The following is a 125,000-nucleotide window of genomic DNA, read 5'->3' on the forward strand; positions in this document are numbered from 1 at the left end:
CTCACGCACACACACACACACACACAGAGAATAAAGAGAGAGAGAGTTGGGGGTGGGGTGTGTTCAGATCAGGGGACTCCAGTTCAGCAGGGAGCCTCATCTAGCAGAGCTGCTCCCTTCACAAGCACTCTCTTCATCTGTTAGCCCACTCTCTCTCTCTCTCTCTCTCTCATCTCTCTCTCTCTCCCTTGTCATCTCTCCAGTTGAGTGAGTGAGGCGTTCAGGGCAGGAGGAGGGTAGCAGTGTGTGTGTGTGTGTGTGTGTGTACTTTCCCTGAGCTCTAGTCACTGTTTTGGTTAGGATTACTTTATTTCTGATGCTATTTTGATTAGAGCAACAGTCTAAGACAGTTACTCACACAGTTGCACAATCCCCCTCCTCTCCCTCTCCCCCTCCTCTCCCTCTCCCCCTCCTCTCCCCCTCCCCCCTTCTCTCCCCCTCCTCTCCTCTCCTCTCCCCCTCCCTCCCTCCTCTCCTCTCCTCTGCCCCCCTCCCTCCCCCCTCCTCCTGTCCTCCCTCCTCCTCCTCCCCTCCTCATGGCAGACAGTGACTGGAGGTAATGACAGCCAGTCACTGTCATGCTGTGGGAGACTGTGTGACAGGTCGACACAACTAACGATTGCTCTGGTCAAACATACACACATGCACAGAGACACACACACACACATACATACACACACACCTCCCCCAGTACAGACAGGGGGGTAGGCCCATGACCCTGGTCCTTGTCACCCCCATCCCCCTTTACATCACCCCCAGCCCCACCAGCTAGAGCCAATGCTACATGTAGCCTGCTAGCTGGGATGCTACATGTAGCCTGCTAGCTGGGATGCTACATGTAGCCTGCTAGCTGGGATGCTACATGTAGCCTGCTAGCTGGGATGCTACATGTAGCCTGCTAGCTGGGATGCTACATGTAGCCTGCTAGCTGGGATGCTACATGTAGCCTGCTAGCTGGGATGCTATATGTAGCCTGCTAGCTGGGATGCTATATGTAGCCTGCTAGCCAGCTGCTCTGCAGTCAGACTGCTGGAGTAAGAGCAGGAGTTCCTGGAAGGAACACAGCTGACTGTTCCAACATCAAGACCCGTCTGGCTTTGATGCCAGCCACACAGAGATCACATGACACCACTTCAAAGAGGAAGAGGAGGAGAGGGAGAGGAGAGAGGGAGTGGGGAGAGAGGGGAAGAGAGAATACAGAGAGAAATAGAAGAGAGGGAGAGGAGAGAGGGAGGTGGGAGAGAGGGGAAGAGAGAATACAGAGAGAGGGAGGAAAGAAGGGAAGAGAGGAGAGAGGGAGGTGTGAGAGAGAATACAGAGAGAGGGAAGAGAGAGGGGAAGAGAGGATACAGAAAGGGAGAAGGCGACAGCAGACAAGGACCTTCATTGTGGTGTGTGTGTGTGTGTGTGTGTGTGAGTGAGGGTGAAATGGAGATCTGTTGTCAGATAGTGAATTAAACATCCAACTCTCTCCACTGACACCTGCAAGGTCCAACTTCCTGCTTTAAACAAACAGCTTCTTGCACAACACAAGGTCTAAGCAAATCCCTTTGTATAGTATAACTGTTAAACACCACCTCTCACCCCCCTCATTCCTCCCTTGAACACTTGTCCACTCTCTCTCTCTCTCTCTCTCTCTCTCTCTCTCTCTCTCTCTCTCTCTCTCTCTCTCTCTCTCTCTCTCTCTCTCTCTCTCTCTCTCTCTCTCTCTCTCTCTCCCTCCCTCTCTCTCTCCTCCCTACCTCTCTCTCCCCTCCCTACCTGCCTCTCCCTACCTCTCCCCTACCTCTCTCTCCCCTCCCTGTCTCTCCCCTCCCTCTCTCTCCCCTCCCTCTCTCTCCCCTAACTCTCTCTCCCCTACCTCTCTCTCCCCTAACTCTCTCTCCCCTAACTCTCTCTCCCCTCCCTACCTCTCCCCTACCTCTCTCCCCTACCTCTCTCTCCCCTCCCTTTCTCTCCCCTCCCTCCCTCTCTCTCCCCTCCCTACCTCTCTCTCCCCTCCCTCTCTCTCCCCTCCCTCTCTCTCCCCTCCCTACCTCTCCCCTCCCTCTCTCTCCCCTCCCTACCTCTCCCCTCCCTCTCTCTCCCCTACCTCTCTCTCCCCTCCCTCTCTCTCCCCTCCCTACCTCTCTCTCCCCTCCCTCTCTCTCCCCTCCCTCTCTCTCCCCTCCCTACCTCTCCCCTCCCTCTCTCTCCCCTCCCTACCTCTCCCCTCCCTCTCTCTCCCCTACCTCTCTCTCCCCTCCCTCTCTCTCCCCTCCCTGTCTCTCCCCTAACTCTCTCTCCACTCCCTCTCTCTCCCCTAACTCTCTCTCCCCTACCTCTCTCTCCCCTAACTCTCTCTCCCCTAACTCTCTCTCCCCTCCCTCTCTCTCCCCTCCCTACCTCTCCCCTCCCTACCTCTCCCCTCCCTACCTCTCCCCTCCCTCTCTCTCCCACCACTGCGCTCCCTCTCCCAGGAGGGCCCTGCCTCACGTCCTCAGTTTACAGAGAGTGGGTTTGCGTATCTTTCCAGGCCAGGGCGAACACGGTGTTGTGCAATGACTCAGTGAACACCTCCAGCTTCAGCGGGAGAACTGTGTGGATTTGTTTACCCTCCATGCCAACACAAAGTTGCTGTAGTGAAACTTGCCATTATGCAAGTCCTTATGTAAGACTGCAGATTCCTCATCCCCCTTCTGCACAGAGGCAAAGTACAAGGTGGGAGATGCCAGTGAGACGGACCTGGAGGGGAGGGGGTGAGGAGGGGAGAGGGGAGAGGGGAGGAGGGGAGGGAGAGGAGGTGAGGGAGAGGGTTAAGAGGGGAAGGAGAGGAGAGGAGGGCTGGAGGATGTTATGTCGTTATAATGGCCTCATAATGAAGATCTATGAGAATCCAGCGGAAGGTAACATTTTAACTGTAAATGTCACCTCACATTAGGAGGAAGGCTGGGCAACATCACTCTCTCATGACTGGTGATTGAAAGAGCGATAGAAAATTTAAAAAGAGGGAAAGAGAGAGAGAGAAGGAGAGAGGGGAACCAGTATCTTTATATCAGAGAGAGAGAGAGAGAGAGAGAGAGAGAGAGAGAGAGAAATGATAGGGGAGGGGAGGAAGACAGGGAGACAAGGAGGAGGAGAGATGGGAGGTTGCCATGTCTGGGTGACGTGGTAGCTGTGGTGGGGGAAGGGTGGGCTGGGGGTGGAGCAGGAGAGAGATGTAGAGATGTGTTGGGGTCGTAGGAGTGGGAGGGGTCAGGCGGAATATGAGGGCTGTAAACCGGGGGAGGGGGGGTTTGGGGGAGAGAAGGAGGACACGGGGTGGCTGGGTCCTAAAACAGTAGAATTCTAGAAAGAGAGACAGAGAGAGGGGAGGGAGGGGCGGAGCCAGACACCCTGCAGCACTGCCTAATGGGCTCTGACCTCCAGGGGTCAGGGGTCAAAGCGAGTTGGGGGTTGGGCGGGGACTCACACACTGTGACACACAGACACACACACACACAGACCTTGTTGATGCTGGGCAGCAGGGAAGGTGGAGGGGGGCCCGAAGGAGGAGCCCTCCCCAGGAGCATTCCAGACTCATCCATCTCAGCCCTGTGTGTGTGTGTGTGTGTGTGTGTGTTAAAAGTAGGATGATGAGCTGAGAGCAAAGAGGAAGAGTGTAACAATTTGATCGGAAAGACAGATGGAGAGGAGAGGAGGAGAGAGGAGAAGAAGAGAGGAAGAGAGGAGGAAAGGGAGATCCAGTGGTTGCTGCTGGAGGGAGTGACAGACTGAATGCGACATCCCAGATTTAGGTTGTAAGGAGGAGAGGATGGGAGGAAGAATCATGTCAGTCCCTGGAGGCACACTGGGACTCAGGACGGTGTGTCCTTAGCAGGGCTGCATGGATGGGCGTCATGTGACAGAAACACGTGTGTGTGTGTGTGTGTGTGTGCCCCAGCCTGCCTCAGGTCTTGCTATGTGGTCTACAGCAGGCTGGAGAATCTAGGGGGAATCCCCTTTCCCTCTTTACCAGCTATTGTTCTCTGGCTTCTCTGGTGTCTCCCTCCCCCCTCCTTCCTCTCCCCCCTCCTTCCTCTCCCCCCACCCTCTGCCCTCCCCCCTCACTCTGGCCTCGCTCTCTCCCCCTCTCTCGCTCTCTCCCACTCTGGTCTCCCCCTCTCTCTCAGGCCCCTCTCTCACTGGTGTCTGGATACATCTGGCACCAAACACAGCCATTGTGTGGACTGGCATTAATCAACACACAGACAGACCTGTCAGAGAGGAGCCTGAGCAAGGGGAGGGGGAGGGGGAGGGGGGGGTGACAGAACACTCTATTAAAGGAGTGTCGGACCAGGAATCAAAAGCTCCTTGGTGAGATGAGGCATACGTATGCATGTTTTGTCTGACCTGTTCTGGTTATCTCTGATGCCGTCTCTCAGAGCAGAGGATCTCTATCAGCAGAGATACTGGAGACATGCGGACAGACAGGCAGACAGAAAGACAGACAGGCAGGCAGGCAGGCAGGCAGGCAGGCAGGCAGGCAGGCAGGCAGGCAGGCAGGCAGGCAGGCAGGCAGGCAGGCAGGCAGGCACCAAGCTGACCCTCATGGTGGTACCCCGTGTGGACAGGTAGCTCTCCTTAATGGAGCGTCATTGATCGAGTGCACTTTGCACATCGACCCTCTACTCTGAAACAGACCCCCGAGACTGGCTAGGGAAGTCAGTGTGTGTGTGTGTGAGTGAGAGTGAGAGAGTGAGAGAGTGAGAGAGAGAGAGAGAGAGAGAGAGAGAGAGAGAGAGAGAGAGAGAGAGAGAGAGAGAGAGAGAGAGAGAGTTTAGCAGAAGTATACTCCTACTCCTGTCAGCGTACATCTTGATTTCAGAGTGTTTCTGTGTGATCATCATGCACAGACTCCAGCTATGATGACTAATCTCATCAGGACAGACAGTCCAATAGTCTCTAAACTCCTGAAAGTGGGGCGGCAAGCGTCGCTATAAAACATTTAATCCCCCTCCAGCAACCATAGGCATAAATACTCAAGTTTTCATTGAGCCTCTATAGGTAAACTCTCTCTCTCTCGGAGGAGAGGGCAGAAGGGTGGAGGGTAGAAGGTGAAGGGGAGGGTGGAGGGGAGGTTGGGAGGGTGGAGGAGGGTTGGGCTGGGTGTTCAGGTGGAGGGTTGGAGGGTGGAGGATGGAGGGTGGAGGAGGGTTGGGCTGGGTGTTCAGGTGGAGGGTTGGAGGGTGGAGGAGGGTTGGGCTGGGTGTTCAGGTGGAGGGTTGGAGGGCGGAGGATGTGAGATGGGCCAGGATCCACCGAGCCAGAGAGGAACTGACTACTTCTCACTTCGACGAAACCTGTGATGAAATAAAACCACACACTGGCCTGGCAATTCCCATGGAGCGTCTATGTAAGAAACACACACACACACACTCAGATAACACTCACACACAAATATATACACACACACACACACACGGAGAGAAGTACACACCACAGACACATACATACTGACATACACACCACCCACACCCAGACAGACACACACACACAATTGACTTCACAGCCCTCTCTGACCTCAGTTTACCTCGGACACCAGAATAACAGATCTCTGGTTAGGGTTACCTTGGTAACAGAGAAAGGGTCTGACTGGCTGTGCTGGAGTGATGAAGGTTCTAGAGCAGTGGTTCTCAAACTTGTCCTCAAGTACCACCTGTCCTGCATGTTCTAGATGTTTCCCTGCTCCAACACACCTGATTCAAATGAATGGTCATAAACAGGCTTCTGCAGGGCTGGATAACGACCCATTCTTTGAATCAGGTGTGTAGGAGCAGGACAGGGGGTACTTGAGCACAGGGTTGAGAACCACTGTTGTAGAGATAAGACAGTGATGTCATCAGGTGTAAGGATGCTCCTCTGGCCCTGAACACCTGATCAGGCCAGTGTGCAGGAGTGTGGAGGGGAGGACTGAGGAGTGTGGGGGGGAGGACTGAGGGAGTGTGGAGGGGAGGACTGAGGGACTGTGGGGGGGAGGACTGAGAGACTGTGGGGGGGAGGACTGAGGGACTGTGGGGGGGGGGGAGGACTGAGGAGTGTGGGGGGGAGGACTGAGGGAGTGTGGGGGAGAGGATTGAGGGAGTGTGGGGGGGGGAGGACTGAGGAGTGTGGGGGGGGGGGACTGAGGGAGTGTGGGGGGGGGAGGACTGAGGAGTGTGGGGGGGAGGACTGAGGAGTGTGGGGGGGAGGACTGAGGAGTGTGGGGGGGAGGACTGAGGGAGTGTGGGGGGGGAGGACTGAGGGAGTGTGGGGGGGGAGGACTGAGGAGTGTGGGGGAGGGGACTGAGGGGGTCACCTCTCCCTCCTCACCTCTCCTCACCTCTCCTCACCTCTCCTCACCTCTCCTGTCTCCTCCACTCCTGTTTCCTCCTCTCCTTTACTCTCTCTCCCTTTCTCCTCTCTCCTCATAGACCAGAATCCTCCACCACTCCAGGACATTGTCCTCAGAAAACTCCCAAGAGCCTCTTCAACACCCCCCCTCCGGCCCCATCCCCACACCGCCAGGATATCCTATGTCTTCGCCGTCATCCCTCCAAGGACTTACACCCCCCCCCCCAGACCACCTCAGTCCTGCACTCCTGATTGGCTGGCGAGCTCTAGTGCTGACCTGGTCTGAACCTGGGGAGAGGAGGCTGTGTGGAGGGCTGCAGCAGGCTGCGTGCAGTCGAGCGTGAAAGCAAGCCCTGCAGTAGAGAGCAGCAGAGGATCCTGACGGTGATATGCCAAGCAGCCCAACAGCCTACCTCACACCATGCCAGGCCCAACAGCCTACCTCACACCATGCCTGGCCCAACAGCCTACCTCACACCATGCCTGGCCCAACAGCCTACCTCACGCCATGCCTGGCCCAACAGCCTACCTCACGCCATGCCTGGCCCAACAGCCTACCTCACACCATGCCTGGCCCAACAGCCTACCTCACACCATGCCTGGCCCACCAGCCTACCTCACACCATGCTTGGCCCAACAGCTTTACTCCTGAACTTCACGACCAATAGAATACCAAAGAGACCTTTTCTGCTTGAGCCTTGTTCCTGTCAGAAGGACCAGCCCATCGCTGGGCCCTCCTGCCATAAAAGTGTCCAAAGATCAGTATTCTCCATTTGGGGCACAAGGAACATTCCAGCAGGCTGTGGACAGTAAATCAGGCTGCAGGCTGGAGGGAAGCTAACCAGGCTTTACGATTCGGTTGAGCAAGTAGAGGAGTCTTTGAACTGTTGAGTAACAGTGAGTCACAGTTCACAATCTTTCTCTGTCTTTCTTTTGGAAACTCCTTTGGCAAACATCTCTCACTCCAGGTTTGTGTGTGTGTGTGTGTGTGTCCTGGCACACCAAATACCAAACGGACTCTAATAAGGTTCCAAACACAGACAGACAGACAAAGAGAAAAAGAGAGACAAAGAGAGAAAGAGAGAGAGAGAGAGAGAGAGAGAGAGAGAGAGAGAGAGGTAGAGAGAGAGAGAGTGAGGTAGAGAGAGAGAGAGAGAGGTAGAGAGAGAGAGCGAGAGAGAGGTAGAGAGAGAGAGGTAGAGAGAGAGAGCGAGAGAGAGAGAGAGAGAGAGAGAGAGAGAGAGCGAGAGAGAGAGAGAGAGAGAGAGAGAGAGAGGTAGAGAGAGAGGTAGAGAGAGAGAGAGAGAGAGAGAGAGAGAGATAGAGAGAGAGAGAGAGAGAGAGAGAGAGAGAGAGAGAGAGAGAGAGAGAGACAAACAGACAGACAGACAGACAAAGAGAGAAAGAGAGAGAGCAAGAGAGAGGGGCTGAGAAAGAAAGGGACGGAGAGAGAGAGATAGAGAGCGACAGACAGACAGACAAAGAGAGAAAGAAAGAGAGCGAGAGCGAGAGAGAGAGAGAGAGAGAGAGAGAGAGAGAGAGAGAGAGAGAGAGAGAGAGAGAGAGAGAGAGAGAGAGAGAGAGAGAGCAGAAAATTGAACTAGAGCCTTCGAGGTTTCCTTTGTAGATAGTTTTGCCCTTGAGCCTACAGTCATTCAAGACCTCACTGCCTGTGAGCCTGTCTCACTGCCTGTCTCACTGCCTGTCTCCACGTATGTGAGCCTGTGTCACCGCCTGTCTCACTGCCTGTGAGCCTGTCTCACCGCCTGTCTCACTGCCTGTGAGCCTGTCTCACCACCTGTCTCACTGCCTGTCTCCCTGCCTGAGAGCCTGTCTCACCACTTGTCTCACCGTCTGTGAGCTTGTCTCACCGCCTGTCTCACTGCCTGTCTCCCCGCCTGAGAGCCTGTCTCACTGCCTGTCTCACTGCCTGTCTGTCATCTGAAAGAGTTCTAATTTCTAACCTCAGATTAACCTGTACCTGATAATGATGAATAAAAGATAAGGATTTGCACATCAAGACGTCTTCACCACAGAGAAGATCTGAGACAAAGAGGGAGACGCAAGGGGACAGGAAAGGTTCATCTCAACCTGCCTATCTGCTAAACATCTATAATCTCAACCTGCCTATCTGCTCAACATCTATAATCTCAACCTGTCTATCTGCTCAACATCTATAATCTCAACCTGCCTATCTGCTCAACATCTGTAATATTTGGTGCAGAGAGAGGAGACTAGGTACTGAAGCGCTCATGACTGAATGTCACGCCTTCATTATGGTTGTGACAGCACACATTGGCAGCCGGTACCACGGCAACAGTTCCTCATGCCCACAAGAACTTCCTGTAGGTCATTTCCTGTTTTCCATGACTCACACACAACCGTCCAGTAGCCTACAGGGCAGTGGCCAACTGCTTAACAGCATCAAAGTGTTGAGCTGGGAGGCAGTTGAATAAACTTGTCCCAAAGACGCATTCTTCTACAGCTACTGTTGTATGGTGCAACTGTCCTCATTCCGGCATTCACATGTAACAACCCTTGGGGGCTGCGGTACTTTTGTTTTCAACACTTCTTTTCCTACGTAGTTTATGATTACAAGGCTACTCTCTCCCTTGCTGCCATACAGGTGTACAGAGTCAACTATGACAACAGAGCCGAAACAGTCCGATTGATTCATATTTGCTAACACCCACAGCCGACTAAATTCCCAGCCAAAGGTAGCCAGAATTACTAGGTTACTTGGGAAACACTGAATGAACAGATATCTAACAACTATGAAAAACGGTTTAATTTTAACATTGTAATCTCTCGGGATTATTTTAACCGTGTTCGTGCATAATGTGTCCGTAAAACGTACTTGCGACACTTTCAATGAATCTCCATCGTCCCAGAAACCTGCCATGCACAGTAACAGTCCTATTTAATCATGCGTTTATCCGCCTGCCTGTTTAACCAGTTCTTCTAAAAAAACATTCAGATAACCGCGTCTGCTCTTCCTAAGCGAGAAACAAGCAAGAGCGTTGCAAGAAGATTGACGATTTTTTTCCGAAACCACACGAAGCCTCAAGGGTGTTGTTGTTGAACACGCTTGTTTTGAATACCACACACACATCGCTAATAACGGTAACGGGAGAGCAAAATACCTGTTGACGCCTCCTGGTTAGTGCGTGTGACCGGGTGTTGCGCGTGGTTGTTCAGAAGCTGTTTTTCAGAAGGGTGTGGAACGGGAACGGCTCCGGTTAGTGCCCCGCTGCCGCCGCCGCCGCCGCTACAGACACAGCACAAGTTTCCCGTGCCGAAACGGACACTGCACTGAGAGTACAAACGGGGAAGCAAAAGAGCAACACTGACTGTGGTCACGTGCCTGTCGGTGAAACGCAACCAGTCCGACATGAAGTTGGCAGACCCTTTTCTTGTACGCTATCGGCAAATCGGAACTATCCCAGTCCAAGCTTCTCTCCTGTCTGGCCCCCTAATGGTGGAATCACCTCCCCACCTCCATCAGAGACAGTACAACGGTACTTAGGAATGATTTGCTGGACCTGATGTTAGTTTCCTTCAAGAAAACGATGACTCTTATTGAGGGACTCGTTTCTCTTGTTGGCTAGTTGTAACTCATTTAACTTCTTGTACTCGCTTTGAATTATATTATTGTTGCTTGCTTTCCCACAAGTCGAGATTGATGTTGTTTAATTGTAACTTTTTTAACTGCATGCTCTTATGGTTCTTCCCATTGGCACTTGTTGGCTTTTCACAATGTATGCTTTATGTTTTGGCTACCCACAATGTTTTGGGGGTGATCATTGACCAATGCACTTTTTGTAAAGCTCTCTCTTGGAAGTATCTTTGGATAAAAGTGTCTGCTAAATGAATACATGTAAATGTAAACGTAACTATAACTGTCTAGGTATACATAGCATGTAAAAAAATAGTGTTAAAGTGACCAGCACGATCTGCCTACTGCCTTAACAAACATCTGGTTCAGGACAGCTATTCAGGCCTGTGTGTTTCTGTGTGTGTCTGTATGTGTTTGTGTGTGTCTGTACGTGTGTGTGTCTGTATGTGTGTGTGGGGGGGAGGGGTGTGTGTGAAATAGGGATGCCAAGAACATGCCATAGAGAGATAAAGATAGAGAGAGGGAAAGATATAGAAAGAGGGAGAGATAAAGAGAGAGCACATTGATGTTCTGTTGTGCCTCAGTGACCTTGCCTTGCTCCATTTCGGTCACAAAGCACTGCTGTGGAGGCAGAGGGTAGCTAGGAAATGCTACGAAAGAGAAGCTGGTGAACCAGCAGCTGGTCTAGGCAGACAGGCAGACAGACAGAGACAGACAGAGACAGACAGAGAGGAGAGGAGGAGAGAGAAGAGGAGGTGAGAGAAGAGAAGAGAAGAGAAGGGGAGAGAGGAGAAGAGGGGAGGGGAAAGGAGAGGAGGAGAGAGAAGGAGAAGAGAGGAGAGAAGGGGAAAGAGGAGAAGAGGGGAGGGGAGAGGAGAAGAGAGGAGGGGAGGGGAGAGAGGAGGAGGGGAGAGTGGAGAGGAGGGGAGAGGAGAAGGGAGGAGGGGAGAGGAGAGGAGAGGAGGAGAGAGAAGAGGAGAAGAGAGGAGGGGAGAGGAGAGGAGGAGAGAGAAGAGGAGGAGAGAGAAGAGGAGAAGAGAGGAGAGAAGGGGAGAAGAGAGGAGAAGAGGGGAGGGGAGGGGAGAGGAAAGGAGGGGAGAGGAGAAGAGAGGAGGGGAGATGAGGGGAGAAGAGGGGAGAGGAAAGGAGAAGAGAGGAGGTAACAGTGTACTTGTACAGACTACACGGGCTGCTGATACAATGAGACGATAGACTCGTCCCTGAGCCATGAACTCATGTGCCCCCTCTCTCTCTTCCTCTCTCTCTACCTCTCTCTCCCTCTCTCTCTACCTCTCTCTCTCCCTCTCTCTCTCTTTCCCTCTCTCTCTCTCTCCCTCTCTCTGTCCTAGTTGGAAGCCAGAGTTCTGGGCTCTGGACTCCAGGACAGCATGCAGGAACGAGGCCTCAGAGCAGTAAAAGGTCTGAACCAAGTTAGCAGAGTGAGAAACAGAGAGATGGAGGTGACAGGTCAGGGGTGGAGGGGAACGCACACAGAAATACACACACACACGCATGCACACACACTTACATAGTCACACTCGCACAGACACACACACACACACACCAGAGGAAAGGCATGACCGTAACAGACACATGGTATCCTGATGAACACGCCCAAACAGCCACCATCTTCTTCATCCACCAGAGGACCTGGCCACCCCAGAGGAATGTGCCAGATATTCTCCAGTGAAGCCCTCTCCCCCCAGGCCCCTGGGCACCTCACCCAGCTCATGAAACTGAATCTCCAGCAGACACACAAAACTCCTTTGTCACCGTGCGTCTCCCCGCTCCCCGCCATCCTCCATTCTGTGCCCACATGGCATAGTTTCTGTGATGAGAATGTGATGTGGTGAAACTGGAGCCCACGGCCGTGTCGGGGACAGGAGCACAGCGATGACAGACGTAATGAAGGTGCTGAAGAACGCAGGGAGGGAGGGAGGGAGGGAGGGAGGGAGGGAGGGAGGGAGGGAGGGAGGGAGGGGAATGAGAGGAGTGATGAATTATTAAAGACACCTGGCACTGCTCTCCATCTTTACTGACTCTTTCCTCTGTTTATTCTGTCTCTGTATCTCTCTCTCTCTCTCTTTCGCTCTGTCTACTGACCCACATTTTGAAGCGATAGACCACCTGATCCCTTCAATGCTGTGGAAACATGGCTTTGAATATCACTGACTGATTGATGTCTGTAACTGACGGACGTCTATCATCTCTGTGCCTCTCTCTCTCCCTCACTTTCTGTATGTTTGTGTGCGTGACTGTGAAAGGGGGGGGGGGGAGGAGGGGTTAGCGAGAGAAAGACAGAGTGCACAGCCCTAAATAGTCTGTATCTGTATCTGTATGTTGTGAAAAGCGCTTGTTAAACGTGGCTGATCAGGGAGAGGCAGGTGTGATGTGTTGCCAGTCATGCAGCCTGTGAGAGCTGTCATCTGTCCAGAAAACCATCAAACCTGGGTCTTCTCTGGAAACTGCAGCTTGTTAAAGGTGGAGAGAAATTGAGAGCCAGTGTGAGTGTAGTAGGTACAGATGAAAGAAACACGTTGTGTTCCTGTAGTGTTAACTGTGGTATTCAAATTCAAATCGCACTTGTACCGAAAAAATCCAAAACAATATCACAAGAGTTTTGAAGAGCACGGCACATTCTGGAACATTCAAACAGACCCGGCGAACTTTCATAATCACGTCAGCGATTAGCTGCCTAAATGAGCGTGTTTCTGTTCGGCGCGGTTGAATGTTTGGACATATTAGTGTCGCTCAGAGGCCCCAAGGTATGCTGGGATAGAATAGGATCAGAATGCAGGGTCAGAGGTCGCTGGCGTAATCCCCCTTCAACTGGCTGACATCCACACAGTCAGCTGAGGGTAGAGGGAGAGGGGGAGTGGGAGGGGGAGGGGGAGGGGGAGGGGGAGGGGGAGGGGGAGGGGGAGGGGGAGGGGGAGGGGGAGGAGGAGGGGGAGGGGGAGGGGGAGGGGGAGGGGGAGGGGGAGGGGGAGGGGGAGGGGGAGGGGGAGGGGGTCATGAACACTATGTAACTCTGTATTTGTTGACATGTTTGTGGTTATTTACATACAAGTGATACTCTGCTCCTATGGAAGATGTTTTGAGTTGCTTATAGTCTGCAGTAGAAATGAACATTCCTTGATGTGTGCATCACACCTTCGACTGGAGGCTGGGGGCTGGAAGCTGGAGGGTTATGATGGAGGTTCAGCTGCATGAAGGAGCACAGACACCTTGGTCTGCTCCAGATGTCGAACACACTGCTGGGTCCTCTGGTGACAGAGGAAAGCTGCTCATCTCTTACTCTCTCCCCTTCCTCTGTCTGCCTGTCTGTCCTTCTCTCACTCTCTCTCTCACTCCCCCTCCTCTCTCTCTCTCTCTCTCTCTCTCTCTCTCTCTCTCTCTCTCTCTCTCTCTCCCCTCCCTCTCCCCCTCTCCCTCCCTCCCTCTCCCTCTCCCTCTCCCCCTCTCCCTCTCCCTCTCCCTCCCCCTCTCCCTCCCTCCCTCCCTCCCTCCCTCCCTCCCTCCCTCCCTCCCTCCCTCCCTCCCTCCCTCCCTCCCTCCCTCCCTCCCTCCCTCCCTCCCTCTCTCTCTCTCTCTCTCTCTCTCTCTCTCTCTCTCTCTCTCTCTCTCTCTCTCTCTCTCTCTACCTCCCTCTCTTTCTCCCTCTCTGTCTCTCTCTCCCCTCCCCCTCTCTCTCTCTCTCTCCCTCTCTCCCTCTCTCCCTCTCTCCCCCTCTCTCTCTAACCGTTTCCCTCACTCCAGGCCTCCTAACTGGGTGTTTCTGTTCACCGTGATGAAAAAGAGGCAGCTAATGACGTAAGGTAATAATACTATTGATGATGGATGGTGTTATTAGGCTGACAGGTGACCATTACCAGAGGACAATACCATTACAACGACACTTCGCCATTAGGTAGAGTGTCTCTCTCGCGCTCATGTAATCACCATTACCTGGGGGCTGTCGTTATAATCACCATTACCTTGGGATTTTACCACTCATAGAGGCTTCACTAGATCCTCCATCACTCTGAGTCAGGGGCACTGTACCACCAGTCGGACGTTTACATAATAGAAATATTGATTCAGTATTTTTTTAGTCTTTCACAGCTGTCAGCGTATTTGTCGACGGATTGTCCATCCACACCGAGACCCTGTCCTTTGTCCAAATTTCTGCTTGTTGTTTTTTGTATTTTTTTTATACTGTAGAAGAAAAAAAAAACATGTTTGGAGGTGAAGTAGCCCTCTTGTGCCCGTTCTGGGAGGTGAAGTCCGCTGGAGCGTGACGGCTAGCTGTCGTTCCAGATTACCCCGAGCAGACAGGATGCCCAGCTCTCCCAGGAACTCAGTACCTCACCACGAGCCCTGCGATGGAAGGCACTCATGCCTCTCTCCTCACTGCTCTCAGAGGAGCAGGGGAACAGGGAGCAGGGAAACAGGGACCAGGGGAACAGGGGAACAGGGACCAGGGGAACAGGGGGCAGGGGAACAGGGAGCAGGACCAGGGAGCAGGGGGCAGGGGAACAGGGACCAGGGGAACAGGGGGCAGGGGAACAGGGAGCAGGGGAACAGGGGGCAGGGGAACAGGGAGCAGGACCAGGAGCTCCAACCTCCACCCGTTGCTGGGAGCAGGGCCGGGAGATGGTCCCTGTCCAGCCCTGTCTCCCCTCCACCCGTCTGTCTCCTTGTCTATCTTTGCACTTCTGTTTATTTATGTTCTGTTTATTGTTACGGTCCAACCTACAGAAGCTAATTCTCCTCATGTGTAAACTTACTTGGCAACAAACCTGATTCAGATTCTGTGTCAGCTGGCTTGAGGAGGAGAGAGGGAGAGACAGAAACACAGATAGAGGGAGGGATGGAGAGAGGCAGATTCTGGGGAGCAAAATGAACCTGTTAGGGTCGTCTTGAAACGGCTTGCACACACACGTCTTGCTTTGGTGAACGTTGTAATTCTGTCACGTTAACGCCAGCTGTTTCTACGGACTGAGGGAGGGGCTGGGCGCCTCAATAAAAACACGACGCCATCAGAAGGAGGACGTTTAATTTGTTACAGCGCGCGGCTTTGTAAAACATCTGGTTCGAATTGGCCGCAAACCGTTTTGAATCACAACGGTTCTGACTCAAAAGGTACGTTTTTGATTAGTACCGCAGGATCGATAACGATCACTTTAAAGGTTCACTGGCACGTTACAATACAATATTCATCATTCATAGAAGCAAAACTCAAGCAGATCTCAGCCTAACTGTCCCCACACACACACACACACACACACTCACATGCACACACACACACACACACATGCACACACACACACGTCTGTCTTGAAGGTTTACTCAAGGTTGCGATGTTTGCCAGGCAGGGTGAAACAGGAAGTCATTGAGAGAGAACACAGTTGAAGGTGTGAATGTGACAGCTAGAAACACAACAGATGGCTTTGAACCAGTCAGAAAACACACAGCACACAGGCTGGCTGTGAACCAGTCAGAAAACACACAGCACACAGGCTGGCTGTGAACCAGTCAGAAAACACACAGCACACAGGCTGGCTGTGAACCAGTCAGAAAACACACAGCACACAATCTGCCGTCTGTGGGCACCCAGACAGTCTGGTGACTGCCTGGCAGAGAACTGTCGTGGCTGTTGGGGGGTGATGGCCGGGCACCAGACGAGTGTTGCTGTAGGTCTGTAGGAGGAGGAAGTGTGGTAGGTAGCTGGAGTGTGGTTTCAAACACAGAACTGAGAAGTGACACTCGTTCACAGCAGAATGAATTCCTCTGCGACCCCTGTGTTCAGCCTGGCTTTCTGGGGGGTCTGTGTGTGTGTGTGTGTGGACGACACAGACACAGGTGCAGGCCTGGGGAGGGGTGGGAGCAGGGTCGGAGGTGGCTGGGTCAGGTGTGAGGAGGAGGTTGAGAGGAAGGTTGAGCGTGGGTTCAGAGAGGAGGTTGAAACTAGGCTGCCACACGACTGCGGTGGCAGAGTTCTCACAGCGCTCACTTCCTCTCCCTACCAGGCTTCTCACGCGATGGTGGTTAAAGACGACTGCCTGTCTGTCTGCCTGTCTGTCTGCCTGTCTGCCTGTCTATTTCTTTCCGACTATCTGTTTGTCTCTCTGCCTGTCAGCCTATCTATCTGCTTTTTGTGACCTCATTCTCCATTACGTCTGACTGTTCTTTCACTGTCTGTCTGCCTGCCTGTCTGTCTGTCTGTCTGTCTGTCTGTCTGTCTGTCTGTCTGTCTGTCTGTCTGTCTGTCTGTCTGTCTGCCTGTCTGTCTGTCTGTCTGTCTGTCTGTCTGTCTGTCTGTCTGTCTGTCTGCGCTCCACGATGAGAAGCTGCCTCCATGCCCAGGAAGAGAGGCTGTTTTCAGTGCCTCTGTGTTCATCTCCTGCAGGGGATTCTGGGAGAGCTGAGCTGACAGACTGCTAGATGTGCCTGTTACCCTGTCAGCAGCCTCACAGCCCCCCCCCCCCCCCCCCCCCCCCCCGCCCCCTCTTCCCGGCAGGACCTGCTAAAAGCTCAGTTCTGTGGCACAGGGACAGGGCTCGATGTGTGTGTGAGTGAATCTCTCTTATGTGGGAGTGAGGGACAACATCTCAAATATATAGGCCTCAGTCCTCTCATGGAGAAAGAAAGAGAGACAGAGAGATAAGTGTGAGGGAGCAAGAGAGAGAGAGAGAGTGGTAGAGAGAGAGCAAGAGAAAGAGAGAGCAAGAGAGAGAGGTAGAGAGAGAGATTGAGGTAGAGAGAGAAAGAGGTAGAGAGAAAGGGGGAGGGGGAGAAAAATAAAGAGGAGAAAGGTTGACCTGATGTTGTGAATTTAGCAAATTAGCCAACAGCAACCTCTACAGTTTTGAGATGTCAGTACATTCAAAACAGCAATATTGCTCAGCACTGACCTCTGTTGGCCTTTATAGTGTACTGCAATAAATCCCCATAAACTGAGAGAATAGACCGGAACAGACTACACTAGACTTGACCAGACTAGACTGGACTAGAATAGGATGTAATAGATATTTTAGTGTTGTGCTCGAGTGCTCCAGTGCTCCGGTAACTTTAAAGTCTCTGCCTTTAAAACTGTAAGTTCTTTGATTCAGGAAGGAAACATTTGTTTTCAATGATTTCAATCATTGTTCATTTAATGTTATTTGGAAAGTATAACTAAAAGTATAACTAAACTAACGTGCTGGGGTGTATAAGCCCAAGAGATGACACAGTCCAACTTTATATTCATGGGTATTAAATAATCAGAATTGAATCATTTACAACATGAACTCTTTGTATCTCACTTTATGCCAAATGCAAAAATGTGAACAAAATGATTCCTGAGCATTTCCCATGTAATGCTATCGAGCTGATTAACACAACAGAGACAAGTCAGTCACAGTGTTGATGAGCGTGCTTAACTGGGTGAGTCACTGTTTATAAGCAGCAGCGATCATGCTGTGTAGCAAGAGCAGGAGTCACCACTGGTTTATTATAGAGAGTGAGCTCATGCAGTGACTAATCTTCCTTGACTGTTCCCAGTCTTCCCCTGGCTTCCCCTCACCCTGGGGGGGGGGGGGGCGCAGGGGTGGAGGGGGGTGGAGGGGGGGGTGGAGGGGGGGAGGACTCTTGATATTCTCAGCAGGGACGCTCTAAGTCAGTGGTTCTCAACCCGGGTCCTCAGGGACCCTCTGCCCTGCTGTTTCTAGATGTTCCCCTGCTCCAACACACCTCGTTCTAATGAATAGGTTGTTAGAAGCCAAATAACATTCATTTGAATCAGGTGTGTTGGAGCAGAGCTCTGTTTTGATTCAAATCAGTAAAGCTTTATTGGCATGAATGAGTTAAGATTGTTGTTAATGCCCTGCAGCCAGGCAAGACTGAACAAAATACATGAATCACATGACACACTTAAACACTTACACGATAACAACAATAGTACTAATATCATTGTTGATAGTGTCATCAACGACAATGAGAAGGAAAACGAATACAGTGACGTGAGAGCGCAGGTGGAACTCTCCGGAATGGGCCTCAGTGACATCACACGGTAGTGCGTGGGGGGTGGACCCCCTCCGGACAGTCACCAGGCTGATAATAGCTCCTGACACCGAGGTGGTAACAGCCTGAGCCGGGAGAGCTCGTCCTGGGGGAAACCCGAGACGGCCAAAGACCAGCGACGGCGGAGCAAGAAATAGAAACCCCAGCCCGTCAAGGAGTAAACAGGCCATGGCCCCTGGGCCACGTTTGGAAGCCTGCGTCGTGGTGTGGCATTCCTGCCCGTTGCCCCACTGACACCCAGCAAAGGGCTTCAGTGAGCTCATGAGGTGGAAATAGAGAGAGGGCGGGAGGGGCAGGAGGGAGGGGCGGGAGGGAGGGAGGGGCTGGAAGGTATATAAGGCTGAGTTGCTGCTCAGTGTCCACAACACCTCGGAGTGAAGACACACAGATCCAGCAAGAGATCCTCACCTCAAGAGATCCTCACCTCAAGAGATCCTCACCTCAAGAGATCCTCACAACAAGAAATCTTCCGGAAGCGATTGGAACAAGACGGACAAAACAGCCAACATGAGCCTGCCCTCCACCTTCGACAACATGTTCAAGGACGACCCCTTCTTCAGCCAGGCCAGCCTGCTCGGGGCCCTACCCCAGAGAGCCGCGGCCACCACCTCGCTCCTCCAGAACGACTTCTTCAACAGGGGGGCTGAGATGACCCAGAGCCTCATGAAGGAGCTCCAGCAAGGCCTTCCAGGGGAGCTGTTCCAGCTGGGATCCCCCCTCCTCAGGCAGAGGGGCATGGAGGCCCTGAATCAGGGAGAGGGGCCCTCCGCGGAGCTCGTGGAGACTGATCCCAGCAGGGGGCGAAGCGATCTCTCCGTGACCCTGGAAGCCCAGGGATTCCTCCCAGAGGAGATCAAGGTGAAGCTGGAGGGGCGGAGGCTGGCGGTGGTGGCCATGAAGAAGGCCCAGGCGGAGGAGGTCCAGTCTTCCTCCTCCGCGACGTCCTTCTCCTCCTTCTCCTCCTCTTCCTCTCAGCAGAAGGGATTCGCCCGGAAGTTCGACCTTCCCGCCCATCTGGATCTCAGCGCTCTGTCCTGCTCCCTCGGGGAGGACGGAAAGCTCCGGATCCATGCCCCTGCAGCCCTGCAGCCAATCAGTGACAAACCCCAGGCCCAGCAACCAATCAGTGGTGAGCCCCAGGCCCAGCAACCAATCAGTGACGAGGATCAGGGCCCTGCCCGCTTCAGAACATGTCTGGACATCCCAATTACGAAGAGCCAGCCAGAGGGAGCAACCCTCACAGCTTAAGAACCTAGACCGACCAGGGAGACTGGACGGTGTCGTTTACTGCTGATGCTATGTCAGTCCAATGGACTGTTTTACATTGTAAATGTTATTTATATGAACTGTTTTGATTAAAACGCTCCTGATTTTCAATCGACAGTCTCGCTCGAATGATTTGGGAGGTTTCTCTCGCTGCTCTGCTCAGACCTAGTGTGCGGAAGCTCCTCAACAATTATTTCCGTTTCTGTTTCCATTGTCGTGTGCAAGCGCAACAACACGCATCTTCACGAAGACCTGGTGTTGAGTCATACGGTGACCGTGAGTATTACACACACACACACACACACGCACACACTGATTCAAAGGAAGATAAGTTTAGTGGTAGATGGTGGGTGTAAGCGATGGAGGGCCCCCAGGTCTGCAGTGTGGTGAGGGGCCCCAGGTCTGCAGTGTGGTGAGGGCCCCCAGGTCTGCAGTGTGGTGAGGGGCCCCAGGTCTGCAGTGTGGTGAGGGGCCGCAGGTCTGCAGTGTGGTGAGGGGCCCCAGGTCTGCAGTGTGGTGAGGGGCCCCAGGTCTGCAGTGTGGTGAGGGGCCGCAGGTCTGCAGTGTGGTGAGGGGCCGCAGGTCTGCAGTGTGGTGAGGGGCCCCAGGTCTGCAGTGTGGTGAGGGGCCGCAGGTCTGCAGTGTGGTGAGGGGCCGCAGGTCTGCAGTGTGGTGAGGGGCCCCAGGTCTGCAGTGTGGTGAGGGGCCGCAGGTCTGCAGTGTGGTGAGGGGCCGCAGGTCTGCAGTGTGGTGAGGGGCCCCAGGTCTGCAGTGTGGTGAGGGCCCCAGGTCTGCAGTGTGGTGAGGGCCCCCAGGTCTGCAGTGTGGTGAGGGCCCCCAGGTCTGCAGTGTGGTGAGGGCCCCCAGGTCTGCAGTGTGGTGAGGGCCCCCAGGTCTGCAGTGTGGTGAGGGGCCCCAGGACTCTAGTGGGGTGAGGGGCCCCAGGTCTGCAGTGTGGTGAGGGCCCCCAGGTCTGCAGTGTGGTGAGGGGCCCCAGGTCACACTGGGGTTTCTGTCACACGCTTCTCCCACTCAGGGGGACCAGCTCTGGCCACGGCACCAGCTCCACTTCCTGCGACGAAAGCAGGTTTCCAGGACAGATCTGATCTCTCAGGGAAGCCTTCCCGTGGCGACAGACAGACTGGTGGTGTTTTTATCCTGGATGACGGTAGACCTCATTCTGGTCGGCTTGTTCATACTTCACACAAGGTCAGCCACTTCTGACACTTACCTGTGTGTTCTAGACCAGTGGTTCTCCACCCTGGTCCTCAGGGACCCCCTGTCCTGCATGTTTTAGATGTTTCCCTGCTCCAACACACCTGATTCAAATGAATGGGTCGTTATCTAGTTATGCAGAAGCCTGTTAACGACCATTCATTTGAATCAGGTGTGTTGGAGCAGGGAAACATCTAAAACATGTAGGACAGGGGGGTCCCTGAGGACCAGGGTTGAAGACCTCTGTTCTAGACCATAAGTGTTAAACTCAAGGCAGGCAGACCACATCCGCCCCGGCGTACAATTAAATCCGGCCCGCGAGATCATTTGATTTTTATTTTTTTTATGGCACGGCCAGATGAAGCACCAATAACACACAAACTACAAATCCCATAATGCAGCGCAACAGCTACCTTATCGAATAGGCTGATGCACGCTGTGGGCGCTCCCCGTCACTATCTAGCATCACATCAAACCCTAAATTTGGGCTAATCCCCGAATGTTTACAACATCTGGCTCTGCGCCTGATTAACACTCGGACGGATCGATAAGCAGTCTCGAAAATTGTAACAGTATAAAAAAATTATACGATCCCTTTCCGTAATCATCCCAAAAATGCGAAATCCGAAAAGGCCTACATGTTTTCTACGAATAAAGCCGTTATATATTTTATGTTATGAGGCGATGTCGGACGTTAAAGAGTAGGCTACAATCTCCGTCGGCATTTTGGCACCAAACACGGAGATAAATATGCCAAATTAAGCCTCCAATAAAAACTTGTCCAAGAATAAAAGGTGGAGGGCAATCGCAGCAGAATATGTTCACAAATGCTACAGCTAACATCGTTACATCGTAGTTCTCTGATATGGGCCAAGTGCCTGAAATAAAGCTGAAAAAAAGAAATGTAGTGGCCCTTTGAGGGCAACCATAATGCTGATGTGGCCCTCGGTGAAAATGAGTTTAACACCCCTGAATCTAGACGTTTCCTTGCTCCAGCACACCTGGTTCTAATGAACGGCTCGTTATCTGGCTTCTGCTGAGCTTGATAACAACCCGTTTGTTAGAACCAGGTGTGTTGGAGCGGGGAAACATCGAGATGCTGGGCAGTGGGCCCTGAGGACCAGCTTGGGTTGAAGACCACTGACAGACCAATTCCCTGTCTATCTAAAAGCAGAACATACAAATGTATAATTTTTTTTAAATGTTTGCTTGTTATTTCAGCAGAAAAGCTAAACAGCCCTACTTGTGTTCTAAGGTGTATTTCATACATGTGCCATAATGTGTAGTTAATGCAAGCGGGCCTATGGGAAAGTTAACTACATTATTGTGACATGGAGACTGTTGTCCAGAAACCTCAGTATCTGTAAACGGACATCCTGTGACATCTCGTGCAAATTGTGGCGATAAAGCTGTTTTTTTTGAATGCACATTAACAGATTGTCAGATTTCCAAGAATAGTCACCCAAACAGATCATTGAAGACGATCACGTTTGTCCATCTCTCTCTCTCTCTCTCCCTCTCTCTCTCTCTCCCTCTCTCTCCCTCTCTCTGTATGTGTGAGTGAGTGAGTGGTGATAAAGAGGCGGTCTCATAGACAGCGCAACAGAGTTAATCTAAACTTTAGTTTCAATTTCTTATCCCTATCGACGTGAGATTGCGCGCGTTTGGAGCAGGGCCGACCGCACACGACTCTCACCGTCAATCTAAAGCTTCAGTAGACATGACGCCGAACGTAGAATTGTACCTTGATAACGTTTGCAGATCGTAATAACTGGTTTTTCTAAATGCAATTCGTTCATCTGAAAGCCATCGATACAAGTGTGTGAGTGACTGAGCGGTCCGTGCATCCTCCACCCTGTCTTTCAGTGTCAAGGCGCCCCTTAGCAACCAACTCACAAGGTAAGAAGATGCAGCAGGCACTTATCTTGTCCTGCACTACAATGTTAACAAATCGTCAAATGACACAACATAACAAAAGTATTGCAGACTACGCATGTGTGTGTCAAGTTAACAACAATTAGGTTCAGTCGGCAGGAGTACAGGTTATATCGACTCCCGCGCAGGCTGGGACATGTTCCTCTGGCGGTATTCCCACGGTACTCCTGAACCACATTAATTAGTCACCAGTCTAATCGTCCACTGTAACTGTAGCGTGGTAGTCTAATTTGGGTGAATCATGTTACTGTGCGGGGCCCAGCGATCGAGACAAATCCAAACATATTTAATGTCCGATAATTAGACTGAACATGGTATTTAACTATTGCTTTCATGTGTATTTAAAATAACCACTCGTTTTTTTTTACCCGTACAAAGGCTGTCATACACACACACACACACACACACACACACACACACACACATCTAATAATCATTAGAAATACAACTGCAACCGGTGGTTTTATGTAGCACTGACTTCCTCTAATCCTTTCCCCTTCAGATTCATTTCAGAAACATTTTATTTTAGTCATGTTCCTCATTGTCTGGTCGAAGGTTAAAACACCGCACTCACGATGTGGTGTTTGTGTGTGTGTGTGTGTGTGTGTGTGTGGGGGGGGGGGACCTCAATCCGAGCCATTTAATCAATCATCCTTGGCACTGCCAACGATTCTGTACCTGTTATGCTAGCCCTGTCAGAGGTCAACAGACATGCTAGCCCTGTCAGAGCTCAACAGACATGCTAGCCCTGTCAGAGCTCAACAGACATGCTAGCCCTGTCAGAGCTCAACAGACATGCTAGACCTGTCAGAGCTCAACAGACATGCTAGCCCTGTCAGAGGTCAACAGACATGCTAGCCCTGTCAGAGGTCTAGCACAGAAACAGTTGACACATCAATACCGAAGCTACACCTTCTTCTTGCCTGTGATGTTTCATTTTGCATCCACAATTTACCTGTCTGATAGATTAGTCCACTAGTTGTCTCAGTCCTACCACAGAAGAGGGAACACTTGTCAATCCAGACACTTGTCAATCAAGTCATCAGAAATGGCTTTCATGGAACTTCCTCAGTTTGAATCCAACCTGGGCATTTTTGCGGCATCTCTCTGTTTCTCTGTCTGTGTCTCCGTGGCATCCTTTGTGTGCTGTTCCTCTCAGCTGTGAATCAGCCCCTTACCAGGGGAGTCCTGTCCCCCCATACCAGGGAGTCCTGTCCCCTAGTACCAGGGAGTCCTGTCCCCCAGTACCAGGGGAGTCCTGTCCCCCAGTACCAGGGAGTCCTGTCCCCCAGTACCAGGGGAGTCCTGTCCCCCAGTACCAGGGGAGTCCTGTCCCCCAGTACCAGGGGAGTCCTGTCCCCCAGTACCAGGGAGTCCTGTCCCCCAGTACCAGGGAGTCCTGTCCCCCAGTACCAGGGGAGTCCTGTCCCCCAGTACCAGGGGAGTCCTGTCCCCCAGTACCAGGGGAATCCTGTCTCCTTGTACCAGGGGAGTCCTGTCCCCCAGTACCAGGGAGTCCTGTCCCGCAGTACCAGGGGAGTCCTGTCTCCCAGTACCAGTGGAGTCCTGTCCAGGGATCAACATCCAGCTTCTTGATACAAGCAAATTTATATCTCACCCATTCACCGAGATCATCGTGTGAATGAGGTTTTGAAGACAATATGTGAACTATTAAAGTGAATAAGTAAACATTCACCGTTGGCTTTTGGGATGTTTTGTCCTCCGGTTTCTTGTATCGAGGGGAGTGGAGACAAGGCATATCAAGTGAAATTCGGCTGACATTGTTCGTGTAATTGAATTAAATTTCTCATGCTAGCCTCCCCATTCAGAGGCCAGAGGGATGGGGCCGGAGGGATGGGGCCAGAGGGATGAGGCCGGAGGGCCTGAGGGCCTGAGGTTTCCCTGGGCTCACGTCTGCCCCAGAGATACAAGGGAGAACAGAGAGGCCTCTGAGCAGCTGCGTCAGCCCTGCCTTTACCCTGTCTCAGATCCTGCTTCTACCCTGCCTCTACCCTGCCTCAGATCCTGCTTCTGCCCTGCCTCTACCCTGTCTCAGATCCTGCCTCTGCCCAGCCACATATCCTGCATTTGTAGTTATTGATTTACTGAAGCTGTTGTTTTGCAGAACTGGAACATTTTATTCTCAGAGGGGAATTTGTGTTTAACTTAGAAGCAGTGTGAGATAGAAGAACTTCTAACTGGTGTGAGGTAGCAGATCTTCTAACTAGTGTGAGATAGAAGAACTTCTAACTGGTGTGAGGTAGCAGATCTTCTAACTAGTGTGAGGTAGCAGATCTTATAACTAGTGTGAGGTAGCAGATCTTATAACTAGTGTGAGGTAGCAGATCTTATAACTAGTGTGAGATAGCAGATCTTATAACTAGTGTGAGGTAGCAGATCTTATAACTAGTGTGAGGTAGCAGATCTTATAACTAGTGTGAGGTAGCAGATCTTATAACTAGTGTGAGGTAGCAGATCTTGTAACTAGTGTGAGGTAGCAGATCTTATAACTAGTGTGAGGTAGCAGATCTTATAACTAGTGTGAGGTGAGGCAACGCTACCATTAGGCAAAGTAGGCAGCCGCTTAGGGCCTCAAAATGCCTGGGGCCCTGGTGAAGATTCCAAAAATATGATATATAGTACAGTATGTTATTTTTCGTATTTGGGTTTCTCCCAAACATGTTATCAAATTGTATCCTGCCTTCCATTACATTATTCATGTGCGAAACAAACCCAAACCCCCCTATCTTGCACGAATGGTTTGTCCCATATTGTTTCTCAGCCCAGCAGCGCACAATACGTTAGGTATCTTAATCAGTTGATTTTGAAACGATATTATGAAATTGTGAAACGTTTATATGTTAGGGGTGACCAAAAAGATGGATGAAGGAGGAAAACAAATGTTTTGTTGCCACTCTCCCAAAGGTGACTTGTTTTTATTCTGCCAACAATGACAGGTGGTGTCAGGTGGCTGAGCGGTTAGGGAATCGGGCTAGTAAACAGAAGGTTGCTGGTTTGATTCCCGGCGGGGAATGTCCCTGTACTTACTGTAAGTCGCTCTGGATAAGAGTGTCTCCTAAATGACTAAATGTTAACAATGTTAGCAATAGTAGTAACGCTAGAGTAGTTTTGCTTAGCGGCTTCAGCTATTCCTGAAGACGATTTGACAAGTGAGGTAGCAGATCTTAGAACTGGTGTGAGGTAGAAGATCTTAGAAGCAGTGTGAGGTAGTAGATCTTAGAAGCAGTGTGAGGTAGCAGATCTTAGAATCAGCGTGAGGTAGTAGATCTTAGATGCAGTGTGAGTAGTAATAGCTGATTTCCTTCTGGGGCTGATTAACAGGTACGATCAGTTGACCTGATTAACAGACACGATGAGGTGACCTGAATGGGATGTGGGTTTGAGCTTTATTGCTTTATAGTGTAAAAAGTTGACTTGCTATTATTATTATAACCTTTATTTAACCAGGAGAGACCCATTGAGATTAAGGAATTAATCTTGCTTAATGCTTTTAAATTAAAAATGAAAAAGCTAGAGACAGATTCCTTAAAATGTTAATGTTTTTAATGTACCTGGCTACGACACTAACTCCTATATTTTGTCTCCTTTTGTATTTGTGTAACTATATTTGTATGTATGCTGCTACCTGTCTTGGCCAGGTCTCCCTTGAAAAAGAGATTCTTAATCTCAATGGGTTTCTCCTGGTTAAATAAAGGTTATAATAATAATAATAATAATAATAATTAAGAATCTCTTTTTCAAGGGAGAAAAACTTATTTCGAAAATAGAAACCCATCTTTATCCTCAGCTTTTTCACCAGATACAGAACATGCGGCTTAAAAGTGAGGGAGTCATCAATCCTAATACCCAGGTATTTACAGGAGTTAACAAACCAATTTCACTTCCCTCGAGTGACGACTGAAGAGATATTTAATGTCCTGTTCCTAGCGTAGGTAAACAACACACATTTAGTCTTATCTGCATTTAGAACGAGTTTCAACTGAAGTAGGTTATTTTGGAAAACAATAAAAGCATTTAGCAAGTTTTCAGTGGCCTTTAAAAGAGTTGACACACAGCAGTATATAACAGCGTCATCAGCATAAAAATGAAGATTAGCATCTGACACATTTTGACCTAGATTATTAATATAAATAGTGAATGAAAGTGGACCTAATACAGAACCCTGTGGAACACCCTTGTAGATGGTTGCAATATCAGAACATAAACCATCATATTTAATGCACTGAGACCTATTACTAAGGTAGTGATGTGTGATGCTCAGGGGTTGACCCCGTGAGGACCTGGTTTGGGATCCTGCTTTATACAGTGTATATAAGTATATATAAGTATATATATATATATATATATACAAGCCTGCGCCTCGTGCATAGCGGGACAAGTTATCCCTTTGTTCTCAGCATGAGAAATGTCTGAAATGCATGAGTAAAACAAGATGTTGCGTGAGAGCGTGAGAAATGGCTGAAGTGTGAGTCTCACAGCGAATGCGTGAGGCTTGAGAGCAGGGCCAAAGCCAAAATAATCGTTTTGGGTTGGCCTAGAAAAATATGGATTTGCATCTTGTCAGTTTTGTTACTTATTTACTTTGAGATGTGCACCCGGTGCATCATTTTTCAGAGATATTTTCGTTTTTGGGTAGGCCTTAGATCAAATTGCGTAGGCCCTACCCAGGCCTACCCGTGGCTACGGCCCTGCTTGAGAGCCCTGCTTTTAATTACGTGATCTCAACCCTCCTAATGCTCATGTCTGTTTTACCCCCGAAGGTACACAGGACACAGGGTGCATTCTGGGAGGTGCTGACGCACAAATCTCATTCCTCATCCTCGAGTCTGCAGGTAAGGGGAAATACAGAGGGACTTTTTTTGTTTGTAAAATTCCATAATTATTCGTTTTTTTGTCCACTTTTCATTTATCTATGTTATACTGAATGTGAGTCTCCAGACCTGCACTGCCAGCAGCTGTCCTCGCAGTTCCAGGACCGCAACCTGTTACTCAGCTCGTGTATCTTTACATCAGACATACTCTCTGCTCTCTCTTCCAAAAATGTGAACTATTTCACAACCACATTGCTGCACCGACTCTGCAAAGAGCTGCGAAAGAGAGCTGTAAACTAGCAGCTGTTGTGTGTTTCTGTCTGTTGTGCGTTTCAGTTCAGCTGCAATGTAAGCACCCGCAGTTACAGTAGAAAGAAAAAGGTCTCTGTGCCGTGATGGCACAGTTGACATGGTTGAAAGTTGCCTTGGATAAAAGCATCTGCTAAATGAATAAATGTAAATGTGATGGCTGAATGGATAATTTAGTTCCCTTTTATTCTTCTTACTTGGATGCGCCTGCAGCTGTGCTGCTGTGCAGACTAGCTGTTCTCCCTTTGCCCAGTCTGCACTGCTCTCCTAACATGGAGGCCAGGGGAAAGTATGATTTCGACGCCACGGAGGAAGATGAGCTGAGCTTCAGGAAGGGCGATGTCATCAAGGTGTGTGTGTGTGTGTGTGTGTGTGTGTGTGAGGTAAAACCACAGAACCAGGAACCAGAGAAGAAGACAGATGTCACAGCCTGGAAGGAAGGCTTTTAGTCACTCAACAACTGTCGAATGTGATAGTGAGACGTTTATTTTTTTTAATCATAGTTTTGATAATACTGAAACAGCAGGGTCCTAAAGTGTGAGGCCACTAGTCAAGATGCTTCTGTTTCACATTTGTTCCGATTGTAATGGCACCTTTTTTTGCAGTCCACATATAGCAATTTGAGTGAATAAAAAAAATAAATGCAAATGAACTTCTGAATATCGTCATATTGGGTATCTCCTTTTTCAGTCTTCAATTCCCTCGTTAAACGTTCACTGGGGTGTCACACTTCTGGACTCGTGTGTTGATACTTCACACGAATGGGCCGGTCTTTCTCCATGACAGTAGTCTTGGTTCTTTGTTGTCAGATCCTAGGTGCTGAGGACGACTGGCTGAAAGCTGAAATGAACGGGCTCAGAGGCTTTGTGCCCAAGAACTATGTTGAGAGATCAATCCCAAGGTGAATTATCAGCTATCTGTTTGTTTGTTTATTAATTTATTCAATTTTTACTAAGACAAAATGTTCGTCATTCTTTACTTGAGTCGGTTGAAACACATTTGTATTTTACAAAACTTGAATAAGAAGATGCAGGGATACTATCATTTAATTCTTGTTGTGGGAGTAGATGTCTGTGTGAATGTCCATTGATGTGTGTGTGTGTGTGGATCTCTCTCCCTCTATCCCCCTCCCTCTCCCTTTTTCACCATCCCTCCCCCCCCTCGCTCTCCCTCTCCCCCCCCTCTCTCCCTCCCCCCTCTCTCTCTCTCCCTCCCTCTCCCCCCCTCTTTCCCCCCCCCATCTCCCTCCCTCTCCCTCTCCCCCTCTCTCTCCCTCCCTCCCTCTCTCTCCCTCTCTCTCCCTCTTTCCCCCCCTCTCCCTCCCCCCTCCCCCCCCCCCCTCTCTCTGCAGCTGGTTCCAGGAGGATGCGACCCGCAGCACTGCAGAGGATGTGCTGAGGCCCCGCCAGGTGGGCAGCTTCCTGATCCGGGGGAGCCAAAACTCCCCTGGAGACTTCTCCATCTCCGTCAGGTGTGTGTGTGTGTTCATGTTAAGGTTGGGATATGGGTTTGTGGTAAGAGAACACTATTTTGAATGGGAATTAATGTTTAAGCCCTGCTAGGATATAAACAACTGTATGTGTGTATATGTATACGTATTTGTGTGTGTGTATATACTGCATGTGTGTGTGTGTGTGTGTGCGTGCGGTGTGTGTGTGTGTGTGTGCAGGCAGGACAGATGGTCAGGGGTCGGGGCAGTCAGCTTACTCAGTTCAGTTTAACAGCATCATCTGTTGTTTCAGTGTTTCTTGCATCCCCGTACGATTTGTCATTTCATCACTTCGATGTTAAAAAACATAATCTAGTGTGCACAGAGCCGCTGTTATTGACAAGACTGACTTCTGCAATATCCCTACTGACCAGTAGGGGACAATCACATTGAGTTATCAGAATGGTTTCGAGTGTGACTCCTTAGCCACAAATAAGTAAACATGAGTAATGGCCGCAGTTTCCATCAAACCTAATAAAACTCCATGTGAGAATGTGACCGGCTGCATTTCTCCTCCACAGACACGAGTTTGACGTGCAGCACTTCAAAGTGATGAAGGACGGCAAGGGAGCCTACTTCCTGTGGGCGGAGAAGTTCACTTCCCTCAACAAGATGGTGAACTACTACAAGACCAACTCCATCTCCAAACAGTCGGAGATCTTCCTACACGACGGTAGTCAAGACAGCAGGAGCCTAGCGACCACCCAACAGGTGTTTCAGCCGTGAGAGTCTTTGAGGCCAGAACCCAGCACACTTTTAGCGTATATCTAAACAAACCCTAGCCTCCAGCTTCCAACCTCTAGCCTCCAACATCTATTTTTAAAATGTTGTTTCATGTAAAGTGTTAGGGTAAGAATAAACACCCCTGCAGCCAGTTGGTACATCCTAACCCTGCAGGTACATCTGGCCGGTGGTCTCTCCCTTGGGGAGGAGCCTAACGGCTGTGTGGAAGTGGTGCCTGTGAGGGCCCATGTAAACAGCCCTCTCCTGGTCTGTGAGGGCCCATGTAAACAGCCCTCTCCTGGCCTGTGAGGGCCCATGTAAACAGCCCTCTCCTGGTCTGTGAGGGCCCATGTAAACAGCCCTCTCCTGGTCTGTGAGGGCCCATGTAAACAGCCCTCTCCTGGTCTGTGAGGGCCCATGTAAACAGCCCTCTCCTAGCCTGTGAGGGCCCATGTAAACAGCCCTCTCCTGGTCTGTGAGGGCCCATGTAAACAGCCCTCTCCTAGCCTGTGAGGGCCCATGTAAACAGCCCTCTCCTGGCCTGTGAGGGCCCATGTAAACAGCCCTCTCCTGGTCTGTGAGGGCCCATGTAAACAGCCCTCTCCTAGCCTGTGAGGGCCCATGTAAACAGCCCTCTCCTGGTCTGTGAGGGCCCATGTAAACAGCCCTCTCCTGGCCTGTGAGGGCCCATGTAAACAGCCCTCTCCTGGTCTGTGAGGGCCCATGTAAACAGCCCTCTCCTGGCCTGTGAGGGCCCATGTAAACAGCCCTCTCCTGGCCTGTGAGGGCCCATGTAAACAGCCCTCTCCTGGTCTGTGAGGGCCCATGTAAACAGCCCTCTCCTGGCCTGTGAGGGCCCATGTAAACAGCCCTCTCCTGGTCTGTGAGGGCCCATGTAAACAGCCCTCTCCTGGCCTGTGAGGGCCCATGTAAACAGCCCTCTCCTGGTCTGTGAGGGCCCATGTAAACAGCCCTCTCCTGGGCTCTGTGTGTCTCCCAGATGAAGAGAAGCAGCCTTCCTGACCCGAGGAGTCAGGGCCACCAGGCCAGCGGTCCGGCGTCGCGCCGCGCCTCAGAGCAGTCCCACAGCCAGACGGTAACTCACCTGTCCTCACCTGCTCTGCCACCTGACACATGATAACTCACCTGCCCTCACCTGCTCTGCCACCTGACACATGATAACTCACCTGTCCTCACCTGCTCTGCCGCCTGACACATGATAACTCAGCTTCCCTCACCTGCTCTGCCACCTGACACATGATAACTCAGCTTCCCTCACCTGCTCTGCCACCTGACACATGATAACTCACCTTTCCTCACCTGCTCTGCCACCTGATAACTCAGCTGTCCTCACCTGCTCTGCCACCTGACACATGATAACTCAGCTGCCCTCACCTGCTCTGCCACCTGACACATGATAACTCAGCTGCCCTCACCTGCTCTGCCACCTGACACATGATAACTCAGCTGCCCTCACCTGCTCTGCCACCTGACACATGATAACTCAGCTGCTCTCCTTGTGACACATGATAAGCTCAAGTTACATAATCTCCATTTATTGTTTAAAATCTGAATTCCAAACATAAGATTCCTTTTAAAAGTGGATACGACTCATACAAAATAGCCAAATTGTCTTCAGAACTTTTAAATGATTGACATGTCAGTGGACACCTTCCCCTGAGAAGGTCAGAGGTCATTTGGAACCCTGACCTCCGCCATGTGAGACCGCAGTCTCAGGCAGTAGCTGCTCTGTCCAACGATTACAGTAAACACACACACACACACACACACACACACTGAGCTGCCTGGCTCCATAGGTACACACACACACACACACTGAGCTGCCTGGCTCCATAGGTACACACACACACACACACACACTGAGCTGCCTGGCTCCATAGGTACACACACACACACACACACTGAGCTGCCTGGCTCCATAGGTACACACACACACACACACACACTGAGCTGCCTGGCTCCATAGGTACACACACACACACACTGAGCTGCCTGGCTCCATAGGTACACACACACACACACACACACTGAGCTGCCTGGCTCCATAGGTACACACACACACACACACACACTGAGGGTGTGGCCTGTTGGAAGGCTGTGTGCCCTGAGACCCTGTGTGTTCTGTGTCCAGAGTAAGAGAGTGATGGAGGAGAGAGCTCACACCATCGGTAGTGTTGGGAGAAGCAGCCCTGCAGCCTCCCTTCCTGCCCCCCGCAGGACCTCTGAGCCCACCCCCCTCCCTCAGGTAAGCTCCTCCCCATGCCCTTCCCTCAGGTAAGCCCTTCCCCCTCCCCACCCCCTTCCCTCAGGTAAGCCCCTCTCCCTCCCCACCCCCCTCCCTCAGGTAAGCCCCTCCCCTCCCCACCCCCCTCCCTCAGGTAAGCCCCTCCCCCCTCCCTCAGGTAAGCCCCTCCCCATTCCCCTCCCTCAGGTAAGCCCCTCCCCGTTCCCCTCCCTCAGGTAAGCCCCTCCCCTCCCCACCCCCCTCCCTCAGGTAAGCCCCTCCCCCCCCTCCCTCAGGTAAGCCCCTCCCCCCCTCCCTTAGGTAAGCCCCTCCCCATTCCCCTCCCTCAGGTAAGCCCCTCCCCGTTCCCCTCCCTCAGGTAAGCCCCTCCCCGTCCCCCTCCCTCAGGTAAGCCCCCCCCCCCTCCCTCAGGTAAGCTCCTCCCCATTCCCCTCCCTCAGGTAAGCCCCTCCCCGTTCCCCTCCCTCAGGTAAGCCCCTCCCCATCCCCCTCCCTCAGGTAAGCCCCTCCCCCCCCTCCCTCAGGTAAGCTCCTCCCCCTCCCCATGACACTCCCTCAGATGGTGCTTCAGAGCTGAAAGGAAATGTATACTACAGTAAAACAGCTTTGACTGCAAGTAATATTGAGTGTGTGTGTGTGTGTGTGTGCCATTCAGGGGAAAGCGCTGTATGACTTCATAGCGGAGGAAGAGGACGAGCTGGGGTTCTCCATGGGTGATGTCATCGAGATTATTGACCGTCCAGATCCCTCGTGGTGGAAAGGCCGTCTGCGAGGCAAAAGCGGGCTGTTCCCCTCCAACTACATCACCCCCCTGTGAGAGAGGACCCGGGACCCTACCTGAGGCACACCTCAGCCCTGTCCACAGTGGCAGCTCTGATCAGCCACATGGGCTGTGCTGGTGGGGCCACGGCGACAGCTGTTGCCACAGCACGAGCATTCGTATCAACATTACTTGTTGGAGGGTCGCACTGCACTCCCATAACATCCTGTTTAGCAATGGTGTGAGGATTTCTTTTTTTTTTTTAAGTGTTCCGATGGATGACAAATTTCTGAGATGACAAAGACAAAGCAGGCACAGACAGCTATGTTTTTTATATTAAGCTCCTCTCGTTTTGATCAGTTCAGAAATGTTAATCGATATTGGATTGTGAGGTACAGTTGGCCTTGGCAAGTAAACATGTTTAAAATAGACTGTAACCCTCACTGAGATTTGTATTTCAAAAAAAGGCACTCTTTTCTAGGTTTAACGCTCTGTGAAATAAAATAATGAGACCTTACACAATCTTTCTTTTTTGTGTATAAACTTTCTATTTTAGAATGGCAAATTACGATACAATACCAATACCAATTTCTCTTTATCCCGCAAGCAATGTTTCCAACCGTTCTCCAATGTGTAACGTTCTTTGCTCCTCCCCTTGACGTCACCTGAGTGCATGGAACCTGCGCCTACCTGAGCAACAGGTAAAGGTGTCAAGTCACCGGAGCTGCGTGGACAAGCAGGTGCAACCGTTGGAGGAAAAAAAATAAGCCAGTGTTATGGCTGAATCACAGCTCATGTGTATGGACGATGATCATGTCAACGAAAAAATACCAGAATCTAAACCGGAATTTTACTACAGCGAGGAGCAGCGTGCGGCGCTTGAGCAACTTTTAAAAAACGGCGACGGCGCTTTCAAGATGCGGTTGAAAGAGGACAACATCAAGGACTTTCTCTCTGCGCGAGAAGTGAAATGGATTCGAAAAAAATTCAAACAATATGGTACAGACAGTGACTCAGACAGTGAGGAATACAAACCCGCCGAGTCTAACGCGGACTCGGGGGTCCAGTCCACGTACTGGCCCCAGATGTCGGACACGGAGGTTCCCCCGCTTGACATCGGCTGGCCGGGCAACGGTGGGTGCTACAAAGGTGTCACCCGGGTATCCGTATACAGTCACCCACCCAAAGAGAACGGCCCGTACATAAAAGAGGTGGTTAGAAGGCTCATTCAAGACGCTAATAAGGTAGAGTATAGCCTATGTTTGGTATTGATAACACAAATAGTCTACAGTAGGCTTTCAAATTATACTTAAACACGCTAAAATACTCGGCCAACGGTCCAATACGGTCATGTAATTCATTCCGAGGGTACTTCATACAGCCAGAGTTGTATACTTGCGGTTTATTTGTCTGTGGAATTGAATTGTTCTGCACAGCGGCCTACTTGTCAAGGCGTCGTGTTTGAGTGGGTTATCGAAAGGTAGTCATATGATGCTGAACAGGACACAGTTTTAAAACAGGCTCAATGTAATTACGGAGCTTCCCGCCTTGGCCATATTGACCAGCCTCGTGTTGAAGCCTAAAACTTCAAACCCTTAACCCTAATTAACCAGCTTTTAGTGAAACGGTTAGGCCTCCAGTTAGTCTATAGTGGTTTAATTCACCAAGATGCTGTCCTCTCATAACATGGTCACACAACCCAGCGTGTTACTGAGATAAGCTTCACACTGTTCTTTAGTACAGTGGTTCTCCTGACGCATTTTAAGGTGTGCAATTTCAAAGAGGTTTGTTTCTTATCTTTCCTAACCACATTGTGCGATCGTCTGTTCAAATTATACATTTGACTAGAAAACGACAATGGCAGCTGCCTAACCACGTTATAGTATTCTTAGTAGACTCAAACAATACAATGGAAAAAGTTTTCAGAAATGTGCTCGCTGAATATGTTAAAAAAACCGAACAGGTTTGACTCACTATTTACAAATCCAGTGAATGGAGTAAAGAGATGTGTTTGAACAAGCCAGAAGACATGCCTACGAAACGACCTGTCACAGTTCTAAATGTCAACTTCATATCAGAACCTGCAGAGGCGCTAAGACCGGCTTGGCCTCGTTCCTAACCCTCCGTCTCTACTATACCAGAGGCCATTAAAAAGCAGCTCTCCTCCAACATCCCTGCTCTCTGGGCTAGTAGCAGCCCTGTACAGCGCCCTCCCTGTCTGCTGTGCTGGGGTGACCTGGCTGGTATGCAGCCTGTCACCCGGAGGGCTCATGGTACGAGCATTCCTCTCTTTGGGTTTACAGTAGGTAACAAAGCTAGGTAAGAGAGATCTCTCTGCTGTGATTGGTCAGGGTCATTACATTACATTTACATTACATCATTTAGCAGACACTCTTATCCAGAGCGACTTACAGTAAGTACAGGGACATTCCCCCGAGGCAAGTAGGGTGAAGTGCCTTGCCCAAGGACACAACGTCATTTTGCACGGCCGGGAATCGAACCAACAACCTTCTGATTACTAGCCCAATTCCCTAACCGCTCAGCCACCTGACTTCTGCGTCAGATGGTGTTCTGTGTCAGCAGCCCTGGTTTGACATGGATTGTCACACGTGTTATAAATAACACATCAAGCCACTCACACACACACACTGCTACACTCACACTGCTACACTCACACACACACTGCTACACTCACACACACACTGCTACACTCACACTGCTACACTCACACACACACTGCTACACTCACACACACACTGCTACACTCACACACACACTGCTACACTCACACACACACTGCTACACTCACACTGCTACACTCACACACACACTGCTACACTCACACTGCTACACTCACACACACTCTGCTACACACACACACACACACACTGCTACACCCCTCTTTTGGGGGGGTCCAGGTCTTTATTTACATTTAGTCATTTAGCAGACGCTCTTATCCAGAGCAACTTACAGTAAGTACAGGGATATTTGGCACGACCGGGAACAGAACCGTCAACCTTCGGATTACTAGCCCAATTCCCTAACCACTCAGCCACCTGACTCCCTAAGTCAGGGGTCAAACCCCCCTGAACCCCCCCTCTCTCCCTTCATCTGCACTGTCAATCTTGAGGTAGAGTGAAACAGAACACGCTTGTTGGACTCGTTGAGGATCGTCTTTGAGGAAACTAAACAGGGCTACATTTTTGTGTATCAACATTCTGATTCCTGGCCGCTGCCGGCAGGTTCTTAGTCGTAGTTGTATAACTTGATTATGACTGGCACAGAAACCTTCCTGGAAGTTTATGCCTCCTTGCAATCAAACCTTTGACTCAAAATGCATGTTTATAATGCATTTATCGTTCATTCATTTAGCAAACACCCTAACCCTATGTCCAAAGGGACAATACAGTTGCCCCATCCGTGAATAAGAAATTCTCACACACTGTGTGTCATCTGCACAGTGTAGAAATTCAACAGGTGGTGAAAAGACGTGTTTTTCCAGGTGATTCTGGAGGTTCCAGTAGAGGTTAGAGAGCGTCCTCTAACCTCTAACCTCTCTCTGTTAGCATCTGAAGCCAACCGCAGCTCTGCCAGCGAGCGAATCCTGACGCGTCTGAAAGCCTGTGACTGAATGAAGGCACTATGTAGGCGATCCACGCAGAAGCCACAGCTTGCAGCGGGATTAGTGTTGCGGTGATGCAAACCTGCTGCCCTGAATGAGATGGTCTCCTTCTCTCGCTCTCTCTCTCCTTCTCTCTCCCGCTCTCTCGTTCTCTCTCTCTCTCACGCTTTCTGTCCTTAAAACAGTTCAAACTTCAAACACACAGCACAGTATGTCAAAGAGATGCACAACACAGAACCCAGCACACAGCACCCACACATTACAAACACAGAAACACCACAAGAGCTAAAGGCCAGCCCAGTCATGGAAGTGCAGGTAAAACCCTTCAGGTGTTCCTCAGGTGGTTGCCGTGGTGATGGACCTGCTGACAGATCTGCAGATCCTGCAGGACCTCCTGGATGCAGCCTGCAGGAGGGGCGTGGCCGTCTACCTGGTGCTGGAGGACCAGGGATTACCTCACTTCCTGGACATGTGCAGCAGGCTGCAGATCAGCGCCCTGCATCTGAGGGTAAGACCACAACACTAACACAACCACAACACAAACACAACCACAACACTAACACAACCACAACACAAACACAACCACAGCACAAACACAACCTCAACACAAACACAACCGCAACACAACCTCAATACAACACAAACACAACACTAACACAACCTCAACACAAACACTAACATAACCTCAACACGAACACAACCTCAACACGAACACAACCTCAACGCAACACTAACACAGGTGTCAGCATCAACACCTCAGTCTGTCACCAGTTCAGACTCCATTCCACAGTTGGTTTGCACCGAGTAATTCGATCGGACGAGAGGTGTTCCTTGAGGGCTGATGTTTGGCAATAACAACAGAACACTTCCTTCTGTGGTACTGCTTTAGTACGCCATGCTGGCAGGAAGGTATCATTGGCCGAGGAATTCCCCGACTCTGGTGCCAAGCTCTGTTTGGAATACCTTGGAAGAAGGGACTGCGAATGTGCTGCTTAAGAACTGATGCCTTCAATCGCTTGAGATACAACTACAATGTTGTCACATGATATCAGACGGCCGTCCTAGCAAACGAGCACAGAGCCTCCCTCTCCTGCCTCCCCTCTCTCCTGCCTCCCCTCTCTCCTGCCTCCCCTCTCTCCTGCCTCCCTTCTCTCCTGCCTCTCTTATCTGGTGAATGCAAAGCGGGTGGATGTGTCCTTCTCTGAAGGGCCCAGGGGAGAGCGAGCTGGGACGTGGTGTTATCTGAGAAGCTTCTCAAGGGGCTCGTCTGTGGCCCAGTCTGTCATTCTGGGTATGAGATGAATGTTTAGCTGTGAGAGCGGCCCAGAGTAACCCAACTCTGTTGGCTTCCTGTTCACCCATTTGTTTCTGTTTTCATAACTCCTGCCTCCTTCCTGTTCACAGTGCACAGACGTGCCCAGCGTTGCTGAAGGGTGTTACATGTTAACCTTTCCGTGACATGTTTGTTATAGACTCACCCACAGGTTTGCTCAGGCTGTGGTTGGCAGAAACAGTTTGCCTTTGCATGTCTTTCATTGGCGAGACAGTGGGAGATCATGCAGTGTAATATGTCAGGGCTGTGACTCCTTGGGTTGCACTAAGTAAGATTGGTCATGTCACCTGTGTGTGTTTGTATTAGGGGTGGGAATCTTTTGGTACCTCGATACAGTACCAAAACTAAGATTTTTTTTGTGGGCATGTTTCTTGTGTGTGTGTGTGTGTGTATATTGTGTTTAGGCAGATGTTGAATGACTAGACTCCCAGATAACTTGGCAGTGTGTGTGTTTATTGTGTGTGTGTGTGTCTTCAAGAACATGCGTGTGCGGACGGTGGAGGGTACAGGCCTGGCTCTGTCCTTCGGCAAGCTGCCCGGCTCGCTGCGCTCCAAGTACATGATGCTGGACGGGGAGAAGGTTCTGTTTGGCACGTACAGGTGAGCCTTCCTGCGGGCCGCACACGCCGCACACACCTACAGCATCTCTGTGAGTCACCTTCCTGTCCTCCTCCTCCTCTCCCTCTCCTCCCTCCCCCTCCTCTCTGTCCTCTCCCTCCTCCTTCTCCTCCCTCCCTCCTCCCTCTCCTCCCTCCCTCCTCCCTCTCCTCCCTCCCTCCCTCCCTCTCCTCCTCTCTCTCTCTCTCTCTCTCTCTCTCTCTCTCTCTCTCTCTCTCTCTCTCTCTCTCTCTCCTCAGCTTTACTTGGAGCTCCTCTCGGACAGACCGCAGCACGGTCACCGTCATGACGGGCCAGGTGGTAGACACCTTCGACACCGACTTCCGGGAGCTGTACGCCGTCTCGGCACACGTGGACCTCTACAGAGAGTTCAACCTCAGCCGCCCGCCGCTGCCTGCCCCAGCCAGGAAGCCCCCCCAGCAGGCCACGCCCCTGCCCGTCTCCACCTCACGCTTCCAGGTGGCCCTGGGCGACTCCCGCCAGGCCGGCCTCAAGGTCCCCGCTCACAAATACCACAACCCCAAGTACTCCCTGGTGGTGGGGAACAGCGGGGGGTACACGGGCTCCCTGCAGGACTTGTCCTCCGTAGGGACGTCGGAGAGCGGCCAGGCCCTCACTAACGGCCTGCCAAAGAAGCATGGCCTCGCTAACGGGGGCGCTGGTGAGAAGCAGGCCCAGGTGTCTCCTCCGCCCCCTGGCCCAGCGGCCCCAGCAGGGCAGGCAGGGGAGGGGAACGGAGGGGGGAGCAAGACCGCGGCGTTCGGAGGCAAGAAGCAACGCAGCTCCTTCAGACTCTTCCTGAACGGCCGAGCGACCAATCAGGGCCCGGATACCATAGTGGAGGGAGTGGCCTCCCGTCCGAACCCCTCCCCCACCAGGAAGAGGGTGGAGACCAACAGCGCCGCTTCAGACGAGCTGGAGGACTCGTTCGAGATCGTCGAGAGGCCGTCGCTACTGAAGCCCAAGACCAAGAAGCTGTCGAAGCTGACCCAGAGGAGCATGTCTCTGCAGACCATCAACGCCGGGGAGGAGGAGGGTAAGCCGCCGTCCGCCTCGCTCCGTCTCTGCTTGTGTCTGTGAGCGTTGCTGTGTCCTGGTCTCACGTGTTTTTCTCCTGTCCCACCCACAGGGAAGAAGAAGAAGAAGAACTGCATCCAGTCCTGAGAGGCGGACAGGCTGGAGAGCGGACTCTGGGAGGGAGGGAGGGAGGGAGGGAGGGGAGGAGGGGAGGGAGGGAGGGAGGGAGGGAGGGAGGGAGGGAGGGAGGGAGGGAGGGAGGAAAGGAGAGGAGGGGAGGGGAGGGGAGGGGAGGGAGGGAGGGAGGGAGGGAGGGAGGGAGGGAGGAGAGGGAGGGAGGGAGGGAGGGAGGGAGGGAGGGAGGGAGGGAGGGAGGGAGGGAGGGAGGGAGGGAGGGAGGGAGGGAGGGAGGAGAGGAGGAGGGGAGGGAGGGAGGGAGGGAGGGAGGGAGGGAGGGAGGGAGGGAGGGAGGGAGGGAGGGAGGGAGGGAGGGAGGGAGGAGAGGAGAGGAGAGGAGAGGAGGGAGGGGAGGAGGGGAAGAGGGGAGGAGGGAGAGAGGGAGGAGAGGAGAGGAGGGAGGTGAGGAGAGGAGGGAGGTGGGCCTGCAGTTGATGTGCCAGACCTGTATCCCCTCGTGTCTGCAGAGGTCCCCTCACCAGATGCCACCGATGAGCCTGACCTCGTCTACGTGGACCATGTTGCTGGCCCTGTGTTGCCCTCAAAAGACGTCCCTACTTTGTCCTTCTCATCACTGCTGCCATGGTTACTAAGTGACATTAGATCAGCTTCAGTCTTACTCTCACTCTGCACGGTACAAGTTACAGAGCTGATGAAATGCAGTTAGCGTCTAACCAGAAGTGCAAACAGTAAGAGCGTAGGACGTCAAGCAAAAGCATTACAGCTTCAGTGTACTGTGATTTGCGATAACCAGAAATACGAAGCACAGATTAAATGGTGCATCAACAATGTGGTGACATCTCTCCTCTTTGTACTGTAGGAACAACACGTGTTCAATACAAATAAGATGTTTTTCACTGTGCAGCACCAAATATGGTACACCTAACCTTGCCTTGGCTTGCATGGTGTGCGTGTGTGCGTGTGAATGCATGAATGAGAAACGGAAAAAAACGTGAAGTGCTTTGAGTACTTTCGTCTGACAGCGCTAAATAAATGTTTCCTATGACTGATGTGCTTGTGAATCCAGCATACCTTAATGTGGGGCCTGGTTGCTTTGTCATTACGCAGTCTGCCGTTGACCCACGGTGTGTCTCGTTTCAACAAGTCCCAGTGAAGCAGTCCCCATGTGTGGGTGTCCTGGGAGTTACGACGGTGAAAGGAGAAGTGATCTCACACCAGAATGAGGGGTTTCTTACCGAGGACACGGTAAAAGGATTGTCTGTCTGCTACAATGGAGTGTGTTATGTCGTGTGTAAATTATGAATGTTGTGTGGATAGATCAGGCAGTTCTTACCCTCACATGTGAGACTGTGACTGTTCACCGAGTGTACAGTGTGACAGTTGACCTTTGCACTTTGACCTTTTTCTATTAAACTGTCACAGCCTCCTTGAAAATGCTGTAAAAAGGAAAACTGCCTTAGAGAAAGGCAACCGTGTTTGAGACAACCAAATACAAATAAAGAAAAATAGACTGTGTTTCATGTTGGTTATATTTCTTTTTTAAGACACTCCGAAATTTGGTTTAGAAACAGTTTGAAGGTTGGTTTTAATTTATTGCGTAAATGTGTTCTTTTCTCACTGGTTTATCTTATCACCAGGCTTGTCTGGCTGGCCTAGATTCAGTTCTGTCCTCTGAGAGGGTTCCGCTGATCTTAGATTAAGCTTTTAAGGTGGAATTGAAGCATTTCTAGTTGCATACTTGCAGCAGAAAGTTAGATTTTGATGGGTGGGTCATTGTGCTTATTACCACCCTTGTTTGAGGAGAAAGTTCTGATGAAATCCCTTTTGTCTAAAGCACATAGCCAGGTCAACTTTCACAGACGTGCCCTTTCAAAGAGGCTGAGAAATTGGTTCTGACTTTAATGTGTTCACAACAGAGGAATACACACCCACCCTTACACCCACAAACACCCTCAAACACACACACACCCAAAAAACTTGAAAAAAACACCCCCCCACACACACAGACATACACACACAAACACGCACTCACTCACACCCACAAACACAGGAAGTGATGAACACACGGAGAGCAGCCAGCATCACAGAAGCAGATCCCATCTCATGTTACAGTTTATAGACCGTCTCCCAGGCGTGGATTCAGCCTCGTCCTAAAGCAAGAGAGTCATTGAATGCAGACCTCCACTGATAACGTTTTTAATCTAGGACTAAGCCTAAACCATCTCTGGGAAACAGAGTCATAGTGTTTCTACAACAGCACATCTCCTGTTCTGGTTTATAAAGAACCGTTTACTGACTACTAAGTACCTGGAACACTCCTGAGAAAAAGGTTAAAGTCCTGATGGGTTGTAGGGGGGTCTGTATCCTGGCAACAAGTGTCATGGCAATCTGCCACCCTCTGCTGGAGGAGGCAGAGGCCTGTTTTGGGTTCTCATGATCGGACAACACTGGACTGAAGGAGGAGCACACACATACTTGATGCACAGTGCGATACCACTTTATTAATAAATGTATAAAAAAATATTCTTTACAAGGTCACTTGTTTTAGCTAAAGAAAAGTGTTGTGTAACATCTGTAGACATTTAAAGACAAATATATTACAATTATATCACCAGAGCCAGTAATTGTATTATAGTTATTCATAAAATAAAATATAAAAAAACCAATGAAAACGTTCATTTGTATAAATACATATTTATATTATTATGGTATTTAGTTATCGCACATCCCAAATATTGCATTGTCAGACAGACTGTAAAACCCATCCCATTGTTGGATGATCTCATCACAAAGCAAGAAACTAGCTTACAAATATTGGATCGACCGTTTATAGATACTTGTGTCGGTTTAAAGGGGCCATTTCTAAACACCATGGTAACAGGAAGACTAGTTTGAACCAGCTCAGGGACAGGAACTGACCAGAGGAAGTGAAATCGCTGACATGGAAATGAAACAAGTTCCATTTCCAGTATGTTAACTTATAACAAAACTAAACAAAACAAGGGCATTGGTCAAATGTGTTTTCTGTACCAGACCTTTAAAAAGGAAAGACCTTCCACTCCATACAAATGGAGCTTCAATGACACGTCATCCCATGAGGCTAACCTTCTTTGAGAACTTTAAAGTAACTCTACAACTTTTTTCCTGTTGTTTACAGTAGCTATTAGAGACTTCACCGTGGTTCATTGTTAATGGCAAATTGCACGATACCTCACAGTACTGTAGTACATGTCTGAAGTTCTGTTTGAACGAGAAGCCCGACGGATGCGATGCCTGCCTAGACTGAAGAGCGTTCCACTTGGGCTCATCAAGTACCACATGCATCTGTACAGCCCTTCATCAGAGCCATGTCACGCAGGGCTTCACATGCGCCCACAGAAGTGCACCTAAACCAACCTAGACCCTCAAGGAAGACAAGGAGACGGTCACAGGAAAACACACAGAATGGAAGAAAGCTTTTGAGGAGCAGTTCAGTGAAGGATCCCCTCCTCCAGACAGAGAGAGGTCCTGAACACAGTCCTGCTTCAAGCGTGGAGATGAAAATGTAAATGTGCAAACGGATGTTGAAACACAGAGTTCTCTTTGCTTCCGCAGGCTTCCTCTGGCCTCAGGCCTGAGGACTGTGGTTGGTGATGACCTTCCTCTTCCTCAAGGTCACCAGATCGTAGAACGGGTCCTTGGTGATGCTCGCCCTGTCAAGGTAACCATGACGATCAGCATCACAATCCACTTTAGTGACACACCAGGAATCTTACATTCCTCTCAGTTGAATCTTACATTCCTCGCCTTGATCAAAAATGATCGAGGGGAGGAAGTTCCATCAAATCATACTCACAATCCTGTCCATTTGATTGCTACTTCCGAGGACTTAAATTGAGGAGTTGTGAATTGTACTTAGGTGAAGAGTTGAATAAAAACCCATTTCAGGAAGTGAAACCCTGCAGTGACCGATCCTGACTTGACAGCTGCTGTGGTGACCTGCCACCGCCACAGGTCCTGCAGCATTAATGATTACTGGGCTGAACATTCAGCCATGATTACAATGCAGGGGTGACTCATTATTAAAAGGTAATTATAGCCGTTTGGCTTTATCTTGGAACAAACCCTCCTGGCTGACTGGCTGTGACCCTGTCATGTTTATAATGACCTACCCCAGCACGAGCCTGCTGACTACCCTGACAGGACCTTCTCCTCAAGGTTCCCACGCAAGTGCACTTCCTGAAACAGATCAATGTGAACCCAAAGGGGGGGCTCCGTAACTTAAACCCTGCTCAACATGTGACCCTCTCTGGGCCCCCTGGAGGGCCTGGCCTGACCTGATGGCCTGGATCCAGTGGTCTCTCTCTGCGGCCGACGCCGCCCTCATCCTGTAGGACTGGTGCTTCCCCTCCACCACCCTGCCTCTGGTCTCTGTCTTACATGCCTTGATCTTCTGCCCGTCGGGGTTGTAGATCTCCAGACAATACTTCACACACACACACACACACACAACAAACACACACACAACAAACCAACAATAAATACACAACCATCGCACAACAAATACACACAAGCACATCCCAAGTGTGTGTGTTAATGTATACATCCCTGTATCTGTCTGTATGTAATGGTCCAGTTCCTCGTAACATTCCTCTCTTACAGAGTACAGAAGCTGTGACTCTGGAGCTATGAAAGCTGACACAGAAACAGAAGCTAACAGGTGAACTTCCTCCCAGACTGTGAGAGGACCTGAGAGATGGTGACCAGTACCTGTTTGCCTGAATCCTGGATCTCTCTGACACAAAGGTTCTCCAGTGGAATGATCCCTATAGGGTCTTTGTCCTAAGAGGGGAGAGAGAGAGAGAGAGAGAGAGAGAGAGAGAGAGAGAGAGAGAGAGAGAGAGAGAGAGAGACAGACAGAGACAGAGACAGAGACAGAGACAGAGACAGAGACAGAGACAGAGACAGAGACAGAGACAGAGACAGACAGACAGAGACAGAGAGAAAGCATATTAGATTATACATTTCTCCTTCCTTTGTTTCAACCATTTTTCTGTGTGTCATCAGCTGGGAGACTCACAGTGGTATACTGGAAATAGTACAGGCAACTGTCAGTCAAGATAAACCACCGCCTTTTCCATGTCTTTACCCTGCCTCCTGCAGAGAAGAAAAGTGAAATGAAACAAAACAAGAACTTTCATAGAATAAACTTTCAGACTGCTCAGTGTTAGTGAAGTCTCCTGCCTTGTGTCATTCCTCCCAACCCAACATAAGACCTTCTGGTGTTTGTATGTACTGTAGTACTTGATGAACATGCAACAGTGATATTACTGATGTGAAATGATGTCTATATAGTTGATGTCCTGTATCACACTATACAGACTCTTCCAGACCCCAGACATTTTCAGTATCGGTCCAGATCTCCTCACCTGTTTTGAGCAGCCAGCCCTCTCGGTCGGGGTTGAAGAAGGTGTGTGTGAGGTCATTTCCGTCGTCCTCGGGGATCTTGAACGGCTCGTTGCGAATGCTCTCGTACAGTTTCTGGAGACGACGGTCAGAGAGAGGCGTAAACAGAACAACTTAGTGAAGTGCTGGAATAACAACACTGCTTGTTATTGACTTTCTGGCTGCTTGTTATTGACTTTCTGGCTAATCGGGTGCTTAATCACAGTGTCTTAATCAGGTGGACAACTTCAGAAAACACTTTCTGAAGCAGGGTTCAAAGGAAAGCTTTGATGGGAGCACATTTTCTCAAAACAATGTGTGTGGTTGTGTGTGTGTGTGTGCTGTAAACGCTGATAAGGGATTTACCCGGAAACAGATTACATCAATCGAACCTAATCTCACATAATCTAACCTCTTGAAAGGAAATAATAAAAAACTAAACTGAATTGAATCAATTCATAGATTGTATGTATTATTATGTGAAAGTATTATTTACTTAGAGAAATTGCTTGGATTAGTTCAATTGTTATCAAGTCTTCACAAAATGTTATGAGTATTCTGAACTTGTTGGGTTCACAGTGTGTGTTTGGAAGATGGCAGACCCTCACACACACACACACACACACACACACACACACCATGAGCAGCTCTCGGGGCAGGTCTCCTCCGTGGTTGATGCCTCTGTTCATGGAGACAAAGCGCTCCAGGCTGGGCTTGTCCTTTACATTGGGGTTGTGGAGGCTGGTGTTCAGCATGATGATGGAGAAGGACAGGATGTAGCAGGTGTCTGGATACACACACACACACACAGACACACACACACACAATCTCTGTCAATGTTCCTGCCCACTTGGCCCCACACAGGGCCCCCTCTTGCAGAGTTTTGTCTAGCAGGCTGTCCTCTGATACCTGTGGACTGGAACACTCCTGTGTTGCAGTCACAGTAACGAGAGGCGAACGCCTCCATCATCCTATCGATCTTCTGGGCTTCCCCAGGCAGGCGGAAACTCCACAGGAACTGTCTGCAACGACACACACACACACACAGTGACACACACACACACACAAGCTTTAACTGCAGGCAGGAAAGGTGTTTATTATCAGTAGGAATAGACAGGACAGCAGTAACAGGCGTTCTGAGAGAAGGTGGAGGGAGAGCGCGTGAGGAACTGACCTCAGAGCCTGAACCAGGTTGAGGTCGGAGAACTCATGAAGGTCCACATAGGCCTTGAGGACCTTCAGGTGCATCTCCTCCCTGCAGAAACACAAACAGGAAGGTGGTCAACAGACTGAAGACTCCTGCGGTCCTCCCAGTGATGACCACCATGACCACAGTCTTCCCACCAACTGTGAACCAGGTTCAGTCCTCGTATGAGCCCACTGCTAGGGAGCCTATCGCTGGCTACCTCTCTCCCAGGAAGTTGCCGATGGCCGTTTTGTTGAGTCCCTCCTCCTTGTACAGGAAGTCGGCCATCTTCTGTGCCGTCCACTCCAGCAGACCCTGCTCCACCAAGTAGCTGATACCCTGCAGGGCAAAGGGACAAACACTTAGAGACAAACTATGTCCTTCAATAACATACTCAACAACTCATACTGTATTTCGAATTTCTTTTGCCCAAATATGTTTTTGTTTTTAATCCACCCATACTGTATTTCCACTTTTTTTTTTTTTATAACTATGACTTCGTAAGATAAAAACATAATGAAACCTTGTAACAAATAATCCCTGGTTTATTCATTTATTATTTATTGTATGTCTAGCAATGTGTATATGTCTACATATGTATACACAACCTTTTGACATATACAATCGCAATTCTCTTCAGCTCTACGGGGACCCTGTGGGGTGTGGAGTGTTTTTGGGGGGGGGGATGTGGTACAAGGTTGAACATCCGCTCCAATTCGCGAAACAGGATGTGGTTCTCTCTCTCTCTCCGTGTGTGTCACTACCCGCCTGCCTTGCACGCCCGCTGCACTGGCTTCTCTGCAGAGGCAGCTTCCGCTCAGTCTCCTGAGCGCGTCTCTCGCTCCCGCCGCCCAAACCTTTCAACACTCTATATTTTAGATGTGTTTGTGTTTGACAGTGTTTCGGTATGAAGTGGTGAAAGAGAGCTCACGGTCTCCGTGTCGTGTCGTGGCACGCTAGATTGGTAGCTAATCCTTGTCTCTGTCGAACGCTGTGTTTTCAAGTTAGTTCACATAATCCAGACCAGTGGTTTCCAACCCTGGTCCTCAGGGCACCCCTGTCCTGCATGTTTGAGATGTTTCCCTGCTCCAACACACCTGATTCAAATGAATGGGTCGTTATTTAGTTATGCAGAAACCTGCTAACGACCATTCATTTGAATCAGGGGTGATGGAACAAGGTAACATCTAAAACATGCAGGGCAGGGGTGCCCGAGGGGCGGGGAGGCCCGAGGGGCAGGGTTGGGAACCACTGATCCAGAAGAACACGCTATGGAAACGTACCTTTTTCGGATCTGTGTTGAATTTCTTTTTCCCACATAAGAACCTCTTGTTCCTTATTTGGATTTTGCTGTGGAGAGAAGGGACATTGACAGACACACCAGTGATTCATGGTGACAGTGTTACCATGTCAGTTGTGTGATTTAAGTGTCGATGCAGAGCCCTCAGACGGAACACTGTGGTCGTCCTGCCAGGAACACCACATTTGGTTTCATGTCACTGACATATTTACCATACACACCCACACTCACACATACAAGTACACACATACACACACACACACTCACACACACACACACAAACACACACACACACATGGTATCTGTTCCTCTAGCAGACTATGGGACAGAGAGGAGGTGAGAGCTGGTGACCGCTCCCTCCTCTCTGTTCTCTCTCTCCCTCCTCTCTCTCTTCTCTCTCTCCCTCCTCTCTCCTCTCTCTCTTCTCTCTCTTCTCTCTCTCTCTGATCTCTCTCTCTCCTCTCTCTCCTCTCTCTCCTTCTGAGAGGAGAGAAAAGAGCTCAGAAGTTCTACTTCTGAACCAAAAGGGGCTGCGTCATTTCAATACTGCTCAACATTTGAACATCTCTGGTTCAACATACTGTCAGCATGGGTGGTTGGGGGTGGGGGGGGTGGGGGTGGGGGCAGTTCCCCTGTGACAACAAGCTTGGAACCCCATGTGTCCCCCCCCTCTAACAGTAAATTGGCTCCAGCTTGGCCTCCCCAATTGGAATGGTCTAGAAGTTCCCCTGGCTGTCAGGACAGTTGGAGGCCAGACTCACCTCTGCTCCTGCAGCTCAGCGCTCGGTTCACCGGTCATGACGTCATCGCTCTCCAACCTCAGCTTCTGCAGAAGCAGGAAATGACACAGTGGTGATGTGGCAAGTGCAGCTGCTTTGTCATTTAGACTCGTATGACATGGTACTGAGGTCAGTTTAGAACCACAGGTATCATCAGTTTTATTGTACGATGCCTGCGGAGCAATCGAATTGATCGTTAGAGGATTTATGATCCTCTGTGAGGTCAGTCTGGCCTGAAGGTGTGTGGGGTGTGTGTGTGAGGTCAGTCTGGCCTGAAGGTATGTGGGGTGTGTGTGTGAGGTCAGTCAGGTGTGTGGGGTGTGTGTGTGGTGTCAGTCGGGCCTGAAGGTGTGTGGGGTGACAGACCTGTGGCTGGGGAGTGTTTCTCCGTTCCTGCCTCCGGTCCATGACACTGGAGGGAACTGGGGGTCAGTAAAACAGTTTTACAAACTGCACTTTACTGCATGCGACAACCAAAAAAATGAATGAAGGTTCTGTGTGCAAACCCTCCCTTTAAGCACTTCAATCTGGTGATTTGTCAGTGAAGGCCCTTGACAGCCTTACAGCTACACCCAGTTCCTGCAGCAGGTTTCAGAGGTGGTTTAAAAATACCATCTGCAGTGACCAGGGTGATGCATGCAGGGTGATGCATGCAGGGTGATGCATGCAGGGTGTCCTTCTGAAGCTCACAAAGTCCTTTCCTGCAACTGGCTTTTGACCGTTTTTGCGTTCGACGGGCACTCTCATACAGCTGCCCATCTATGGCCTGTTTTCCTTAAGACAAGATGGTCTTACTCGTCACTTTTGAACGTGATCATAACTGTGGGGGTTTTCTAAACACCTAACTGTCTGTGTGTTACAGCTACTCAGCAGTACAGTATACATGTACAGTCCATAATGCATTCTGTCTGGTAAGAGGATGTCACATAACCTTACATGTAAACATATAACTCACAGTGTGGCACTTAACAGTCTAACCTTGTCACAGTTACATACCTAATAATTGACCATCGTGTAGCATATTATTTTACTCTCTTTGCCATCATCACTAGGCTAAAACTTCACTCTGATCAGTGAAACATATTTTCCTGCTACAGAGCAAGTCTAAGTAAATAAAAAAGTATTTTGGTATTGCTGTCCCTGTTAATCCTGGGGGTAAAAAAAAGTGACATGACAATCAGATTCCGAACGTACCTTTTCCCCAAAGGAAGCTGTCCTTTCTCCGGCTCCCCATGTTGTAGTGGCTGACAGACTGAAGCTAAACAGGAAGCATGTGTAGGAGCGACCCTGCTGATGACAGGACGGCAGTGATCAGCCCAGGGGAACAGCGAAACACAATCACTTCACGAGTCAAGTGTTCATCAGTGGTGATGATGGCGGCGCATTGTTGAGATGTGTCTTCTGCCACTCGATGTAGATAGATCAAATGTCATAGACAGACAGTTGGTTGGTAAAACGAACTTATTTGCGTCAAGAGCCCTTTACTACAGCAGTACTCTACTGTCAGGGGGTGAGTGAAACAGATAATGCAGGAGTATCTTAATATTTGGCCCCATCTAGCGGGCATGAAGACCGCATTGATTTCCGATCATATCTTGGCTGCTGTTTTCTGTTCGAGCAGATTAAGAAGAAAATTGGATTAATCAATAAAATGGGGCCTATATATATTTTCAGTCGATTAAATCCTCCTCTTTGAATAGATTCTGAGTTTTGCAAAGATACAGTTACAGATACAGGAGTTTAAACTTCCTCAACATCCTGCTATCTGTCGATCAGCTCGTGGTGATGCGCTGCGCTCGAGCGCCCGACTCGTCTGAACCGTAAATCAAGAACGCGCTTGAGACGGGCGTTGGAAAGATAGCTAGACGCGAACTTGTTTCCTGTACTTCGCTCTATCGCTTCGGCCTGACATTAAGTAAACAGCAGGGGTTTCTTTCAGCACTTGGACAATGCAAGCCATCAAATGTGTGGTGGTTGGGGATGGGTAAGTGTGTGAATAAAGTTTTTAACTTACTTTTCTAAACAGCTCACCCAGCGTTCATCCGGAGCGTCAAGTTTAGATTCAGGTGCCGGCAGGGTGTGGACGTGTACAGTTGCATCAGGAATTCAAGGTGTCACATCTTACATAGTTTTGTGAGGGTTATCATGAAAAAATAATAAATATTATATGAGTTTTAAGGAAAGTTTTGTTCAAATCTAGTTAATCTAGGGCTTGATGATCAGAACAGAGGTTCGTGTGATTATGTGCTTTACAGGCATGGGGATGTTAACTGCGAACCCAGAGCATCGCAGCAAAGTTGGTTTCTGGCAAACAGTACTATTAGGCTAACTCAGAATTAATCAAACATCACCTCGTGCCGCGAAAAGTGTCGTTTTGGTGTTTGTAATCCTCAGAACATACAACATTTGAGGTCATTTTTAACTAAAATAAAGGAACTAGCAATACTTAGTGTGAATGTACCAGGAAGAAGGAAGTTCCTTTGCAAGATTTCTTACAAAATGGATTCTGAGATGCAATATTTTAACAAGAGGTGGAGAGAGATAAAGACGGTAGAGAAGCTATAGTTCAGCAAAATACCACTCTCGAAGGCTGTGGATAGAATCTAATCTGGAATATAATCTGGAATGTAACATGTCCCTATTTGAAATCCAGTGTCTTTACTGTGTGTTTCAGTGCAGCCAGTTATAGTTCCTCTGGGTTTCTTGCTTTATACAATGCAAGCCATGTAGTTCCTCTTTTAACAGTTTGCTCTTCAAAAACAGGTGACACAAGAATTTAATGGAAGTACATACTCAGTCTCGGGGGTTTCAAACACTGAACTAAATGAAACATTTCAAAGCCTCTGATTTGATGTTTCCGGTTGACATTCAAGGGGACCTGTAGATGATGAGACCAGTCACTAGGAAGACAAGGAGAGAGAGCAGGTCATGAGACCAGTCACTGACCTAGGAAGACAAGGAGAGAGAGTAGGTCATGAGACCAGTCACTGACCTAGGAAGACAAGGAGAGAGAGTAGGTCATGAGACCAGTCACTGACCTAGGAAGACAAGGAGAGAGAGTAGGTCATGAGACCAGTCAGGGTCTATAGGAAGACTCAGGGGTAGAGATGCTCTGGATTGAGTCATAGACCCTGGCATGGTGCAAGACTGCCACATAACACAACATGTCAACCATCCTAGTTGTGAACAGTAATATTCTTATATATTTTATTATTATTATTATTATAAGAAGAATACCTTTGATTTAAAGGTGCCTTTCAAGGCACCAAAGGACCCCTTACAGCGTGACACACATGAACAAAACGAAGAACAGAAAAACACTAACACCCAATACAGATCAGACATGCAGCTGTAGGATCAGTGAAGCTATGATCTTAAAGAACGTTTGGGCATGTAAACGTGAAGAACGCTCGGATGAACAAAGAGCCAAATGACGAGGAGTTGTGTAGTGAGCATGGACTGAATGAGCTCGCATTGTTTCAGCGTCAGCCTGAACGTAAAGCCCGGTCTGAGAGGTGCGCACACGCACACGTGACTTCCGCTACGATGGCGCCAGCTGCACTTGCAAAAGCTCCAGCTGTGGTTGCTGTGGGTGTGGGCGGTGGTGTAACATGAGCTCTACGTGACACCCAGGGCCTCACTTCAAAGAATCTTAGGGGAGGTAAAAAAAAAAAAAAAAGAAGAAATAAATCAAAATGTTCGCGTTTCAAATGGAGACATTTCAAAAAGGGTCCACGTCCTTGTCATGAACGCCAGCCCCCCTGCCAGCCCCCCACCACCTCACCCCAAAGCCTCCAACCTTCCACCCTCATCTCCCTTTTAAGATGACCCCATGCAGAGCAGTAGCTCGTGAGAGGAAGACAGGTGCTTAAACATTCATAAGAGTTCACAGAGAGGAAGATGGAAGGAGATGAAAGATGAAACAGGCCAGGATCATGCTGTGTTGGAGGTTAAAAAAGACTGATTTTATTTTCCACCACTGTGGAGCACTACTATTCGAACTCGAGCTCAAATAGGCCAAGCGAAAACATCACGGGTGTTGAATTTAGACTGGATGCAAATATTCTCGTCCTCACTGTATCTTCCCCAGACAGATGAGATGACCAGTTTTAGTCAACGTTTGCCAGATTACTATTCTCAGTTGGACTTGTGGTCTGTTGTTTTTAGGTCAGTTCTGACCGGAAAGCAGCACATCATTCTCACTCAATTTGAACTAAATCTATGACTTTAACTACTAGGCTGGCTTTTGAAGTCAGATTGTGTGACTCTGTCTTCACTGTACTACAGATTCAGATTCATTCTTTGAGTTACACAATGAGTTCATTTTTTAACTTCAGTCGGGCTTTTAATATCTTTAGTGTGTAAAAGGTGTAGGACCACAGAATATGGCCGATGGTTCAAGCTGTCGTCAAGCAGCTTGTTCACACTTCATCTATGACACACCGCCCACAGACCAGGCCATCTGTGTCGCCTCTCAGAGGGAGAGGAGGACAAGAGGAGTGGCGAGAAAGAAGGAGAAGAAGAGAGGGGGAGAGAGAGAGAGAGAGAGAGAGAGAGAGAGAGAGAGAGAGAGAGAGAGAGAGAGAGAGAGAGAGAGAGAGAGAGAGAGAGAGAGAGAGAGAGAGAGAGAGAGAGAGAGAGAGAGAGAGAGAGGGAGAGAGAGGTCTGGAAGCCAGTTGGAGAGTAGGAGTAATGGAACCAGGTCCCTCTGCTCTGACTCAAAGCACAACCAACTTTTTGTCTATGTGTGTACGTGTGCCTGTGTGTCTGTGTGTGCTATGTGTGTGTGTATGTGTGTGTATGTGTGTGTGTGTATGTCTGACTCAGAAGGGCATGGTTAGAGACACCCACATCTGTCTTCCTGATATGCGTGGATGCTACTGTTAACCTGAGGATCAGCATTCTGAACAGATCTCCAGATCTCAGTGTTTCTAGCCTCAGGTGTTGTTCTCCAGCTCTGTGCAGCCTTCCCTCCCGAGCATTCCTCCATCCTGTCTGCACACGCTGGTAGCGGCTCCTCTCAGGAATTCCCTCCCCGATGCACCCTCGCTCAGCCCTCGCTCACCCCTCGTTCAGCCCCTCGTTCAGCCCTCGTTCAGCCCTCGCTCAACCCTCGTTCAGCCCTCGTTCAGCCCTCGCTCAGCCCTCGTTCAGCCCTCGCTCACCCCTCGCTCAGCCCTCGTTCAGCCCTCGTTCAGCCCTCGCTCAGCCCTCGCTCTGCCCTTGCTCACCCCTCGTTCAGCCCCTCGTTCAGCCCTCGCTCTGCCCTCGCTCAGCCCTCGTTCAGCCCTCGTCCAGCCCTCGCTCTGCCCTTGCTCACCCCTCGTTCAGCCCTCGCTCTGCCCTTGCTCACCCCTCGTTCAGCCCTCGCTCTGCCCTTGCTCACCCCTCGTTCAGCCCTCGTTCAGCCCTCGCTCAGCCCCTCTGTCAGGGCTGGCTCAGTGTTGGGACATGAACTCAGAGAAATCTGATCTCTAATTAACAGAATGCAGGCCAGTTTGAAAGAGTCCTTCAACCTGGTAATCAATCACGTCACACTGTGTGTGTGTGTGTGTGTGTGTGTTTGAGATGGATTTCACAGCTGTATCGGTCCTCTTCACTTCCCTTCTTCTCTCTTTCCACTTGTGATTTTGATGGAAATGATAAAAACACAGGAAGATTAGTAATGGACATTTTTCATTGTGCTAACACATTTCCATAATATCTCCAAGGGCCTGTTTCAACTCTGTTTAAACTCTGTTTCAACTCTGTTTGGACCATTAAAAAAAATTCCAATGTTTAGGCAGCAAAAGATCCAACTTTGCAATCCACTCCACTCTAAAGTCCACTCATACAATGTGTGCCACAGTAAAGATATTTCAGAGTGTGTCTGGGCGTGGCCCGTGCGCTTCTCCACGCTGTCTTGCAGCAGAGCACGTGTGTGTGTCTGTTGGCACACGGCTGATTTCCTCATCTGTGTTTCAGCGCTGTGGGGAAGACATGCCTGCTCATCAGCTACACCACCAACGCCTTCCCTGGAGAGTACATCCCAACTGTGTGAGTACACACACACACACACACACACACACACACACACACACTAGCCAGCGTCCAACAGAACACTCACTAGCACTCAGGGAATGTTTATGTATCAGCTTCACTTGTAATTGAGGGAGTTTCAGAGTGTGTGTGATGTCACTGTCACTGTGATGTCACTGTCACTGTGATGTCACTGACACTGACCCTGTGATGTCACTGACCCTGTGATGTCACTGTCATTGACCCTGTGATGTCACTGACCCTGTGATGTCACTGTCATTGACCCAGTGATGTCACTGACCCTGTGATGTCACTGTCATTGACCCTGTGATGTCACTGACCCTGTGATGTCACTGTCATTGACCCTGTGATGTCACTGACCCTGTGATGTCACTGACCCTGTGATGTCACTGACCCTGACCCTGTGATGTCACTGACCCTGACCCTGTGATGTCACTGACCCTGTGATGTCACTGACCCTGACCCTGTGATGTCACTGACCCTGTGATGTCACTGACCCTAACCCTGTGATGTCACTGACCCTGTGATGTCACTGACCCTGACCCTGTGATGTCACTGACCCTGACCCTGTGATGTCACTGACCCTGACCCTGTGATGTCACTGACCCTGACCCTGTGATGTCACTGACCCTGACCCTGTGATGTTCTGTGCATCTGACAATAAAAGACTTGAACTTGAACTGATGTTTTGCTGTCCTGCAGGTTTGATAACTACTCTGCCAACGTGATGGTGGACAGTAAGCCGGTCAACCTGGGTCTCTGGGACACAGCTGGACAGGAAGACTACGACAGACTCAGACCACTGTCTTACCCACAGACGGTACACACACACACACTCTCATACACACACACTCTCACATACACACTCACGCACTTACAGTACTCACTAGTGCACACAATGGTTTACATTTCTCACATGACATCTCAGTATTGTGAACAGCAGTATCAACAGTGTGTCAGTGTGTCATCGTTGACCAGCTGTTGTGTTGCTCCTCCAGGATGTGTTCCTCATCTGCTTCTCTCTGGTGAGCCCAGCCTCTTTTGAGAACGTCAGAGCCAAGGTGAGTCCAAGGACCACACACCCACTGACACACACACTCACACACACACTGACACACCCACTGACACACCCACTGACACACTGACACACACACTGACACACACACTTACACACACACTGACACACCCACTGACACACCCACTGACACACTGACACACACACTGACACACTGACACACACACTCACACACTTACACTCTACACACACACAGGTTTACATTCAGTACACACAGGTGCAGAGCATATCTATATTTAATCACCATTATTCCTCACATACATACACGCCTACTGTTCTGATTAACTGCCCTCTGAAGTTTCACCTTTAGCCGGTACAGGATTGACTCTGTAGATCATCAATCCTGCAGCATCTCCACAGATGCTACACACACATTCTGAAACCCAGGGGTCTGGGGTCTGGGTATCAAACTCAGTGTACATTAATACGTAAAAGTACGCTTCAGAAAAAAATGAAAAACAGGCCAAGTGTTTTTTCATTAACCTAAAATCTGAAGGCGTTACGCGAATGCGCCTTCATACAGTTGACGCCCTGGTGTCTTAAACACCTCCTTGCACCCGCACTTTTGCAAAAGTACCCAGTTAGTCTTCTGTTTGGCATTCGGTCTGTTTGGCTGTAGCTAGTCAGATATGAATTAAGCGTTGAAAAGCCAAGTTTCCAGATCTCAAGCACAAGTATTGGAGAAGCGAGGTGAGTGTGCAGGCAAACACTGTCACGTTATGGTTGAACACCCCTGCCTTACTGAGTAAGAGAAGATGGCCGTGTAGCGGTCTCAGTGTGTTCCTCCCTCAGACAGTGGCAGTCAGTGGCGTTTACAGAACAAGGTGATCACACACACACAAAGGCACGCTCGCACACTATCACACATTCACACACACACACACACGTGCACACACGCACACACACACTCCCAAACACCCACACACAAGTGAGTGTGCGCCCCATGTCACTCTGTTGAGGCGAGCTGTCCTTGGGCTTGGAGACTGGATCAATGAGGAGATTGTTCCTTCGGCCTCTGGTTGGCTAAGCGGTGAACATCTGAGCCCTGGTATCCATGACGTTAGACTGCCAAGGCTGTCACAGGCAGCCTGTTGTTTTGTCCAAAATATTCTTTTTTTCATTTGGTTATTTAGCAGACACTTAATTATTATTAGTATTATTTAGTGAGTGACACACAAGTTCCTCAAGCTACAGTTTGACTGTGTGTCGACAGTGTTCTCAACCCCCCTCCCCCACCATGTTACCATGTCATCGAGTCTCCATGGTAACATTACTCCATTTAAATAGAAATACAGAGCGATTAGAAAACCTGTAGGTGACAAATCAGAGTCTATTTAGAGAGGGAAGCTAGGAGGACTGTGTGGGGGTGGCCTTACCTGGCAGAGACGTGATATGCCTTCACAACACTGTGATAATTGACCGTCAAAAGGTGCAGTCATTTGATTGTGTTGTCTGTGGTCATTACGTTTGTGGACCCCTCGGTGCAGAGCCTTTGTGAAACCCCAAAGAATCAAATATCTATTAAATGCAGCTTAATTGTTTTTGGGGAGGCATTAGCTCTGGTGATTTCTGCGAGTGTTTTGTCTGCAAACGTTTCAGAACATCTCTCACAGTGTCTCTCCCCTCACTCCTCTGAAAGCCTCAGCCTGCAGTTGGATGTGATGAAAGCTTTCTCCAAGGTGAACGTTGGAACTGATAGAAAAAGTGTGTCTGCTCCCTCACTAGCTTTGGGGAGCTGACTGTTTGACAGACATCATTCCGTTTTGTTGTGAATAAATTGTGATGCTTACAGGCTTGGGAGGTTTATCTACCATGCTTCAATTATTATCATTATGATATTATTATTTGTATGTGTGTGTGTGTTTGTGTGGTCTTGTTTAACTACCCTTAATAAACCAAGCAAACCAGGCCCTGAGGGGACATTGTCTTGGTCCTAAGGGATTAAGTTGGGAGTTAGGGATAACACGATTTTGAAGGGTTGTGAATTGTCGGTCGTCACTAGGATGGTCAAACCAACCTGCGTGTGTGTGGTGTGTTTGTGTGCTCCCTCTAGTGGTACCCCGAGGTGCGGCACCACTGCCCCTCCACCCCCATCATCCTGGTGGGCACCAAGCTGGATCTGAGGGACGAGAAGGACACCATCGAGAAGCTGAAGGAGAAGAAGCTGGCTCCCATCACCTACCCACAAGGCCTTGCACTGGCCAAGGAGATAGGTAGGATCCTCCCACCGTCTGCAAGTCATCTGTGCGTTACTCACCAACTCTTCACCATTTCACCACACGTGAAAGGAGATCTAGAGGAATTCTTCTTTCTTTATTTTATCATAGTTAGGCGAGTCGTTTTTTCCATGTGCAATTAATGAATGCAAAACAGTTAGTGCGATTAAAAAAAGGTTTTCCCGTTATTCATTAATGTCACACCTTTGAAGTGGAGCCTTTTGGAATGTGACAAAAGGCTATTTTTAATTTTCAACACCTACACAGGCTACAAGGCAAAACAGTAATTACATTCACTGTAAATGAAATGCAAAAGCAAGGCCCCTATGCCTCCTATTTCAAGTCAATCAGACTGTGGGCCAGATAGCAGAGCGCATGGCAGGTCTCCTCTCAGTCCAAAGACCCGCTGGCAGAAGGAGGGAGGGATGGACAGCAGGCAGCTCCACTACTAAGTCCTCAGTTATAAATACTAAAAATCTGTTCCCTTTCCAACAAACCTACGCCCTGGAACGATGCGTCGTCCTCGGCAACGTGAGCAGTAACCACACGTGTGTGTCATCCCCAGACTCGGTGAAGTACCTGGAATGTTCCGCCCTGACCCAGCGAGGCCTGAAGACAGTGTTCGACGAGGCCATCCGGGCGGTGCTCTGCCCCCAGCCCACCAAGGTGAAGAAGAGAGGCTGCCAGCTGCTCTGAGCTCGCTCACCCACTCTCACCACCTCAGGGATCCAACACAAAGGAAATGTTACATTTACATATTAGACTATAGTATTTGGTTCCGTCTCCTTTCTTTGAACTTTGTTTAAAATCTGTGTGAATGTATACCAGGGATACACTTATACTGAACTTCTGTAACCTCCCGCTGCTGTACAGTACTGGGTACTTGCTGTGAAGCACAGAGGTGTACGTTTGGGTGCTTTAGAATGGTTCAGATGGTATCCAATATCTCAAACCTGTTGATTTGTAACAACAACATCCAAATCAATAGTTGGTCGTTCATATGATTCCGTCAGGTGGTATTACTGAGATATTGCTTTCTCCTATTTTTCTATTATGTTTTGCACGAAAATAGTGTCAACAATCAAATTCTGTCCTTGGCAGTTATCTTGACTGAGGCTCTTGACTCTTACAGAGATAGGATGAGGGTTTAGTGGGTTCCTCAATATTGGATTAAGAACTGAGTTTACAAAAACTTCATTTACATTTTGTTAGCTTCAGGGCTGCGGAATTAGGTTGTCATATGTCTAAATATGCAATACCACAGAATTTTGTTCAGTCTTTAAAAATAAACTTGGCTTTTCAGAGGCAGAGATGTATTGATTTTCACCGCAGACGTCCCGTTTTCATTTTGTCTTGATGAGTTGCGGGAATTGGGTGAGTGTGAGTTTTGCAGACAGGAGAAAATGAAGGTTCTTTATTCTCCTGAATCACGGGGCTCTCGTCTTTGAAACCCTCTGATAACCTCCTGCTGGTGAGCAGCTTCCTAGCAAACAAAGATCTTTCGATCAAAAGTTTGTGACAGAGTGGCAAATCACTTTTCCATTTGTTTTATTTAACACCCACTCACAAACACATTATACGGCTCCTTTTGGTTTTGTGTTCAGTGATTCTTTCTAGTTTTGGCTTGTTTTGTAAATACAGACTGCCTAAGGCGCCACAACACATTTAGAAAGCAGAATCATCTTACTGTAACCATCAGATTTTAAACGTCACTTCATAAATATATGACCCCAGATCTGACACACACATGGTGAACCAGACAGCCAGACAGCCAGCCAGACAGACAGACAGACAGACAGACAGACAGACAGGTAAATACTTCAATCAGACTCTCCATCACAGAGATCAAAGGGGTGAAGCCCCTGGAGCTCACCAGGTAAATGCACCCTGTGTCTGAGCCCTCACCACAGCGGCCTGGGTTTTGGATCCGGCCTGGGCTCCTTGCTGCGTGTCTTCCCCTCTCTCTCTCTGTGCCTTTCCTGTCACACTTCACTACAAAACTGTCCAATAAAAGCAGAAAATATATCTGAAAAGTGCAAGCCTGTCCCCTCCATGAGAAGGAGAGAATGGGTTTGGTACGAGCAGGGCACATGCAGGTCATGCTGCACTAACAGTACCGTTCGGAGCAGATTCATACAGTACCTTGCAGGGTCACAACGATGAGGAACATATCCAGTACTGTCACGCTGCCTCAGGGCACCACCGCTGGAAACAAACAAAGAAGCTCACCTGGCCAAACCCGGAGCAGGAGCAAGCAGGATGCTGGGTACTGTAGGAGAGATGGGACTCCAGCAGGATGCTGGGTACTGTAGGAGAGATGGGACTCCAGCAGGAACACGGGTGTGATCCACGTTCAGCAGTGTTCCCTGCCTTCTCGTCCGTTCAGAATCTTGGCATCTTGCGATGAGTTCAAGGTAGTTTGAACACGGACTAAACAGGCTGTTTTCCCCCTGACCCAACCCCTAATCCTGCCGTGCTGCAAAGGCATGGAGGACTGCACGCTCGACGCACAAACACCATCTCTGTGAAGGGCTCTCTCCTTTACTCTGGATCTCATCACGATTCATGCCCAGCCCCAGAAACCAATTACACGGCCTGGGTGGTGGACCTGCAGAGAACAGTGACTCTCCATGAGCAATTACCTCCCAGCAGATCCACAGGAGGCTCCCGTCGTCTAGCTGCTCAGCATCTCCCCCGGAGTCACGGCCAACCGTCTGTAAGCGTTTCAAAACAAGGAACCGTTTGCGACATGCCTTTAAAACTAATAGAGGTGAATGAGCCGACTGTTGGGCTCCCCCTACTGTTGAGTCAGACTCCAGCCCAATTAGGATGAAGACATCCGCTGAGTTTTTCATGTGAAGCACCAGCTGACCCCCGGTAGCGACGCGTCTGCTCCCGACCCCGCTCTGCTGGGCTCTGCGGCTGAGTCACCAGGCCCTCCTTTCAGGTCGCTCCTCCATGGAGTTGCTTTGGCGTGTGTGGAAGCCGGTTCTCAAATCCTCTCGGATCGGGAGTGGGTGGAGGGCTCGGTCACTCTCTGGTGTCAAGTAGGAGATACTTAGGATAAGCTGCTGTTTCGTCTGGATACAAAACCACGCACTAACACTTTACCTCCTCCTGAGGATGTGTGGAATCGAATCTTATCAAGCATGCTTCTGTAAAGCCCTTTATACAGGCGATGACACTCAGGGCTTGGCTTCACTCCTGCCCATTGAAGTGCACCTCAGCCGACCTAAACCTTCAAGGAAGAAAACTCATTCAGAAACATGTTAGAAAGCTTGTGAGGAGCAGTTGAGTGAGGACTCCCCTCCTCCAGAGAGGGTCGACAGAGAGGTGCAGACCAGAGGCTGAACAACAGTCATGCATCAAGAGGAGAGAATAGAAATGTGCACATGGATGTTGAAACACAGATATACAGTTGAAACAGTCTCTAACCACCTCGCTCCTCAAATGGATGATTGCTGAATGTATGGACCACTTTACAGTAACGCTAATATAATCCCTAATCTCGGGGAATGAGCCAAAATATGAAAAGTATTCTGTTCTGTATTCAAAGTTGACTGTGAGAAGATATACATTCAGGCAGAGTTTCCCAGCCATGGATTAAGTTTTAGACTTAAATATTTTTCATTTAGGCAACACTTTAGATGAGCTCACCAAATTCATAATTTATTAACCAATTTGTTACCTATTAGTTAACGGTTTGTTCACCATTAGTTATTTATTGTTTATACAAATTGTATCATTATTAAAGCATTTGTTCACACAGTTTGGGTTAGGGTTCGGGTTTAGGGCTAGGGTTTAGGTTTAGGGTTTAAGTTTTGGTTAGGGTTTAGCTTTACTAATGCTTTACTAATGATACATTTTGTATGAACAACAAAGAACTAATGGTGAACAAACCGTTAACTAATAGGTAACAAATTGGTTAATAAATTATGAACTTGGTGAGCTCATCTAAAGTGTTGCCGACAAACTTTGTAGTACCATGGCGTGTGATGTACTGTCTCCTTGCGGCCGCGAAGCAAAAAAGCTTTCTACCGTAACGTGTTCACCAACTGACTGTGCAATGCTTGATAGATTAATATTTCTGACACTGATTGGCCCTTGAGTAAGGTGCATTCAGCCTCCGACCAAAGACAAACACTGTAGGAGCGGTTTCCAGTATAGATTGGAGGGATTTGCTGTGTTTCCCTCTATGTTTGTCATACAGTTGGGTGAATAACTAACCTTGAGGACATGAGAGGAGAGAAAAAGAGGGTGTGTATGTGTTTTGTGTACATCTGTGTGTGTGTAGGTGTTGTGTGTGTATGTGGTGTGTGTGTGTGTGTGTGTGTGTGTGTAGTACACCAACATGGCAGGTGTGAGCGTGTGTATGCGTAATGTGTGTAGTATACGAGTGTGTATGTGATATGTTGTGTGTGTGTGTACGTGCGTGTTGTGTGTGTGTGTATGTATGCGTTGTGTGTGTAGGAATGTGCAGGGGTGTGTAGGTGTGTGTGTGCGTGTGCCCATGTGTTTCAGCATTCAAAATGAATGTCTTTCAAAGCAATTATTCAAGCATCTACAAAAAAACAGCTATCATAATTCTAAAATGAACAGACCGACAGCACTAGAGACTCATTGTGACAAATACAACAAGTTCAAACCAGAGTGTTGTTGAAGTACAGCACTTTGTCATGAAAGCTGCCACTTACAGATCATCCCTCGCATTTACTTTACATGGAGGGAGTCAGGTGGCTGAGCGGTTAGGGAATTGGGCTAGTAATCAGAAGGTTGCTGGTTCGTGCCAAATGACGTTGTGTCCTTGGGCAAGGCACTTCACCCCACTTGCCTTGGGGGGAATGTCCCCGTACTTACTGTAAGTCGCTCTGGATAAGAGCGTCTGCTAAATGTAAATGTACACATCACTGGAGCGGGTCTGTATCTGACTGTATCTGACTGTATCACAGTAACACTACCTTGTCAAGCCCTCCCTGACTGACAAACCAGGCATGGGGGGACCGTCACTTTGGGCGTCTGCCTGTCATGGAGCACACAAGGGGGTTCCAGCCCTGCCAGTCATCCTGAGAGCCACCGCCTGCCTCATCAGCTCGTGTTATAGCTGATGATGATGACGCCAGCCAGCGAGGGAAGAGGGTGACATCCTCGTAGCAACAGGAGGGGGAGAGAGTGTGAGAAAGAGAGAGAGGGGACCAAGTGTGGAAGAGACTGGGAGAGCAGTTGACGGGAGAGGAGAGAGAGAGAGAGAGAGAGAGAGAGAGAGAGAGAGAGAGAGAGAGAGAGAGAGAGAGAGAGAGAGAGAGAGAGAGAGAGAGAGAGAGAGAGAGAGAGAGAGAGAGAGAGAGAGAGAGAATAATAATAGCCATCGGGGGAGGAACTGCAGGGCAGGTCTGATGTCCTGTAGATGTGCTGCAGCTGTTAATCCGCCTGTCGTCGTTGTAAGCAGGCTCCTGATGTCGTCCTCGTGGCTGGACGGAGCCAGGTGTCTGTGGGCGTGCAACAGGGCCCTCTCCTCTACCGTGGAGGCGGAAGTACTGTGTTTCTGTGTGTGACCTTTGGTGCACCATGGAAGCCCTGTGGTCTGGCTGCAGACCTGCCCCACGCGTCTCTCAAACCTCCCAATTTGATGACCAGTCACACAGTCCACACATGACACCTCTGGAGTCAAGGGCATGTCACATGGGTTGGTTGTCTTGGCAATGTGGTTCCTCACTCCAGGTATGTTGTGAAAGCTTTTGAACTGTCAGTAGTTGGTAAGGACAGAGAGTTTTGTGTCTGAGAAAAGGTGATCCAGTGGTTGGTTTGACCCTGATCAACGGCAGAGATGGGTGTGACTCACTGAAAGTCAAGAGTGATTGATTATCCTTCACAGGCTGCCTAGATGACACCTGAAAACTCTGACTCGCTAGATTTCAAGGCAGAACCAAGAAAAAACATCACATTATTTACATTTGGTCATTTAGCAGACGCTTTTATCCAAAGCGACTTACAAAAAAGAGCAAAAGGATAGCATAGGTCAATGATCATAATCAAAATTGTTTTTTTTGCAGTCATTGTCTGGTAAAGACACTGGGCACTAATTCAGCTAAGCAACTGGCATCGGTGGGCATTTTATATTTGCATTTCATTTATTTAGCACCGTGCACAGTACTATAGCGCTACCCTTGCGTTTAGCGTTCAGGATTTACATATTTTAATTACGCAGCATTAAGTAGAACGGTTTATGAATCCATGGGTCTGTTTAGTAGCCTTCAATAGATGTATCACTCTACGCGATGAAGATCTTCCAAAGTAACAGTGCAAAACATATTCATGTTAATTTGATGAAGAGAGGGATTTTCAGGGCGCAGACGGGGAATGTAACGAGGGGAGATCTCCCCACAGCCTCACTCCCGTGCACATATACGCACACGGTTTCATTTCAACGCCTCCTACTTCGCTCCGTGGGGCGGCTGAGAGCAGGAGAGCAGCGTTACCTAGTTACAAGCGAGAGATGGTGAGACAAGTAATGTTATGCCGGTGTCTTCTCCAAACATTAGGACTGGGACTTGGATCAGGTGGAAACTAAAGTGAGTAAGCCTAACGTTTATTAAACTGAAGAACCCTACCGAGTTCTGACCGTCAAAACAGTTGCTTTTGGCAAATTCCACCCTGAGCGATTACGCTGTAGTCTACTACCTGGAAGTTTAGCCTAGTTAATTTATTTTAAAAAGTGTACCTTTATCAACACGTTTGCGGACCAAAATCCGACATTCAAAAGTCGCCTAGTCTGTGAGGTAAGTAAATTTTTTCTTTTTCTTTTATTTGTTTGTAAAACTAGCCTATTTATTTGGCTATGAAAAGTACAACTGCCAGAGGTATTTCTGCGGTCTTTCTATGGTGAACGCCTTCTCTCGTTTCTTTGCGGGGTTTATTTGCAATGAAACATTGGGATAGTTCTACAAAAAAACATATTCAAGGACATTATTGTAGCATCAAATTAAACTTTTTGATGAGATAAACTGTAACATCCAATCCGTCCCATGTTTTTTTTTTGTTACGATCTCGCCTTCTCATACACTTGATGTCCCGCATCATTATAGTCACCTACTGCTTTATCAATGCATTACAATTCAGACCTATGTAGACAAGTTTAGGCTATTTAACGTGTAGGCTGTGTGTGGGCGGTCTCGTGTGTAAAATATCAAAGGTGTAGGCCCTAGCCCATAGGCAAATGTGGCACAATACAGGAACGTGAACGATTTTCAGCAGTCTGGCTCTTCAGCTGTTTGTAATTGGTCACACTTAGCACACACTGGGAAGAGAAACAGAGAAATAATTGAGACACTGACAAACTGAGAACTGAGATCGAGGTCAGTTTCAGCGCTGAACCTCTTCTGTCAATCAAAGCGTCCAGTCGGCGCAAGAGGAGTCTCGTGATGGCTGATGGACCGCAGAAGACCAGCACGCTGTCTGCCTGCTTTTGCATAATTGACTTCTTCTGTCATTCAGCGCGAGTCTAGTGTTTTGCACGGTATTAATTTGTATTGATCCCAGCCTTGAGATGGGAACAGACCGGCCTGGAAACAGTATTTAATTGTATTGAACGGGATTCAGATGGCTGAGCGGTGAGGGAGTCTGGCTAGTAATCAGAAGATTGCTGGATCGATTCCCCGCCGTGCCCAATGACGTTGTGTTCGTTGTGGCAAGGCACTTCACCCTACTTTCCTGGGGGGGGGGGGGAATGTCCCTGTACCTACTGTAAGTCGCTCTGGATAAGAGTGCCTGCTAAATGACTGAAAATGTAAACGTAAATTACACTGTTCTGTCACAGCCAGAACACTTACAGCCAGATTGCACCTGTCAGAGTGGCCTTGCTCAGCCAATAGTTCTAGTTAGGACTCAGGCTTGCAGGAGCATGCCAGTGATAAATATGTGTGTCTCTCTCTTGAATGCTACATTACCATGGTGTCAGTCATCTCTAACTGGCTGCTAGCAGGGTGAAGGGGGCTGAAGCTTCCTCCCCTGACAGTGGAGCTCTTCAACAGAGGCTGCTCCATCATTCGAGACAGTCATAAATGTCCAATTACGCACGGCATAAACCCAAGTTTTTATAAGTGTTCGTGTGTGCCTGGACGCAGGGGCGTAGCGCGTAGGTTTGTTTTCAAATGCGGGACTGATTTTTAAAAATAATTGAGGATGCGGCCCTTAAATATTTTTTAAGCCCCTTCTGCCTGAATGACACAGGTAAACGGTAGCTTGCCTGCTCTGTCGTTGCTTGTACAGCATAGAAGTGACCATCCACTCCCAACCCGATGCTCTGTGGGCCACTCTGCACCTCCAAACCTGGTGCATGCTGGGAAGGATAAACAGACATGTTCTCTCATTGCCAGGACAAACCCTTTACTCAGGTCAAAGGATGCAATAAGCACTGATGTTTCTAACTGAAAAATGAAAACGTGAGTATTGCAGCCTTTATCTTAGCAAACACTCTGAGCTTCTTTGTAGTTCAAGTGACCATAACAAAATAGTTTGGAATACATTATGTGAATTCGCATAGATTTTTGTCACTTGTAATTCTTCTCAAAGAAAGGTGAAGAACTGTTGAATATTCAGACATGAAAAGTAATTAGCACCTCTTCCTGCTCAGAGAGACACAGACAGTGACACAGCCGCTTGTACACAAACACGCACACGAACCACAGGGGGCAAGTTCCTCCGCCTTCCCAGAGAAGGCACGGCCTCATTAAACGCAAGGCCGCTTTTCAAAGAGAGCGCTAACTCAGCGAGGGAGGAAAAACAATCGGTCGCACGCCCCGGGACCGGCGAACAGAAAACCACCCTCAGGTCCTCACGTAGCGCAGCACTTGTCACACTCACCTGGTTCCCCCTCCCTCCCTCCCTCCCTCCCTCCCTCCCTCCCTCCCTCCCTCCCTCCCTCCCTCCCTCCCTCCCTCCCTCCCTCCCTCCCTCCCTCCCTCCCTCCCTCCCTCCCTCCCTCCCTCCCTCCCTCCCTCCCTCCCTCCCTCCCTCCCTCCCTCCCTCCCTCCCTCCCTCACACACCTCAAAAGCCCCGGCTCCAGTCAGACACTCAGCCCTGGCTCCTGTCAGACAGCTGGACTCGTCTCTGCCCCGGGAATGTGCTTGGTGCATGGGGATGGGTCGGAGCGGGACGTGGGGACTGGACGAGGGCAGGGGGTCTGAAACTGAATGAAGCTGGTGGAGAAGAACAGCTCGGTCGTCCTGGGCGACAGGCCCATCTGCGGAGGATCAGCTGGTGTCTGGTGTTAGTGGACCTTGAAGAGCAGGCTTACTAACACTGCTGCAGACCAGCACTGACACACACTCCGCAGGTTGTGGAGGGAAGGGTATAAATAATCACATGAATAAATCATCAAACATTCATTTATAGACGTGCTTCATCATCACTCCTTAATGTATTCAAGGCCTCCTGTATGATTTGAATTATGTGGGCGGATGGGACTTTCTGAGATGGGGAATGTGCGCTCCAGAGCAGTTAGCCCACACACAAACAAACACACACATAAACACAAAGAACACTGGACATAGACAGGATCTGTGCTAGTTGCCTCTGGCACATCCCACACACACATGCTCTCTTGACAATGTTTGGTTGCATGACACTTACTTGTAACACACAGGCACTTTTACACACACATACAGTACAAACACTTATACACCAACAATACACACACACATACACACACACATACATACACACATACATACACAACAACAATTATGTTTCCAGAAGGTCTAACCGCACTGAAACACTGATACCATGGCAAACATTTTGTACCATTATTGCTGTAACATCAACAGATTGTACCATTATTACTGTAACATCAACAAATTGTACCATTATTACACTGAAATAAAATACACCAACACACAAGTAATGGTTCAGAATGCGTCATTTATCATTCAGTACCCTACAGCAGTTGCGAGAGAATGAGAATGAGAAACACCTCGACAGATAAGTTAGTCAAACAACTGTACGGTGACTCGGTCAAGCATGGCCGCGACCTTGACATGGGTCTTTGCATTCACCATGCGCTGACGGGCACTGGTTTCATCACGAGACAGGATCTTTGTCACCAACGAGAAGAAGGGGATCGATGTCATGCTCCTGCTGCAGGCTGCTCAGGATGTCTCCCCCTCTCTCTCTCTCTCTATCTCTCTTTGGGCTCCATGTCTCTCTCTCTCTCTCTCTCTCTCTCTCTATCTCTCTCTCTCTCTCTCTCTCTCTCTCTCTCTCTCTCTCTCTCTCTCTCTCTCTCTATCTCTCTCTTTGGGATCCATGTCTCTCTCTCTCTCTCTCTCTCTCTCTCTCTCTCTCTATCTCTCTCTTTGGGCTCCATGTCTCTCTCTCTCTCTCTCTCTCTCTCTCTCTCTCTCTCTCTCTCTCTCTCTCTCTCTCTCTGTCTCTCTCTCTCTCTCTCTCCCTCTCTCTCCCTCTCTCTCCCTCTCTCTCCCTCTCTCTCTCTCTCTCTCTCTCTCTCTCTCTCCCTCTCTCTCCCTCTCTCTCCCTCTCTCTCCCTCTCTCTCTCTCTCACTCTCTCTCTCTCTCTCTCCCCCTCTCTCTCTCCCCCTCTCTCTCTCTCTCTCTCTCTCTCCCTCTCTCTCTCTCTCTCTCTCTCTCTCTCTCTCTCTCTCCAGGTCTGGTAGAGATGGAGCCCAGAGAAGTTGAATTAGTTAAATTGTAAAAGATGGAAAGACGTGTGCAAAACTATAATATTCATGAAGCTGGGTTGGACGTGTCTGCTATCCGTATCAAGATGAGAGATCAGACTCCTGCACTGAGAAGATATTGAGACTTGATTGGAAATGAAAGGGCTTCTCTCTACTTCTCTCTCGTGCACCCCTGAAAGACAGAGCTCCAAAAAGTCACACCGATAAATGCTTGTGTTGCCAATGTAACGGGTATGCAACGGACGTGGTCTTGCTACGCGTCGTTTGCTGCCATCAGGACTCGATCTGCCACCTCTGGACTGCCAAGCACAACCACTACCAACTACGCCAAAGAAAAGCTAGCTATTCAATGACGCGGGTGGCCCATTACATACCTGAGGAGTGAGTTTCACCGATTCACACCGGTTACACCAAGAGACCAGCCAATGATAGATCATGTTAATGTTTGTCGGGAAGCAAAAGGCTGATTCTCCTCCACTAATGAGGAGTTATTTACTCAGTCAACCAGCCTTTCATTTAAAACAACACATTAAAAAAACTGGACTTTGTAGAATATAACCTTTATCCTTCAGACACCTAGCTTTGTTTTCACGTTTGCAAAACTTGAACTATGAACCCCCGCTCCAGGTATCCTCCAATCAAACGGCAGGCAGGTGTGTCAGGGAGACCTCGGACACAAACCCTGGAACAGTGAAATGGCTCTCTGCAGGAGAGCATTTAAACCTCCAAGTTAAAGTACTTTCTGGTACCTATTTCCTGCAACATAGATTGAAGAGTCCTTATCCTCACCCACCCTGGTTGAATGGCGTAGATCTATTTTTGGCATGTCATTTTATTACCAGAATTCAGGGGTTTGTCTTTCTATTGTGGATGACCAGAGAAGATATTAAGCAGAGTAAAACAACCCAGGAACATTAAACAGAACTGAGAGACCCAGGGCGACCAGAGCCAATGGCATACAGCTTAGCTGATTGCTGTTAATAGAAAGCCTTCTATCATTTGTTCCCAAGACAAATTGAAACTGTTACTGTCAATCACAGGCCTCGCCATGGCAACAACACACATGAAAAGACAGGCGTTGTGGAGTGGCCGTCTTTCTGATCCTCTTCTGCCCTGTGGGAACACGAGTATCGATCAGGTTTAACAATCTCACCAAAGCATCAGATGACCCCGACGACCTCACCAAAGCATCAGATGACCCCAACGACCTCACCAAAGCATCAGATGACCCCAATGACCTCACCAAAGCATCAGATGACCCCAACGACCTCACCAAAGCATCAGATGACCCCAACGACCTCACCAAAGCATCAGATGACCCCAACGACCTCACCAAAGCATCAGATGACCCCAACGACCTCACCAAAGCATCAGATGACCCCAACGACCTCATCAAAGCATCAGATGACCCCAACGACCTCACCACGGCACCAGATGATCCCAACGACCTCACCACGGCACCAGATGATCCCAACGACCTTGAAACCCAAAAGGTAGAGGAGGCCCATGTCCTCTAAGAAGCGATTCCACCGCTGTGGCTGTTTGAAGCGATGAAGCGGGACCCATGACGTAAGATGCCGTATGTGTAATCTATTTACGGATCATGTCTGTCTCCTTGGTGACCGGATCACCAGCCTCGGACCTCCATTTGCAAATTAAATAGATGTATCAATCAGAGGAGGTGGTTCACGACACAATGGCCAGCGGGTGTAAGGTACTCAATGTGGCAGGAGAGATTAACGAGCCAGATTAAGACATGACAAACAGCGTAGATGAGAGCCAGGGTTCTGAGTTATGAGATCAATTATCCAGACTTGAGCCTGAGCACTGGGTGTTAGAAATAAGCTATCTGGGAAATGTAGATTGAAATACGTCTTTGGGGACTGTTGTATTGCAATATCTTGCTTGCACTTGATCAAATTACAAGACACTGGTGGAAGGCTTGCAATGTGAACATTATTTGTGCTCTATATCTACTGCAAAACTTAAGTATTAAGACCTGTTCTGCTCAACATTATTATTGTTGAATGATGTGAAATATTGGGTTCACTGGATGGTCTTTGGTGACAAGGAGGCCTCAAACGCAGGACCTGATCTGCCAACATCCCAGCCAGATCTAAGTGAATATGTTGTTTTGAAGTGGCTCCAGTGAGCATCTGTGTCAGAAGCATGTCATCATCTTGTGCTGTGGCCATTTGTTTGGTTCTCTGTGATGTACGTTCACAATCCCAGGCTTTTCTTTCATCTCTGTTCCTGATGAAACACAGAGACAGTAGGAATGTTTATAGGGGTTGTCGTGATGGTGATGAAAAAAAAAGAAAAAAAACTGTTTCAGGTTATTGGAAACTGTTGTGAAGGAGAGGGAGGAGAGGGGCCAGGGGGGAAATCTGAAAGCAGAAAATGAAAAATACGAGAAAACTACGGTTCGTTCTACCTTGAGAGGTGTTAGGATTGTCTCTTCATTCATCGACATGGTTACCAGTGGAGTGTTCCTGTGTCGCGGAGCTGGAGAGCAGTTCCAGTGACGCTGAGAAGCACTCTGCTGTTGCTGCTGCTTTCATCCAAGTGCTGATAACCTTTCCGTCAAAGTGTTTGATGATAAGACCATCAATAAACTCAGGTCACATCACAGATATCCCCTCTAGGTTATATATTTAATTTCTAATCAAATTATTTCAGACGGCTTTTCAAAGCTGAGAGAGAGAGAGAGAGAGAGAGAAAGAGAGAGAGAGATGTAAAGAATCACAAAAAAACAGCAATGGGGTTAGATTTATCTCTGGGAAAGCAAGTCTGGAATCTCTGATGAAAGACGGAGCTCATGTCCTGATCATCATGGAAAAGGGAATATTGCTGGGTACACACTAAGAGATTTTTAAAATCTTATAAGATTTTCAAAATGTGACAGACCACAAACATGAGGCCAAAATAATGTGTTTGGTGTGCCATGATTGTCCCCACACATCAGGATTTCTGATCATAATTATTTACGATTTGCGATCGGGGCGGCTCCGACATTCTTTCAAGAAGGTTCACTCCTAACCATCAAGATAATCTGGACGTTACCTAGGATTACAATGATCAATTATCTTGTGACATGTACCCAGCACAGGAGAGAAAGCTTGAGACACAGAGGCAAGTGCCGTCTAATCACGTATGCTGAAGGAACCTGCCAGTTAGGCTCTGTCTTGTTTCTGTGATTAAGATCAGGCAGCTCCATCCATCCAACCCCATCCATCCAGGATACTGACCTGCCCCATCCATCCAGGATACTGACCTGCACCATCCATCCAGGATACTGACCTGCCCCATCCATCCAGGATACTGACCTGTCCCATCCATCCAGGATACTGACCTGCCCCATCCATCCAGGATACTGACCTGTCCCATCCATCCAGGATACTGACCTGCACCATCCATCCAGGATACTGACCTGTCCCATCCATCCAGGATACTGACCTGCTCCATCCATCCAGGATACTGACCTGCCCCATCCATCCAGGATACTGACCTGCACCATCCATCCAGGATACTGACCTGTCCCATCCATCCAGGATACTGACCTGCTCCATCCTTCCGGGGAGTCTCATTTGCAGTTTTCCAAGAGTGCCACTCATGTCTCATGACATGTACGCCCTGAACCCATGACCTTTAGCATGCCCTCTATACGCCCTGAACCCATGACCTTTAGCATGCCCTCTATACGCCCTGAACCCATGACCTTTAGCATGCCCTCTATACCCCCTGAACCCATGACCTTTAGCATGCCCTCTATACGCCCTGAACCCATGACCTTTAGCATGCCCTCTATACGCCCTGAACCCATGACCTTTAGCATGCCCTATATACCCCCTGAACCCATGACCTTTAGCATGCCCTCTATCTAGAAAAATAAGAAGCTATCCAGAGCCCGGGGGGGTTTGTTCGGGAGACGTCAGAGTGTGGTGGATGGAGAGAGAGCCAGGTGCCCTGTTTTCCCAGCCCCTCAGACACATCAGGTTGTTTACCCAGAGTGACACATCCAGGGCTTCATGTGAAGGCCCCTCCGTAGCGTCGCAGCTAGCTCAAGTTTGCTTTCATCTCAAGCACTGTGTGCGCACACACTGACACAAGTATACGGTACTGTACACTAATATTGACACTGACACATACGCTACACACACACATTAATCCCAAGCCGCCGTGCAGATGCGCCTTACAGTGCGGTCTGGCCCTGAGAGGTTGGATTGTCATGATGTAAATGATTAGCTGCTGCAGTGACGACGTATGGGAAAACACAATGTTTGACCTGGCTGAGGTGTCAATACCCAGGAAAGCTAACCAAACACAGACTCATTGCCGTGCCGATCTACCCCAGCTCTCCTCGGCTCGGTTAATTGCTTCCTGTCTGAGTCACAGGCGTCTCATTTGGTGTTTTTTTTTACAAGTTTGTGCCCGTTGTTGAGTTATCTTGCCTTTTCTACTCTTTTGTTGTTTCTTGTCTTCATCTCACTGTTTCTCTTCTCTTTTTCAATGTTCTTTTTACACTTCAGAGAGTCTGCCATGAATGAAGCTCAACAATTAAACATTTTTCTCTCTCTCTCCCTCTCTCTCTTTCTCCCTCTCTCTCTTTTAGAAATGTTCTTCGGCAAACGTCCTGTTCTCCCACAGTGTCAATGGGTGTAAGCTTCCTGTGATAAGACGTCCCTGCCCCCTGGTCCTCTACCCTCCTGGCCCTCTACCCTCCTGGTCCTCTACCCTCCTGGCCCTCTACCCTCCTGGCCCTCTACCCTCCTGGCCCTCTACCCTCCTGGCCCTCTACCCTCCTGGCCCTCTACCCTCCTGGCCCTCTCTCCTCTATGTCCCCCTGTTCCCCTCCCCCTCTAACCCCCTCCATGGATGACCCTCCCATCCACCTTCCTGGAATGGCAGACGAGATGTGGGAAAATGGCTCCCTCCTCAGCCCCTACGCCGCCCTCCCCTGGTCTCTCCTGTGGTTCAACTCCACCCTGTTCAACTCCACCCTGTTCAACTCCACCCTGTTCAACTCCACCAACTCCACAGAGCCGGACCCGGGCCAGGGGCTTGCCGGGGTGCTCTTCCCCCTCATCTACATCATCGTCTGCATCATCGGCCTGGGAGGCAACACCCTGGTCATCCACATCGTACTTCACTACTCCAAGACCGAGTCGGTGACTAACATCTACATCCTGAACCTGGCCATCGCTGACGAGCTGTTCATGCTGGGACTGCCCTTCCTGGCTGTCCAGAACACCCTCCAGACCTGGCCGTTCGGCTCCTTCATGTGCCGCCTTGTCATGACGGTGGACTCCATCAACCAGTTCACCTCCATCTTCTGCCTGACGGTGATGAGCATCGACCGCTACCTGGCCGTGGTCCACCCCCTCCGCTCCTCCAAGTGGCGGCGCCCCCAGGTGGCCAAGATGGTGAACGGGACGGTGTGGGCGCTGTCGTTCCTGGTGGTGCTGCCCGTGGTGGTCTTCGCCAACATCGAGAAGGACGGCGGCAACTGCAACATCGACTGGCCCAGGCCGCAGGAGGTGTGGCGGGCTGCCTTCATCCTCTACACCTCCACGGTGGGCTTCATCTGCCCGCTCCTCATCATCTGCCTCTGCTACCTGCTCATCGTCTTCAAGATCCGCAGCTCGGGGAAGAAGGTCCATGCCACCTCCACCAAGCGCCGCAAGTCGGAGCGGAAAGTGACCCGCATGGTGGTGATCGTGGTGGCCGTGTTCGTGTTCTGCTGGCTCCCCTTCTACGCCTTGAACATCATCAACCTCCGCGTGTCGCTGCCCCCCGGGTACCAGGGCCTCTACTACTTCGTGGTGGTGCTGGGCTACACCAACAGCTGCGCCAACCCCATCGTCTACGGCTTCATGTCGGACAACTTCAAGAGGGGCTTCCGCAAGGCGCTCTGCCGCTCGTCCAGGAAGGTGGAGAGCCATGAGCCAAGGGAGCGGCAGCAGCAGGAGCCGGCGGCGGCGGTGCAGGAGGAGAGGCGGAGGGTACTGATGCCCAGGGAGAGCCTGAGGAGGGTGGTCCGCGACGAGGAGGAGGAGGAGGAGGAGGACAGGGAGGACGTCACGGAGATGACGGAGATATGCCGGATCGCCCAGAACGGGAACGGGAAAGGACAGGCCGAGAGCTCCTCCAGAGGGCTGCCCGGAGGGAAGGGAGAGGACGAAGAGGGCCCTGAGCTGGGCTCCCCGGGAGGGAGAGCCACGTCTGGGGAGGCTGGCCGGAAATGCCCCTGCTCGGGGCCTGCAGCCGCCGTGCCAGCCCTTCTTCATGGGGCCCAGAACGGCAACGTCAAGCCCCTGCCGGAGGAACCGGTGGAAAAGAACACCTCCTTGGAGATCAGTTACCTGTAATGACAAATCGTTTCTCTGAATGTCGTCCGACGCGCTGCTTCAATGGAACGCTCGGTGTTCCGCTGTGTCGCAGAACACTGACTCTCTGACACGGCACAGTAGAAAACCAATCGATGTTAACCGTTCCCTTTAACTTTTAAGGCTTTCCCGATTAATTTCTTACCGCAGCATTAAGACAACAGATCTGACGTGATGTAAAACACTGTGCAGACTCCATGAAGCCATTTGTGTTCAGATTTGTTCTAGCAGACGTTTGTGTAGCATTTGCGTTTGTGACGCTTGTCGTGTAAGATGAATACAATATGTATATATGTATGTGCCTATGTATGACCAAGTCATTGAATTCTGAAAATGTACATAACTTCTCCCAGTGTGACAATGTGTTTCCCTCAGAAATGAAGGTATAGGATCGCAGACTCGTGACTTTCTGGAGTTTGGGCTGGAGTTGGCAGGCACCCAGTGATTCGACACATCAAGGTTGTTTCTGTTTGAACTTTGTCGGGGAGAGCGTATTGGCCAATAGCACAACAAATGCATATATGTACGTAGTAGTATCGTTTTTGTAAAACACTGCCATGATAGGATAAAAAAAGAATGATTTCAACATCAGAATGTAAATGTATATGTGTATGTGAACGAGGAAGTTTGGTAACCTTGTCTGGGACTCAGAAACCTAGATGTTTCTGTAGCCACATGGGAACTGTCTAACGGTAGGTACGTTTAGAAGGGTGAAGCTGGCGTTTCACAGCTGATTGGTTATCCAAGCATACTACAACCTGAGATATTACATACATGTAAATATACACACACATGAATGTGGTACATGTACCTACATGTCTTTGCAGTTATGTAAAGCAGCCTGATCATCTCACTAGCTATCCCTTAAAGGGTTAAACATCCTTACAAGCCATATTGAACATCCTGACTGACCAAGTGCCTCATTGTACTGTGACCATTATTCTTCAGTCTCCTGCATCCCCCTCGTTGATCCGAACAATTCTATATTCGGAGTGGTAAACACACAGTGGTCACTGCTATCTAATAAATGATAAGAGTGTGCTTTTCCTCTAGCTTACAGCCCTGCCTTTTAGTCTACACGCCCACACACACACACACACACACACACACACACTACCGTAGACGTGAGAAAGCATGGTTGAACTCACACGGCAGAGATTTGTTGCTATAACACCAGATTCGATTTTTCCCCTCTCACTTTCCATCTCCATAAAACTGTACATGGGTTGTAAACAGAGTGCACATGAATGATGTTGAATGATAATCGGTTTCTTTTTAGAAAAGGTGACTGGTTGATGTTGACGTGTGTAGACTTTATGCCCTGTTCTGTGTGTGGTCCAACTGTTCTCTCAGTGATAATCCGCCTATGCTTACCGTAGTAGGCTATAGGTGAAAAGGTGTCAGATATATGACCACGTGATTGGTCGAGTGCAGGTATCTACACGAATCTGTGTGATTCATTGGCTGATTCCCACCCACATGCTCCTGCCCTCATACGGTTTAGAAACAAAGAGGCGAACAAGACTGCAGGCGATGGCTGAAGCTGATTTCACTCACCTATTTGAGCAGCGGCTGCTATGGAAACCCTATGCAAACACTGCCACGCGCTCAAGGTTAAGGACAGACCGGTGCCTACTCCATCCAGAAAGTTATTGAAATTTGTGTGGACCGTAACTCAGATCTGCTGTTTTGTCGGGGACTGAGTCTCACTATTCAAGGACATGTCTTGTCACTGGTATAGCTTTGACCACAAGTCTTCACATGAAGGTTTTGTCGTTGAACACGTTCCATTAGGGCCATGGGCACAGTGAGGGAAAATATGAGAGGACAGCTTTTTTTATAACTGAGGATTTGGCTGATTTGCCTTTTTCCAAAAGTCCCACCAATATTTAAAGGCAGGGTAAGTACATTTTGGCTTGCGTTTAAAAGTATCTAACCCAAAACATCCCACCCCCTCCCTTCAAAGCCACTCCCTTAAAACACATCAACGTTCCTGCCTGACCAGTCCTATGAGTGCACGAGCAGAGTATGTGCAGGTAGGTAGGGAGAGATGCAGGTAACCTGTCCAATCATTGCATTCGGTCTGAATGTAGTCCAAACACTGCATTCAGTTTGAACACAATGATTGGTATCGGATTTATTTTAATTTACTGTCAGAGCAATTGATTTATTGACGGCTATCAGGATGTGAAGATTATCAGCAAATGTGACAAAAAGTGTTTCTCAAAAACTGTACCTACCCTACCTTTAATGAAACCGCCCCTGATCGGGCTCACCAGAAGGCCAGCAGGGTTATGGTGCTCTTTCTTTTGGCTCCTCCGGCATCCTTCTTTCGCCAAACCAAAACCAACAGAATCCAGGCTTCATCGTTGCGTAGACAGGGACATGGCAGGCAGACGAGAGACAGCTTGGGGATAAGACTAAACAAGTAGGTTGCTGCTGAACTGTTCATAAAAAGATTGTTATTGCTTATCAAGTGCAGATGCTCTACTCTGAAAAGCAAGAATCTTGTGTTCTTGTGTAGCTGCAGTGTTGTTTTGTGCTGCAGCAGAAATCAGCCTCTCATTTGACAAATAAAGATTCTGTTGCTGTGAAACAGCTGTCTCACTTCATTATGTATATTAACCTGGGCAAGAGAAAACAAACCATGATGTACCACAAAAAGTTCATTAATTCTATTTAGGCCTTTTGTCTGACTAAATCACTTGGAAAGGTCTAATCATCAGCTTGTTTTCTAAATTCTGTATTCCTAAACTCCACACTGACAGGATTCAGAGACACTTTGACTGTGACTCCTCCCCCATAGCACCATAGCAACAGAGACACTTTGACTCCTCCCCCACAGCACCGTAGCAACAGACACTTTGACTCCTCCCCCACAGCACCATAGCAACAGACACTTTGACTCCTCCCCCACAGCACCGTAGCAACAGACACTGTGACTCCTCCTCCACAGCACCGTAGCAACAGAGAGACTTTGACTCCTCCCCCACAGCACCGTAGCAACAGACACTGTGACTCATCCCCCACAGCACCGTAGCAACAGAGACACTTTGACTCCTCCCCCACAGCACCGCAGCAGTAGTTTTTCAATCCATCCTTGACATCCTTCAATACCATCAGGGCTGTTTGGACACAAAGTACTCAACACCAGTTTATAATGGCATTGCTAGGCTTGAATACCTTCAGCAGGAACTTAGTATCACAGACATGTAACATAATATACACATACGCATGTGTGTGCACAGAGAGACAGTTACAGAAGCAACATAAAATGGGATCTGAAGTCTGAGTTTTCACCAGAAACATGAAGGATGAAGTTTATAGGCTGACGGGTTATTCATGAAATGATCTGCCATAACAAAGCTGATGTATTGCCTGATGTGTTCATCGGAAGGTGGAATGTCAGTGTTCACCACAGGAATGTCTGGTGACCCCTGGAAGCTTCCTGTGGGAGCCCCTGCTGTGGAAACTGTATTGATCTGCATACAAACTAATTGAGGCCCTCCATTAAATTCAAAAGGAAAGAGGATGTATTCCTGCTTTAAACCTCTGAAGCCTTTCCTCCTGTGTGTGTGTTCACTCTATAGCCTACACACTCATGGGACGATTTACATTTACTCATTTAGCAGACACTCTTATCCAGAGCGACTTACAGTAAGTACAGGGACATTCCCCCCGAGGCAAGTAGGTTGAAGTGCTTTGCCCAAGGACACAACATCATTTGGCTCAGCTGGGGATTGATCTTACGACCTTCAGGTTACTAGCCCGACTCCCTCACCGTTCAGCCACCTGATTCCCATAAATCCAGTAATTAAGTTAAGTACTTTGTGTTTCACATCTTGATTGTTTTTATTTCACCTGTTCATAACAGGATGTTTTGAGAGGGGCAGAGTCTATTGGGATGGTGACATATTGGCACTCCATAATATAAACCCTTCAGGTTTATCATTCTTCTTGTGGGTTAGACATGCACAATATGAAAAACATAAATCAACTTATTGGGAATAACACGCTGGCTAATGTTTGCTGGCTTCACAATGTCCACAGCTGAAATATGCCATGAGACGTTGAGAATGACTCATTCTTGACGTCAAGGAACTTAGCTACGTCTTACTAAAAACCCTAATGATGTTCATTAGTGTCTGTAAAACACAGGGAACGAGATCAAGGATGAAAGGAATGAATGAAAAAAAGAGATGTGCTGATAAGGTCCGTAAGTTTTTTTTGCGGCTTTGATATATCACAGTGTTCTAATTACAAAGTTGAATCGTGCTTGTTACCAAAACAGGCAGGTAGAGGAGCAAAAAAATGGATTCTTCTCTTTCTAAGATGTAGCTGGAGAGGCACAGCCCAAGACTTAATGGGTGCTGCTAAATGCATCACAGCTGTTTGTCATTACTTTCCCAAATATTGGAGCGCTTCCAATTCCTCGATTAGCGTTAGTATTCAGGTGCAAACTGCAGGTTTTGGACATAAGCAGGTGGGCATGAGGGCAGTTCTCTAATTCTTTCTCAGCAACAGCTGGCGGAGGTCACTGTGAACTGGCCGGCTATTAGCCATAAAAAATATCTTCAGAAAGAAACATCCAATGTTCTGTGGGTGGAGGCATTTCTTAGCTCAAAATGCTATCCTGGAAGCGTAACTTCTTGTAAGCTGTGTTTTTGATTGAGATGTTAACTAACTACTTTATTTATACTCATCAACATCCGATTCTGTAAATGCACCTTTTAAAACTACTTTTGCTTCTGGTTTGAGACTCTCCACAGACTTGAGCTTTATTTGATTACTCCCCAGTCCCATCTGTTGCTTCGGCTTTTGCTCTCATGATTCACACTGCCTCAACATTCAGTTAACATTCAAAAGCAGGATAACTTTGGGATAAAAATGAGTATCATCTGGTCCCAGTGAGTTTTTGATGGATCACAATATGTTTGCTGGGCTAATCTTTGGGTGTCGGACCAGATAGCATGATGGGAAACGGACCAGAGAGCATGATGGGAACTTATTTTCTTCGAACCGTCTCAGCTTCAAGAGGAACGTTCTCTTCAGCTCTGAGCAGTGTACCTTTCAAGGTGGGGAACCCTGGGGTCAAGACCGCTGCCTGGTCTTGCTACTGTACAATGCACTGGGCTAATGTACTGGGCTAATGCACAGGGCTAATAGACCCTTCAACTTTCTCTCACATTCAACTTTCCTAGATTGCTGGCACTATCTGCACTTGTTTGTTGGTTTGGTTCAAGAGATGCATAAACCCCCCCCACACACACACACAACAAGATACAGGAACAAGTTCCTAGTTTTTCCACACAACAGACAGTATATGGTTGGGTTGTCCTTTCAGAGTAAACCTGGCAACAATACGCAGTGTTTTTCTAGCCCTGTGCTAGGCAGGTTGCTAAGAAACCAAAAGTCCAGCTGAAGTGCACATTAAAAGGAATGTTCCGTGAGTGTTCTGTTATTAGTTGGTCGAAGCGATGTGGGTGTAAGGCAACGAGGGGTTATGGAAGGAGAAGAGGAAGAGAATAAAAGGGCAAAATAAATTATACCGTCTCTGAAGGACATGCGACACCTTTGTCTCGTTCCTGGAAGCCATTGCTATTTTCGACTGCCTCATTCTGCAGTAAATTATAGGACCAAACTCTACCGACATCATTTGTTGATGTCACGCTAAGAAAATTAAGTTTTGATTAACTGGCGTTGGCCCGCAGACTTCAAAATGACCCAAGTCACACCCCCTGCTGAAGAAGCGGTAAAAAAATCACCGTATTGTTGCCTACTCCATCTTAGTTAGCTCATTGCAATTTGTCTTGCTAATCTAGCTGTTGTTGGTCTTCTATGCTGCTTCGGAGACATCACAGAAGATGGGACGGTTTAGCTCCATCATTGTTCCAAGTCAAAACACCCACAGTAGGGCTTAATCTGCTGTCTTGATGAACTGATCCTCCTCTCTCCTCGCCCAGTCTGCTGGTGTGGACTCCCTCCGCAGATGGTCCTCAATTCACACATTAACACAGATACATGACACACATGAAACACATACACATTCACAATTAACATCAAAACTCTGATCATATACAATTTGTTTTTCTCTCGCCCCCTTGAAGGTGTAGTTCCCCAAATCAGCTGTGAAGTGAATGTTTTCTGAAGTGAGTGTTTCCACCGCCCTGACGGCCTAACAGGTAGGTCTGATTCTGGTCCAGCAGCTCCAACCACAGAGACCATACAGAGCAGTCTGTGCAGCCGTCGATAAAAGTATTGGGAGCGACATACATTTTGTGTCTGCAAAGCTTGCTGGCATAAAATGACTGCTAACATCATTTAAGTAAGTCATATCATCAACATAGGGGAAAAGTGTGAACTAGTTCTAACCAGGTGAAATCACTCTATCATTCTGATTAGATTTTAAGAGCTGATTGACTGCTGTAAAAGAGGGGACTATGTGCGTATATTAAACATTTTCACCCCCAAAAAAGCTTTAAAAAATATGCAATGTGCCTTATTGTATTCCAGTATTTTATAGAAACATGTGAGACCATTTTCCTCAAATACTGAATCAGCAAACTTTGCAAAACACAACATTTGTCATTGCCAAAACGTATGGCCACGACTGTACAACCACGCTGTACATTTGGAGAAAACCATGTTTCTATAATGATTCTGCAATTGTGATCACCGCTGTCAGTGCATTGTGCAACAGTTATTGAAATGAAATACTTTACTGGCACTCAATTGAGTTCTTAACAGTTTGTCAGAACAAGGTCAACTATGAGATGGCATGGGTGGATTAAAAGAATAAGTAAAACACGTCACGCATCCTGGAATGTTTAAAAAAAACCTCCATTCTTCTGTTATTGTGTTGGAGCCTCTGTGTGCTTGTGTCCATGAAGACTCCGTCTGACGTGTCTATCATGGGAAGACTACTGTGCTCTCTCTGCCTTCACAGAGAGTGTGGGCCTTTCAGAAAGACTACTCTGCTCTCTCTGCCTTCACAGAGAGTGTGGGCCTTTCAGAAAGACTACTCTGCTCTCTCTGCCTTCACAGAGAGTGTGTCTTTCAGAAAGACTACTCTGCTCTCTCTGCCTTCACAGAGTGTGTGTTGCACTCCAATCAGCCTGGAGAGAGATCTGAATGCAGCAACTATTCATCCCGCAGAATGCAGGTGCATAGAGTAGACTATAGCACGGTTACTGCTTGTACTTGTCCTTGGTGAGTTTAGAATTGAAAAGTACAGTCATATGTAATGGCGGAGATGTCACATGCTGAAATTGATATGACAAGAAGCGGATAGTAGAGGAGTCATCTAATTATCAGTAAATGAGCAGTCTGTTATGTTTAAAATGCTGCAAATGTTGTGGTTGATTGTGTGACATCAGTGCACTGTGTTGCAGTGTGTCTGTGTGTTGCAGAGCTGCTTGGCAGTCTGTATACAGGCATCTAGCTTGATTGTCCTGCTGAGCTGAATTGTTTACATACTGCAAAGCACAGGAATGCTTGAATATGAACCTCAATAGCAGCTTAGGTTAGGACAGAGCCTCTAAGAGTTCTTCCTTTTCACTTTCATCAGCCACAGCAGAAACAGGTGCATAACTGAAATACCACGTGTTCAAAGATAATTAAGGATAGGTTTAGAGCTACTCTCAAACATATAATAGCAAACAACAGATTTCCCAGCTGACCTGTTTTGGTACCTTTGGGGTATTGTGATGTTGTTACCTGATAGCATCTGGTCATTGTTCACCTCAGGCATGTGAAAATGGTAGAGGGCAGTCCTGTAGATTTGACCATTTAGTTATTTAATGAATATGTATAGTGGGACCTCATCTGTAATTTGCTGGATATATTGTGTATTGGTTGACGTTGACGTTTTTAGTGGGATTAACTGCAGCATGGAGTCCAAGACAAATGTCCTTTTTAGGACAATACGGTTTTATCTTAAAGTGCAACAAGAACAAACAGATATGTTGCAGTTGTTTTTTTGGTCTTGAAATGAATACAATTACAATCACAGTTGTTAGAAAATTCTCTGACAAAAAACCCTTTCTGTTAAAACATTGAACTTCAACGAAATATTTTGAACTAGATATAAATAACTAGTTATAAAGACCCTTTTAAAATGTCTTCATAAACCTAATTATGCAGTATTCTTGTAAAAAAATATATAATATATTATGCCTACAACGTAGCAGTTTCTCATCATTGTTCAGAATAACCTTGTGTTATAATGGCTTACACTGTGCACTTGATAAATTAAACACTTAGCTTTTTGACATTGAGTGAAGTGCCAACATGTTATGAATATGTCTTTAATGGGTGGGTGTGAGGGGGGGTACAGCTGAAAATGTGTTTTCGCCCTTAATGTCACTTTCTAAAAATAAGTATTCAATTAGTTAGTAATGGTTAGCCTATAGTAATGCTGATAATTTGTAATGTGATGAAACGATACATCATTTGCTGGTAAGTGAAGAGGGTACATACGAAATTAAAAGTATCTAAAAAAATTACAAACATATTGAATATCCACACAATTTACAGATCCTGAAATCCATGGACTTTTTATTATTATGGAACAATCATTACGTTCTGTAATTTATGTACTCATTGTCGCAAAGGGCAACGTTACGACAGGAAGAAGAATTTCGTTTACGGCTCTTTTCTACTTCCTTTCACACCGGCGCTTAGCAGGAAAATTGTGGCACTCCCGTGTGGTTGAATAAAACCTCTGGATTGAGTGTTGCGACGTTTAAGGTAAGATTCAAGCAACGGGTATAAAGATATGAGAGAGGTTGTAACATTAGAAAATAGAAAAATTGTTAATATTCATCATAATGTAAGGTGTATTAGAAGGACGTGGCCTATCACCCTACTAGCTAGCAAGGTTGCTAGTGCTAGCCAGCTGGCTATTAATCTTTAGCGACCACCTGGTTTTTTGCTAATGCTAGTTTACTCCGCCTCCAACCATCCTTATCCATATTTTAACGATACAGATTGTAAATTTAGATTTGATTTCCTTTTACAGACAAATACATACCACCGATATAACAGGTTAATAGAATAGTATACTTACTATACATCTGTAATCCATTATAAAAGCATTTTGTAGATAGCTATTTCATAAAAAGATGGCTAGTGCTAGCTACGTGAAATTACTTGGCTTCTTCACCCTCTGTCTGCTTCATGACAAAAACCCAAGATCGCCAACACTGATCTGTAGCTCGTTCTTAAAACGACCTAAAATTGTGTTGACTATCAAGTAGTGCCAAGTCAATGATGACTAGTCCACTGCGCAAACTGATGGTGCATGAACGTACCTTAAAGTGAAGAGAGCAGTGCTGAATCTTGTCTGAGACCGTGTTATTAACGTCAGCGCTAGTTAGCAAACTTGCAAATTTTGTTGAGACATTTCACTCTTGTTTTGGAGCTGATATTTCCCATGAAACGCGTCTTCCGTCTCTTTCCAACTCAGGACATGGCGAAGTTCCACGCGCCTGTGATCCAGGACAACCCTTCGGGCTGGGGCCCCTGTGCTGTCCCGGATAAGTTTAAGGACATGCCCTATCAGCCCTTTAGCAAAGGAGACCGTCTGGGCAAGGTTAGTGTTCGGCCTGATCTGGTCAGTCCTCATCTCTTCATGTCATCCTAGGTTGGGTCAAGACTGATGACTCCACTGATATTGTCAGTAAATGTAGATAGACATGTCAGAATTGTAATATCTAACAACTGTCACCCGCAAAATAGTCGTCACTTCCGTTCTCAACGTGAAATGATGGCTGGAGCAGAATCACCACACGTTTGTGCTGCTTCGATAATGTTGAAAATTGGCGGCCACCTTTTGAGCTTTTTTCATTGACTAAAGTGTTTCACTTCAGAAACGTGACAACTTGCATTTTTCCTCCACTAACAATTAGTTGGTAACAGGTTATGGTTTTGGCTTTGATTTGTATAGTGTGAAATGGGAGATTTTCATATTCACTTTACTTTATTGGTTAGAAAACAAAAGCTGCCCACGGCAACCATAGTGAAGTATATAAGGACTGCTCTGGGGTCTGGGAACCTTAACAACCTGGTCTCTCCGCTTGTGCAGGTCGCTGACTGGACCGGAGCAACTTACCAAGATAAGAGATACACAAGTAAGGATCATGTTGTAAGATCTCCACCCCGTGTGTTTCTGAGCCATGTTAGTGGCGTGTTCACGGGCTGAATGACAGGCGTGTTAGTGGCGTGTTCACAGGCTGAATGACAGGCGTGTTTTGACAGACAAGTACTCGTCTCAGTTCGGGGGCGGGAGCCAGTATGCGTACTTCCATGAGGAGGACGAGACCAGCTTCCAGCTGGTGGACACTGCCAAGACGCAGAAGACCGCCTACCAGAGGAACCGCATGCGCTTTGCTCAGGTTGAGGGCACGCCCACACACACACACACACACACACTTTCATGTACACACACACAGATACCACACACACACGTGCCAGCGCACTGTCTCACTGTGTTTCCTGGACTCCTGTCTTTACAGAGGAACCTGCGCAGGGACAAGGACCGCAGGAACCTAACCCAGTTCAACATGCAGACTCTGCCCAAGAGCGCCAAGCAGAAGGAGAGGTGAGATGCTGCCCTGCCCAACAGGAACATCCCCTAGCAACCTGCCAGGGAGTCACCCAACCAACCCATATGTGTGTATCTCTCCTCTCTCTCTCTCTCCCCCTCTCTCAATACCTCTCTCCAGGGACCGCATGCGTCTGCAGAAGAAGTTCCAGAAGCAGTTTGGTGTTCGTCAAAAGTGGGACCAGAAATCCCAGGTATGGGTCTGACTCCCTGGGTATAACACTATGGCTCCCTGGGTATAACACTATGGCTCCCTGGGTATAACACTATGGCTCCCTGGGTATAACACTATGGCTCCCTGGGTATAACACTATGACTCCCTGGGTATAACACTATGGCTCCCTGGGTATAACACTATGGCTCCCTGGGTATAACACTATGGCTCCCTGGGTATAACACTATGGCTCCCTGGGTATAACACTATGGCTCCCTGGGTATAACACTATGACTCCCTGGGTATAACACTATGGCTCCCTGGGTATAACACTATGACTCCCTGGGTATAACACTATGGCTCCCTGGGTATAACACTATGGCTCCCTGGGTATAACACTATGGCTCCCTGGGTATAACACTATGGCTCCCTGGGTATAACACTATGGCTCCCTGGGTATAACACTATGGCTCCCTGGGTATAACACTATGGCTCCCTGGGTATAACACTATGGCTCCCTGGGTATAACACTATGGCTCCCTGGGTATAACACTATGGCTCCCTGGGTATAACACTATGGCTCCCAGGGTATAACACTATGGCTCCCTGGGTATAACACTATGGCTCCCTGGGTATAACACTATGGCTCCCTGGGTATAACACTATGACTCCCTGGGTATAACACTATGGCTCCCTGGGTATAACACTATGGCTCCCTGGGTATAACACTATGACTCCTTGGGTATAACACTATGGCTCCCTGGGTATAACACTATGGCTCCCTGGGTATAACACTATGGCTCCCTGGGTATAACACTATGACTCCCTGGGTATAACACTATGGCTCCCTGGGTATAACACTATGGCTCCCTGGGTATAACACTATGGCTCCCTGGGTATAACACTATGGCTCCCTGGGTATAACACTATGACTCCCTGGGTATAACACTATGACTCCCTGGGTATAACACTATGGCTCCCTGGGTATAACACTATGGCTCCCTGGGTATAACACTATGGCTCCCTGGGTATAACACTATGGCTCCCTGGGTATAACACTATGGCTCCCTGGGTATAACACTATGGCTCCCTGGGTATAACACTATGGCTCCCTGGGTATAACACTATGGCTCCCTGGGTATAACACTATGGCTCCCTGGGTATAACACTATGACTCCCTGGGTATAACACTATGGCTCCCTGGGTGTTTCACAATGTGACTGTGTTCATTCTGAGGTGCAAACGGGCAGTTCTCCACAAGTGAGAATCTAAAGTCAAATGTGTTGAGCCAATGAGAACCTCCCAGTGAAGCGCTTTGATGATGATCCTACTGAATGTCTTCACAAATGCTAATGCTACCTTACCATTTTACTTCCCCCCCTCTCCTTCCTCCCCCCCTCTCCTTCCTCCCCCCTCTCCTTCCTCCCCCCTCTCCTTCCTCCCCCCTCTCCTTCCTCCCCCCTCTCCTTCCTCCCCCCTCTCCTTCCTCCCCCCTCTCCTTCCTCCCCCCCCTCTCCTTCCTCCCCCCCCTCTCCTTCCTCCCCCTCTCCTTCCCCCCCCCCTCTCCTTCCCCCCACCTCCTTCCTCCCCCTCTCCTTCCTCCCCCTCTCCTTCCTCCCCCCTCTCCTTCCTCCCCCCCTCTCCTTCCTCCCCCTCTCCTTCCTCCCCCTCTCCTTCCCCCCCCCTCTCCTTCCCCCCCCCCTCTCCTTCCTCCCCCTCTCCTTCCCCCCCCCCTCTCCTTCCCCCCCCCCTCTCCTTCCTCCCCCTCTCCTTCCTCCCCCTCTCCTTCCTCCCCCCCTCTCCTTCCTCCCCCCCTCTCCTTCCCCCCCCCCCTCTCCTTCCTCCCCCTCTCCTTCCTCCCCCTCTCCTTCCTCCCCCCCTCTCCTTCCTCCCTCCCTCTCCTTCCTCCCCCTCTCCTTCCTCCCCCTCTCCTTCCTCCCCCCCTCTCCTTCCTCCCCCTCTCCTTCCCCCCCCCTCTCCTTCCCCCACCCTCTCCTTCCTCCCCCTCTCCTTCCTCCCCCTCTCCTTCCTCCCCCTCTCCTTCCTCCCCCCCTCTCCTTCCTCCCCCCCTCTCCTTCCTCCCCCCCTCTCCTTCCTCCCCCCCTCTCCTTCCTCCCCCCCTCTCCTTCCTCCCCCCCTCTCCTTCCTCCCCCTCTCCTTCCTCCCCCTCTCCTTCCTCCCCCTCTCCTTCCTCCCCCTCTCCTTCCCCCCCCCCCTCTCCTTCCTCCCCCTCTCCTTCCCCCCCCCCTCTCCTTCCTCCCCCCTCTCCTTCCCCCCCCCCCTCTCCTTCCTCCCTCCCTCTCCTTCCTCCCCCTCTCCTTCCTCCCCCCCTCTCCTTCCTCCCTCCCTCTCCTTCCTCCCCCTCTCCTTCCTCCCCCTCTCCTTCCTCCCCCCCTCTCCTTCCTCCCCCTCTCCTTCCCCCCCCCTCTCCTTCCTCCCCCTCTCCTTCCTCCCCCTCTCCTTCCTCCCCCTCTCCTTCCTCCCCCCCTCTCCTTCCTCCCCCCCTCTCCTTCCTCCCCCCCTCTCCTTCCTCCCCCCCTCTCCTTCCTCCCCCCCTCTCCTTCCTCCCCCCTCTCCTTCCTCCCCCTCTCCTTCCTCCCCCTCTCCTTCCTCCCTCCTCCTTCCTCCCCCTCCTCCTTATTCTTCAATGCTCAGTTGAAACCCCGAGACTCATCTGTGGAGGTAAGGAGCGACTGGGAGGTGAAGGAGGAGATGGACTTCCCCCGCTTGATGAAGATGAGATACATGGAGGTTGAAGACCCCACTGACATGTGAGAACTACACGCTGGCTCGCTCTCACACACATACACACACACACAGAAACACACTCAGACGCACACACACTTAAACACACTCAGACGCACACACACTTAAACACATACTCACTCACACACACTTAAACACACACTCACTCACACACACACACACTTAAACACACACTCACTCACACACACACACGTACGCACTAAGAAGTACAGTTTGTACCTTGACGGTATGCTGCCCTGCGAACTTTGCTGCGTTTGCAGTAGCGTGACGCTAACCAGGCCTTGCTGACAAGGTTGGGACATTGACTTTTTAAAACCTCCCCAAACTCTATTTACATTCAAAGCTGCTACAAATCTGCTTCTAACAGTGCATGTCCACTGGACAGCAGCATCAGCAGCAAATGTTCCTGGCCTTAATTCAAAGCAGGCAAGGTCAGGTTTCAGGGGCTGGCGGGCAGGTTGCGGAGGCCGGCCGGGTGGGGAGGTTGACAGCTGCGCTGCTATAGGCTAATGAAGGTTAGCATCAGGGAGGCAGCCTATCAGCAGAGAGATGATCTGTAAAGCTGGTCTGTCGGCCACTCGGTGTGCACTCTCTTCTCTAGCGTGAGCTGGGTTAGTTACCGCTGCCGTGGCGACCCCTCAACTGCCAGAGAAAATTGGATTGTGACATTTGAGTGATTTTAAGGTTTTATTTCATTTTTGTAATCTTTTGGTCATGAAATAGTTGAGGGGAATATATACAGTACTGTGCAAAAGTATTAGACACAAAAAATAACAAAGTAAACATGCTTTAAATACTAATGGAAGGAAAAGACTACATTTTTTCAACAATGCACTTTTATAAACTAAAATATCTTAATAACCTTACACTTTTGCTCAATACTGTATGAATTATTTTGAAGAAAAGACCAGTATTAACCACGCAACAGTGGCAATTTACAGACAAAAGACCTCGCACGCCCACTTACAGCAGCTCCTGAATGAGCTGATGTGTTATTAGTGACTGACAGCTAGGTTGAAGGCACCGTTGAAGCAAGTAGCCGAGGGGTAGTAAAAAATCTCAAGCTGCTTTTCACGACAGATGAATCAGCTCCTTCTGGAGGGAGCGCAGGGATGGAGCATGTGCCCTAACACCTTGACCCCCCTCTCACAGTGAGTGCTGTGGGGCGCTGGAGTACTATGACAAGGCCTTTGACCGCATCACGACTCGCAACGAGAAATCCCTGAGGAGCATCAAGAGGATCTTCCACACGGTGACCACCACTGACGACCCCGTGATCCGCAAGGTAACAGCCACGCCCACACCTCCGGGAATGTGCACTTAGTGCCTGTTCAACTCATGATCTCTGGGTGTGTTCTTGTGTGTCTGCAGCTGGCTAAGACTCAGGGCAACGTCTTTGCCACCGATGCCATCCTGGCCACCCTGATGTGCTGCACGCGCTCAGTCAACTCCTGGGACATTATCGTCCAGAGGGTGGGCAACAAGCTCTTCTTTGACAAGAGGGACAACTCTGACTTTGGTGAGCCTGTCTGGATGTGTTGGAGCTCCTTCCTGTTTGTCTCCTTCCTGTTTGTCTCCTTCCTGTTTGTCTCCTTCCTGTTTGTCTCCTTCCTGTTTGTCTCCTTCTTGTTTGTCTCCTTCCTGTTTGTCTCCTTCCTGTTTGTCTCCTTCCTGTTTGTCTCCTTCCTGTTTGTCTCCTTCCTGTTTGTCTCCTTCCTGTTTGTCTCCTTCTTGTTTGTCTCCTTCCTGTTTGTCTCCTTCCTGTTTGTCTAGTCTACTGATGAAATGCCACGTTCTGAGTTTGTCCATCGCTCTCAGTTCCTTCCTCCTCCGATGTAGACTGAATATCTGTTTGGCCTCGTTGTCGCTAGTTAGCTAGCTAGCCCCCACACCTAACTCCTCAGCCTAATAATAGGTCTATGGTTTGGCCTTGTTGTTGCTATCTAGCTAGCTACCTACGTACAAGCTACCCAACAAGCTAGCTAGCTACCTACCTAACAAGCTAGCTAGCTACCTAACTATCTAGCTACCTAACTATTGAGCTAGCTACTTACCTTACTATCTAGCTACCTAACTAACTATCTAACTACCTAACTAACTCTGGCTAGTTAGTTAACTGGCTGGGTAACTAGCTAGCTAGTTACATAACTAGACAGCTGCCTAATTAAATAACCTAGCTACCCAACACGCTAGCTAGCTAGCTAGCTAACTCCTGTTCCCCCGTCCTGTGTGTCAGATCTGCTGACGGTGAGTGAGACAGCCAACGAGCCCCCTCAGGATGAGGGCAACTCCTTCAACTCCCCCCGAAACCTGGCCATGGAGGCCACCTACATCAACCATAACTTCAGCCAGCAGTGCCTCCGCATGGTGAACCTTCAGCCGCACCTGCACCACCCACACCTGAACACCCACACCTGCATCAACCATAACGTCACCCCACACCTGCAGCAACGATAACTTAATTGTGTTTGTTACATTTATAATAGTTTAGATTTATTGCTTTTTTTTATCATGTAAATAAGCATTCATCTGGTCATGGAAAAGTTCATGTTAAAGGTGTGGAAAGCCCACGATCCCCCACGATTATAAGCAGCTCCTGTTATGAGCAGCTCCTGTTATGAGCAGCTCCTGTTATGAGCAGCTCCTGTTATGAGCAGCTCCTGTTATGAGCAGTTTCTTGTATGTCAGAGTAACATGGGGTTCTGTCTCCAGGGAGGGGAGAGACACAAGTTCCCCAACTCCAACCCGTTTGTGGAAGAGGATATGGACAAGAGTGAGGTGGCTTCTGTAGCCTACAGGTGGGTACTGACCTCTACTGGGCAGATGCAGTACTGCGGCTACCTACACTGAACCAAACGTAGACTGTTGGTGTTTGGCCAGTGTGAACTGGACAATGAAGAGAGAACTATAAATCAGACGCATGATTATCAATGTAGTTTGCAGGGATGTATCTACTGTTGAGTGTTGTACATGGTACCCCAGAGTCCTGATGTGTGTGTGTGTGTGTGTCAGGTACCGCCGCTGGAAGCTGGGGGAGGACATTGACCTGATTGTGCGCTGTGAGCACGACGGTGTGATGACCGGGGCCAACGGAGAAGTGTCCTTCATCAACATCAAGACCCTGAACGAGTGGGACTCCAGGGTGAGGAGAGGGAGGAGGGGGAGAGGGGGGGGTGAGGAGGTGATCTCCTGCTCTGTGTGGAATGACTGATCTGCTATTCTGTGTAACGTGCGCTCTGTCCCCTCAGCACTGTAACGGGGTGGACTGGCGCCAGAAGCTGGACTCCCAGAGGGGGGCTGTCCTGGCCACCGAGCTGAAGAACAACAGCTACAAGCTGGCCCGCTGGACCTGCTGCGCCATGCTGGCCGGGTCAGAGTACCTCAAGCTGGGGTGAGGAGACACACACACACACATAGACCCTGAACCCTCTCCAGACTCAGAGTTGACCCTGAACCCCCCTCCCCTCTCCAGCCTCAGAGCTGACCCTGAACCCCCCTCCCCTCTCCAGCCTCAGAGCTGACCCTGAACCCCCCTCCCCTCTCCAGCCTCAGAGCTGACCCTGAACCCCCCTCCCCTCTCCAGCCTCAGAGCTGACCCTGAACCCCCCTCCCCTCTCCAGCCTCAGAGCTGACCCTGAACCCCCCTCCCCTCTCCAGCCTCAGAGCTGACCCTGAACCCCCCTCCCCTCTCCAGCCTCAGAGCTGACCCTGAACCCCCTCCCCTCTCCAGTCTCAGAGCTGACTGCCCCCCCCTCCGTCCCCCAGGTACGTTTCCCGCTACCACGTGAAGGACTCTGCCCGCCACGTCATCCTGGGCACCCAGCAGTTCAAGCCCAACGAGTTTGCCAGCCAGATCAACCTGAGCATGGAGAACGCCTGGGGCATCCTGCGCTGTGTCATCGACATCTGCCGCAAGCTGGAGGAGGGCAAGTACCTCATCCTGAAGGACCCCAACAAGGTGAGCCGGCCAGCCGCACTCACACACTACCTAGAGACTACCTAGAGACAGTCTGTACTCACACAGTACCTAGAGACAGTCTGTACTCACACACTACCTAGAGACAGTCTGTACTCACACAATACCTAGACAGTCTGTACTCACACACTACCTAGAGACAGTCTGTACTCGCACACTACCTAGAGACAGTCTGTACTCTCACAGTACCTAGAGACAGTCTGTACTCACACACTACCTGAAGACAGTCTGTATTCACACACTACCTAGAGACAGTCTGTACTCTCACACTACCTAGAGACAGTCTGTACTCACACACTACCTAGAGACAGTCTGTACTCACACACTACCTAGAGACAGTCTGTACTCTCACACTACCTAGAGACAGTCTGTACTCTCACAGTACCTAGAGACAGTCTGTACTCACACACTACCTAGAGACAGTCTGTACTCTCACAGTACCTAGAGACAGTCTGTACTCACACACTACCTGAAGACAGTCTGTATTCACACAGTACCTAGAGACAGTCTGTACTCACACACTACCTGAAGACAGTCTGTATTCACACAGTACCTAGAGACAGTCTGTACTCTCACAGTACCTAGAGACAGTCTGTATTCACACACTACCTAGAGACAGTCTGTACTCTCACACTACCTAGAGACAGTCTGTACTCACACAGTACCTAGAGACAGTCTGTACTCACACAGTACCTAGAGACAGTCTGTACTCACACACTACCTAGAGACAGTCTGTACTCACACACTACCTAGAGACAGTCTGTACTCTCACAGTACATGGAGTTGAAGCTCCTGTCTGTTTTTGCACACACATGTCATTCATGTGTGTCTGTAGCTACAGCTGTCAGACCTGATGAGTAGAAGAGCATTTCCTGTTTAGTCAACTCCTGTGTGCGTGTGCGTGTTCGTCAACAGCAAGTGATCCGGGTGTACAGCCTGCCTGACGGCACGTTCAGCTCAGATGAGGAAGAGGAGGAGGAGGAGGAGGAAGAGGAAGAAGAGGAGGAAGGTGAGATGAAAACAAGTATACAATCATTCCTGGAAGCAAGCACAGGCGATAGTCTCGATGCGTAAGACCGGCTCATTCAAATAGACTTGAACACGTGAATATTTTGTGATGCTGATGTGAAATTCTCCTCTCTCTTTTCTAGATATAGAGGAGAATTGAGATGTGGAAAGCACGAGTGACTAGAGCCACACGCAGAGAACCTCTTCTGGCCTTCAAATAAAGATCTGAGGGAACACGTGTCTTCTGTGTTTTATTTCATATCATCGTTTTATTCCCGCTTCTGTCATAGCTGGACTGTTTCATTGTGCTGCTCTTTATCTGTTTACAAATATATCAACTTAGAATCACAGAGATAACTGCCAGGTGGGTGTCTGTGTCCTGCTGTGAGGTGTGTCGAGTCGGTCTCTTCATCAGGATGTCCCCGGCGTGTCCCAGAGGAATCTGACGGCAGTGTCTCCCATCCGCTGCTGGAAGAGCTGGTCAAACCTCTCGCTCTGGGCCACGGTGAACATGTTCTTCCAGTCTCCTATCTTCCCTGCCAGACCAGGCACAACGTCATGTGGTCGTGTGACCCGTTATTTTCGATATTATTTGGAAGTAACAATTTAGGTTCAGTGGTTAGATGGTTGTGGATCTCCCCAGTCTTATCAGACCTCCAATCCTAATCCTTGACAGCTACCTACTTGTGGTTTTTCTCTCTAACCACACTTAATTGACTTAATTCATCTCTAGTTACCCGATCAACCAGCTAATTACTAGAATCAGGTGTGAGGTCAGATTATTGTTGGAGAGAACCTAAAATCAGGTATCTCCCTAGGAACAGAGTTGAAGAACCCTCATCTTGGATCGCTGACCTTTCCGCATGAAGTCTCCCTTCATGATCTCTGATGGCAGGAACTTGTAGTTTGCCTTGGGGTCCTGTTTCATGTTCTTGAACGTAGCTTTCTCCACTACCTGATCCACTGCACCCTCGTCAAGATTCTTCCCCAGGAAGCGACATATCTTTGTCACAGCAGTCTTCAGGTCCTGAACCACGAACAGATTTATAACCCGGAAACACAAGAAGACCACATCCATCCTTCAACACTGCTCTCTCCTGACCTACCCCTGACTGTTCAGGGGCATGACTTGCAGCGTTATTTGGTATGAGACAGACAATGTTTCTCCATCTTACCAAGATCATGTCCTCGTAAGACAGGAAGAGGATGTTGTACTGGTCTCTCTTGGAATGCCATTCTCTGATGTGGTCAAACCAGGACTCGGCACCAACTGAAAGTAAATCAATTGCTAAGTGTTGTTGGTCAAACCAGCCACTGTCAGATTATAGAAATATAGTGTGCCAACTGTCAACCAATGCCTGGCACCTGTAACAATGATCTTGGATAGTCAGACTGGACAGATGTTTCCCTGATGTCCACATACCAGCCTGGTTACTGGGGTCTGGAAACAAGGAGGTGCATGTGCACTGCCCCCTGCCAGATTGTGCTTCACAAGGGCTTCAATCCTCACCTTTCCCTGCCAGAAACTGCTCCATAAAGTCCTGAAAGGATGAGGGTGTCTCCAGCTGGGCCCAGACACAGCAGAAGTGGTAGTATGACACCAGGGTGTCCTTTGGGTTTCTCATCACATAGATGATCTAGCGGAAGGCAAAAGGAACAGGGTTAGTGGTTGTGTCAGGGGTGGAAGTTTCATTATAGATTATACACTTTTGAAAGAGGTTTTAAATCTATATTTCTTATCACCCAAAGCAGTTCTGTGTATTGTGAAATACCACGGCCGACCCCCAGCTATGTGGCACACCTGACTCGTCACACTCGATTCGTACATGGAGCTTCAGCCTACCTTAGCCTTCCTGTCCTTCAGTCCGGGGGGCATGAGTGCAGGGGTGAGGTGCGAGGCAAACAGCCTGGGGGAGGGTCTCAGGGCGTAGTCCGAGCAGCCCTCACGGTACTCCAGCCACGGCATCCTCTCCAGGGTGTTGGGGTACTCCACCTGCTCCTCCAGGTCGTACAGACACGTGATGATCCGCTGGGTCCATATCGTCCCTGTATAGTAAAGATGGAGGCAAGGCCAGTTTGGTTGTAGTTGTGCCTCTGTGATAGAAGTCAGAAACACTCATAAACACAGTAGGATGTTTCCATGTGCATCCACTCACAAACGCAGGAGGATGTGTGACTTCACCTGACTTGGGGTAAGTGACCAGGAAGACGTCACTGTCTCGAATCTCGAAACTCTGGAGAGAATCGATGTACTCTGCAGTGGTGACGCCCACCGCAAAGTTATAGTTCTTGTACCGACACAGGTAGCTGGAGAGCTGTTCCATTCCAGGGGATGTTTAGACGGATTTTCTCAGCCTGCAGGTGTCTACCGGAAGAGTTAGGGAGAGGACGGGAACTAGCTCATACACAGTGAGGACTTTGGACTGGTGATGTCACGGCTGTCTCTTCTTCTTGATGCCCAGGCTGACTGGACTGTTCTAGCTGAGCTGCTGCCCCCTTGAGGCCGGGCTTGACATGAGCAGCTACTGTGTCTTACTGCCCGCCTGTTTACAGGCTGGCCTGCCTGTTTACAGTCTGGCCCTCCTGATACATTATGGACACACGGTCAGATCCACACACATGTGTGTATATACATGCAACACAGCTGGTTAAAGCATGCATACCAAATTTTGAGTCCGGTTTACTTTCTAGATTTTTTAGTCCACCCAGTGGACAAAACAGGGTGTGTTATTGGGCTGGGGGTGTAAACAGGGTGTGTTATTGGGCTGGGGGTGTAAACAGGGTGTGTTATTGGGCTGGGGGTGTAAACAGGGTGTGTTATTGGGCTGGGGGTGTAAACAGGGTGTGTTATTGGGCTGGGGGTGTAAACAGGGTGTGTTATTGGGCTGGGGGTGTAAACAGGGTGTGTTATTGGGCTAGGGGTGTAAACAGGGTGTGTTATTGGGCTGGGGGTGTAAACAGGGTGTGTTATTGGTCTGGGGGTGTAAACAGGGTGTGTTATTGGGCTGGGGGTGTAAACAGGGTGTGTTATTGGGCTGGGGGTGTAAACAGGGTGTGTTATTGGGCTGGGGGTGTAAACAGGGTGTGTTATTGGGCTAGGGGTGTGTGAAATAGACCTGATGGACATGTCCGCTTTCGCTAGGATGTGTATCTGCAAATCTGGAACGCTAATGGAAGTGTCATCATCCTCATCAATCTGCATCATCATGGATGGACTGACAGGCCCATCTGACCCTAAAATAAAATTAATAAAAGTTCTGTGGTAAAGAGTCACAGGAATGTGATGAATGTTTCAGACCAAAACATGGAAGGTTGTTTGTTTTTAATGGAGGAGTGTGGCAATATTAGTATACATGAAATACCTATTACCTTAACAGAGCAACCCCTTGATATTACCGTCAGAGTATGGGAAAATATTACGTTTAGTTAAATACATTTTTTTTTTAATTGTTAAAGTAATAGACAATTAACAGTAATTGTTCAAATAAACAAATAATTAAAATAAAATAAGACAAACGCAGTAGATTATTCATTTGATATGCAAGAGCGAGGTTTGGGTTCAATTGAATGACAGTCTTGAATCTAGTGTTGAAATAGAAATCAATCAAATCATTTGCAGTCAATGATCCATTTAAAGTGAGAAATCATCACCATTGGTCAGGCCAATGCTTGGATTATGAAAAAGAGGGAAAGAGACTGAATTTCTGCCAGAACGTCTTCTTCCCTTTGGTCATCTCCTCCAGGGGATAAAAGGGCATCTTCAGCAGGTTCTGGCTGTCCTCGGACGTTAGCAGGCCTCTCTGCAGGGAGTCGTGGATCTTCTGCCATGACTCCAGTTCAGAGTGCCAGAGCCGTGCTCGTGCCCGGATGAGCTGGGAAACCTCACTCTTGCTGCCCTGGGCCAGGCCGACGCTCTCCTTGCAGATGAAGAACACGTCCAGGCCAATGAACAGGGCGTTGAGAGCGATGAACCCCCCCCGGGCTGCCTTGGAGAGGGCGAGGGGCGTCCCTTTAGCGGCCTGTCCCAGGTCAGCAATCGCATCCTCACTCCTCAGAAGTTTCATACCCGAGGCACAATCGATCAAGGAGTCGATTCCTTTCCCAATGGCACCAACTTTCCCCACGATCCTCCCTGCTCCCGCGGTCGCATCCACCCCACTCACCACGGGAAGCATCTTTGTGGCCACATCTTCCAGGCACCCCTGGAGGTTTTGCACGTCCTCCATAAAACTCTGGAACAACTCGTTGGCTTTCTTATGTTGAGTGGCGTTGACGGCGGTCTCTGTGACTGTGGTGACCACGCTGTTGACCCCACTGGTGACCCCCATGCCCACGCCGGTCAAGGTCAGAGCCAGGGAGACGCCTGCTGTGATGGGGATCAGGGCCAGGCCCACGATGGACAGGACCCCTCCAACCGCCCCCACGGAGCTGCCTGCCACAGTGGAGATCTGGGCCCCACGCTTCATGTTGTCTAGCTGGACGGCACTCCCCTCCAGGTCAGTCAGGAACTGCAACATTCTGGGCTTGCTCTGGATGAAGAGTTCCATGAAGTTCTTAGCTTCCTCCTGGAACAGGAAAACCAGTCTGAAGTCCTGGTTGGTCCTGAGAGAGTTAGAAAGCCACAGAATTAGAGTCCAGAATTTGAGGTGAGCCATGTAAAATAGAAATGGGAGTTCTGATTACCTGACATCACTGAGGTATTTGAGATGGACCAGCATATTCAGCACGGATGCATCACTCACGTCCCCGAGGTCAACATTTTCCTTCTTCTTTCTCCAAAACATCCATTGACTGATGAGGAAAACAAAACAGAAACCTTCTGAAGTCTGAATAACACCGAATAGGCAGCAGAAGTTACAACATACAGTAAAACAATAAAACAGGCTACGAAGGATTCATAAGATGTCAAGGACAGGTGTTACCTTGGTTCAATCTCTGCCTGTGATGCTGTCATCAACCTGCAGTGGAAAAAGGAAGTTGAGATCATGTAATAGTATAAGAATAATAAGACTGAATGTAACCCTGCATCCTGATCCAGCAAGCTGGGGCTACAGTAACAGACTACACTGGCCTCTCTTACTTGCTCTCCAGCTTGTCACAGAGCTGCTGGGTGCTGCGTATGTATGAGTCCAGCTGGAGAGCCAACACCGGCACGTTGAAGAGGCTGGGCAGAAAGAAGTCCCGTGCGTTCCTCCTGAACCGGACCAGCAGAGGACACGCTTCCTGTGAGGCAGTGATGACATCACGGACACTGGCAGGGCTCACTTCCTGGTCACCAAACGGACACTCGTCATCGAACACAAACACAGAAGTGACCGCCAGCCTCTCCACAGCATCCAGGAAGTGGTCCAGTTCCTCCAGCCCGGCCAGGGTGTCCTTCAACACCTCCCCCAGCTCCTTCTCCAGCTCCTCCCTTCGCTTGTCTGCTGTCACCTGCGTCAGGCCACTCTTCAGGTACTCTCCCAGTGCCTTCCACCTGTTCGGAGACTCTCTGACGTGCTTGAAAGTCAGGTTGATTTTGTCAGCCCTTTCCTTGATGTCTGTCATCATCTCCAGCTCTGTCTCCCTGTGAAGGCTCCATTTTGAGTGCCTGTCGCAGAAGTCCCTCAGAGTGGCTATGTGGCTCAGAGTGTCTGACCTGTACTGGCACAGGACCTCAGTAAGCTCCTCTCTGAAATACAAGACTTCGGTTAGAATAGCTACAGTAAATATGACATCATGTTTATATTGGTGTTTTTTTATGATAGATGAGAGTTAGATTCCTTGATATCTGTTGAAAATGCTTTGGCAATATTATTTAACCAGAGTATTTATGCCAATAAAGAACTTCGCATTTGAGTTTAGGGAGGCACGATCTAGTTGAATAAAGAAGCCAGGGTTATTCATACAGATCAGCCAGCATGACGTACACTGGTTACAGACAAGGCTTTTGTCAAACAAGTAAGGAACGTAATGAACATTAAGTATTCACTATTACTTTGGTCTCACCTTATCATGATAAACTTCCGCGTTCGTTGGAGGCTGGTCCGTTTGTGGCTAAAGCGTCTGTCATCTGGCACGAGTTCCCAATAAAGAACTGTAATGTAAATGTAAACAATTAGCCTAGGTTTTGAGCATGTTTGTCAGTTCGTAACCAGGATTCGTTAACAAGATTTGTCTAATGCAATCGCTTTCTGAGTACGTTTCTGAGAGTGAGCTTTCAGCCATCCTCATAAAAGCCTGTAAGAAAAGTTTCGTTTTCCTGATTTCACCAAGGTGACCACACCTTCGGTGAGGCGTTCGGTGTCGTTTCTGCTGATAATAAACAATGTTATCAACAGGCGTTCCACCCAGTGGCGTTTATGTTTGTATGAATCGTATCATAATCACACCAGTGGGAAAAGTTGTAGCTTCCTGTTTGGGTCGATGGTCCGGTGCAAACGCATGATGAAAGAATGTTTAACGGTGAACCGTCTGTGCACAAGGATGATATCCAGTCGAAATGAACCTGATTCGTCTAAATGGGCAAATCCTATTTAAATAAGGCAATATGCAACACCAAGGGCGTCGGTTTATTTTTGCAATGTTGGTGGCACAGCTTTTAAAATCTTTATGTTAAAAACGATTTTTCTTGATACAAAATGTGTGGTGAGGGGTACACATTTTCACTTTTTCAAAACGTGATTAAAACTGTTCATTTACTATTAAATGTACTCCCCTGTTTAACACTGATATCAGACCAGGCCTGGACTCTAAACAGACTGGGTGTAAAGAGCGCCACCTGCTGTTTGATGACGTTTGCTGTATTATGACGTAATTCATCAATTAAACTATAAAAGGCCGTTCTGATCACTGCTCTCATTTCTTATTGAACATTTTCTTGGACAAGGATTTGGATCTCTACGACGCTTTCACCTTGACGACTTCGTATTGCAACACAGAAATATTATAATGTAAGTAAATATTCAGATTGTTTTGCACCTTACAACTTTTTCAAGTTAAGGGAGAAACGGGAAACTTGTTCAAGTTGTAAGGTTTACATTTTAAAGACGATGTTTTCGGGTAGATGTGAAGGTAGATAATACATTAATCTAAAAAGGTTATTGTAGCCTATTCTCTGACGTTTTGTTCAAATAAACTATGGCCGTTCTGATCACTGCTCAGTTTGAAGTAAACAAGTTATTGGACAAAGGATAAAGATCTCTGCGACGCTTTCACCTTGACAACTTAGTATTGGAACACAGAAATATTATAATGTAGCGTTAAGTAAATGGTCAGATTGTTTTGCACCTTAAAGTTGTAAGGAAGATACGGAGACTTTTTCAAGTTGTAAGGACGATAAGGAGACTATTTCAAGTTGTAGGCCTAAGGTTTACATTTTCAAGATGATGATCTCGGGTAGATGTGAACGTAGATAATACATTAATCTGAAAAAGTTATTGTAGCCTATTCTGTGTTCTTTGGAAAAGTCAATAGAGCCATCTTCAAATTTCGCCATCTGCTGTTTGATGACGTTGGCTTGTATTATGACGTAATTCATCAATTAAACTATAAAAGGCCGTTCTGATCACTGCTCTCATTTCTTATTGAACATTTTCTTGGACAAGGATTTGGATCTCTACGACGCTTTCACCTTGACGACTTCGTATTGGAACACAGAAATATTATAATGTAAGTAAATATTCAGATTGTTTTGTGTGACAGATGGAATAATGTGCGTTGGTGATATCACAGTTTATGGTTCGGCTGTTGTTGTCGGTTGTTTTTGTTTTTTATGTGAAAAGTGTTGTGCTAAATATGGGAGCATTAGTTACCATAGGGCTCAAGCAGGGGGAAGGTAACGATTGAGCTAGGTTTCGGTGCACGTCGCTCCCTCCCTTCAGTTGTGAAATACATGATTTGAGGGAAAATTTTGTCCGTGCATCGTTTATTCAATTACTCCCCCTTTGAGGTATAAGTCTATAAAATGCAGTGTTTGTGTTATGTGAATGTCTATATGTTGTTATCACAGTGTTGTTACCACAGTACGTTTTCACATGTTATGTTTGTGAAATAAGTTAGTTAGCTACACGACGAAGAGCGAGCTAGGTACATTAGCCGTTAGCAATGATAACCGCAACGTCGTGGATGAAAGAGCGGTACTTATCGTGCTTGTCGTATTTTTCTATAGCGTTAGATATTTATGTAATGTACTGTTGTAATTGTGTGTGGTAGCGTTATGTGTTAGCAGCATGACTGCATTGGCCTGTGATTTGATATGGAGATACGGAGACTTTCAAGTTGTAAGGAAGTTACAGAGACTCTTTCAAGTTGTAAGGGTTACATTTTCAAGACGATGTTCTCGGCTAGATGTGAACTTAGATAATACATTGATCTGAAAAAGTTATTGTAGCCTATTATTCTGTGTTCTTTGGAAAAGTCAATAGAGACATCTTCAAATTTCGCCATCTGCTGTTTGATGACGTTGGCTTGTATTATGACGTAATTCATCAAAGGCCGTTCTGATCACTGTGCTCAGTTTTAGGTAAACATTTTATTGGACAAGGATTTAGATCACTGCAACACCTTAACCTTGACAAATTCGTATTGGAAGACAGAGATATTATAATGTAATATGGTCCTATTGTTTTGCACCTTAAGTTGTAAGGTTTACATTTCCAAGACAAATGATTTTCATGTAGATATGTAAGTAGATATTAGATTATTCTGAAAAAGTAATTATATTCTCTGTGTTCTTTGGAAAAGTCTGTCTTTTCAGGGGTCAGGTGTGAAAGCCTCTCTCTCAAATCAGACCGTCACAGCAAGTGTGTACCTGAGGCAGTGTTTGAAGAAGAGACATGGAGAAAGATAATAAAGACTCATCTCAGCCCGAGGTGAACGAGGGAAGAGAGGGGAGTCTGTCTGGAGACAAGGGCACCTTCATCAGGGTGTTGACCGTGAGGCCTCTAAGTTTGGAGGACATGGACCTGGTTGAGCCCTCAGATCTGCCCCCTCCTCCAGTACCCGCCACTGGGTCGAAAGACCAGCTGGTAGCCCTGGAGGTTGCGTCCACTTCCCAGGGCGTCAGTGGAGTGGAGAGAATGCTCCCCAGCACAGCCAGCAGACACAGTGGACCACCCTCTCCAGATCTGCAGGTGGAGGCCAAGGCCAGTCTGGGCTCTGTGGCAGCTGAGGTGATCGAGGCGGTCATCAGCAACGTCCTGGCAGCCAGGGTCGCCCTCCAAGAAGAAGCTCAAGGGCCTGTTTTTTCCACTGTGAGCTACTTCCTCTCTGCTGTCTGTGCTGACGTGCAGACTCTACCGCTGCTGAGGAGGTCAGGGAGCAGCAGTTGGTCATCCGGAAGGTCCCTCGGAGAGCTCCTCACCACCATGTCAAGGACCAACGTTGTCCAGGCTGTGGAGCTGAAACTGGAGGAGCAGTTTGGGCCGTGTAGGGAGGAGGACTCGTCCAAATCGCCATCCAGCCAAGGACAAATGATCCCTTATCTGGGGAGTGGTCGCTATGGACATTCCCTGGCCAGTGACCTGGTCGAGGAGATCGTCGAATCCATAAAAAGTGCTGTTGAGTTGCTGGAAAGCCAGTCTTCAACATCCAGAGCAGGTAACAGCTCCTCCCTCACAGGATGGGACACATTGGATGTTTCCTCTGCAGCCAAAAAGATGGTCTGCAAGGCAGCGGCCAAACTGACCCCCCTGGTGAGCTCTTCCAGGATGGGAGATGTGAGGGCGGACGAGAGCGTCTCTTTGAGCGAGACGTCCCTGGAAAGTTTGCCCTCTTCCCTCATCAGGCTTCTGTTGATCCGGTCTGTCGACACGGTGACAGCAGCCTGCAGAGCCATAAGCAGTGAGTTCTGCTATAGGGAGAGCGTAAAGAACGAAGGCTTGACCAAACTCCAGGAGCTGGCCAACGAACAGATGTTGGCCTGTCTGAACAAGGGCGTAGAGGAAGTGGAGATCGATGAGCTGATCGAAGGCATCTCAGCCATCTTGGATCATTCGCTGATCCTAAGGCGCCCAGAGTTGTCCTTTTCCCACATTTACCGCTCCTTGTTCGTTGACACCCTTCTGCCAGGGAGTGGACACAGGACCACCGAGGTCCAGGAGACCGTGATTTTTTTATGTACTCAGGGCCCACCCGCAGCTGGGCACTCTGATGACAAGCGAGTGGGAGAGATCATAAAAGAATATGCGACCAAAGGGAAGGATCTGTTCCAGCAGGCCTTGAGGAGAGCAACTCAGAAGCTCTCTCGCCAGCCCTCAACCCCTTGTGGCTCACCTCATGCGGCCAATCCAGAGAGCTCAGAGCGTCCATCTCTGCTGGTCTCCTCTGAGAACTGTAATAACCTGCTCGGTGTGATCCTGGATGATCTCCATGAGGTGGTAGAGCAGCACAAGGCCTCAGCTAAGATCAGATCTGGGGGCGTGAAGTTCTGGGAGCAGGTCCACTCCTCCAGCCAGCTGCTTTATGACAGCACGCTGAGGACCCTGCAGAAAGCTGCACACAAGCTGTTGGCTCTCCAAGATAGTGAATTCGAGATCATCACCCCAATACCTTCCAGACAGGAGATCATCCACAGCTTTGCTGAGAGCTCGGTTAAGGGTCAGCTGCAGGAGAGCCTGGAACTGGACCTTCCCTCGACCTCCAGCCTGGCCTGCCAGGAGACCCTGGACTGCACGGTCAGGATCCTGACGGAGAGGGTGAGGGACACTCTGTGTGAGTCTGCTGCTGCAGCTCCGTGTCCTGGGGAAGATCTCGGCGAGCTCAGCCCTGCAGCGATCATCGATGCTGGGACAGCGTCTACCTCTGCTGGAGAGACGAAAAAGCCAAAGAAGGGCTTGAAGTGGTGGAGCAAGAAAGCCAAGCTCTTCAAGAACAAGGTGGGTTATTGATGTAATAGAGCTTATAGAGCAGAGCTTATAGTATATCGTATGAGTACAGCATGAATGACCATGGGTTGGTTATTCATGTGATGGAGCAAGTATAGAATGAAGAGGCACTGTTGGAACTGAGAGGTGTTGTCATATAGTTTCCATAAATTCCAGCATGTTCTGTGTTTTCCCCTGCAGTTTCTGAAGAGAAAGACGGAGCCCAAGAAGCCCTCAGCCCAGGAGGAGCTTCCCCCCAGCTCTCATGTCACACCTGGTGAGCGACCACCACTGCTTGTCATCCTTAATGAATCACAAAGTGATCCTGTAGATTGGCTAATTACTCTGACAAAGCTCTTCGAATTCACCAATTTCAAATGTTGTCTTGTCACAGGGGCTAAGTGTGGTTCGCCTGCCAATCTGGAGCAGTCGAAGGACCACGAGACCAACCAGGAGCCCCCTAGACGTCCTCTACACGTACGAATGTTCCGTGCGCTTCAAAAGTCTATCTTCAAGACGTGCAAGATGTCTTGGAGCCAGTAGGATGGCCTACTGATACGTCTAAGTATCCAGCAACGTAAAGGGCTGGATGGCTAGCTCTGTTCCTCTCACACATAGACACACCTTCCCCTCTCTCTCTCTCTCGCTCTCTCTCTCTCTCTCTCTCTCTCTCTCTCTCTCTCTCTCTCTCTCTCTCTCTCTCTCTCTCTCTCACACTCTCACTCACTCACTCACTCACTCACACACACACAGACATACCTTTGCAAGGCTAGCCTGTTCATGGGGAGCAGCTTGGGGTCCAGTGTCTTGCTCCAGGACACTTGGACACAGGGCCTGGATGATCTCCAGGAGGCTGATGTGGGATGTTTGTTCTGGTTTCCTGCCTCTTGGTTCTTCTACCCTGCAGGTCTCCTGGGCCACTGTCTCCCGGACAACGGAAGGAGCGTTGCCAAGGAGCCAGAAGTGTACGTTGAGCAGTATGGACGAGGACCAGGTCTTTCTCTCCTGGCTGGAACTCGCTGGGCTGAGTGGATATCAGGAGAAGACCATCACAGAGACTCACTACCATCTGGAACACTCTACTGTATCTGACCATTGTCAATAAACTAGTCATATTACAGTACAGAGTGTAACAGTCCTGTTTGTTTTCCTAACAAAGCTATAGCACAGGTGTGTGCATAGTGTGCGTTGACTTAGAAATGGAAAGGTTCCAAGATTCTGATGTACTTGCGCGTGTGTTGTGTTGTGGTTGGACACAACATGCTATAGCCAACAGGTAAATCAAAAGACAGACATGCACATTCACCATAAGGAGAGAGAGGTACCGGGGTCATCAGCAGCATCTTTATTTCGTCATCATAATGAAGCTTGTGATACAGTTCACACGTACTCTGGGAACACCTTTACCTGACCGAAGGTACTCTGAGTGTCTGTCCAAGAAATGACTCACAGAAACAAGAAATCACCTTTCTATTCCCAACAACATATTCAGTGAGCCTGTCTTTTTCTACGTATACATTTCCTCACTTGTCCTCACGTGCTGGTAGATCCTTTCATCAAGAAGAGGCCTGTCATAGCATGGGCGGCAAAAGACTTTGCTGCGTTAAATCAGAGGGGAGACGGGAGTCAGATGGCTGAGCGGTGAAGGAGTCGGGCTAGTAATCAGAAGGTTGCCGGATCGATTTCCCGCTCTGCCAAATGACGTTGTGTCCTTGGGTCCGTCTGCTAAATGACTAAATGTAAATGTAATGTAAATCTATGGATGGGAATTTAGAATGATCAATCTGCTCTGTTGACATGTGTCTCCACAGGTGAGATCGACAGTTCCCTTTCAAGATGTGGAGGGGACAGAATGAGATTAGCTGAGATCCACAAGGACACTGTGTGGACTATAGAGGAATACTGGGAGGAGGAGAACATATCAGTGTACATTTCATTAAGTAATGCTTGTTAACCTAATGGACTGACATAGCTATTAGCCATTGTTCTATACTCTTGTTTATATCGCACTGGCTCCAAATGTCATTTCTCATTCCACATCTTATGTTTACAAGGGCAAACTACGGGTTCAGTGAGATGAAATATCGGGCTCTCTCGCATTGGGATTCCCCCAGCATGTTCACGCAACGCTACTTTGGTGGTGACACATTGCTAAGCTAATTGGATTGGATTGAAAAAGCGCTGCGGATGGGAAGGTCAAGTCTTCCAATACCACTGAAGCAAGCACAATCTGATTCACCTCGCCTGCTTTAACCTGGGCACACACACACTCACACACACATGCACACGCTTCCAAGCATGCACGCACACACACACACATACACACAAGCATGGACGCATGCACACACACTCACACATATACACATAGACACATACACACACAGACACATACACACACAGACACATGCACACACAGACACATGCACACACACATTAAACCTAACATAGCTGTGACCAGTGCAACACAAAGGTTATTTATACTTTAAACGTTATATCAGAATATCTGATTTATTCAAAGTCAAACCAGTTGACAGATCACGGTGTGTTGCTAGATTAACCAGTGTTGTCTACAACGTATCTTTACCTCCTGTCCAAGCCTGATATCTGTGACGTAATGCCTGAGAAGAGAGAGAAGGATCTGCATACAGAGCTTGCCACAGCATACTGCAGAGTGTGTGTTTGTGTGAGTGTGTGTGTGTGTGTACAGTATGTGAGTGCTCATGCCCATGTAGTCCGGCAGCCTAGCGAGGGTTTGCAGTTCCAGCTGAAACCCTGGCAGGAAGCACAAACCACCCCAGGGACATAACAACGACGGCCTTTAGCTCGCTGGGCCAGTTTGGGGTTCGAATCTCCCTTAAATGCACATGTATGTGCACACTTCCCATGCACATCGGGCTACATTATCCCCTCAGCATACTGACGGATCCTCCTCAGCATACTGACGGATCCTCCTCAGCATACTGACGGATCCTCCTCAAACCTGCTCAGCAATCAGCAGCTCCAGTGTCAGCTGGTGCTTCATGAATGATCAAAGTAAACACCTTAGACCGTAAGCAGGCTTCTGCAGACCTGGATAACGACCCACTCATTTGAATCAGGTGTGTTGGAGCAGGGAAACATCTAAAACATGCAGGACAGGGGTGCCCTGAGGACCAGGGTTGGGAACCTGTGAGAGACCACAAACGTGAGGACAAAAAATCCTAGATTTAGCCGTTTTGCTCTTACAGTGTGTGGTGTGCCATGATTTGACAAAGACAGCACACCACACACAAACAGATTTCCAACCAGTGTCCCGACTGTTCCCGACACAAGAAATCTCGCAAAATCTGTCGAGATTTAAGAATAAGCATGGCGGACTATATGCAGGAGGAAATTGCGATGATAGTCTGGAATTATTTTCACAGAAAATTCATGGAAAAAAGAAAAGGGTTTGCTGTTGCCACAAATCAATTCCATTTAACTTTGTGTGTGACTCCGTTTGTTATGCTTCTGTCTTCTCTCAGCTTGCTTTCTGATTGGATATGGTTTCTTTTTCACGTGATAAACTCTGGGTTTGTCCTCGGGGGTTCCCCCCACACATCAGGATTTCTGATTGCAAATATTCAACATGTTGAATATGTACGATTCACGATCGGGGCGCCTCCAACGTCCTTCCCAGCAGATTCAGTCACTCTTGACACACCTCACACCAAGGGAACATCTGATAAAATAATCTGTAGAACCATCAAGATGACAACTTAGAAAGAGTTTCTGGTAATCACTTTAGAGAGTGTTTCTAGATAACACCTTAGAGAGTGTTTCTGGTAATCACCTTAGAGAGTGTTTCTGGTAAACACCTTAGAGAGTGTTTCTGGTAAACACCTTAGAGAGTGTTTCTGGAAAACACCTTAGAGAGTGTTTCTGGTAATCACCTTAGAGAGTGTTTCTGGTAAACACCTTAGAGAGTGTTTCTGGTAAACACCTTAGAGAGTGTTTCTGGTAAACACCTTAGAGAGTGTTTCTGGTAAACACCTTAGAGAGTGTTTCTGGAAAACACCTTAGAGAGTGTTTCTGGTAATCACCTTGTTTCTCCTCCCCTTGTAGACGCTGGTAGATAAGTACTCACAGACAGACTTGAAAGAGAAACTTCGGAAAAACTGACTATCAAGTTCACCCACACCCCCACACCATCCACACCGACGCACAGGCACCCTCCACACACACACACACACACACACACACACACACACACACACACAGGGATGTGTGAACGTAGGACTGCTGCTCGTAACAGCTACTTTAGGAGCGGGCGGGCTCCGTTCCGTTACCATGGAAACAGGGTAGTCAGCACATGTGTGTTTCTTCCTCTGTCACAGTTGGGTCTGCAGAGTCCCCTCCTGCTTCTTCTCTGATCTGACAACAGCCTCAGAACAGGCTCCCTGCCCAGTGAGAACAGGCCTCAGAACAGGCTTCTGTCACCAGCAGCTGTGAGAGAATGATCTACATGGTGTTCTGGATGAGGACAAGTACAGTAGAGGCAGACCGGTGTATCTCTCTGTCTGTGTCCAATAGAGGCAGACTGGTGTATCTGTCTGTCTGTGTCCAATAGAGGCAGACTGGTGTATCTGTCTGTCTGTGTCCAATAGAGGCAGACTGGTGTATCTCTCTGTCTGTGTCCAATAGAGGCAGACTGGTGTATCTCTCTGTCTGTGTCCAATAGAGGCAGACTGGTGTATCTGTCTGTCTGTGTCCAATAGAGGCAGACTGGTGTATCTCTCTGTCTGTGTCCAATAGAGGCAGACTGGTGTATCTCTCTGTCTGTGTCCAATAGAGGCAGACTGGTGTATCTGTCTGTCTGTGTCCAATAGAGGCAGACTGGTGTATCTGTCTGTCTGTGTCCAATAGAGGCAGACTGGTGTATCTCTCTGTCTGTGTCCATCAATGTTAGTCTTTTTCCTTTGTTTCTTTCTTTCTTTTCCACTCTCTTTTCCTCTCATTCTCTTTCACTTTCTCTAATTTTGTCACTCTTTCTCTCTTTCATTTGCTTTCCTATCGCTCTCTCTCCCTTTCTCTCACTCTTTCTCTCCCCCTCCCTCTCCTCAGTGGCTGGGGCCAGCTCTAATTAGAATGCGAGGGAGCGACCCACTGCTGTAGATTGAAAACATATTGATTCCCTGTAAGGTGCTCTCCACTGGCTGTGCATCCAGGTCTGGGGGGGCCGAGGTGACGCCGACGACACAGAGAGACAATGGTGGCCTACAAGCTCATGGCCCATCAGCCACATTCTTAACAGTGGCATTAATGAGGACTTTATGGCATTGTAGAAAGGTGTCATCACGATTCTTGCAATTCAGGGGCAAGGACAAAGGGGAAGTGCCAGAGAGTAGACAACATTCATCTACTGCCCAAACTGGTGTTGGGTCCTGGGCTCTGTGTGTGTGTATGTGTCTGGGTGTTTGTTTGTGTGTGTCTGTGTGTGTGTGTGACTGGGCCTTTCTGCACCCACCTCATTTGTTCAGCGTAGTAACACACATGACTGCATGCTCTTCCTTTATGGATCATGTACAGCTCTCTCAGTATTCCTCCCCCTCAGAGTGCATGCTGGGAAGAGTAGTTCCTGGGGAACAGAGTGCATGCTGGGAAGAGCAGTTCCTGGAGAACAGAGGGCATGCTGGGAAGAGCCTCAACCAGAGCCTTCCTGTCGTGAGGCTCATCTCCCAGGGAGAGACCCTGTCCAGAGGTGTGTCTCACCTGGGGTGGGTGCTCCCCTTCCTATCCTCTCTGTGGCCTTATCCTCCAGAGCAGCACTGACCTAAAGCGTTCCCAGAGCCCGTGCCCCAGGGGTGTTTAAACACAGGCCTTAGTAGGTCCGGTCAGCAGCTCAGCCAGCCCACTGCAGAATGGAGGGGGCGCTTCCTGTGGAGCCCACCTGGGAGCTCTGATTGGTGCAGTGTGCCGTCAGTTGTTAATTGTTTAATGAACACCAGGATGCCCCAAATCCTAGAAGAGACGCAGAATCAGAGAGGTCTTTAGTCAGAGCTCAAGGCTATCCCCGGGGAGGGTGTGTGTGAGTGTGTGTGAGTGTGTGTGTGTGTGTGTGTGTGTGTGTGTGTGTGAGAGAGAGAGACCCAAATGCAGATGCTATTAACAACAAGGTTTAGCTATATGTATGAAATTAAAGTATTTTATAACAATATAAAAATCGTCTCCCAGGACGAGGCCCAGCAGGCCGCCGGTATTGGCAGGAGGACAGGACTGGGGATGTGTGTGCCAGGGCAACAGTGTTCCTCACCTTATTAGCAAGAGTGTTTCTTGCATCTCCATGGTGAGGTAGTGAGCCTTCTGGCTCGCTGATGCCTGATACATCAGCTGTATTCATGTGTGCAGCGCTGGTGACAACCTCAGTTAACATGTTGATAAGATATACAGTACCAGTCAAAAGTTTGGACACATTTTCCCAAGGGAATAATGCTTTATTGGACCGTTTCAGTGACGTGAGCTACCGTGGTGCCCTTAATGTGTGTAGAACGGGCTGCGTGTTCAGTGGGCTATAACACGCGGAGACGGATGAACTCGATGAGTCCACTACCCCTGCTGAGGCTGGCCGCCAGCCTGTCATCCATTCAGACATGTTGTTTGTTTGTTTCATGGGTTTGTTGAGATCATAGAAGCTTGGGCCAAAACCAGCAGGACTGTTTGCTAATTGCCGAATGAGGCCGCTGTGGCACGGCTGATAGCGTCCTAATGCTGTGTAACTACCTGGGCTGGTAAATACTAGCGGTAGAGAGCACGGTAGAGAGCCAGCAGGTCTGCTGCTGAACCGGTGAACAGTCCAAAAAAATAAAAGGTTTAAATAAGTTCAATATTCAATTGCAGGTGCAGCGCTCAGAAGCCAGGGGGAGACACGCGCATTGGCGACGCTGGCGTGCGTGCACGAGCTGTTCTTTCAGCACCGCACAAGGAGACCTCAGATGGGAACACGGCAGCGAACAATCAACGTTCCACCACCATCCTCTCAAAATTGTCAATTATAGGCAGTGCATGAATCAAAAGGCTATAACCTCAAACCCTTCAATTAAAAGCAAATTCAAATAATGACAGCTGTGGAAATGAGAGTTACGTTGGAAGATGCACCATTTCTGGAAGCCTCGAGTTCAGAGCTGAAAATTGTGTCGGTGCTTTCATTTGAGAATAAAAATATAATTTTAAGAAAAATGTGCTTACCAAGAGGATAACATTTTCGAGAAGGCTAACTGTATCACATATCTTCAAGGTTTCACTGAAATCCTACATATCCTTCTCCCCATTCGTACATAAACATACTGTACATGTATGTACGTTCCCTCTTCACCCCTCCCCTCACAAAAATAAAATACATGTAGCCTACAAATATTTTCATTCAACGTGTGTTATTGGCGTGGATCTAAGTGCGCAAATCAAAACTGCCAGATTCAAATAACATCCTATATACAGACCTTCCCCATCATCCGAAGGGGGAAAGGCTCAAATAAATGTATAGCGCTGACACTGATATCCTGACTAGGGTATAGCGTCCAATCTGCGCCCCTCTACTCCACTTCTCTGACCCTGTGCCGCTGGTTTGACGTTCCGTCGGTCTCATCCTTTGATTGTGTAATATTTTTCTAAGCAAACAGCACTCCTACACCGTCGGAAACATTCGCTGTCATCCTAGCGACCAAGAGGAAGAGGACGAAGTACAACATTTAACCTGCTGTCAATTTTCTTTGATTTGCAACTCGGTGTCCCCAGATATTATTTTTTTGATGTACATGGCGCAAGGGCTATGCAAACGGGACGATTCTGGCTACGCTTCTGGTGTTGATACAAGCGCCGTGAATTTGGATACCCAAGCAACAGCATTAACAGCAGTACCGAAAAGGATCGGTTTTATCGGCATCTTCATCTCCTCGTTCTCCCATTCCCGACTCTATGTCGAGTAATGGTCGGCTTGCCTTACTGGATGCGCCCCGCTCTCTCCGGATCGACGACGGAACCTCTTCAAACTGCAAATCCCCATTTTCGGCGGAAACCTTCAGAGAGCTAAGGGCTACATATGGAAACTGGGGACCAGAATTTTAAGAAAAAGGAAATATAGCAGCTATATAGCAGCTGTTTAGTTTGATTTTGACTTGATTTCTCTTGATTTGATAATTTATTAATTTGCTTGATTTCTTCATTCCATTGTGGTTTGATTTAGATTGCTGTTAGCCCCGTAATATTTAGGCTAGCCTACTTAAACATTAAGTCAGCATAGGCCTATAAAAGCCAAGGATAATTTTTTGTCTGGATTGGACTTGAATCCATCTATCTATTTACCCCCTGTTTTACTATTATGATAGATTTTCCCTGCCCTTGATTTCGTAGATTTCTCCTGTATTTCCCCTCTGACTCTCGACAACTAATTACAATATTATAAAATAAGGTAATCATAGACATAGGCCTATTTATAAACTACACTGGCAAATTCAGCTTTGGCTTATGTTACAGAAATATTGACTTGCCAGGCATAACTGTTGTAGCTCTACTGAGCCTGCCATTACTCTACCGCCACCCCCTTCTCTCGGTCCATTAGAGCTCATATTTATTTAACCCCATAGAACAGCTTAGTTGTAACCATACACGTTAAGAAACAGGTTGCCAACCAACTGTTCACGTGTTAAATGCTAAATTTTTAAGACCTAGGGATTTATCTCAAACAGTAACATAGAATATTTCATTTCAATAAGGCAGCCTCAAGTTACCGTGATAATAAATTATAAATAGTGGGCTATTATCCGCACATGTATAGCTTTGCGCAGTAGTCGGCTGCCACATTACTTAACATAACAGCTGCAACTGGACTATAGTTCATTTTAGTGGGAGTTATATCCTACCTTGTGAAGAATTACGATCTTATCTTTTGGGTGATTTTGAATAATCAAACAGGGGAGAGAGACGCACCTCGTGCTCCTCCCCAACCACTCGAAAATAACGTCCCCATTTCTCTTATCTAGTCCTCACCTAAACGCAACCATAAGGCTCCTACCGCATCCAGCTCCTTCCCCCTCCTTTCGCTCTAATATATCCCATTTTTTTAGTTTGGTTTGGTCCCGTAAATTTTCAAATATTTATTTCCTATATATCAAGAGGAAAGGGGGTCCCCCTTTCATGGAATGTGGAAACATGGGTCTGTTTGACCGCGGGGTTCAGATGCTGTTGACCACGGTGGGTGCGTTCGCCGCCTTCAGCCTCATGACCATCGCGGTTGGCACGGACTACTGGCTGTACTCGCGTGGCACCTGCAAGAGCAAGTCTGTCAGCGAGAACGAGACCAGCAAGAAGAACGAAGAGGTGATGACCCATTCCGGCTTGTGGAGAACGTGTTGTTTGGAAGGTAGGCTACTTGACTCACGATATCCAACTGTAACTTAGTATTCCTGCGGTAGTTACACTGGTACAGGTGTATGTAACCTCTGCTTCCTTCATTGACAACCTGCAGCAGCACTTGTAGATGTTGAACACCATGCATGTTCTCCAGACCTATGAGCATGGGGCACATCCAGGCAGGGGGGGGGGGGGGGCTGGTCAAACAGGGGCCCCAGCAGAACCACATCGTTTCCTGTATGATTTAGACTTTGGGCCCGGGAGTACACATTAGCCAGGGGGCCCAGAAACCCATGCGGCGCTCCTGCATAGGATCAACCAAAACATGGTACAGCTATGGTACCCACAGGGTTGCCGGGGAGACTGTTTAGTCTCCAGAGAACTCTCAAGGGGAATTTCCATCCCATAATGCCCAGTTTGAGAGGATGCAAGCAAATTCGCCGCACTGGTGAAAGCTTGCGGCTGGGTGTTAAACTGGTGATGACGTGACCTAGATGAGTTATTCAAATGCGAAGGTCTGCACAATAACAACATGGAGGCACCCGTTTCTGCCAAAGGGCTATTTTCAGCTACGGATGATTGCCGTGCCTGAACTGTTCTTGTCTTTGACGGTCACACTCACTGTTCTTTCCCGATGTGTTAAACACGTCTGGCTCGTCAAACTGAGCCGGCCTGCTTCCTGTCTCGCTGTGCCCGCTTCCTGTCTCGCTGGGCCCGCTTCCTGTCTCGCGGGGCCCACTTCCTGTCTCGCTGCGCCCGCTTCCTGTCTTGCTGGGCCCACTTCCTGTCTTGCTGGGCCCACTTCCTGTCTCGCTGGGCCCGCTTCCTGTCTCGCTGCGCCTTCTTCCTGTCTCACTGGGCCCACTTCCTGTCCCGCTGGGCCCACTTCCTGTCTCGCTGCACCCGCTTCCTGTCTCGCTGGGCCCGCTTCCTGTGGCGCTCCGGACGGGGTCCAGGGCACCAGAGAGCAAGGCTGTGACCTTGCGGGGTCACGAAGCGTTACTAACACGCTCTTCTGAACGCTGAGATTCTCTGAGAGGCCTTGGTGCATCCAGTCCTCCCTCCCCCCCTCCCCTCCGGGTCCTGTACTAAACACCCTCCTCTGCCCTCCTCCATCGCAGCGCTTGCTGTACTTTGTTACAAGGCTACGATTGGAAACCATATGAAGGTGAAGCATCTAGCCAATGTGAGTCAGCCAGAAAGGCACCAGTCTCTGCTAGATTTTCTTGGTAGGACGTCGGGCAACACTGAGGTTAAGAGAACAGCAGTCTCCTCCCACAGGAGTCCCAGAGCGACTTTCAACACATCTGGATGAGCAGACATCTGCTTGATGCTCAAGGTCTGTCTGTCCTCCCCACAGCAAGAACCACTTTCTGCCCTGCTCTGGACTGCCAGCCTGGACAAACAGCTGGATAGCAACTCTAGATCCTAACATAGGTAAACACACTGACTTTGTGGAAGGTTTTGGGTTTTGATGTTGATTGTAGATTTGAAAGACCTTCATATTTCCGGATGACTGTTGTCTGTCTGCAGGTGCTGGGGCCATGTGTTCTGCCCCTGACAGGTTGTTATCTGACTGGCAGGAGAAGCTGTCAGTATTTGAAACCTGATGACACCCTTGTTCCCTGGTGAATCACTGACTCGTTGTGTGTGTGTGTAACCTCCCTTAAATCCAGCCTCAAAATGGCAGGAAATAACAGCTGATTTGTCATTTGCAATTCATGAATGGTCTCTGGAGAGAGAGAGAGACAGACAGACAGCGAGAGAGAGAGACAGAGAGAGTGTGTGTGTGAGAGAGAGAGAGAGAGAGAGAGAGAGAGAGAGAGAGAGAGAGTGGGGGAGTGGAGTCGTCGCATTCACACATCGGGGTCAGATTCATTTGAATACCAATTCAAATGACTTCCTGCTGGGGAAATTGGTCTGTAAAAAAACACACACACAAAAAAACAAGCGAGTAAATGTATTCATGGGTGATTAGCACAATTTATTCCCCAAATCTGGGATATTGAAAAATAGCGAGTGAAAAGGCCTTTAGATACAGCTGTAGAGAAGCAGAGAGGAGCTGTCAGACTAACCCCATACTTCATCATCCACTACGTGGCTTATCGTGCGACCGTGTTCACCGTGGTGTCAGTGGGAGGGAACAGCAGTCTTAACCCTGCTCTAATCTGTTGGCTGATAGAAACAGTCACACCATGGAGCCAGACTCACCACCTCCTCCCTCATACACCCTCAAACACTCCCAAAGTCTCTGATCAAGTCCTCACGCAAGACTAGACCTTTAAGACTGTGACTCTGCATGCTGTCCCTTTAAGACTGTGACTCTGCATGCTGTCCCTTTAAGACTGTGACTCTGCGAGCTGTTCCTTTAAGACTGCGACTCTGCGTGCTTTCCTTTTAAAACTGTGACTCTGCGTGCTGTCCCTTTAAGACTGTGACTCTGCCTGCTGTCCCTTTAAGACTGTGACTCTGCATGCTGTCCCTTTAAGACTGTGACTCTGCGTGCTGTCCCTTTAAGACTGTGACTCTGTGTCCTGTCCCTTTAAGACTTGGAGGCAGAGGACACCCCGTGCTACTACGTCTATTTAATGCATGTGTGTGAACCCAAGGTGTGAAGCTCCTTAACCAAAAACCTTTAGAGAACCCTGGAACTCTGGAACCCGGGGAGTAGGAGGGGGGGGGGGGGGGGCTGGTGGAGGAGGAGGAGGAACAGAGGAGAGGAAAGTCTAGGACTAGGGAATGGAGGAGGAGGTGGTGGGCCTGCCCAGGTCTGTGTGTGTGTCTGGCAAGGCCAGGGTGGAGGGTGGGAGTGAGTGGGAACATGCTCGGTGCAGATGGTGGTTCCCTGGAGGCCGCCTTCCCCCGCCGACTGGGGCGGCGGGCTAGAGACCCCCTCCTCCCTTCCAGGTGTGCTGAGCTGCAACGTTCGTCTTCATCACAGCGCCGCCTTTTGGTTTCAGAGGAGGGGGGGGGGGCGGGGGTAGGGGGGAGACGAGGACAAAAGAGAGTCACTTTAGGCCTCGGTGGGGTCCCCCCTCCCTCCCTCCCCTCCCTCATTAGCCTACCCGGTGTAAGAGGCGTGCTGCCACCAGGCTACATCCTTTACCTGAACATGGCAGCTTGGTGGCGGTTGGGCTGTTCCCGCGCTGCGTGACAGCCCTCCTGCTACAGTCCTCCTGCTACAGCCCTCCTGCTACAGCCCTCCTGCTACAGTCCTCCTGCTACAGCCCTCCTGCTACAGTCCTCCTGGTACAGCCCTCCTGCTACAGCCCTCCTGCTACAGCCCTCCTGCTACAGTCCTCCTGCTACAGTCCTCCTGCTACAGCCCTCCTGCTACAGTCCTCCTGGTACAGCCCTCCTGCTACAGCCCTCCTGCTACAGCCCTCCTGCTACAGTCCTCCTGCTACAGCCCTCCTGCTACAGTCCTCCTGGTACAGCCCTCCTGCTACAGCCCTCCTGGTACAGGGGGGGTGGTGCTCGGGTGGAGATGTGGTGTTCACCCACCTGCTCCTGCTCTCAGGGTGGAAGGGGGGGGGGGTGGAGGAGGGGGGTGGAGGAAGGGGCAAGGAGAGGATTTATTGACCCAACTTCAGAAGCAGTTTGCTTGTCAGTCACCGTAAGGATACCGTGAACTGCTGCGGATTTACATGTTTTTATGTATGAGCATGTGGGCGGGCCATTGCGTGTGCGTGACATTCATGCGCCGGTGAACACGTATGTGGGTGTAATCATACTACGTTTCACAGTACAGGTTTAGGGGCTGTAGCTGCTGGAGCACATGTGGTCTAACAGGGGTGTGTGTGTGCTTGTATGTGTGTGCTTGTGTGGAAGTGTATGTAGTTGTGTGTACTTGTGTGTGTATCAGAGAGACAGGAGCAGGGTTAGAGATACCACAGAGATATCAGCTCCAGAGCTGCACAGCAGGATTAGTCTCATCGCCCAATCAGATAAGGATTAGGGGGCTGGAGCACGCCCATACAGGCTAATGACCCGGGCCTAAAGGGGCATTACACTGCATTAGGACACGTCCACCCTGGTAGGAGGGGTAGGATTACAGCCTCATCCTCACCAGCTGACCCAGCCCTGGCTGCTGGGCACTCCCAGAGGCCAGGCTGAGATTCAGGAGGGCGGGTGGAACAGGGTGTCTGGGGGGGCAGGTGGGGGGTGGAACAGGGTGTCTAGGGGGGCAGGTGGGGGGTGGAACAGGGTGTCTAGGGGGGCAGGTGGGAGGTGGAACAGGGTGTCTAGGGGGGCAGGTCCGGGGGGGTGGAACAGGGTGTCTTCGGGGGCAGAACAGGGTTCTGGTCAGACTGGGTTCCCAGTCCACAGAGGGCTGTGTGTCCGTGCCTCTGCCTCTCCCACCCTGGCTGTAGTTGTGAGCTGTCACCTCTAGGCAGGCCAGCAATGGATGGGATTCATTTTGCTCTGACTTGTTTTCCTCTGTGACTGCAGACACCAGTAGCCCGTCCTGTTTATTGGTGTGCTGGTTGTCCTTTCAGTAGACCAGACGTTAGCGGGAGCTACTCTCTCACTCACTGCTGGGTCGCTTGGCTTGGCTGCTTCAGAGGTAGCATGTGAGGCAGAGGCAGAGTGTGAGACGTGGAAGAACCTGTCGTGTGTGAGGCAGCTCTGCTACCGTGGGCCTGGGCACCGAGTGAGGGCCCGAGTAGGGAGATGTGGGGGTCATGGCTCCAGCCCTGCAGGCTGACAGGGATGGGAGACGTGCAGTAAACTTGGGTGACACTGCCCCACACAGGCACCCTACAGAGGAAGCCCTGGTCCTCTGAACCTGAAGGACGTAAATCAGACCAGAGGACCAACGTGAAGGAGGGGCTGGAGTCCAAGTCTCTGTGGTGATGATCCCCTCCGATGACTGGCACAGCACCATCGTTACAGCTCATGTGAGGAGTGATGGTGTGTGTGTGTCTGTGTGTGTGTGTGTGCATATCTGTGTGTGTGTATGCCTGCGTTTCTGTCTGTGTGTATCGGTCTGTCTGTGGACTTGATTTCCTCGTGTTATTTTTAGCTGCAGTTGTTACTAGTGTAGGGCCGCCTATCTTTATCCAACATGACCAGAGAACAAATCGATAGGTTCTCTACCCCGGGCTAGTCTGTCTGAGCTCTGGGTGTGACTGGAGCAGGCTCAGCCTCTCCACCAGCGTGCGTCGATGGACCCGTTTATTTCAGGTTATCGCTGATCACTCACACCTGCCAAAGGGAAAGGAGCCCTCTCGGAAGAGTCCAGACTGGGGCGCTGTGATGGAGAGACGGGCGTCTTCCTGCGAAGAAGGATGTTATCACAGCAGGATGTTATCACAGCAGGATGTTATCACAGCAGGATGTTATTGCAGCAGGATGTTATCGCAGCAGGATGTTATCACAGCAGGATGTTATCACAGCAGGATGTTATCGCAGCAGGATGTTATTACTGCAGGATGTTATCACAGCAGGATGTTATTACTGCAGGATGTTATCACTGAAGGATGTTATCACTGCAGATTGAGTCCTTATTCAGAACTGTATACATATAGATATATACAGAGTTATATAACTAATAATAATATATATAACTTATATACATATAAGTTACAGAGCAGTTCTAACTTGGTGTAACTCAGTCACATGCACGCAAGCCATCTGTACAACGTGAGACATCTGTCCAGAGACAGTCCCAGATTCCAGAGATTTCACCGCTTGGTGTTTAAAGAAGCTCTCGCTCCGATCGCGTGGAATGGATCCGAGTTATAATGATAGTCTAATGACCAGGATGCCTCTCCTTGCTCCACACGACTCATCACAGCCGCCTCGGCACAGCCGCGACGATTGCCTCTCCTGCCGTTCCACTCCGGTCATTCCCCCCAGCAGTGAAAACATCCTGTCCGGTAAATAATAATGAACTGCAGATCCAATCCATTCATTGTAAGGAGGTGTAGCCCTCCTGCTGTTTCGTCTTCCTGCCTGCAGTGGCAAGGAGAAGCCACAGCAATCTGGCCTGTGATTAATTGTCTGTGTCTGCTGCTCAGTTCATTTGGAATCTATTACACCGTATTTGCTTTGTGTCAGAAAGCAGCCCAAACACACTGTATCATCTTAACGCCTGGAGCTGTCTGGGGCCCCCAGGCTCCCTCCTGGCCCCCAGGCTCCCTCCTGGCCCCCAGCCTCCCTCCTGGCCCCCAGCCTCCCCTCCTGGCCCCCAGCCTCCCTCCTGGCCCCCAGCCTCCTTCCTGGCCCCCAGCCTCCCCTCCTGGCCCCCAGCCTCCCTTCCTGGCCCCCAGCCTCCCTCCTGGCCCCCAGCCTCCTTCCTGGCCCCCAGCCTCCCCTCCTGGCCCCCAGCCTCCCTTCCTGGCCCCCAGCCTCCCCTCCTGGCCCCCAGCCTCCCCTCCAGCCCCCCAGCCTCCCTCCTGGCCCCCAGCCTCCTCTCCTGGGACATACTTCCTCCACTACTGCCATGTGGAACAACAGGGCTCTCCCTATCGGCGATGAGGAGCCCAAGTCGATTCGACGAAGCCATTTGTTGACTCTGGATCTTTCGATGGCGAGCCCTTGGCCCAGCAGAGTTGGAGACAGGCAGGGGAGAAGGGAGTGAGATGTTCCCACCTCTGCGGAGTCCTCTTAGCACCTGACTGGAGAGGTGCTGACAGCCCAGGAGGAGGAGGGAGCTGGGGCCAGGGCGGACCTGCTGACCCTGCCTGGTCTGGATGGAGGAGGGGGCTGGGGCCAGGGCGGACCTGCTGACCCTGCCTGGCCTGGATGGAGGAGGGGGCGGCAGGGGGGCAGGGGGGAGGGCAGGGGGAAGTCTGGTCTGGTCTGGAGGGCACGCAGAGGAAAAAGCCTTTCCGGAACAGTCCAGCTACGATCTCAACGATGGAGGGGAGATTCGTGTGTGGAAAAATACGTTGCGCGACCAGTTTATACTTTGGATTTCGGTGCAATTATTTTCTATCCTCACACAGTTTGTTTTCAGTGCAACTACACAGAGAAGCCAGACAGGGCTGTCATTTCAGATGTACACATTTCGGAAGGTATTGATTTCTGGCAGCTGGAGAGCGTTGCTAACGTAACTACAGCCCAGACAGACTGGGACTGTAGGTCTTTCACCTGTGCATCCTGATGTGTCGTTTCCACACACAAATATCAGACAGCAAACTGCGGGCCTCTCCCCTTTTACCTGCCAGAGGTTGAGGAGCAAAGGATTGGATCTGCCAGGACTTTAGATTGTTGGTGGTTTCAGTTATCTCCTGCTGTTTGGGTCTCCAGCCCTCCAGTCCTGGTGGTCATGCTTGAACTGGTCCCTGGAGAGGGTGTGTGGGGGGGGCCATCGCTGGGGAGGGAGGGTGAGGGTGTGGGTGTTAGTGTGTGTGTGTGTCGTGTGTTAGTGTGTGTTTGTTAGTGTGTGTGGGTTGTGTGTGTGAGTTTTTCTTGTGTCGTGTGTGTGTGTGTGTGTGTGTGTCCACTGTGTGTGAGTGAATGTGTTTGCAGCAGCAGGCAATGCTGGCAGACCCCACGATCACAGCACATGGTGCTGCTGGGAAAACAGACTGTCGACACGAGGCCTTGTCCGTCAAACAAGACCCTTGAAAAGTGCCGTCAGCCAACGATCACCGAGGGGGAGAGGGAACCGAGAGGGAACCGAGAGGGAAGTTAAGAGGGTTGTTGTCCTTTACAGGGTGTGAAAATGTTAAAGGTCACAGTTGATCTTTGGACGTGTTGGAATGTTCTAAGTCATTGTGTGGGAAAGAGAGGGACTCGAATTGGCTCAAACACTGCACGCAGTCACTGCTCTGATGGGCTTGTACAAATGTCCGAACGTTTACGCTCAAGGACAACCTTTTGCAGTTAGTGTTCATTGGAAGTTATGTGGAATTCTACCTCAGAATAGTTTTCTGAGAGTAACTGAAACAGTTAGATGAAGAGTGCTGTGGGTCTCATACAGGAAGTGATGTAAATCTGGTTTTCAAGGTTGGCTGGCTGGCATGTGAATGTTCATGTCTAGGGAGTATATAATGTATGATTCAGAGTAGATATTGTAGGGTTACATAGTGTATAATGTATGGTTTCATAGTGTATAATGTATGGTTACTTAGTGTATAATGTATGGTTACATAGTGTATAATGTATGGTTACTTAGTGTATAATGTATGGTTACATAGTGTATAATGTATGGTTACTTAGTGTATAATGTATGGTTACATAGTGTATAATGTATGGTTACTTAGTGTATAATGTATGGTTACTTAGTGTATAATGTATGGTTACTTAGGGCAGCGGGCTCTGAGGCTGAGCCTGAATGATGACGAGGCAGTCGATGGTGCTGGAGATATGAGGCAATAGATGGTGCTGGAGATATGAGGCAGTAGATGGTGCTGGAGATATGAGGCAGTAGATGGTGCTGGAGATATGAGGCAGTCGATGGTGCTGGAGATATGAGGCAGTAGATGGTGCTGGAGATATGAGGCAGTAGATGGTGCTGGAGATATGAGGCAGTAGATGGTGCTGGAGATATGAGGCAGTAGATGGTGCTGGAGATATGAGGCAATAGATGGTGCTGGAGATATGAGGCAGTAGATGGTGCTGGAGATATGAGGCAGTAGATGGTGCTGGAGATATGAGCCAGTCGATGGTGCTGGAGATATGAGGCAGTAGATGGTGCTGGAGATATGAGGCAGTAGATGGTGCTGGAGATATGAGGCAGTAGATGGTGCTGGAGAGATGAGGCAGTCGATGGTGCTGGAGATATGAGGCAGTAGATGGTGCTGGAGATATGAGGCAGTAGAGGGTGCTGGAGATATGAGGCAGTAGATGGTGCTGGAGATATGAGGCAGTAGATGGTGCTGGAGAGATGAGGCAGTAGATGGTGCTGGAGATATGAGGCAGTCGATGGTGCTGGAGATATGAGGCAGTAGATGGTGCTGGAGATATGAGGCAGTAGATGGTGCTGGAGATATGAGGAAGTAGATGGTGCTGGAGAGATGAGGCAGTCGATGGTGCTGGAGATATGAGGCAGTAGATGGTGCTGGAGATATGAGGCAGTAGAGGGTGCTGGAGATATGAGGCAGTAGATGGTGCTGGAGATATGAGGCAGTAGATGGTGCTGGAGATATGAGGCAGTAGATGGTGCTGGAGATATGAGGCAGTAGATGGTGCTGGAGATATGAGGCAGTCGATGGTGCTGGAGATATGAGGCAGTAGATGGTGCTGGAGATATGAGGCAGTAGATGGTGCTGGAGATATGAGGCAGTAGATGGTGCTGGAGAGATGAGGCAGTCGATGGTGCTGGAGATATGAGGCAGTAGATGGTGCTGGAGATATGAGGCAGTAGATGGTGCTGGAGATATGAGGCAGTAGATGGTGCTGGAGATATGAGGCAGTAGATGGTGCTGGAGAGATGAGGCAGTAGATGGTGCTGGAGATATGAGGCAGTAGATGGTGCTGGAGATATGAGGCAGTCGATGGTGCTGGAGATATGAGGCAGTAGATGGTGCTGGAGATATGAGGCAGTAGATGGTTCTGGAGATATGAGGCAGTCGATGGTGCTGGAGATATGAGGCAGTAGAGGGTGCTGGAGATATGAGGCAGTAGATGGTGCTGGAGATATGAGCAAGTAGAGGGTGCTGGAGATATGAGGCAGTAGTGATATCCTGATCAGGGGGAATTAGGGAGTCTAAATGAGGAGGCTGGTCTCCTTTGCAGACTGGGACCACCTTGTCACCTTCATACAGGAGGACAGAAGCTTCTGCCCTCTTCATGGCTGTCCTGAGGTCTGCATGACCTGACCATGTGACCATCTGGACATGTGACCTGAACATGTCCCTGTGTTTATGTTTATGAGTGTGTGTCCGTGAGTGTGTGTCAGTGTGTGTGTGAGTGTGTGTCAGTGTGTGTTAGTGTGTGTGTGAGTGTGTGTGAGTGTGTGTCAGTGTGTGTTAGTGTGTGTGTGAGTGTGTGTGTGTGTCAGTGTGTGTGTGAGTGTGTGTCAGTGTGTGTCAGTGTGTGTGTGAGTGTGTGTGTCTCTCTGAGCATGCTGCTGTGATCATGAGAGCCTCTCTGATATCAAGGCAGAGGGTTGCCGCGCTGCTCCTCATTAAAGATACTCCATGTCCCTCTCCGCTCTCAGAGACACAGGCCAGCAGAACACACACTCTGACACACTGTCAGATGGCTGAACGGTTAGGGAGTCAGGCTATTAATCAGAAGGTTGTTGGTTTGATTCCCGGCCGTGCCAAATTACGCTGTGTCCTTGGGCAAGGCACTTCACCCTACTTGCCTCGGGGAGAATTTGCTCCTGTACTTACTGTAAGTCGCTCTGGATAAGAGCATCTGCTAAATGACTCAATGTCAATGTTCTAAATACACACACACACACATACTGTACATCCACATGCATACAGGAGAGGGAGAGAGAGAGGGAGGGAGAGAGGGAGAGAGAGGGAGAGAGGGAGGGAGAGAGGGAGAGAGGGAGGGAGAGAGGGAGAGAGAGAGAGACGTGCTGCAGCGTGTGGTCTGCCGGCCCCTCTCATGCTTCAGCCCCCTGATGGGCTGGAAGGAGGCTGGAAGGAGGCTGTCTTTGTGAGGACGGTATAAACAAGCCTTTATTTAGCCCCAGCTCTGCTCTGACCAGCAGCCCCAGGGCCTGGCCTGGCGCTCAGCAGTTAGCAGATGAAGAGCCAGACCCCATTGCTGCTACTCCGTAGCCCTGGCTGTCTCTCAGACCTCAGTCTGGACCTCCCAGCCTCCTCCCCTGGCCTCCCCTCTCAGCCTCCTACCCTGGCCTCCCCTTCCAGCCTCCTACCCTGGCCTCCCCTTCCAGCCTCCTCCCCTGGCCTCCCCTCCCAGCCTCCTCCCCTGGTCTCCCCTCCCAGCCTCCTCCCCTGGCCTCCCCTCTCAGCCTCCTACCCTGGCCTCCCCTCCCAGCCTCCTACCCTGACCTCCCCTTCCAGCCTCCTACCCTGGCCTCCCCTTCCAGCCTCCTCCCCTGGCCTCCCCTCCCAGCCTCCTCCCCTGGCCTCCCCTCCCAGCCTCCTCCCCTGGCCTCCCCTCCCAGCCTCCTACCCTGGCCTCCCCTCCCAGCCTCCTCCCCTGGTCTCCCCTCCCAGCCTCCTCCCCTGGCCTCCCCTCCCAGCCTCCTCCCCTGGTCTCCCCTCCCAGCCTCCTCCCCTGGCCTCCCCTCCCAGCCTCCTCCCCTGGCCTCCCCTTTCAGCATCACTGCAGGAGTCACTCAGCCTGGGCTTGTGGGTGAGAGACCTGCTTTGTCAAACTGCTGTTGTGTAATTTGGAATGTTGTGTAATTTGGAATGTTGTGTAGTTTGGAATGTTGTGTAGTTTGGAATGTTGTGTAATTTGGAATGTTGTGTAATTCCACTGGTGTCCACCGGCAGGGCCATGGCTGTAAGCGAGCTAATATTAGCTTATTTCTGAACATGATTTATTGCGTATGCTGGTTTACAGCAGTCATAAGTCAGGTTTTATTAGTCTTTATTATGAGACAGGGGTTTGAGCAAACAGCGAAAGCTCAGCAAGCAACAGCAAAAATAACAAAAAGGGAGTTTCTCACCTCCAGGAGATTGACTCTGAACATCAATCATCTGCAGCTGCCAGTCATCTGCAGCTCCAGCCTGATGGGGGGTGAAGTATTACATCAGACACGCCAAACACTGAT

The 125,000-nt window shown here is 49.2% G+C and overlaps 11 protein-coding genes across 17 annotated transcripts in view; 8 read left to right on the forward strand and 3 right to left on the reverse strand.

Moving 5' to 3' along the window:
• Window positions 1-18,355: 18,355 nt before the first annotated feature.
• On the forward strand, window positions 18,356-19,387 carry hspb9 (heat shock protein, alpha-crystallin-related, 9). The gene has a single exon (XM_084677504.1). The coding sequence runs from the start codon at window positions 18,518-18,520 to the stop codon at window positions 19,256-19,258; it is 741 nt and encodes a 246-aa protein (XP_084533630.1). The 5' UTR covers window positions 18,356-18,517; the 3' UTR covers window positions 19,259-19,387.
• A 2,768-nt stretch (window positions 19,388-22,155) lies between these two features.
• Window positions 22,156-33,312, forward strand: grap2a (GRB2 related adaptor protein 2a). Of its 2 annotated transcripts, XM_084677494.1 has the most exons (9): window positions 22,156-22,390; window positions 27,208-27,279; window positions 27,781-27,917; window positions 28,377-28,468; window positions 28,919-29,038; window positions 29,578-29,767; window positions 30,780-30,875; window positions 31,932-32,045; window positions 32,701-33,312. In XM_084677494.1, exons 3-9 carry the CDS (start codon window positions 27,840-27,842, stop codon window positions 32,860-32,862), a joined length of 852 nt encoding a protein of 283 aa, XP_084533620.1. In that variant the 5' UTR covers window positions 22,156-22,390; window positions 27,208-27,279; window positions 27,781-27,839; the 3' UTR covers window positions 32,863-33,312. The 2 variants fall into 2 exon arrangements, with proteins under 2 accessions (XP_084533620.1, XP_084533619.1); XM_084677493.1 differs by having other exon boundaries at window positions 27,208-27,917.
• A 229-nt stretch (window positions 33,313-33,541) lies between these two features.
• Window positions 33,542-39,567, forward strand: sack1fa (scaffolding CK1 anchoring protein Fa). Its single transcript, XM_084677445.1, has 5 exons — window positions 33,542-34,049; window positions 36,768-36,935; window positions 38,239-38,360; window positions 38,618-39,414; window positions 39,508-39,567. The coding sequence occupies exons 1-5, from the start codon at window positions 33,582-33,584 to the stop codon at window positions 39,540-39,542; spliced, it is 1,590 nt and encodes a 529-aa protein (XP_084533571.1). The 5' UTR covers window positions 33,542-33,581; the 3' UTR covers window positions 39,543-39,567.
• Window positions 39,568-42,036: 2,469 nt separating this feature from the next.
• On the reverse strand, window positions 42,037-49,731 carry cyth4a (cytohesin 4a). The gene is made up of 13 exons (XM_084677471.1): window positions 49,417-49,731; window positions 48,589-48,644; window positions 48,205-48,269; window positions 47,427-47,493; window positions 46,364-46,482; window positions 46,132-46,212; window positions 45,867-45,979; window positions 45,596-45,744; window positions 44,942-45,053; window positions 44,593-44,669; window positions 44,283-44,354; window positions 43,850-43,998; window positions 42,037-43,225 (listed from the first exon to the last, which is right to left on the reverse strand). The coding sequence occupies exons 1-13, from the start codon at window positions 49,454-49,456 to the stop codon at window positions 43,141-43,143; spliced, it is 1,185 nt and encodes a 394-aa protein (XP_084533597.1). The 5' UTR covers window positions 49,457-49,731; the 3' UTR covers window positions 42,037-43,140.
• Window positions 49,732-50,033: 302 nt separating this feature from the next.
• On the forward strand, window positions 50,034-58,878 carry rac2 (Rac family small GTPase 2). The gene is made up of 6 exons (XM_084677511.1): window positions 50,034-50,206; window positions 54,187-54,258; window positions 54,964-55,081; window positions 55,260-55,322; window positions 57,390-57,549; window positions 58,118-58,878. Exons 1-6 carry the CDS (start codon window positions 50,172-50,174, stop codon window positions 58,246-58,248), a joined length of 579 nt encoding a protein of 192 aa, XP_084533637.1. The 5' UTR covers window positions 50,034-50,171; the 3' UTR covers window positions 58,249-58,878.
• A 14,201-nt stretch (window positions 58,879-73,079) lies between these two features.
• Window positions 73,080-74,825, forward strand: sstr3a (somatostatin receptor 3a). Its single transcript, XM_084677453.1, has one exon. The coding sequence runs from the start codon at window positions 73,080-73,082 to the stop codon at window positions 74,610-74,612; it is 1,533 nt and encodes a 510-aa protein (XP_084533579.1). The 3' UTR covers window positions 74,613-74,825.
• Window positions 74,826-83,242: 8,417 nt separating this feature from the next.
• On the forward strand, window positions 83,243-93,371 carry eif3d (eukaryotic translation initiation factor 3, subunit D). Its single transcript, XM_084677439.1, has 16 exons — window positions 83,243-83,378; window positions 84,097-84,222; window positions 84,715-84,760; window positions 84,888-85,024; window positions 85,145-85,230; window positions 85,355-85,427; window positions 88,043-88,158; window positions 89,306-89,438; window positions 89,525-89,672; window positions 90,390-90,520; window positions 90,866-90,951; window positions 91,166-91,295; window positions 91,402-91,544; window positions 91,919-92,111; window positions 93,045-93,138; window positions 93,281-93,371. The coding sequence occupies exons 2-16, from the start codon at window positions 84,100-84,102 to the stop codon at window positions 93,295-93,297; spliced, it is 1,656 nt and encodes a 551-aa protein (XP_084533565.1). The 5' UTR covers window positions 83,243-83,378; window positions 84,097-84,099; the 3' UTR covers window positions 93,298-93,371.
• An 8-nt stretch (window positions 93,372-93,379) lies between these two features.
• Window positions 93,380-95,568, reverse strand: sult3st1 (sulfotransferase family 3, cytosolic sulfotransferase 1). Its single transcript, XM_084677497.1, has 6 exons — window positions 95,320-95,568; window positions 94,981-95,183; window positions 94,648-94,774; window positions 94,313-94,407; window positions 93,993-94,164; window positions 93,380-93,673 (listed from the first exon to the last, which is right to left on the reverse strand). Exons 1-6 carry the CDS (start codon window positions 95,459-95,461, stop codon window positions 93,549-93,551), a joined length of 864 nt encoding a protein of 287 aa, XP_084533623.1. The 5' UTR covers window positions 95,462-95,568; the 3' UTR covers window positions 93,380-93,548.
• Window positions 95,569-96,444: 876 nt separating this feature from the next.
• On the reverse strand, window positions 96,445-99,639 carry apol (apolipoprotein L). 4 transcript variants are annotated; one of them, XM_084677438.1, is made up of 6 exons: window positions 99,509-99,639; window positions 99,126-99,213; window positions 98,218-98,808; window positions 98,060-98,095; window positions 97,821-97,928; window positions 96,445-97,739 (listed from the first exon to the last, which is right to left on the reverse strand). In XM_084677438.1, the coding sequence occupies exons 2-6, from the start codon at window positions 99,131-99,133 to the stop codon at window positions 96,812-96,814; spliced, it is 1,671 nt and encodes a 556-aa protein (XP_084533564.1). In that variant the 5' UTR covers window positions 99,134-99,213; window positions 99,509-99,639; the 3' UTR covers window positions 96,445-96,811. The 4 variants fall into 4 exon arrangements, with proteins under 4 accessions (XP_084533564.1, XP_084533563.1, XP_084533562.1 ...); XM_084677437.1 differs by having other exon boundaries at window positions 99,403-99,614; XM_084677436.1 differs by having other exon boundaries at window positions 99,319-99,614.
• Window positions 98,395-105,101, forward strand: LOC146254101 (uncharacterized). 3 transcript variants are annotated; one of them, XM_084677413.1, is made up of 6 exons: window positions 98,395-98,591; window positions 100,006-100,069; window positions 100,724-100,787; window positions 101,862-103,993; window positions 104,183-104,258; window positions 104,376-105,101. In XM_084677413.1, exons 4-6 carry the CDS (start codon window positions 101,954-101,956, stop codon window positions 104,522-104,524), a joined length of 2,265 nt encoding a protein of 754 aa, XP_084533539.1. In that variant the 5' UTR covers window positions 98,395-98,591; window positions 100,006-100,069; window positions 100,724-100,787; window positions 101,862-101,953; the 3' UTR covers window positions 104,525-105,101. The 3 variants fall into 3 exon arrangements, with proteins under 3 accessions (XP_084533539.1, XP_084533538.1, XP_084533540.1); XM_084677412.1 differs by lacking the exons at window positions 98,395-98,591; window positions 100,006-100,069 and having other exon boundaries at window positions 100,643-100,787; XM_084677414.1 differs by lacking the exons at window positions 98,395-98,591; window positions 100,006-100,069; window positions 100,724-100,787 and adding an exon at window positions 100,871-101,067.
• A 7,541-nt stretch (window positions 105,102-112,642) lies between these two features.
• Window positions 112,643-125,000, forward strand: part of cacng2a (calcium channel, voltage-dependent, gamma subunit 2a) — a 40,330-nt gene continuing 27,972 nt past the window's right edge. Inside the window, exon 1 of the mRNA XM_084677491.1 lies at window positions 112,643-113,354. Within this exon, the coding sequence (XP_084533617.1) occupies window positions 113,129-113,354 (226 nt within the window). The 5' untranslated portion in view covers window positions 112,643-113,128. The remainder of the gene's footprint in view (window positions 113,355-125,000) is intronic.

Source organism: Hypomesus nipponensis, chromosome 17, assembly GCF_054491055.1.
Source record: "Hypomesus nipponensis isolate SF chromosome 17, ASM5449105v1, whole genome shotgun sequence".
Taxonomy (NCBI): Eukaryota; Metazoa; Chordata; class Actinopteri; order Osmeriformes; family Osmeridae; genus Hypomesus; species Hypomesus nipponensis.

What these genes read in the sequence shown, in the direction of transcription:
- eif3d (XM_084677439.1), top strand. Translation starts at nt 84,100, where the DNA reads ATGGCGAAGTTCCACGCGCCTGTGATCCAGGACAACCCTTCGGGCTGG. An exon ending in AAGGAGACCGTCTGGGCAAG is followed by an intron (nt 84,223 to 84,714) that starts GTTAGTGTTCGG and finishes CCGCTTGTGCAG; the next exon opens with GTCGCTGACTGGACCGGAGC. An exon ending in TGAACGAGTGGGACTCCAGG is followed by an intron (nt 91,296 to 91,401) that starts GTGAGGAGAGGG and finishes CTGTCCCCTCAG; the next exon opens with CACTGTAACGGGGTGGACTG.
- apol (XM_084677438.1), bottom strand. An exon ending in TGTGACAAGCTGGAGAGCAA is followed by an intron (nt 98,096 to 98,217) that starts GTAAGAGAGGCC and finishes TTTCCACTGCAG; the next exon opens with GTTGATGACAGCATCACAGG. An exon ending in AAATACCTCAGTGATGTCAG is followed by an intron (nt 97,740 to 97,820) that starts GTAATCAGAACT and finishes TAACTCTCTCAG; the next exon opens with GACCAACCAGGACTTCAGAC.
- cyth4a (XM_084677471.1), bottom strand. Translation starts at nt 49,456, where the DNA reads ATGGGGAGCCGGAGAAAGGACAGCTTCCTTTGGGGAAAAG. An exon ending in CAGCTTCCTTTGGGGAAAAG is followed by an intron (nt 48,645 to 49,416) that starts GTACGTTCGGAA and finishes ACTGACCCCCAG; the next exon opens with TTCCCTCCAGTGTCATGGAC. An exon ending in AGGAGTGTTCCAGTCCACAG is followed by an intron (nt 45,745 to 45,866) that starts GTATCAGAGGAC and finishes GTGTGTATCCAG; the next exon opens with ACACCTGCTACATCCTGTCC.
- sack1fa (XM_084677445.1), top strand. Translation starts at nt 33,582, where the DNA reads ATGGCTGAATCACAGCTCATGTGTATGGACGATGATCATGTCAACGAA. An exon ending in TCATTCAAGACGCTAATAAG is followed by an intron (nt 34,050 to 36,767) that starts GTAGAGTATAGC and finishes GGTGTTCCTCAG; the next exon opens with GTGGTTGCCGTGGTGATGGA. An exon ending in TCAGCGCCCTGCATCTGAGG is followed by an intron (nt 36,936 to 38,238) that starts GTAAGACCACAA and finishes TGTGTCTTCAAG; the next exon opens with AACATGCGTGTGCGGACGGT.
- rac2 (XM_084677511.1), top strand. Translation starts at nt 50,172, where the DNA reads ATGCAAGCCATCAAATGTGTGGTGGTTGGGGATGG. An exon ending in TGTGTGGTGGTTGGGGATGG is followed by an intron (nt 50,207 to 54,186) that starts GTAAGTGTGTGA and finishes TCTGTGTTTCAG; the next exon opens with CGCTGTGGGGAAGACATGCC. An exon ending in TTGAGAACGTCAGAGCCAAG is followed by an intron (nt 55,323 to 57,389) that starts GTGAGTCCAAGG and finishes TGCTCCCTCTAG; the next exon opens with TGGTACCCCGAGGTGCGGCA.
- grap2a (XM_084677493.1), top strand. Translation starts at nt 27,732, where the DNA reads ATGGATAATTTAGTTCCCTTTTATTCTTCTTACTTGGATGCGCCTGCA. An exon ending in GGAAGGGCGATGTCATCAAG is followed by an intron (nt 27,918 to 28,376) that starts GTGTGTGTGTGT and finishes CTTTGTTGTCAG; the next exon opens with ATCCTAGGTGCTGAGGACGA. An exon ending in AGCCCACCCCCCTCCCTCAG is followed by an intron (nt 32,046 to 32,700) that starts GTAAGCTCCTCC and finishes TGTGCCATTCAG; the next exon opens with GGGAAAGCGCTGTATGACTT.
- sult3st1 (XM_084677497.1), bottom strand. Translation starts at nt 95,461, where the DNA reads ATGGAACAGCTCTCCAGCTACCTGTGTCGGTACAAGAACTATAACTTT. An exon ending in CTTACGAGGACATGATCTTG is followed by an intron (nt 94,165 to 94,312) that starts GTAAGATGGAGA and finishes TTCGTGGTTCAG; the next exon opens with GACCTGAAGACTGCTGTGAC. An exon ending in GGGAGACTTCATGCGGAAAG is followed by an intron (nt 93,674 to 93,992) that starts GTCAGCGATCCA and finishes CTGGTCTGGCAG; the next exon opens with GGAAGATAGGAGACTGGAAG.
- LOC146254101 (XM_084677413.1), top strand. Translation starts at nt 101,954, where the DNA reads ATGGAGAAAGATAATAAAGACTCATCTCAGCCCGAGGTGAACGAGGGA. An exon ending in CCAAGCTCTTCAAGAACAAG is followed by an intron (nt 103,994 to 104,182) that starts GTGGGTTATTGA and finishes TTTCCCCTGCAG; the next exon opens with TTTCTGAAGAGAAAGACGGA. An exon ending in CAGCTCTCATGTCACACCTG is followed by an intron (nt 104,259 to 104,375) that starts GTGAGCGACCAC and finishes GTCTTGTCACAG; the next exon opens with GGGCTAAGTGTGGTTCGCCT.
- hspb9 (XM_084677504.1), top strand. Translation starts at nt 18,518, where the DNA reads ATGAGCCTGCCCTCCACCTTCGACAACATGTTCAAGGACGACCCCTTC.
- sstr3a (XM_084677453.1), top strand. Translation starts at nt 73,080, where the DNA reads ATGTCCCCCTGTTCCCCTCCCCCTCTAACCCCCTCCATGGATGACCCT.